Here is a 107,518-nt window from a genome sequence, read left to right as displayed (position 1 = left end):
TGTGTGCAAACCTGGTAAAGACCTATAGTAAACGTTTGACCTCTGTTATTGCCAACAAAGGTTATGTTACAAAGTATTGAGTTGTATTTTTGTTATTGACCAAATACTTATTTTCCACCCTGATTTACGAATAAATTCTTTACAAATCCTACCATGTGGATTCATGGATTTTTTTTTTCACATTCTGTCTCTCACAGTTGAAGTGTACCTCTGGTGCAAATTACTGACCTCTGTCATCATTTTAAGTGGGGGAACTTGCACAATCGGTGGCTGACTAAATACTTTTTTGCCCCACTGTATATATATATATATATATATAATATTCTGTAACTCTGAAACTTCTGTCGGTGCTGTGCTTTTTGGAAATCGAATTTCCCAGAGGAACCCACCCGAGGGATTAATAAAGTTCTATCTAATCTAATCTAATCTAATCTAATCTAATCTAATCTAATCTAATCTAATCTAAAAAAAACTAATTGCTTATCAGTTTGATTGAAAAGAATGTAAAAGAAGGACAACTATGATGCCTTGTTTAGTTTGAGTTTTCTATCTTCACTGCTAAAGTGTTTAAACCAGTAATGTGCGATGAGGCTGGAAAAAGGCAGGTCTTGTTAGGTCAAGTTTCTTTTGCAAGAGATCAGTGAAAAACATAAATTTACATATTAAATCTCAAGTCCAGTGGGGGCATATTTAAGAAATTACTGGTGACAATATTATAGGATATAATATTATAGGAATCACTGCTGTAAAAAAAAACAGTCCAAGTAGAAGAAGATTAATCTCAATATACTGAGACTGAGAGGCTTCTCCTCACCGGAGCAATTGCCAGTCAAAGTCAGTACCTTGGTCTTGCCTGAAGGGGGCACTGTAGTTGCTGACACAGGTGCCATCCGTGGCAGTCACAACAATTTCATATGCTTGGCCACAGAGCAGGTTACTCAGTGCGCAGTTGGGGCTGGAGCTGTTGCAGGTGAGGGTCTGCCCATCACTTATGGCTTCCACTGCATAGCTCAGTGCATTCGGACTGGGGTCCCAGGACACGTGAGCGGCTCTAGCACTACAGATCAGCTGGCTCGACACATTAAAGGGAGCACATGGTCCTGGAGTTGGAATGAAATAAAATATCAGTAACGCTTCCAGATTCCCCAAATAAGACCCACATTACTGACATCGGTGGTTTAGGTCAAGGTCGTGTTACCTGTGTTCACAGAGACAGTGTTGCTCTGTTGAATTTCACACTTGTCATCAACTCCTGAAACACCTATTGTGTAAACCTCCCCACAGTGGAGCCCAGTGAGGCTACAGGAGGTTTTATTGGTTGTGCACGAGGACCTGTGACCTTCACTGCTCAAAGCAACAGCAGTGTAGTATTTGGCACCATCACTGGCGAGCCATGACACAGGAACAGGGTGTGGAGCACATGTGCGTGTCACTGTGACGTTGGTGGGAGGACACGGCACTGAAAGGAAACGAATAAGAAACACAATTTGGAGGATTTATCTAACAAAGTCTTGTGGCTCTATCTACATATATGATCATGAAAAATCTGCAGGTCTCACATGTGTCCACTGTGACCTCTGTGCTCGGCAGGCTCTTGCACGTCCCAGTGATAGAAAAGACCGTCACTGAGTAGGAGCTTCCACACTCCAGCCCTCCTGTACTGCACTGTGTCTCTGTGGAGTTACAGTACAGAGGCTGGCCCGATCCTCTGGATATCACAGTGGTGTAGCTCTCAGCAGTAGTGGAGATGTTCCAGAAGACTGTCAGCTCACCAGTTGTGCAGTTCACATGGGCTCCGACTCCTTCAGGACCACATGGCACTGAAAAAAGACACACAACATCATCTGCCATTTAAAATCAATAGAAATGGTATACCATTTCTATACCAGAAATGGCGCTCCACTCACTTCCTTAGGTTAAAAGTAGATATCAGATATCAGATTTTAGATATTATTTATTATTTTTAAATTAAAGTTTCAACACATTTTATTCAACTCATCTGGTTTATTTAGGATATTTCCATTTTTTTGTAATCATTTCTTCTGCAGGATCAAATATGGTGCTCTGATGAACAGATTTAATTTAAAGCAGTAGTACCTGAGTCCATGCTGACCACACTCGAGGCTGACGGACAGTTTCCATCATTGTAAGTGACCGAGACGTTGTATTTCTTTCCACAAGGCAGAGAAGTTATTGTACAGTTGTTCCCTGTGTTGCTGGTGCAGTTTAGCTGATCAGCACTCTGATCTGCTATAGTGGCGGTGTAGAGGCCTGTGGACTGATGGTTCTGCCAGACTATCACAGCACGATTGGCATCACAGTCTCTAAACGCTTCGATGTTTGTCGGTGGACACGGTGCTGGAGAGGAGAAAGATGATTCAGTTCATAGTAACTTAACAGGTGTTAAGTGTCTTCATCATAAATCTGCACATGAAACTGAACATAACAAATGAGGGTGGATCTCACAGAAACATTGTTGGAGACTAACTATTACATCCTTTTTAAGACTAATTCTGATTTTTGGTGATTTAAATTTTTTTTAAGTAATTGCTGGTTTAATTTTTTTTAGGTATAATATATATAGTGTATAGTCTATACATAGGTGACACAACACAACAGTGTTATCAATCTTCTGACCTACCTGTCATAAAAGAAACCTCCTGACTGGTGGTGCTGTTGCAAATGAAATCCGTGCCAAAAACACTGGCAGTGTAGTTCTGTCCACATCTCAGGCCATCAATCATACGGGTGCTGTCCATTGACATGTACCTGTATGAATTGCCGTGTGCATCTTGGGCGACAATGACGTACAATATAACGCCACTGCTTTCTATCCAATCAAGTGTTGCAGAGTTTTGGCTGCAGTCCACTGATACTGTGACATTGTTTGGGGTGCAGGGAACTGAAAAGAGAGGATGTTAGTGTCTACGAGTCTCTGCCACCTGGTTTAGCAGTATGACATCTCGGGAACTATGAAAATTTCAAACAGTGACTCAATACATACCAGTCTGTGCAACCTCCCCCAAAACTTGGGGAGAGGAGCACTTGCTATTGGAGGCAACAATCCACACGCTGAGGTGTTCACCACATGGCACATTGGTAATTTCACAGCTGCTGGAGGAAGTTGTGCAGTTGTAGCTTTCTTTAGTGTTTCCCTTTGCTTCTACAAAATAGGAAAGAGCTCCAGCAGCAGAGTCCCAGTTTATGACCAGCCTGTTAGGGTCACACTCAGCTTTCCTTCTCAAGTTAGTTGGAAGACAAGGAGCTAAAGAAAGAAAATGGAGAAGAATGTGTATTTTGTTCCTTTCCTTTAATTCAAAGTGTTTAAAAAATAACTAAACTTTACCAGTTGTTAGCGCAACCAACCACAAAAAGCTTCTGTAATCACATTTTAGAAAAGTCACAACAAAGACTGTAAGAAATACTCACAGGTTTGAACAATCACAGGTTCGGTGATGTCGGTGTTACACTGTAAGGTGACAGCATACACACGGTACGTGTAGTTCTGAGCGCACTCCGCATCAGTGAAGTAACACATGATGTCTGTTGTTCGACACTCCGTTGACATGCCATTGCTATCCACAGACGTCGCCACATAATAGAGGGCGTTGTTGGTGGGCTGCCAGCTGAAGACGACTACATTGCTGTTGCAAGTGTATGAAGCCTGAGGATTTGCTGGGGCGCAGGGGACTGGGGGAAAAGAACGAATTAAGGATGGGAGGATAAGATAAGTGCACCTCTCACTTCCATCCTGGCATCAAATTGTAGAAATGACACAATGAGTCATTTTGCACATTTACATAATGCATTTTTTCCCCCTTTCACTGTAATTTCATGACATAAATGACACCCTCATCGTGACCCTAACTCGTCCATATATCGTTTAGTAATCGAAAATGACACAGAAAAAAGCTTAAATTTTGTAGACATGTTAAAAGAAATATGGCTAATGAACAGTTACTTCTATGTATTTGCAAGGGAATGCATACATAGCTGAGGTCACTGATGGCCAAGGGTGTTGGTGGCCAACAAAGCCAGTAGTGACGGCCCTTGAAGAGCTAGGTTCATGCTTGTAGAACCATTAACATTAATTTATTTATTTTCTATGCACCATTCTTTACGCACTAGAGCAACCACTAACAAAAGCGTATTGAATGTAAGTCCACATCGTGCACTTCTTCATAAGCGACCAAAATGTTGCCTACTTTCTCTGATCACCTCAACTCTGGCCACTGTTCGTCTGCAGTGAGTGTACTCAGAGTGGAACATGACTCTTGACTCTGTGAAAACTTTTTTAAAACCAATGCTAGCTATACCGAAGTGAGTTGTCGAGGATATCTTAACGTTTTCTGATGTTGTTGCTGCTGTTAGCCTCTGTTAGCTGCTGTTAGTTGGCATTAGTGATACATTTGTTGAAATGCATGTAACATTGTTGACGTCTTAGTGCATAAACTTTAATACAATGTGAGAATGTAATCAAACTGTTTATCAATGGGGAAAGTGTGATTTTTAGGACACTTCCAGAAACTGGTGCCTGCTCTTATGTATTTTTAATGGATTCATTCAAAGTTTATGAGAATGTATCAGTTTGTCGAGAGATGTAATTACACATTAATTATGCATATATATCCTTTTTTGGTTTAAACAACCTAGAAAAAATTATCGATTTCATCTTTAACATCACGCAGGCTACCAAATTCTGTTTTTCATTTACATTAAATTAATCACATCATCAAAACAGCTTGAAGACTTGGTGTACAGTACACGATTGTGTATCTCCTTCACCTGTTCATGTTTCAGACCCATCCTATATATGACTTTTGATAACTCCCTAACTTCAATAGACTGTAAAGAGCTTTTGAAGGCTTTTTTAGCTGGTGTTAGATGGCAGGTCTTATTAGATAACATGAACTTGTGACTTGCTGCTCAAGGAACAAAGAACAAAGGACACCATGGAAAGAACCTAAAAAGTCTGACCTAAGGGTACAGTTTGTTCTGAATAGATTGCACTGTGCAATGTAAGGAAAAAAGAGGAGGTGGAAGTATGATTGAAAACATGCAGTATAAAGGCGACAGGGGATGAGCCTCAGAGAGGTCATATTTGTTTTCACAGCCGCTGCCCTCACCTGTCTCAAACATTGAAGATTTGTTGGAGGTGCTGCTGCAGTCGCCAAAGAGGGCTGTAACACGGACCTCATACTTCTCACCACATTTTAACATGGAGATCTGGCAGCTAGTCGAAGCTGATGTGCAGTTACTAGAAGCGCCGGTTCCATCTACAGCTGTGGCTCTGTACAAGCTGGCCCCAAAGACCACATCCCAAGTTGCTGTCACACTGCCACTGGAGCAGCTGTAGTCCACTGAGACTGTCGTCACCGAATTAATAGCTGAATAAAGTAAAGAAAAAAATGTACAAATTGTAAACAGATGGCATAATTATGTTTCAGAAGTCAGCAAAAATGGTAAATGTAGGTACATAAACATATTCTCGGTTATCCCTAACAGGTCAAACAAAACACTCTGACGGAGCTCATTCACAAATATCATCACGATGCAGGTAATAGTTGTCCTCATCTATAAAAACAGGGAATCAGGCCTATGCTTCAGTGGTTCTGGTAGTAAATACTTTTCTACGCTTTATCTGATGTTGATTTTATATTTTTAAACAAGAGAAGAGAAGGGAAATAGACAAATAATTGATGTTGCACAGATACTCACTAGAGGTAGTGTGTGTAACATTAGCAGCCTCCCCAGGCACCAAGAAGAAGTTGAATGATGATACTCCCACTGTGTAGGTGGAGCAGGGCTCCAGATTACTTATATCAAAGGTTGTGCTGGTGGTGTTTCTAATGAATAGCATGTTGCTGGGGTTTTTATTGTCACTCACAGCCACTCGGTACAGCAGGACTTTATCCACTGAGTTCCAAGTCACTCGGGCTGTACTTCTTCCTGTTGCTACTACTTTCACATTAGTGGGTGGCTGCACCACTTCCAACAGAAAATACAGGCGTTAATCAGTGATTTAGAAGTAATTATGTATATTTTATGTGTACGTGCATCATCTGAAAAACCATCAAAACCAGCTGTTTGTATGCACTTACACGTTGTTATTATCTTTGTGCTACTTAGGGCACTTCTTCCAGCACTGTTGGAGGCGTAAACTTTGCAGCTGTATGTTGTAAAGTTATTCAAATCATCAATTTGTCCCCTTGAAACTGTGAAGGTCTTAGTGAAGCTCTGTGCTGGAGATTTAATGAACTCTTCCACAATTATAGTATAGTTAACTGCCCCCATCACACTGGTCCATTCAAACCTTATGGAAGTACTTGACACAGCTTCAGAAAGTGTGATCTGAGGTGTAGCCGGCACTGGGGGGATGTAGAAGATGTTCAGCATTACTTTATTTACTTTACTCTTCAAATAAAATTGCTTTGTTTATTCAGATGGTTTAAAACGTGTCCCTACCTGTCATGGCTGTTTTAGTGTCCGTGCACACAAGATCCCAAAACACAAGGACCTTCAGGGTGATGTCATAGACATATCCAGATCTTACCCCCTGTACCACCATCTCTGTGCTGGTTGGTGGTATCATCACCATCAGCGGGGAAATAGTGGTGGAGTTCACAGCTCTCAAGTCCAACACATAAACTGAAGCATTGCTGTAGGTGCTCCATACCACATTAAGGGATGATGCTGAAGGAGATGTAACTGACAGGATATTACATCCTGAGAAAAGTAAGAACATTTATTTATTAAGTTTCTTTGTGGCGCAGAATAAAACAGATGGAAAGTCCTTAAAAGAATACTTAATTAGTTCTTTTTGTTACTCAGTTTGAACACTTCGACAGCTTTCTTCAAGCCTCATGTTTTTCCTATGTCTAAGCACTTTTAATATGACATTCACAAGGTCAAACTCCTAATGGAGGTAACTCAGGGTTCAGCATCTTGCCCAAGGATTCTTTGACATATAGGTATAGTGAATAACCAACCTTCCAAATTGTAGACCATCTCCAGTATCATTTTTGGGGTGACCCCCAATAAAGAAAGTAATAATAGACTATTAACAATCACACTGCCAAATGATGAAAAAAAAAAAACCCCAAACAAAACAAAACAATCCCCCCCCCCCCCCCCCCCCCCCGCCCCCCCCAGGTCATTTTCATTAAGAACCTCTTCTTCAATGTCATTCACAAATCACCAAAACGACAATAAAACATTCCATAAGAAGTCATTCTGTTCCGCTGGCATATTCAGTGTGGTGTTGAAGGGATATTCTCAAGGAAAAATTCCATATATGTTATACGAAAAAAAGAAGTGGGAAAAACAACAAATATAAACATCCATATTAATATCAATATTAACCACTTGACAAAGGAAAAAGGACAGAAGACCTACCTGCAGCCTTAACATGGGGTATCTTAAAAAAAAGAAAAAACTGTTAAGAAGCTAACTCAAAATTCTGTAATTACCTGAAAACCTAATTGACAATAGAAAATTCAAACTGCATAATTACCTGCATGAGGGACAATATGGCAACAGAAAAATAAAGGAGCCTCATCTTATTCATAGTAAAGGTCAGGATCACGGTATGTTACATCTGAGAAGTGCACAAAGATCCTCCAAACATCCTCTGAGATCTTTACAGGCTGCACACTGTAGATTAACCCCATGGGAACCAATCAGGAGATCCTAAACGAGGACAAGTGAAGCCCCTAGGCTACCTGTCATCATGATACAAAGTACAGTAGCCAGTGCTGCTGGTTAAGCAGGGAAACTTCCCTCCGTGTGGCAGAGAAAATCAACCTTTTTTATATGAAAAAGAAACTTTTAAATCAAAATGATCTCAAACTGCTGGTGAGGAAAGTGGTAAACAGATAAGGAGGTCATTATAAAGATAATTGGAAGTACATTCCTGTGTAGCATCATTAAAATGTAAAAAGATTCAAAATGGTGTAAATATACGTCACATGTAAATTGATGATTTAAAGTAATATTTTAGCTCATTTGTAAAATGAAACACTAAATGTTTAGACTGCAAATACTTTTTAAAAAATACAGCAGGTTCTACAGTAGGAACTCCATGTGACCAAAGACAAACAAATAAACAGATTGTATATACATTGTATAACCAGTTCATTTCTTTTTGTTGTTGTTTTAGTGGGTTCAGTCCTCCTCAACAAGGAGGCAAATATTCCACAAAACGTCTGGAGAGACGTTGTATCAATCTTCGGATGCTTTTTGCCAGAGGAGGTTGTGTTTCACCTTCTCTCTTGTAGCAAAGGTGTTCTGTTCCATTCAAGTAATAGTCTCTGTGTCATCTAAAAGTACAAGCCTGCTTTTTCTTTGGAAACCTTTGTGTAAGTTTGGTGGCATGTTTTGGGTTTTCATCATGAGACCTGTGGCCACAGGCATTCATGAATGATGGCACCATGAATGGTACCATCTAAAAATGTCATCTCCTCAACAGCCTGTTGTCACACTTCACTTCCATCTCTGTTCTTCTCTCCACATCCACAACAAACAGTTTCATGCCAAAGAGAAAGAAGGCAGTTGTTTATTGTTGGCCATCCATCAGAAACTCAGATTTCTACTGAAAAAAGGTTGAAAGTTGAAAAAACAAATTGAAAATATGCTGGAATTGCCAACAAGGAAGTGTAAAGGCTGAGTGACAGCAGTTTATAGTAGGCCATAATGAGTTTGAATCAAAAACTGTTTTATATGTCCTGTTAAAAACAAACAATTTCACAGTAGGCGTATCTTTTCTCTTGTCCTTTTTAAAAAAAAATATATATATATATTTTTAATTTGAAATCCTGGTGGCCCTCCACATCCATTCTAATTATTATGCTGTTTTTGGTCTATTTAAAAGCAAAATTCCACATTACAGGAAATATCCAAGTAGTTTTAATGTTCCCACATTAAAACATTAAAACAAAATATTAATGACATTATTACTGTCACAATTATCAGAGGGACCCATAAGATTATATTGTGTAATATCAGCTGTACAGACATTTGAGCATATCCCAACATTTAGAAATTTGTGTGAAAGCCTCACTTTCAAACATGTATCCTACTAGTGATTGCAAACATATGCTTACTGTAATAGAAACAAAGCTAAAGAAATTGAATTGTATCAGCCAATAAAGTTTGAACTTATAAATAAAAATATTTTACAAAGATAACAGTGTAAAGATAACTGCGCCTCATGAGGAAGTCATGACTTGGTTACCATCAGTGCATCCCTACAGGGCTTTTCTGTTCATAATATGGAGGCGTAGTTTAGTCTGTTGTGTTATATAAATGCATGTGATAGCCTGTTGTGCGTTTTAGCGTAGGTTGGCATCTCTGTCTCCTTCCTTAGCGCTTGTGTTTTTTTTGTGTGTAAAATCCCCGGCTGGATGAATCCTAAACCTCATGCTGAAAAGTATCTGATTTAGAGTCGGGTAGCTTTTGTTTGCCACATACTTGAGACATTCTTCAGCACATGTGTCATTTCAGCCAAGTAACTCTTCTTGAAACTCCACCTCTCTACTTTATGGGCACCATTATTCATTTCATGGGTTACGCAGCGTTTAATTGGTCAGGGAACACATCCTCCAAACAAATGATAGTATTAGATATATCTAATACCTGCCGTGGGCTGGTGTGAGCATGGGTACAGCTGCACAAACACATCAAGTGTCATGCTCCTGGGTGAACGACCCAGCATTTTGAGTTTTGGGATGTTTCAAGTTTCAACTCATGAGTTGTTCTTTTGGATTTTGAGATGAGGTTTATGTTCTAGCTCTGTATCCAGTCCTTTCAGTATAATATTGTTTCCTTGTGCTTCTTAGTTTTCCGTTGTTTGCAGTCTGTGTTTGTCATTAGTATATGTAACCTTGAGTTATCCTCTTTTGTGTTCCTTTTCTATCTCCCCAGTCAGTTGTGTTTGTTTATCTCCTGTCCTTGTACAAAATCCCCGTCTTAGTTTGGTCTCAGTGTTTGTTATTTTGATAGTCGTTTGTCCTGTATGTTGTGTTTAGTTTTGCTTCGTTTGTCTGCTCCCTTTCAGCCTGGCGTGTTTATATCGTCTGCGTCTATGTCCTTTGTTGAATTGTCTGTCAGTCTGTGTGCGTTTGTTCTGCATGTTCCTAGTTAGTCCTCACGTTGTCCCCGGTCTTTGTTATATTAACTTCAACAGCAATAAAGCTGTTGTTGAGTTTTAGACCTTGTCTTTCGAGTCCTGCAATTTGGGTCCCATTCTGCCTGAGACACAGCGAGCCTTGACCTCATGTTTCTTCTTTACTGTGCATAGTCTCATTGTCATGGTCCTGGGCCGTGTTGGCCCAGTATTCTTAGTTCTCTTGTATTTTTGTATTCAGTTCCCTGTTTAGGTTCTGTTTCCTGAGTTGCCCTGTTATGTGGTTCCCTGTGTGCTTTCCCTTTGTGACTCTCACCCCCTGTGTGCCCCTCTATGTATTCATGAGCCCTTGTCCCCTTTCGTGTTTTATTCCATGTTTTCCCCAGCCTGTTATGTCTGTGTTCTCCCCGTGCTCTCTCCTCCTGTCTGAACCTCTGTACTTCCTGTTTTACTTTGACAGTCTCTCGTCAGTATGCGTCATGTTGTGTTCACTCCTGCCCTGTCTCGTTATGATTATCTGTGTCAGCTGTGTTCCCCGTGTGCTCCCACTTCCCTCGTTAACCCTCTGTGTATTTATGTCTGCGTCTCCCTCAGTTCTGTGTCGTAGTCTCCCTCATGCTGCGTGGATTTCCCTGTGTCTCTCTCCAAGTATTAGTTTATTGTGCCCAGTTTAAGTTTTGTATTTTCCTGTCATCTTGTCAGCAATAAAGCTGCCTTTTGAGTTCATCCCTTGAGTCCGTGAGTTTTGCGATTGGGTCCTCATCCTGCCTGCCACACAGCCGACCATGACAGAAGACTACGACCACGACATGGACCCAGCAACTCACAACCCCTCCGCTGAGCTCCGGGAGGATTTAATCTACACGGTGGAATATCACTGTCAGGAGTGGGAAGTGCTGCCAGGAGACGAACACCGGGAGGTCGTAGCCGTCCGTCTACAGCGGATGGTGTCCGGACTCCCGTGGCTGTTCGGCGCGCTGCACCCCCACATCCGGGACTTCCTCGTTTCCACCGTAGGCATCCGCCCGAAGCTGCCTCTCCAGTGTGAAGAGTCGGAGGACGTTCAGCCCGGTCCGCTGGAGGATTCGCGGTCCGGCTCGTCTCCTCCCCCTTCCCGGAGAAAACGGCGTTCACGTCGCCGGCGTTCCCGAGCAGCGGAGCAGTTTTCATCCCTGGGTGAGAGTGACTGTGCGTCACACTCTCAGCCCAAGTTTTCTGGACCCGGACTTCATGACTTTTCCACCACTCCCCAGCCGTCGCATCCTAAGCCGGCTGCGTGCCCTGTGCCGCTACAGTCAGCGCCCGCGGTGCCAGAGGACCCCGCACCCGCTGGCTCTGCATCCGTCTCCGCTGGGGGTTCAGGAGGACCCCTCCAGCAGCTCCTCGTCTCCGCTGGCGGCTCTGCCCAGCCCGGCCAGCACCTCCTCGTCTCCGCTGGGGCTTCAAGGGAACCTCTCCAGCCGCTCCTCATCTCCGCTGGGGCTTCAAGGGAACCTCTCCAGCCGCTGCTCGTCTCCGCTGGGGGTTCAGGGGAACCTCTCCAGCCGCTGCTCGTCTCCGCTGGGGGTTCAGGGGAACCTCTCCAGCCGCTGCTCGTCTCCGCTGGGGGTTCAGGGGAACCTCTCCAGCCGCTGCTCGTCTCCGCTGGGGGTTCAGGGGAACCTCTCCAGCCGCTGCTCGTCTCCGCTGGGGGTTCAGGGGAACCTCTCCAGCCTCTCCTCGTCTCCGCTGGAGGGTCCGAGGGGCCCGTTCAGCCTCCTGTCTCCGTTGGAGGGCCCGTCCAGCCGCCATCTGCTTCTGGCCCAGCCTCGTCCGAGACTTCGTCCTCGTCTGGCCCAGCCTCCGCTTCGCCTGCTGCAGCTCCATCTCCGTCTGGTCCGGCCCCCGCATCACCCACACCCGGTCCGGCCTCTGCATCGCTTTCAACGTCGCCCGGTCCAGCTTCGGCCTGTGCTTCGCCCAGTCCGGCCTCAGCCTCAGCTCCTGCTTCGCCGTCGCCTGGTCCAGCCTCAGCCTCTGCAGCGACGCCTGGTCCGGCCCCCGCATCGCCACCGTCTGGTCCTGCCTCGTCTGGTCCTGTGCCCACCAGGCCATGGCCAGCATGCCTAACACTGGAGAGCCGCCGCTGCATTCCATGCAGCCGGCCCCCTGAACGGCTCCGTCTCCTTCGCCGCCGCCGCTGCCTTCCGCGCGGCCGGCCTCCTGAACTGCTCCGTCGTCTCCTTCGCCGCCGCCGCTGCCTTCCGCGCGGCCGGCCTCCTGAACTGCTCCGTCGTCTCCTTCGCCGCCGCCGCTGCCTTCCGCGCGGCCGGCCCCCTGAACTGTTTCCACGTCTCCACCGTTCCCGTCCGCATGGTCGGCCCCCTGAACTGCACTGTGTTTTGGGTTGTTTTTCTTGGGCTCCGGTGTTTGCTGTGCTCCTTTGTTTTCTGTTCCGTGCCCTCCGTCCTGGGCCCCCGCCGCCCGCCCTGGGTCGTTTTCTGTTTGGTTTTTTGTTTTCCTGTTTGGGCTGTCTGGAGCCAGCCCTTAAGGGGGGGGGGGTGATGTCATGGTCCTGGGCCGTGTTGGCCCAGTATTCTTAGTTCTCTTGTATTTTTGTATTCAGTTCCCTGTTTAGGTTCTGTTTCCTGAGTTGCCCTGTTATGTGGTTCCCTGTGTGCTTTCCCTTTGTGACTCTCACCCCCTGTGTGCCCCTCTATGTATTCATGAGCCCTTGTCCCCTTTCGTGTTTTATTCCATGTTTTCCCCAGCCTGTTATGTCTGTGTTCTCCCCGTGCTCTCTCCTCCTGTCTGAACCTCTGTACTTCCTGTTTTACTTTGACAGTCTCTCGTCAGTATGCGTCATGTTGTGTTCACTCCTGCCCTGTCTCGTTATGATTATCTGTGTCAGCTGTGTTCCCCGTGTGCTCCCACTTCCCTCGTTAACCCTCTGTGTATTTATGTCTGCGTCTCCCTCAGTTCTGTGTCGTAGTCTCCCTCATGCTGCGTGGATTTCCCTGTGTCTCTCTCCAAGTATTAGTTTATTGTGCCCAGTTTAAGTTTTGTATTTTCCTGTCATCTTGTCAGCAATAAAGCTGCCTTTTGAGTTCATCCCTTGAGTCCGTGAGTTTTGCGATTGGGTCCTCATCCTGCCTGCCACACAGCCGACCATGACAGAAGACTACGACCACGACATGGACCCAGCAACTCACAACCCCTCCGCTGAGCTCCGGGAGGATTTAATCTACACGGTGGAATATCACTGTCAGGAGTGGGAAGTGCTGCCAGGAGACGAACACCGGGAGGTCGTAGCCGTCCGTCTACAGCGGATGGTGTCCGGACTCCCGTGGCTGTTCGGCGCGCTGCACCCCCACATCCGGGACTTCCTCGTTTCCACCGTAGGCATCCGCCCGAAGCTGCCTCTCCAGTGTGAAGAGTCGGAGGACGTTCAGCCCGGTCCGCTGGAGGATTCGCGGTCCGGCTCGTCTCCTCCCCCTTCCCGGAGAAAACGGCGTTCACGTCGCCGGCGTTCCCGAGCAGCGGAGCAGTTTTCATCCCTGGGTGAGAGTGACTGTGCGTCACACTCTCAGCCCAAGTTTTCTGGACCCGGACTTCATGACTTTTCCACCACTCCCCAGCCGTCGCATCCTAAGCCGGCTGCGTGCCCTGTGCCGCTACAGTCAGCGCCCGCGGTGCCAGAGGACCCCGCACCCGCTGGCTCTGCATCCGTCTCCGCTGGGGGTTCAGGAGGACCCCTCCAGCAGCTCCTCGTCTCCGCTGGCGGCTCTGCCCAGCCCGGCCAGCACCTCCTCGTCTCCGCTGGGGCTTCAAGGGAACCTCTCCAGCCGCTCCTCATCTCCGCTGGGGCTTCAAGGGAACCTCTCCAGCCGCTGCTCGTCTCCGCTGGGGGTTCAGGGGAACCTCTCCAGCCGCTGCTCGTCTCCGCTGGGGGTTCAGGGGAACCTCTCCAGCCGCTGCTCGTCTCCGCTGGGGGTTCAGGGGAACCTCTCCAGCCGCTGCTCGTCTCCGCTGGGGGTTCAGGGGAACCTCTCCAGCCGCTGCTCGTCTCCGCTGGGGGTTCAGGGGAACCTCTCCAGCCGCTGCTCGTCTCCGCTGGGGGTTCAGGGGAACCTCTCCAGCCTCTCCTCGTCTCCGCTGGAGGGTCCGAGGGGCCCGTTCAGCCTCCTGTCTCCGTTGGAGGGCCCGTCCAGCCGCCATCTGCTTCTGGCCCAGCCTCGTCCGAGACTTCGTCCTCGTCTGGCCCAGCCTCCGCTTCGCCTGCTGCAGCTCCATCTCCGTCTGGTCCGGCCCCCGCATCACCCACACCCGGTCCGGCCTCTGCATCGCTTTCAACGTCGCCCGGTCCAGCTTCGGCCTGTGCTTCGCCCAGTCCGGCCTCAGCCTCAGCTCCTGCTTCGCCGTCGCCTGGTCCAGCCTCAGCCTCTGCAGCGACGCCTGGTCCGGCCCCCGCATCGCCACCGTCTGGTCCTGCCTCGTCTGGTCCTGTGCCCACCAGGCCATGGCCAGCATGCCTAACACTGGAGAGCCGCCGCTGCATTCCATGCAGCCGGCCCCCTGAACGGCTCCGTCTCCTTCGCCGCCGCCGCTGCCTTCCGCGCGGCCGGCCTCCTGAACTGCTCCGTCGTCTCCTTCGCCGCCGCCGCTGCCTTCCGCGCGGCCGGCCTCCTGAACTGCTCCGTCGTCTCCTTCGCCGCCGCCGCTGCCTTCCGCGCGGCCGGCCCCCTGAACTGTTTCCACGTCTCCACCGTTCCCGTCCGCATGGTCGGCCCCCTGAACTGCACTGTGTTTTGGGTTGTTTTTCTTGGGCTCCGGTGTTTGCTGTGCTCCTTTGTTTTCTGTTCCGTGCCCTCCGTCCTGGGCCCCCGCCGCCCGCCCTGGGTCGTTTTCTGTTTGGTTTTTTGTTTTCCTGTTTGGGCTGTCTGGAGCCAGCCCTTAAGGGGGGGGGGTGATGTCATGGTCCTGGGCCGTGTTGGCCCAGTATTCTTAGTTCTCTTGTATTTTTGTATTCAGTTCCCTGTTTAGGTTCTGTTTCCTGAGTTGCCCTGTTATGTGGTTCCCTGTGTGCTTTCCCTTTGTGACTCTCACCCCCTGTGTGCCCCTCTATGTATTCATGAGCCCTTGTCCCCTTTCGTGTTTTATTCCATGTTTTCCCCAGCCTGTTATGTCTGTGTTCTCCCCGTGCTCTCTCCTCCTGTCTGAACCTCTGTACTTCCTGTTTTACTTTGACAGTCTCTCGTCAGTATGCGTCATGTTGTGTTCACTCCTGCCCTGTCTCGTTATGATTATCTGTGTCAGCTGTGTTCCCCGTGTGCTCCCACTTCCCTCGTTAACCCTCTGTGTATTTATGTCTGCGTCTCCCTCAGTTCTGTGTCGTAGTCTCCCTCATGCTGCGTGGATTTCCCTGTGTCTCTCTCCAAGTATTAGTTTATTGTGCCCAGTTTAAGTTTTGTATTTTCCTGTCATCTTGTCAGCAATAAAGCTGCCTTTTGAGTTCATCCCTTGAGTCCGTGAGTTTTGCGATTGGGTCCTCATCCTGCCTGCCACACAGCCGACCATGACACTCATATAAATTTGGCGTACATCCATCAAAGTCTTCAAGTTTGACTAAATGACTTATTGATCAAAACCTGAGAAAAAGTCGAAACCATGGCTCTTACAAATGTGTTGTATATTGTCAACATGTAGAAACCACCAGTGTTGGGGAGTAACGGAATACATGTACCGCCGTTACGTATTTAAAATACAAAATATGAGTAACTGTATTCCGTTACAGTTACCGTTTAAAAAGGTGGTATTCAGAATACAGTTACTTTGTTGAAATAAATGGATTACACGGCGGTACTTTCCTGTTTCATTTTGTCGCGGGTCAGGACTGTTTGGGTTTTGTTTGACAGCTACGTTCTGTTGTTCCAGGCGGCAGCGTTACGGTTGCCATGGTTACAGGGCGACGCTCTCTCTCTCTCTCTCTGCGACTGTGTGCTTCCTGGGTGAGAGAGCGCCTTTTCGTTGTTGTTGTTGTGCTAAGCTAACAGGCAGAATGCTACAAGCATAGCTCTAAAGAATGTAGCATCATGCGCAGTGTAGTCCGTGTTGCAGGGAGAATGGACTGCCATACACGTTATGGGTCTGTGAGTATGGAACGCCAGGACTGCCATAATGAATTAATTAAATACACCATTAAATAATTAATTAAATGTGGCAATAATTAATTAAAATTGGAATTAATTAATTAAATAAATAGTTATGATATATGTAATTAATTAATTATTGACACATTTAATTAATTATTTATGTATTTCACGTTTTAATTAATTATTGACACATTTAATTAATTAATTATTGACATATTTAATTAATTATTTATGTATTTCACATTTTAATTAATTATTGACACATTTAATTAATTATTGACACATTTAATTAATTATTTAATGATATATTTATTTATTTCATTTTGGCAGTCTTGGCGCCTGGCTCTCATCATGAAATAATTTTATCTGTCAGCCTCACCCATCAAACTCAGGGGGCGGGGTTAACGCTGATCGAGTCAAAACATTGCTTTGGCCTGGTGGCCATTGTTTCTAGCACACAACAACCGGCATGTGGAAGCTAACAGAACTGAGCTTTGAAAAACCCTGTTTGTGTGTTACCAAATACCGTTTTAATATTTTTTTAGCCGAGAATGTAGTGGTTTAATCTTCATGTGTCTGGTCGGTTTGTCATGATACAGCCTCTTTGCAAAAGTGCTTCGATGATTTCGGAGATGTCGTCCCAGTCTCACGGCAAAGCGTGGGATAGACCCGCTCGCCTCGCAAGCAATCCCACCGACAAAGCGCAGGCCCCGGTACACAGCTGTAGTAACCCCCGCTGACTTCTTTTACTGAGGTTATATTTATCGGTGTTTTATTTCCTGATGTTCTTATGTGTCCTACGTGTTTCAGTCGCCAATTCTGAATTATAACTAACATTAAAAACATGTTTAAGGAGGAGAGAGAGCAAATAAATCTGTTTAACATCTGATCTTTGGGTTTTTGTTCAGTAATCAGCGTGACCTGTGTATAAACACATAAAAGAGATAACGTTGGTGTTTCCGTCATGTAGTAACTGCTGGCTTTAACTGTACAAAGGTTGTTCGACACTATGAAACACATACAGACTTCATGATGTTCGGCTAATATTTTTATTGTGAATATTAATCATGCTGACCTCGCTCTGTACACCACGCAGCGAGGTCAGCATATCCACGATATCCTCAGCTCCATGAGTTAACACAAAGTTTCCCAGCTGACTATCTAACTGCCAACTATTCCAGAGACGTGAAAATATACAGCATAAAGAAAAGTGTAAGAGACTCAGCAGCAGATTAGAATAACAGTTATACATTTAATAAATCACCAAATGAATCCAAGAAACGAGCAAACCTGTTCCGACAATTTGAATTTGTATTCCCTCAGCTGCAGACTCGCTGCTGTTTAAATGTTTGAAAAGGAAGATTAGATATAAACAAACGTCAAACATAGACTCAGTCTGCCTTCACATTTGATATGAGGCCAGCACGTATAGTGGCCTCAGCAGGCTATTACTGAAATACACATGCTATATCATAAACTATGATATAAATAGGGAGGTCCTATTAACATGTTTAGTTTTAAAGGACACCTTCCTGCCTTTAGTCTCATTCATGAGCAGTATTCGTTTTCTTCTAACATCCAGAAGTCTGCACAATGTGTTTCATAGTTTGTAACAAGCCTTTGACAGGTAAACATAACATGACCGAAAAAGCAAAAAAAAAAAAAAAAAAAAAAAAAAAGAGAGAGAGAGAGTGTTGACATAAGAAGAGAAAATGCTCTCAATTATGGAGACAGGCAAATGGTTCATTTATGTTTGATGTGTGTTTATTCCTCCCTAAATATCGTCGGTGAAGTTTGCCATGCACGTCAGATTTTCCTGCGCATTTTTATACCTCTGCCAACAGAGAGAGAAAAAAAATCACATTCTAACAGACAGCTGGTGCTTAGAATACAGTTGAATAACTATTAAAAAACAGATGATATTTAGATGATAGTTCAGTCTAACACATGTGCCAGTGAACCATTAAACGTCTGTGAAACTATGCAGTTATGAAACGTAACTTTAACCTCAGCCAAACCGATTTGCTCAGTTGTAAATAAAACAGCGAAGTAAACGTGACCCGACAGACAGAACCTGAGTGAATGAAGTCCAGCGTTTAACCACTGAGAGCTAAAACTCAGCTGAGGTTTGAAAGCTGTGTGCTGGTGATTGGACATCAGCCGCTGATAAAGCTGGCTCGCCTATAAAGTGCTCTGTAAGGAAACGAGCTCCAGCAGCTCTGCGCTCGGGGAAAACACTATATTTACTTATCTTGTGCAGAAAAATGCGCTGACATTGCGTTATATCGAGCACCGGCTGCCCAGTTAAACTGTGACTATCACCAGGTAACGTAGGCGTGTTTCTTGAATTAGCAGCAGGTGTTAAACAGCTGACAGATGAGGAGGAGAATGCATGCAGGTAAACTGAGGGTCTGCTGAGCTGATCGCTGGTTTCGTGAGAAAAATGTCAGCTCGTTCTTTATGTTACAGAAGCACAGAGACACAAGACCAGGCGGAAAGAGACGATCGTTCGGTGAAAATGAGAATCTGCGAATGCAACATGTGGAACACGGAGAGTGGAATATGTAAACAAACCGGTTAATGTACCCCCTCGGTGCGCTCTGCATGCTAACTGTTAGCAGAGCTAGTGAAATCTCTGAAAACATCTGAGCACTTTTGCAAACATGTTCTATGTTGACAACCTGACCAGACATACGGCGCGACATTCGCGGCTAAAACACTGTTAAAAGTGTAGCTGGTGACAGAAAAACGGGGTATTTTAAAACTACACCACCACCATTGCTGCCTGTGATTTGATCTGCATTCTGGGATAACTGGCTGCCCCAAGTCTACACAAGCAATCGATTATCTAGGATCGACCTGTTTTGACTTACTTTGCACGGCAACCAATCAAATGTTAGAGAAGCTGCATGGGCAGCGTTAACCCCGCCCCCTGAGTTTGATGGGTGAGGCTGACAGATAAAATTATTTCATGACGAGAGCCAGGCGCCAGGACTGCCAAAATGAAATAAATAAATATATCATTAAATAATTAATTAAATGTGTCAATAATTAATTAAATGTGTCAATAATTAATTAAAATGTGAAATACATAAATAATTAATTAAATGTGTCAATAATTAATTAATTACATGTGTCATAACTATTTATTTAATTAATTAATTCCAATTTTAATTAATTATTGCCACATTTAATTAATTATTTATGTATTTCACATTTTAATTAATTATTGACACATTTAATTAATTATTTAATGGTGTATTTAATTAATTCATTATGGCAGTCCTGGCGTTCCATATTATGTGAGCGCGAGGAGGGAGAAAAAGGGAAGTGGAAAGGTACGAGTTGTCATCGAGGAAAAACGGGAGCTGGAAGCATGTAAATATAATAATAACCACTGCAGCCAAGAAGAGTGCCTGACGAGCCCAGTTGTAAGTAAGCTATTAAGACTCGACTGTACACCGTGTTCGTGTTTTCCTCCGAAAACAATAAGTTCCGTTGGAGCAGCCTTTCAACGCCTCTCTCTGTCTCTCGCAAGAAAAGTTGACCCAGACAACAAAGTAAAGCTATTTTTCGGCTACGAGCCGACAGGGACCCCGCCGTATTAGTCAGAGGTCCCTTTACTACAGTTCGGAGTCGCGGACCTTCAGTAATAGTAATAAATCACACAGCAATAGTACATTCACGTTGTTGTAAAAAGCATGATAATATATTAACTAATCCAAAGTATTCAGAATACGTTACTGTCATTGAGTAACGTAACGGAATACGTTACAGAATACATTTTGGGGCATGTATTCTGTATTCTGTAATGGAATACATTTTAAAAGTAACCTTCCCAACACTGGAAACCACCAAATACAGATGTAAAATATCATGTCACATTTAAACTCCAACTCAAGTAACCTATATTCAACAACAGCATAATAAAACAGGAAATTATATTTTCTGTGTGCCACCCCAATATTCAGGGGCCTCCATATGGAGACACCCCTGCTGACTGGTAAAAATAATTATTTAATGTTTTACTACAAATATTAACATCTTTGAGATTAGTTATTTCAGAATGAAATCAGTTTGTAGAACACCAGATGTGCCAGTTGACTACCACTGGACATCTGTTTATATGATTATTGCCAGTTGGTCAGTTCTCCGTTGCTCTAGTTGTGTTTCTCTACTTCTTTTCTTTCCAACACAAAGCTTTAACTGTGTTTTGGCATTCATTGCTTCAATTTAAAAGATGCTGACGTAGAGAAAGGTGGAAAATCAGGAGGATAAGAGGGGATATTAGATGTAACAAAAGATGTTCTAATCCAAATTTGTCAGTGTTTGTGTTACAGTGAAAACTTATATTCTTCCTTTGTGTTATTTCATATCGTCCCAGCAGGATCTTTAGTCAGCTAAAATGCAGTCACAATGAGACCACAGACAGACAGATATACAACTTTTAAGTAATATCTTAGTGGAAGATCAATTTCAGGATCTTACCGTGATCATTTTCAGGAAAATCTTGGGTGTAATTTCAATTTAATTTCAGTTTTATCCGTAACAAATCACAACAGCAGTTGCCTCGAGGTGCCTTATATTGTGAGGTAACTCCAACAATCAGACAAATCAAACAAATAATTTAAATACTGACAGACTGACTTTACACAGCGTTGTGATGCAGAACAATTTGCTTTATTTTTTTTATCATCTGTCATCTGGGAGAAAACAAATCCAATGAAAGCAGGTGTGACATTCAATATTTCTCTGGCAATATGATCAGATGAGTCATCCACAGACTCCATGAGACGGATCCCTGTTGCCCCACGTTCAAGCTTCACAACCGGGAGACATCAAACTGAAGCCATATGGAGGTCCTCTACTTGGAGAAGTCCTAATATACTGTTTTAAAATTTGAATGATTACTGCTATGACACTTTTAAGTCGGGCCTCAGCATAATGTTTCAAGCTTTGTTTCTTTTCCATATTTTATAGTCGTCATTTCTTGTTTTTTTTCACAGTGTAACTTCTAACTGAAACAGGACGCGTGAAACATGAGGAGTCGAGGAGCCAATAGTAAAACACTTATTCTTTTTTTTTTTAAATGCAGCAAAATTTTAAAATAATATATCTTAATAGCGCTCAGTAAATGCTCACATAATTTTTTTTCCCTGTTTTTCAAGTTCGTTTATCTTTGGATTTAATATTTATTTTTAAGCTTATTAGTTAACAGATATTCATTTTATTGGATATTAATTATTATCAGACTCAGTGTCATCGTGGTATACAGAGTCTTCACAGTTATCACTGGTGTAAACATCGGCCTCTGTCCTTGTTGCTGTGTTGGTGGTCGGGGTGTTCACACTGGGAGAAAAAGGCAGGAGAAGTTCATCTTAGTAAAAACAAGAATCCTTTGTGGAACATTATACTCTAGAAATCACACTACAGCGATAGCGTACAGAGTCTGAGGCTATTTTACAGCCACTTGTAACAGACACAATAACATGGGCGTGTCATCATCTCCAGGTTTCCAAGATGTGATGTGAACAACGTTGAATGAGAAACAACAAACTCACCACAGTTAATTCACACTTCGTCTCACACGAGAAATTACTGAGGAAAGAAAGAGACGGCATTTTAACAATAGCTCAAAGCTTAAGAGGAAACAGCTAGCAAAATGTAAATAGTTTTTTATGGTTGTGTTTTTAAACAATGATATTCAGAAGTAACACCTCATGAACAAAATATATTAATATAGAAACAAACTTTTAAATGACATAGTTGGATTCTACCTAAGGATGGAGTCAGTAGATGTTTCTCTCTTTTTTCTGTCTTTATGCTAAACTACGAGACTTCCGGCTTTAGCCAATGAAATTCTTTTTGAGTGGTAGAAACAAACTAAAAGATATAATCAGTGTGTAACTATCATTGTTTTAGGTATAAGATGATACGTACCCATGCCAGTGTTACTTCCAGGGCAGGGAACTAAGGATAAATGAAAAGTGTAAAAGCAGCTGTTAGAATCGACTCGTTATACAAATTTAAAAATCAGAGTAAATGCGCTCCTTGAATTTTGTTCCCACCTGAGTACGTCCTGGGCTGGCAGAAGGTGACTTTGCTCCCGTACTTTTCCACAGGTGCCGCCACCACTGTGTAGACATCCCCACATGTTTCTTCCTGGATGTCACAGTACATGCTGCCTGCAGCTGCCATACAGGTGTAGTTTGCTCCGGTGCCATACAGCTCCACTGTGTGATTATAGATCTGAGGGCCGAGCGAACGCCAGTATACCCTCAGGGTGTTGTTGGTCCTGCGATAGAGCTTGACCCCCGTTGGACAGCAGGCACCTGTAAAAGAGTGAGTGTAGAGTTGTGCTTTTGTAAAAAAAATCTTTTTTGACAGTGTGAAGATTTCTACTTTTCCCTCCATTAGATGTAAAAATATTACAAATGTGTTTGTATTTATCGATCCTCACTGGAAGAGAATCCACGATATTTGCACTCTGACTTCTGTCCTGTGCTGCTGATTGCTTCCAGGTTGACGCTGTAGTTGGTTCCACAGGTGATGCACCCCATCAGGCAGTGGGTGTCTAGAGTGTGGCATTTGGCATACCCTCGTGGTGATGTCAGGGAGGTAATGAATGAGCGAGCTCCAGTGCTAGGTGACCAGGTCACATTGGTCATAGCCTGGGTGACCTGGGTCACGTTCACAGACATGGGGCAGCAAGGGCCTTAAGGGAAGAATACAGAACAGACTTAAGTATGGGAGGATTTTTAGATTCCTAGATTCAGTACATGTCATGCTTCCTCATGAGAAGCATCCACATTGGTGTTTTGCGTATAAACTTGAGAACTAATTCATTTCATTTAATGAATGACAAAAGCTTTTGGCAGATGTCTAACTGTTGATAACCTTAAAAGCAGAGATCAGCTTTAGCTCGATGCAACTTTAGCATATGGCTCAAATTAAAGTTGCTGTTTGGTGGACCAATTGTACATTTTGTTGTGGGGTTTAACAGCGTAACCAATCAGACTGTCATACCTGTTTCCAAAGTTTTACTGAATCCTGGTAGACTTTTCCCCACAGCTGTTGTGGCCACTGCTGTAACCTCGTAGACAGAGCCGCAGGGCAGTTGCGTGAGCACACAGGAGCTGTTCGTCGACTGGCAGCTTTGTCTGTCATAGCGTCCAGTGGCAGTGATGGTATAATTCGTGTTGGGGGTGTTGGGTGTGGTGAAGAGGATTCTGTATGTGGAACTGTTGGTCTGAGTCATATTCAGGATCTCTGGAGTGCAGGGAGCTGCAGCAAGACACACATAAAAGAGTTGGTCACTTCAAAATTACAGAGATACAAATACAGAGTGAAACATTACTGCAAAAGAAGAAATAGAAAGTTTGGAAAATGTACTGATTCATACTTGTAATTCTGTTCACATTTGTAGACAAAATGTGAAGCAACTGGTATTTTCTAGTAGCTTAGCTAAATAAAAACCAGAAGCATAGGAAGAAAACTTGCCCCATATCAAGAGAAGAGAAGAGAAGAGAAGAGAAGAGAAGAGAAGAGAAGAGAAGAGAAGAGAAGAGAAGAGAAGAGAAGAGAAGAGAAGAGAAGAGAAGAGAAGAGAAGAGAAGAGAAGAGAAGAGAAGAGAAGAGAGAGGCTTTCTCCTGGTGACCCTTCTACACAAACCATACTTGTTCAGTCTTTTTCAAATTGTGCTGTGATAACGTGTAACTTTTAACATGCTTTGGATTTTTTTAGCTTCACTGAGCGATGCACAGTCTGAGCTTCAGATGAATTTGCACACAATTTGTGTGTGTTTCATAAAAACAGTCACTCTTCAGTGTTTAAATTACCTGTCTCATGCGTTTGCGGCTTGCAGGTGCGGTTGCATCCTCGTAAATCGCTGCAAGGTGTCACAGTCACAGAATAAGCTGTGTTGCAACTCAAATCTGAGAGCGCACACACCGGTGCTGTGTCGTTGCAGTGGATGACGTCTTTAGTCTGTGCTGCTGTCGTCTCATACAGTTCAGCTCCTTTGACTGGTGTCCACATGACTTCCAGGGTCTCCGTAGAAACCAGCTTTATCATAACATCCAGTGGGCAACAAGGGACTGAGGAGGAGGCGGAGAGAAGAAACTAATTAAAAATAATTAAAAAAAACAGGCAAATAACCACACACAGCCAACTGTGAGTTTCTCTTAGTTTGGTCATAAAACTGCTGTAGCTTTAAAGTTGGGTTATACATTTTGTCTGTCTAAAAGTGGGCTTTTCCTGTCATGACAACTCAGGCTTAATCATGAAAATGACTTTTTTCTTAAACAATAGCAGCATAGTAGTTACTTCAGAGATGTTTACCTTTAGTTCCGACAAAGGACTTTTGAAATGAGGAAAAAATCCCATAAGAAACAAGCATAAACAAAAGCACTGGCCTGATCCTATAGGATGTGATTGGATGGATAGTGCTGGGTTGGAGTAGACTGTGTTAATAGTGGTGCTGCTGTATATGTGGGTGCTTTTGTGTGAAAGTCATACTGGTAGTGTAGTTGCGGACATGTCCATAAGGGCTGGAGCCGGCCTGGTTGTAAGGGAATACGGTAGTGAGGTAGGTGTAGCCACACATGCAGGAAAATGGGCAGGTGGTTAAACTGGTGTTACAGAACGTCTCCATTCCATCATCCCGCTTTATGAACGCCATGTAGTACTCCACCAGTGGCACTCCGTCCCACATCACGGAGCAGTTACCTGCTCTGGGCTCCTCCACCCAGATGTTCTCTGGCGGACATGGGTCTGTCAGAGAGAGACAATGGTCCTCAATGGTCCTTGAGTAATAACAGTAATGGACTTCACATGTCAAAGACTCCATGTGATAATTTGTCAAATATGCTTATTGGTTTTCATTAGGAGAGCTTGATGATCTGGTCACATCTGTAAAAGGCTTGTGGCTAACAGCTAAATGAATTCAAGATTATTCTTTTTTTCACTAAATTCACAAAGATTTAGCACAGGTCAGCTGATCACAGCCTGAACACTAAATCTGGAGCAACAGAAATGATTGTGTTTTCCTTTGTCACAAAAAAGTTCCAGTTGCAATTCCTTTTAGTCAGCTTGAAGCTGGTTCAAAAACTGAGCCAATCCCCATGGACTCCCATGATAAAATGTTTAGTTTTACAGCAGAGCACAGGGTGCTTAAAAGAAGAACAACAACAACAAATCTAAAAAAACAGCTAATTTAGTTCTTCGTGACATTAATAGATCTTCTTTTAAGGTATAAATTTGCATTCACAGATAGTGTAGTTCATTTGAGAACAATGGGCTTCACTTGAGCTAATTACAACCAAGAGCAGGATTTCTCAATATTGAAATTCTAGTATTTTACTTCAATGCTACTGAGAGCTAATTTCAAAAGTTTTGAGAGTGCTTTAAATGAATAATAGTATAAGACAAACAACCATACATTACGAATGATATACCCACATGTTATGTAGTTAGCCGGTTCAGAGGGGCTGCTGGGTCCAGCATCGTTATAGGCTATGACATAGACTGAGTGGTTTTGTCCACAATCTGCAGGATTAATGTAACAGTAACTGTTTTCTGTGGAACAGTTTTGGCCATTAGAGGTCCAGACTAAGTAGAGATTAGCACCCCTCACTTGTGACCAGAATACAGCAATCCCAAGAGCCCGTCCTGGAGTCACCTGAACGTGAGTCACATCTGGGCTCTGAGGACCTGGAAATGAAACCACAATGAAATCAATAACAGCAGTCATGACTGGTCCTCTGGTACGGGTTCAAATGTTTATCAGCCTAATTTTTGAGAAGGTTTCTTACGTGTAATTTGACAGACAGTGACATCATCACCAGTGCGACCCTCAGAGTCCCATGCCGTGCCCTTAATACAGTATGTAGTTCCTGGTTCAAGGTTATCAAACTTCACCGTGGTGTCAGTGGTGTTGAGTTTGAGGCGGGTGTTGGATCCCTCTCTGATGATGACCAGTGTGTAGAGGACGGCGTCCTTCACTGGGTCCCAGTTCACAAGGATGGTGCCATTGGTAGGAGAGGATGTGTTCAAGTTGGGAGCCATTACAACTGCAGATGTGATCAGGGGGAGAATGAAGAGTTAATGGGATTAATGGGGCATAAAAACAAACAAACCAACAAAGAGACCTTACTTCTCCTCTCCTTGTTCCCATTTCTTTATAAGATATGAAATAGAAACTACTTTCCTGTGATCCTGTTACATTCAGTTACCCTTCAGGATGCGAGACAACCTAGTTCTCATGGTTTCTCTTTTCACTTATGAAACCACCATGGAGCAGTGAGTGGATACAGTTTCCACCCTCGTGCTAGTTGCAACGACTTGGGCACCCATGACAATGGGCGGTGAAATGGTAAGCCACTATTGCCAGTGGAGTGAGATAACAAGTTATTGTTCTAAGGAGGAACAGAAACCTGTGTTTCACTCTTTATAGGCTGATTACCATCTTTACGGTAAAGTGGAACTAGAAGATAGTTATAAGTGCACTGTCAGTCACACCCGACTTGGCCCTCTCAGAATCAGCTGATGCTTTTGTACAGACGGCATCCAAATTTTTACTTTCATATTATTAAAATTTCTGAGTTACATGACCTCAAGGTACAACATTTCACTGCTGAAAATTATATTTAACTTATGCTTTTATTTTACATGGAATGGCCCGATTATTTCTTCTAATTTAGCTCGTTTCAGATATTGACGTACCTGTCCTGGCCTCTGTGGGGTAGGATGGCTGGCTTCTCCCGCCTAAGTTGACGGACATGACGCTGAGGACGTAGTCTGTGTATGGCTGGAGCTCCACCATGGTACCTGGAGAGCTGCTCACAGTGCTCTCCTTGAAGAAATCACCTGTCTTTGACTCTGCCCTCAGGATGTAGCTGGTCGCCCCAGATACCTCTGTGAACTCAACAGTGATGCTGTCGCTGTTTTTGGAGTAGGCTTGCCCAATGCTGGGTACATCAGGGGCTAAGGAGCAGATGGTAGATGTCAGTCAGATAGATTCCAAAATAAAAGCTTTTCTATTTATAAGAGAAGTACAATGTATCACTAAAATACAAAACAAACAAACAAACAAACAAACAAAAAACATCTTTTGGGTTATTATCTCAGAATTTCTACCTACTAACATATATTTCTTAAAAAATAACTCAAATTTGAGAAACTAACTTCAAATTTCAAGTTCCAAATAAGAATTTTGAGACAATAATCCAAACTATAGATTTATTGATGACGACATGTTTTTCTTTTTCAGAAGCAAAAACAATTTTCCATAACAACTCCTGTAAGAATGCCATCTACAATGTTATAGATGCAGCAGTTGACCACCACTACCAAATTTAAGTGCAGTTCTCAATAAAGTCTCCTTTTTACATTATAGTTTACTACATGTAAAACAAATAAACATTTACATTCTTACATTTATACATATTTATTCACATGTTACTGACAATTTGCACACTAAGATTTTATTTGAAAATTCTGAAATGACTGCATAGGCCTACAGTTTATTATTTCCTCACATTTTCAGAAAAGCCTCTTGAGGCCTGAGCGCTTGGTTGGAGTGGGTTTCAAATATCTCTTTGATATTCAAGGTTAGTTGAGTCCAATAAATATAAAACTTGTTTCTATACTAAAAGCCAAAATGTAATGTCTTCAAATGAGAACACGGCGTCTCAGGAGGATAACAAAAACGATTGTGTTGTCTATGGAAATATTGGAAAATGTGCAGCATAATTTGAAACGGCTGAAAGAGTTGTCTGAAATGTTTTTCTGGCTGTTCGATGTAACAAAGAGTGATGATATAAAAAAAGAGAAAAACAGCAGAAAAAATGTAACAAGAACATTTTCACTTTTAATTAAACCATGTTTGACAAAGTATTTTGGGTATTTCATAACTATTAAATAGAGCTATTTAACAACAACACAGTACAAGTAAAATGTTTGCCCAAACTATCTCATTAATATATGCACTAAAATAAATAGATACTTTTGTTAATTCATAATGCAAAAAAAATTAAAATTACATTTAAATTTTCCATGTATTTTCTTTTACACAGATACACTGTAAAATGTTACATTGACTGATACATTTCATTGTAGTCAAATGAAATGTACTTTATTGTTGGTGTGTAATCAGTTGATGACAAGAACATTTTTCTTAATTTCTCACTATATGAATAAATAAACCTTTGATTTTCTATATTTTAAGTTTTACGTTACTCAAAATTATTGCTTCGTGTTTATTTATCAATAAAGGTTTGCCCCTTTCTGTTTTTTCTGATGTTACCAACCTGTCGTCTCCTCAGTCTTTGCACTGCTGAGCACCCTGAGATTATTGTCCATAGCTTCTAACTGCATGGTGTACACCGTGTTTGGTGACAGGGAGTTAACTGAGCCCATGACTGTGTTGCCACCGAACTGAGCAAAGACGGGTCTTTCCGGGGAGTTCTTGGGGGTTGCTGTGATCTTGTAGGAGCTGGCACCAGTGTGGCCGCTCCACTGCACTGTCATGCTCTTGGATGTCACTGTAAACACTGACAACCTGATGTCTGAAGAAGATAAAGCAGAAAGTGTGATTAAAGGGGAATGTGATTAATTTACATCTTAAAGTATCTTAACCAATAAGTATCTCAAATATGAAAGAAGCTCTGTTACCATTTTGAGCCATGCATATCTGAAAGTGAGAAAAAAAGTCAGTTTAATGAATGAAACAATGAATGATCTTGTTAATGAAAGTCAGGAAATACAGTCAATTAAAGACAAGGGTATCCTTCCAAAGATAGTAAGCTTCTGCTATTCCACATTATATCCTGAGGCAAATTATGCCCTGTATCACATTCTCAGAGCATGAGAGGCAGCAGGCTGCACATTACCTTCACTCAACACAGATTTCAGGACTGGTCAGTGCAGGTATTTCTTTCAGGTCGGAATGAATTTGTCTATTGAGGTACGGCTGGGCATGCCGCTCGCACTTGTTGAAAGCCGTGATACTCAAAAGGGCCTGTGTTCATATGTCTCAAACGTCCTCTACTCCCTGCTCTCTATCTGGATTTATGCAGCATGCACAATATCAAAACATTTTACCTTTGATGTGGAAAACACTGTAAATTACTTTGGTTTAAATTAACGCTGAATGAGAAAATAAGAACATCTTACCCCACTGAAGGTCAATAAAAACAAAAGCTTCAGCATCTTTAACTGCAACGTCCCCATGCCCTCAGTTTTTTTCTGCTATCCACTGCCTCGAGGTGAGATGCTGTTTCTCAAACTGATTTTAGGGAAGCAACTTGGTCTTAAATTTTTTACTTTCTTCTCTTTCTTCTACCTTCCTCTCTCTCCAACATGAAATGACAGGTGTGTTATTGTTTCAGCAAATACCAAAGAGCCCACAGGCTTTAACTCCTCCCCTCAGGGGTGTCTGTCTGTCTCTTACCTATCAGACCTAGACAAGGAAGCTCACCTTTGTTAGATGACAATGTTGATGATAACACTTGTATAACAAATGAATGTTCATCTTTTCTAGTCTTTATGACGTGAATTAAAAAAATAAGCACAATACTTTCCTGTATTACTGAAGATCTTACTTTTCCCTGTGAGGACAAAAGAAGGTTACACTATATCATATTCCACTGAGGCGTGGCGTGCTCTTTTGTGGGAACTGACCTCAAACTTTTAATTTAGGACAACATGTCTTATCATTGATTCCGAGTACAATTGAATGCATAATCTGATATGATTTGCATCCACATTTTTCTTTTCTTATTTAGTAACATTTTTGGTCAACTTATTTGTTAAGGTAAAAAAAAATTGATATACAGTCCACCCAATATAAAAGTGCTCGCAACAAAACTCCACTTTCTCTACCTCAACCCGTCAATTTAAAAGACCATTTCTGACCTGAATAAAAAGCACATAAAAACTCTACTCCAAATGTGATCAGCATATCTGCTGAGAGACATGTCTGGGGCTAGGGAGAACATACGTGAATGCATATGACAGACGGGGAAACACAAGGACGGAACTGCATGATTGGGATCCGGGGAACAAGGAAGATGGGGAGAGGGGAAGATGTAAACACAGATGACACAACAGATACATACTGGCGAGACATAAGAGGAACATAATAGACAAGAAACTAATCTGGGGATAAAAGGGAACTGCAGAGTATGGAAAGAATAAACTCATGACTACTTAATGGAACCTAAATCATCATTATGATACAAAAAACACTCCCTTGGACTTGAATTTCTTTGAACTGTTCATTTTGCCAGCTGGAATGATTGTAAAGCATACATACTTGATTTGAATTTCTCTGATTCCCGCAGGGTCAAAAGTGCAAATTTAGGCTTAAATACATACATCCACCCCCACTGATATTTTGTTAAACGTCCCTTGCAAGTTGCACTTCGACCCGATGATTTTGGTTGCCATAAAAAAACTTCTGGCATAATTCTGGCCAGATATTCAACCACTCTTTTTGGCAGAGTGGAGTTGAGTTTTAAAAGCAGTTCACAATTTTTCCGCCCGTTCCAGATCAGGGCTTTGGTGGTTCCTGAGTTGTTCCATCTGAACCAAATACGTCTCGTCTGAGGGTGGCAGTTTGGGTCATTGCAGGCCTTAGCAAAGTGGTGACACATCTGATTAACTTATGCTTAAGAAAAATTATTTGAGGTAATGAGCCTGGAATCTGCAGTTGTTTAAAAATGGCTCCAAGAGAGATCTTCCAAACTCAATCTTCAATTCTCCTTAAATCGACACTTAATTCATTTGGGTTTTCCCATTGTTCAGAGCAACTGGTCAATTCACTAAGTACCGTCAAACAAATAATTTTATGCTGGCAAAAAGAAACTAACAGTCCTAGTAAACCATGATTACTTATAAAAAACTTAACAGGCCTAGGCCTTGTCAAGTTAAAAGACACCATTTAACCTTCAGAGCCACTATTAACATCGAGTGTATGTATTTCAACCTGTAAGGATACTTTTGACCTTGTGCAGTTTAGAGAAAATCCAAAATATATTCAAATGTACAACAAATTCTTGTTAAAGTCAATAAAGATGGGTTCAATAAAATCATTAAAAGCCTAAGATTGCCATGAAATTCATGCCCATGATAAGTATTTGCAAACTTGTCTATGGAGCATGGAAAGAAAAGCGTCTGGACTTCTTTAAGTTTCCTTGAAGATGTTTCAACTCTCATCTGAAAAGCTTCTTCAGTTCTAAGAGTAATTGGTGGAGAGTCCCAAATTTTAAGTCTTATGGAGTGTTGCAAACTTCTGATTATAAACATTCAACTTAGTTTCTCTCCTTATATTCAATTTGAACACTTATGCCCCACCTCTGCAGCCCACCAGGAAAGCTTGCCCCATAGTTTGGTAACCAGTGGTCTGTCTACACCACAGCCAACTTCACCTACTTTGGGAACAACAGTTCAGGAATGTTGCTTGGACACTTCTTTTTCTATAATTACGTCCAGAACAACAACGAAATTCAATATCTCAAAACAACAAAAACTGAGCACAGTCTGGCACCAGCGGGCTGTAGCAGTGACAGGAAAAGAAGCACAAAGCTGTCTAATAGAAACTACAAGTAACAAGAGACAGTTTCTGTAGCACCTACAAGCCAGCAGCAATGGGCAGTAACACTGTCAGATGAGCACAATAAGGAAAAGGACAAAAGTTGATTTGAACTAAAGACAGGTTTTGTCCTGAAAAACAATATGACCTGACACAGATTAGATGTGCCTCCTTTTCCATGTTGGTGTGCATCCTTCTTGGGAAGAAAGTGAAATAATAGAAGCAATACCAGGGTGTTCAGTAACACATAGCATTGTGAAAAGATCAAGTTTACATTTATTGCTCCATCTCATAAGAGAGACATTGTACTGTATCATTAATGATGGCTTCACTATGGGATCACACGGTGTCTTACAGTCATATTTGAACACATTTTGGGAACTAGTGAGAATATAAACGTTATTCATCCACATAAATTTTTGCTGATGTTTTAGTTTTTTCTTTTATTTATTCAGTTTTATTTAACTCACAGGTAAGATTTGAAGGTTTTACTCTGAGACTGAAGTGATCTCTCTTTTTTCTGTTTAAAACAACACAAAAAATAAACTCATCGGGTATCCTATGAACTGGCAAATGGATGAAGGATGAACTCCTGGTGTTTCCTTCCACCTAGTGGTTGCATGTGGTGCAGTTTCCTTTGTAGTTGAGCCATAGCCAGATCTGTAGATAGCCTCCTGGCCATGCAGTCAGTGGTTGACTTTATGTTGTGAACTAGGTATTCCACTATTTCACTAGAGAAATACGTGTTTTATTTTACAAGTGAGGCTGCTTTTTTTTTTTATGTGGTAGAAGTCTGCTGCGAGGACCAAGCGGTGCCATCTAAGGACTGAATGCCACTGGACGTGCCTAGAAAGGACACTCTCAATCTGAAGGCCACCTGTTTCCTTGGAGGATGGTAGAATACAACGATTTGCAATTTTTTTTAAGGATTAACGTTTTTACTGAGATCTCAGGACACTTTATGTTGCTACTTTTTTTTCCTTTTTGGGTCAGATCTGATTCCACTTAACACAAAAACTGATGCATCTAAAAGCAAAACTGTGACTAAAGACAATTCAGATAACTTGAACACTTACCAAATACTGAATGCGAAGTGCACTGAACTGAAATGGACAGCCTACCTAATATATTTATGGACACTTGAAGTGATATATTGGACATCGTTGAAGATTACATGTTGAAATGATTTAAATGTTGTTCATGTCTATGTTTTTGGACCATTTAAATGTTGAATACACTCAAATCACTTTTTTCCTTTAAGTTGTTGTCAGTGTCTCATTCTGAGTGGAGGGTTTTTCCTTCTTTAAATTGAGTTACCACTGCCAGTCTCCCTACGATCCTAACTGAACCCAACAAGAGGAGATTCTCATATATTTTATTTTACTTGACTTTGGATGACAGATTACTGTGGATTTGACTGATTTTGACTACTCAGTTAAAACGGGTGACAGAAACATGACATCTAGGCTGCGCCTAGAAATTCTGTCCATAAAAATTACGAGCAGAATTGGTGACAAAGGGCAGCCCTGGTGGAGCCCATCACCCATCGGGAATGACTCAGACTTATTCCTCGCTATGTGGACCAAGTTCTTGCTGTATAAGGATTGAATGGCCTGTAGCTATGGTCCAGATACCCCATACTCCTAATGCACGTCCCACAGGACACTCTGAGGGACATGGTTGAATGCCTTCGCCAAGTCCACAAAACACATGAAGACTGGTTGGGCAAACTCCCATGCACCCTCAGGTATCCTTGAGAGGATAATGAGCTGCTCCACAACCAGGACGAAAACCACATTGTTCCTCCTGTATCTGAGGTTCGACTAACGGACTAACGGATATATATATATATATATATATGTATATATATATATATATATATATATATATATATATATATATATATATATATATATATATATATATATATATATATATATATATGTATATACACACACGTATATATAAATATGTGTATATACACACACGTATATATATATATATATATATATATATATATATATGTATATACACACATACACACATGTATATATAAATATGTGTATATACACACACGTATATATATATATATATATATATATGTATATACACACATACACACATGTATATACATATATATATATATGTATATACATATATATATATGTATATATATATATATATACATAGTTCTTGCATGGCCAGCATACTCACCGGACATGTCACCCATTGAGCATGTTCGGGATGTGCTTGACCGGCGTATACGACAGCGTGTACCAGTTCCCACGAATATCCAACAACCTCGCACAGCCATTGAAGTGGAGTGGACCAACATTCCACAGGCCACAATTGACAATCTGATAGACTCCATGCGACGATGTGTTGCACTGCATGAGGCAAATGGTGGTCACACCAGATACTGACCGGTTCTGGGTCCCCAGACCCCCAATAGCGCAAAAAACTGCACATTCCAGGGTGGCCTTTTGTTGTGGGCAGTCTGAGGTACACCTGTGCACTACTCATGATGTCAGATCAGCATCCTGATGTGGCACACCTGTGAGGTGGGATGGATTATCTCAATATAGCAGATGTACCCACTACCACACATTTGGACTGATTTGTGACCACTGTTTGGGAGGGATGGTTATATTGTGTTATATTGTGTATCTGGAATGAATTTTAGGTCTCTACGTTCATCCCATGGGGAATGGGAGCAGTAACAAAGGTGTTGCGTTTATATTTTTGTTGAGTGTATATATATATATATGTATATACATATATATATATGTGTGTATATACATATATATATATACGTGTGTGTATATACATATATTTATATATATGTGTGTGTATATACATATATATATATATATATATATATATATATATAACACATACGCCCTGCCCGTGATCAGGTACCCTGCTGGGGTAATAAGCTGGCCAAAGGAGGAGATAGAAGCCACTGACATAAAGACAAGAAAGCTCCTGACCATGCATGGAGGGTTTCACCCCAAGTCCAGCACCCTGAGGCTGTACGCTAAGCGGAAGGAAGGGGGCCGGGGACTGGTGAGTGTCAGCACCACAGTCCAGGATGAGACAAGGAACATCCAAGAATACATTGGGAAGATGGCCCCAACTGACCGAGTGCTCAGTGAATACCTCAGGCAGCAGAAACCCAAGAAAGAGGAGGGAGACGAGGAACCATCATGGAAGGACAGGCCCCTGCACGGTATGTACCACCGGCAGATAGAGGAGGTGGCTGATATCCAGAAATCCTACCAGTGGCTGGACAAAGCTGGACTGAAAGACAGCACAGAGGCACTAATCATGGCAGCACAAGAACAAGCTCTGAGTACAAGATCCATAGAGGCTGGGGTCTATCACACCAGGCAAGACCCCAGGTGCAGGCTGTGTAAAGATGCCCCAGAGACAATCCAGCACATAACAGCAGGGTGCAAGATGCTAGCAGGCAAGGCATACATGGAACGCCATAACCAAGTGGCCGGCATAGTGTACAGGAACATCTGTGCCGAGTATAACCTAGAAGTCCCGAGGTCAAAATGGGAGATGCCCCCAAGGGTGGTGGAGAATGACTGAGCTAAGATCCTGTGGGACTTCCAGATACAGACGGACAAAATGGTGGTGGCTAACCAACCGGACATAGTGGTGGTAGACAAACAGAAGAAGACGGCCGTAGTGATCGATGTAGCGGTTCCGAATGACAGCAATATCAGGAAGAAGGAACACGAGAAGCTGGAGAAATACCAAGGGCGAAGGTAACGGTGGTCCCCGTGGTAATCGGAGCACTAGGTGCGGTGACTCCCAAGCTAGGCGAGTGGCTCCAGCAGATCCCGGGAACAACATCGGAAATCTCTGTCCAGAAGAGCGCAGTCCTGGGAACAGCTAAGATACTGCGCAGGACCCTCAAGCTCCCAGGCCTCTGGTAGAGGACCCGAGCTTGAAGGATAAACCGCCCGCAGGGGCGTGCTGGGTGTTTTTATATATATATATATATATATATATATATATAAAAAAACACCCAGCCTTCATCTTTCTTGGGTTTCTGCTGCCTGAGGTATTCACTGAGCACTCGGTCAGTTGGGGCCATCTTCCCAATGTATTCTTGGATGTTCGTTGTCTCATCCTGGACTGTGGTGCTGACACTCACCAGTGCTGGACTTGGGGTGAAACCCTCCATGCATGGTAAGGAGCTTTCTTGTCTTTATGTCAGTGGCTTCTATCTCCTCCTTTGGCCAGCCTATTACCCCAGCATATATATATATATATATATATATATATATATATATATATATATATATATATATATATATATATATATATATATACACATATATGCGCATTAGTAGGGTTGCAACATTTGAGTAGATATTTGATAAGACTGGTTTCAGACACTTATTTTTAAGCTGTCACAAACAAGTATTACGGAGAGTGGAACAAACTCTGAGTGGTTAAAACCTCAGTTTTTACATATTCATACCACTGGTATGAAATGTGTACTTTCCCTTCATGTGCTTTACCCTCATAGTCTCTCATCTCTTTATTTCTGTTGATACAGATTTTGCTGAGTTTTGGATTTCTTCTCACCAGTCTTGAAAAACAAAGTAAAAAATATAGTATTTTTACATGTCAATATTAATATTGTCACTGTTTTAAGAATATTCTGCAGCTGAATGCGGATCACAGTAAAATATACTGGGATATGGTCATAAGTTGAGGTTGTTGTTAGTTGTTAATGCATTCATTATTTTTAATACAATGAAACACTGAGCTGTCCTCACCACTGACACTTTGGAAAGTTTACAAGGACTTGACTCATAGAAATCAAACCATACCTGATTTAAAGTGGGCTGATCTCCCTTCTGCTAATCTCTGGTAGATTTCGCAAAGATTAATATCCAATATTGATTGAGGATGATAGGCACGAGCCCCTGGATAGTACTGAGACACTGACTGATACACTGAGGAGGAATGGCATCAACATGAACTTTAAATCACTGAGATAACTAAGAGACTGAGTGTCACTAACACATAAGCAGACAGAACAATCGGAGGCAGAGATTATAAACAGGAGGTAAGTGGAGTTTGATTGCAGGTGTTTCAGAAAGCAGAGTGCAGGAAACATGTGAAGGCCACAGCTTGAGCGCGAGACAAACAGCGTTGTTAAACATTTTTTTAACATGTTTTTAACATGTTCAACATCTGTGCATGCTTCGCAATGATCGAAACAGACTTTTCTTTGTAGGTTACATTCAAATGTTTTATTTGTGAATATATTGTTGGGGAAAACTAGTTTCCTGTTTGGCACTGGGAGAGAAGAAAGAGAAACAGATGCTCCCGAAGGACTTGGTTTAGAAAGAAGCTTTAGGTAAGCTGCACATTTGCATGGTTCAAATTAAAGTGTTTTTAGTGTGGGAAAATGGTTGATGTACTGAGCTACATCACACACTGAGGTTTCTGTGGTTATTTTACAGCAGAGTGCCAAAAATATCAATCGGATGATCTAATGTAACTGTGGTTTAACAGCAACATCACAGCAGTTTGAGACTGCAGGTGGAACAAATACCTGCAGCCTTCAGACGACTGCAGAGAACTGCAACTATCAAGGCTTCACTTTAGCTTTCTAACTGTTGTGGATTACAGAACTGGTAAGAATAACTAATTAATTTTATTCCATCTGCCTCACAGTTAAATAAATCTTCAAATATTGGCTTCATTTGTCATGGTCATGCATATTACAAAACTCTACAGATAATTTGTCCATGTATACGTTTAGGAAAAATATGAAACACACGCTGTGTAAAAAAAACAATTAAAAAATTTCTGAATTCTAGATATATGAGAACAGTTTATGAATACATATCAGTATTTTGTGTTCAGCAGTTCCTGCAGGTCGTAGCTGCAGGTGTTTTCATAAATTTTTGCAGTAATGAAATAAACTGTCTGTCCGTAACTTTCAGAGATGAACACAGTTTGAAACATAATCCTTTATTTCATCTAGATTTAGGTGTTCAACTCACTCTAATGCTGCACATACATATTTCTCATTTAATTTAGGTGCCAAAGTAAACTTTATTTTTGAATTGCTTTGTGTCTGTTTAGACACTGCTGCTGTTCTACATACACAAATCCAAAATTATTATATTTTACTCCTAAATAAAATGATCCACAAAGTATTTACAATGTCTTTACTTTAAAATACTATGGAGGAGGAGGCATTTCAAGGGGAATAAACAGTGTGAAGTGTTTGGGTAGATTTAACTTTTTTGTCACTGATGATTCATTTTACACAGAACACATTTTGAGTCTCAGCCATGTGGACACAACAGAGAAACTTCTTCTATTTGGCCATCGGTGAGATGAACTTTATATCACTTAATTATTTTCTTTCTTTGCTATACTAACGATGGGCGTAACTTTGTGCTGAACATTGGGGGGGTCAAGATCTCTGTCCAAATAAATAACTAAATCTGTGTAAATTCCCAGATGATTAAACATGCAACTATGTTGTGGGTATTAACTGAAATGAGTAAAGAAAATCAACAGCCTATTTAGGCAAGATAATTCATAATTTTATTAGGGTGGTTATATTGGCTGGGTCTGATTTCGGGGGGATCATAACCCCCCAAGCCCCCTGGAAATTACACCCCTAATACTAACAGAGTTTGTCAGAGGACTCCGGCAATCAGTGTTCAGTTCCTTAAAGGTTTTCTGTTCTGTCATTTAATTCTTTTCTTAATTTGGTATGCTGTGTTCAGTTCAAGTTTTTATTGTATCCAGACAGGAAGAGCTTATCATTTCAGAATAATGAATTCTAATTTCTTTTCTACAGTCACTTCTTTGTCTGCATCTTCAGCTGTCGAAGGTCAGTCATGTTTGTTAAACTGAGTTTCACATGCAAAAGTTTTCTTTAAATAGTCTCATATATTGAAATTAAACTGTGCGTGGATGAGGGTGTTCCCCAAAACACCAGACTGATAAATGAAATTACATTATATGATTTTTCCCCCTCTTCTATTTGGCTTTATGTTTATCTATTATTTTGATTAATTCTCAGTTTTTATTTATCCGTCTTTTATTATTTTTCTTTAATAATTAAATAAATTGTTTTAAACATGGAGCAGCTCTTGTGACTGTCTAGAGCTGGGAACAAGAAGCAGAGTAGCACAATTACATACCTCTCTGCAGCTTCTGTCCTCCGGTTATCTCCCAAATCCTCCCAAAACCTTGGAGACTGTCTGCTTGCAAAAGAGTCTTTAATGCACCTTGAAGGTGTTTATATGTAAATAGTGTTTATATATAAATATATATAAACACATACATTGAATATTTTACAAACAAACAAAATTTGTTTTGATAGGTACAATATTTTATAACTTATTGAAAGCATAGGACAGCACTGACTTAATTAGATGCAGAATTAAATTAAAAAGGATAAAGCAAAAAAGAAAAAAAAAGAAATACATAAATGAAATTAAAAAAAAGCACATTTCAAATTAATTATTAAATTCATTAATTTATTGGATGTAATTGACTTTGAAAATGAAAAATCACATTATTATAAAAAAGTAATTAGAATTCAGTAAAAGGACTAGATGTTAAAGTCCCTGATAATGCATTGCTTTGGTTGGAGAGACTCTTGAGGGATGGCTGTTATGAAGAAAGGCAGCCCAGAAACTTTACCAGCAGCACACATCGTTGTGTGCCTGAACTTTCAGTCTTTTACCCAGGCTAATCTGCCATTTTCCTTCCTTGGTTAGGTTTAGGGATTAGAGGTCTAGCTTATCATATTAAAATTTGGGACACATCGTCAGTAGTGGACCTTGGATTCATCGGGTGTTTCGACCATTATCACTAGACACCCTCATCCAAGGAGGCCCTGCCAGGTTTGATCAGGCCCGTGAGTGTGTCAATGGTTTATGTTAAAATTGTTATTTCTCTTCTTCTTTCTTCTGTTTAGTTTCCTTCTATCCATTCACTGCAACTGAGAAATATTTATGGAGCCTAACTTCGTCAAAGGGATAGAAAAGGTGATAGAGAGAAGTAAGACAAAAGGGACAAGATAGGAGAGAGAGCAGAGAGGAGAGCCGGAAGTGGGCGCCCGATCTGGCTTCCCATACCTCCCCGCCGGATCGGGCTGTACGCTCTACCTCCCCACTGCATCCCACAAAAGGGGAGAAGAGCAGAATATTTTCTTTTCTCTCGCGGTTAGCTGACTGCTTTAGCTGCCCAAGTGATGTCAGCCCTTTTTAACCAGAGTAGCTTAAATAAAATAAAATAAGAAACAGAGTGTAATCTGCTCTTTCTTTTGTCAGATGCTCAGATAAGATTAGTTAATCCTGGGTCAGCTCGTTGCTTCGGAAGAGTTGAAATCTCCTACAACAACAGATGGGGAACAGTCTGTGATGATGGCTGGGACATCAATGATGCTGAGGTGGTCTGCAGTCAGTTAGGCTGTGGACCGGCACTGGAGGCCCCCCGATCAGCTCAGTTTGGTGAAGGAACAGGACAAATCTGGCTGGATGATGTGTCCTGTTCAGGAAGTGAAAGTTCTCTAACTGAGTGTCAGCACAGAGGATTTGGTTCACACGACTGTGGACATCATCAGGATGCTGGTGTCATCTGTGAGATAGGTGAGATGCTTTTTGTCTCATACACAGTATTCAGTAACAAAATGGTCCATGCAGCTGTAATCAGGACAGAAATCTGTATGTTAACTATTATAATGTATACAGTGTCACTGTTTAGCTTCACTTCCTGTTCTTTTCCCTCCTTTGTGTTCATCTTTGTTCATTTTCGTCTATAGAAGCATGCATCTCATTCCCAATCACTGTCTGTGTGTTTATACTTTATTCTCCCCAAAGGGAAGGAGTTTGTAATTGTTTCTCTGTCTGTTTGTTAGCAGTCAGCATCCACAGTTTACAAGACTTTTTTTTTTTTTTTTTTAAATTTTGTATGATGGTTGATACCAATGACAGCTGATTTCATTTTTGTAAAAATCAGGTCGAGGTCACACCCAATGTGAAAATCAGTAAAAACTTTATATTACCTACATTTTTCGTTATGTCTTCAAACTTCACACCAATACACTGGGCCTTTGGGATCATGAGTATCTAGGTTAGCTAAGCACTTGATCTTGACCTTCACTGTTCAAGTCCAAGGTCAAAGTTGACCTAGAAAAAAAAATGTCCAACAACCACATCAAGTAATATATCATATGAAAAGACCTGAATAGAGCTGTTACAGCATCTTTGAGATGCCATAACTGGCTGACATCATCATAAAGGCAGGCTGATATCAACAAGGTGTGATAAAAATGTTTCGGTACAGCACTTGTCCATCAGGGGAGATATGCTCAGATTTTTGCAACAGCCAATGAAGACTCACTTTTGGGGTTTGTTCTGTCTCAGTGTCTTACATTTGGATGCTCAGTTGACGTAGTTGACAGCGTTTGGATGTTGTCATTTGTTTACCTTCAAATTACTGAGTCAAGGTCATGTGGAAACTATCATTGTTTATCATCATTATTTCATCATCCTCTTGATTTATTAAAAGCATGCTTTTTACTTATTCTACTATTAGATAAGTTGAAGAAGGTAAAAATAGATTTAATAACTGCAGACTCCATTGCTTGAAAGGTTCACCAGAAAAAAAAATCTCAGAAATGTAGAACAAAAAAGAAAAAGAAAAAAAGATGTATTCTCACCACTATTAAAGTATGATTCCTGATAAAAGCTCATAATAAAAGAAAAAAAAAAAAAAAGAAAAAAAGAAAAAAAAAGTGTAGTGTAGACCTTACTCTGCAATGTAATGGTGCCAAAATATGAGCTAAATGACTTGCAAACAGACTTAGATATGGCCAAATAAATATGCTATTCTGTCTAAACATTTTAAGCAATTAAAATATGAAAATTAAAATTTAGTTTTTGTAGCTTTACATTTTTCTCATCTAGAAAACTCTGCTCTGCTCCAGAGTCAATGAGAGCTTGCTGGCAGCAAGGGAAGAGAGAAGATAGCAACGTAACTTGTAATTCAGTCACTACCTGCAACAGGGTGCTCTGCTCCTTGGTTATATGCTGAAGCATCTCCTCGTGCCGCTCCAGCAGGTCCGCCTGCAGTGATAATTCCCGCAGCACTGGGGTCGAGTCTGCTGGGTCCATTATGTAGCTGGATTGTTCTGTCACAGTGGGTGGTTAGTAATCGAACCCAAGCAAAGGACTCTTTGCGAAAGAAAACACAGAGTTTATTTACAGTGAAAGGTAAAGGTAAATATACACAGCTCTCCGACACTTTGGCTTCACGATAAGACTTTCACAGGTCCTCCTCACAGTGTGATAGTCCGTAGCAATGCAAAAACACACCGATGACCCGTGCTCAATTCTGTGAACCCTATTTATACTCCGTACTCGTGCTCCAATTTGTGACTCCACTCTTGTTCTCCGATATGTGATCCGCTCCAGTGACTCGACACTCTCCGCTCCCAACTCCTGACAACACACAAGCACACAGACATGTTAGCAAGAATATCCACAATTAGTGAGGTTTCTAACACTACGAATCACGGCTGTACTGATGAAGATTAACTCAACAATCCAGCGTTGACTGGAGCTCGGTCGCACTGCCAAATAGGTGGCTCAGAAGACTGTAATCAGAGCGGCTGATGAGCAGCAGGTGTGGCTACCTCCAGCGCCGGAACACTTCTGGCCCTCTGACCACCTGGTGGTGGTCAGAGGGCCTGGTGGCGCCAGTATCCGGCAGCCTCGCCTCTGTCAGTGCGCCCCAGGGTGGCTGTGGCTACAATGTAGCTTGCCATCACCAGTGTGTGAATGTGTGTGTGAATGGGTGGATGACTGGATATGTAAAGCGCTTTGGGGTCCTTAGGGACTAGTAAAGCGCTATATAAATACAGGCCATTTACCATTTACCATTTCTGGGTTGAGAGGTTGCAGGACAAAACATCCGGGAGCGAGAGTGTAACCAAAATCACAGAGACAAGGAAAAGAGGGAGACACAAACAAAACGCACATGGAAACAATGGGCAGGTCAGCTGGAGGACTGCCGGACCTTGACAATTAGGTATACCATCTGATAGTATTAAGATTTAACAATTTAGCTTTCATAAGAGATTGATTCGCAGCTCAATATGTAGAGTGAGCAAATGAATGATTATAATGATGAATTTATTACACACTAAATAACACTCACAAACCAAAATCAAAACACAAACTAAGTGAAAAAACACATTTTATTTATATTAACTGGTAGTCACAACAATGCCCACCTATACAGGAGTTTTCCTTTTGTGTCTGACTGGAGTCTGACCTGAGTGAGCTTTATTAGATAATTTTTAAGGAGAATTTAGTTCCAAACAAAGGTGGGATTAAGTGTAAATAAAAACAGAATGCAATGATTTGCAAATCTCATAAACATAGAAACACATCACGTGTTTACACTGAGACCATTTTAATAAAAAAATATTCACTCAATTTGAATTTGATGATAACAACAGATCTCAAAAACATGGACAGAGTCATGTTTACTACTGTGTAGCAGCCACATTTATTTTAACTACAGTCCATAAAAATCGAGTAGACCAGCTGCTGGACTTATGGGAAACGGAGGATTTAAGCTACTAAACAGTCCCGAAATTCCCAACAACAGTCCTGTTTATCATGCTTTATTACTTGATGTGTCAAAAAGGTCCGGACTGACAGGCCAATTCATCACCAGAAATCTTCTGCTACGAAGCCATGTTGTTCTAATACAGGGAGTGCAGAATTATTAGGCAAATGAGTATTTTGTCCACATCATCCTCTTCATGCATGTTGTCTTACTCCAAGCTGTATAGGCTCGAAAGCCTACTACCAATTAAGCATATTAGGTGATGTGCATCTCTGTAATGAGAAGGGGTGTGGTCTAATGACATCAACACCCTATATCAGGTGTGCATAATTATTAGGCAACGTCCTTTCCTTTGGCAAAATGGGTCAAAAGAAGGACTTGACAGGCTCAGAAAAGTCAAAAATAGTGAGATATCTTGCAGAGGGATGCAGCAGTCTCAAAATTGCAATGCTTCTGAAGCGTGATCATCGAACAATCAAGCGTTTCATTCAAAATAGTCAACAGGGTCGCAAGAAGTGTGTGGAAAAACCAAGGCGCAAAATAACTGCCCATGAACTGAGAAAAGTCAAGCGTGCAGCTGCCAAGATGCCACTTGCCACCAGTTTGGCCATATTTCAGAGCTGCAACATCACTGGAGTGCCCAAAAGCACAAGGTGTGCAATACTCAGAGACATGGCCAAGGTAAGAAAGGCTGAAAGACGACCACCACTGAACAAGACACACAAGCTGAAACGTCAAGACTGGGCCAAGAAATATCTCAAGACTGGTTTTTCTAAGGTTTTATGGACTGGCGAAATGAGAGTGAGTCTTGATGGGCCAGATGGATGGGCCCGTGGCTGGATTGGTAAAGGGCAGAGAGCTCCAGTCCGACTCAGACGCCAGCAAGGTGGAGGTGGAGTACTGGTTTGGGCTGGTATCATCAAAGATGAGCTTGTGGAGCCTTTTCGGGTTGAGGATGGAGTCAAGCTCAACTCCCAGTCCTACTGCCAGTTTCTGGAAGACACCTTCTTCAAGCAGTGGTACAGGAAGAAGTCTGCATCCTTCAAGAAAAACATGATTTTCATGCAGGACAATGCTCCATCACACGCGTCCAAGTACTCCACAGCGTGGCTGGCAAGAAAGGGTATAAAAGAAGAAAAACTAATGACATGGCCACCTTGTTCACCTGATCTGAACCCCATTGAGAACCTGTGGTCCATCATCAAATGTGAGATTTACAAGGAGGGAAAACAGTACACCTCTCTGAACAGTGTCTGGGAGGCTGTGGTTGCTGCTGCACGCAATGTTGATGGTGAACAGATCAAAACACTGACAGAATCCATGGATGGCAGGCTTTTGAGTGTCCTTGCAAAGACAGGTGGCTATATTGGTCGCTGATTTGTTTTTGTTTTGTTTTTGAATGTCAGAAATGTATATTTGTGAATGTGGAGATGTTATATTGGTTTCACTAGTAAAAATAAATAATTGAAATGGGTATATATGTCCAAAGACATGCAGCTTGTGGGGATAGGTTAATTGGATAATACAAATTGCCACTAGGTGTGAATGTGCGAGTGAATCTGAGTGTGAATGGTTGTCTGTCCCTATGTGTTGGCCCTGCGACAGACTGGCGACCTGTCCAGGGTGTACCCCGCCTCTCGCCTAGACAACAGAACTCAACATTTGTACGTCATATAACTGTGACTACACAACTGTTTGACTATCCAAAGATTTACCAATCTAAATGTAGGTAATTCATTAGTGACTGCTGTTCAGTCTGATGATGATGATGCAACGTGGCCACCATATTGGTCAGATGGAGCCACGCCTCCTAAACCATGTGTGTCTGGAGTGTGTGATGTAGTAAGGTTGTGGCTGGGTGGGGTGACTTTTACATGCCATTCAGTGGAAGCCCATTGTTTCATAATCTGTTCATGTTAACATGGATGGTTTATGAGAAGGTTTTTCCATGTAATCTTTTTTCAGACATTTAAAGCAGTTGAAACAATTGATATTCTGATGATGCCTGATCGCTTTCCACAGATTCAAGAACTCCAATCCTGAGATATGTTTTCCTGCCACTGATTCTGCTTTTGGAGAACATTGCCCTTCATTTCTACTATAAGGTACATCAGAGTAAATAAAAGCATGTATGAAACTGAGTAGTAGCTGAGAAATGTAGGAACAGTAACATGCATTGTGTATCGTCTCTCCAGGTCATCAAAAAGCAGAAATCAGACAAAAAGGAGAACGATGAGACGGATGTTTCCAGAGCTGAAGAAGTGGAGGCCGAGGAGGAAGCAGTCCAAGAGATAGAATAGAATCATAGAAACAAACACACAAGTCTAAACTTTTGTTGGAATTTAGATTAAAGTTGTTTAAATACTGTTTAATTATATTTATGTTTTAAATGTCTGACACATTACTGCAGCGGCTCTATTTAACCTGCCTTTCCTCTCCAGTATAAACTCTTAATAGCGTGACTGTGACTTAAGTTTGAAAATAATCCTTCCTCCTCATCATCCAATAAACCTGACACAGGACCTGAGAGACGCAATTGACTCTGCAGTTGATCCATCTACTGTTTGATCAGATGAAGTGGTCCCAGTGGAAGAGTGTCATGGTCTTGGGTCATGGACTCAGAGGTTTGAGTTTTAGGACTTAGAATTCTTGTTTATGTTTACTTTTATTTTTCTTTGTTTCTCCTCCAGTATTTTAAAAAGTACAGATTACCTCTTCTTCTCGGAATTTTTGGTATTTTCCTTTTGAATTTATGGACTTTGATTTGTAGACCTTCAGCCACTTGGAATAAAGCTAGTTTTCAGTTTAATCTGTTGCCTGTTTCTGCTCATGTATTTGGGTTATTTTCCATGCAAAGTATGAGAGTGGGAAGCTGTCAAGAAGCACTTCTTAAGGAAGGGAAACAGGGAGGAAATGCTGCCAAATTACACAAGAACTGGACTGAGAATCAGAGACAACTGATGTTGGGGTTAGGGTATATTGCAACAATATATTGGAAGAGAACAGTGTGGTGGCCCACCAGAGGGCTCCACTCACACCCAGGTCGGGAGGAGGGGTTCTGCTGGTTTTTGGCGCAATGTGTCCAGTTGTAGTTTGGAGATGAATAAAGTCAGAATGGAGAGTTACAGCTCCTGTGTTGCCTGTACCATATCTCCACAACAGAACAAAAGGAAGTAAAAAAAAGTGGTTTGTGCTTTGAATCATTCATCAAGAAGCCTGACGAAGTAAGTTGAAGAAAATTGCCTAAGAGAATTCAGTTTCACATGGAAACATTTCTCCCACTAAAAATGTTACGTCCGGATGAACAGAATCAAACTTCGGAGATTTACTTACCTTGATGACTGAGCATGCATCAAGACATCTTTTGTCGTACTTCCTGTGTTTTCCTGCTGCACTCTGAGCTCTCACTGCTACTGCTGTAAAATGGCAAAGCTGCGACCCCTGCTGTTCATGATCAGCACTGACAACAAGACTGTAGAGAATTTTCATTAGCAGTTTTATTTCCTATTAGTACATTAAATACTTTTTCTTTTATTACCTTGTTAAATAAAGTTTATTAATTTTATGACTGCTCATCACTGCTTTTCCTACCTCACAAAGTTCAGGGTTCACCTGCTGGGCTGGGGTCGTTATTCACTCAGATTTAACTCTGGGTTATTGGCTAGCTTAGCGTTAGCATGCTGTCTGTGCTGAATCTTCCAAAGAGTCAAAGTTGTGTTAGCAGCACAGTGCAGTTGTTTCTGTCCTGGGTCCAGTTTCCACTTTAACATCACGCCCTTGGCCTTTTGTGTAATAAAATATAAATAAAATATAAATGTCCATGTCCACGCTGTAGACTGTGCCATTATTATTCCAAGGAACTGAATTACTGCAAACCAGTTCTCTACGAGAACCATTTCTCTTCAGAAAAGAAGAAAGTAAACATGAGAAGACTGTCAACAGCTGTCTGAGCTGTTTAAGAGTTATACATAGGACCACCAGTGACTTCATGCGAAATCCACACTGACTGCTTCATCAGCCCAGGACTTTTACATTTTTACATGATGTTATGTATAATTTATACCCATTATGCCAAGATTTGGGCAGTGTTGTTGACAAAAGGTGAATTGTATGATTGTTAATTACATAGCTTTTGGACCTTGGGTCAAATATAACTTCAGCAGGTGGAAGAGCATCTGCTACGAAATATTCACATTATCACCAAAGTGTGAACTGTGACAGAAAAATTCAATCATTGCTGTAAAAGAGACACAGGAACAGGGAGAAGATACACACACCTCAGAGAAATCCATCAGTTAATAAATAGTTTGAAACAGGAACCATCTATGAGGAAACACCACTAACCACTGAACCACCGTACCGTCCAGAACAATATTTTGTTGATAGCCAGTTTATTTAAACCAAAATAGAAAAGATGTGTTGGTGCTTTTTAACCATTTGCAATCATGAAAGGAGGGACCTGGACAAATATACAGGGAGTTGGAGTTCTTTCAGCCGTAAGCTTCAGGTCAAAGTGTTGAACCAGCACAGGTTTTATTCCTGTGACGTCTGCGATGTCAGACAGCATGGCTTCAGGAGATTGGGGACTCAAATGCAGACAATGGAGTCAGAGTGAGGTGAACAAAAAAAAAAAACACTATAAAAAAAGCAAAGGAAAACTGAGAGAAACTAACAAAAACCTAGACTGGGGTAACTAAACATAACATACCACCTGAAAAACAGAGACCTTTAACAATAAACTTGTAAACACGGTGGAAGACAGAGTAAATGCAGAGGATGACAAGCAAACGAAGAGGAACAGAGGAACAACACACACTATATAAACAGGGAATGGCACACAGGCAGGGAACACAGCTGAGGGTAATCTGACATAACAAGACAAGGGGAAGCAAAACGCAATACACTGAACACAGGACAAGGGACTATCAAAATAAAACAGGAAGCATGAGACATTCATAATAACTGAGACACTTGTGGGACTCATTTAATGGGTGGACACAGATGGATGTATTGTAATAGATACTGTCCCCCCTCCATAATGTTACCTGTTGGGGTGCTTGTTGTTGTTACTGGGTGCATTCAGTTCTTTATTACTGTATTTTGACATATACTGTGCTCATTGGCAATCCAGCTAGAATATTTTGGTTAATGATGATTCCCATGGGTGATGCTCACGCAGGCACTGGATGGGACAGCTTTGGGGTCCTGTGTGTTTTAGTGCACGGACAGCCTGCAGAGTGCAGCTACGCTAAACCAAAGTGCTTGTGTTTTCGTATTTGCAGAGCAAATGAACAAGTAAAGAGAAATGATTCTAAACTCATGCACACCTGAAAGTGTAGTTTGTCCAAGTGTGCAACACACTGACACATGGAAACATGACTGACTCGGGAACAGAGGGAAACAAAGAGACAAGGGTGTCCAGACATGAGATGTGGGACACAGGACACTCACAGAGAAGACATGGGAACAGAGACTAAACACAGGCTATGATAAATACTACGGGAGGGAGAACTACGATCTCCAGAGACATAACAACCAACGATAATTAAACCCAGGAATAACAATAATCAAAGAATATTAGGTCAGAATCAATAACACACAAATACTGGATCACAGACCCAGTACTGTGACATTTCCACCCATGGTGACCCTTACATTTTATGATTCAAACACTGGTTAAAATGTAACAGATAAAATGCTTACATACATTTGATGATTCAATGGAATTTTGTTTTAATAAGTAGGTCAGCATAAGTGAGTTTTGGTTTGTCAATGAATGCTGAACATTGTCATTAAATATGAACATTTGAAGAGACTTTCAGAATTTTGATCATTATTTCAACAAACATCATGTATTCAACTATGTTATTTTGTATTAATTTCTGGATCACGTCATTCATTGTATGTTCACAAAGCACATATGCACTCTTCCTCCACCAGATGTCAATGTTATACATAACAAGTTCATTACAATTTTTCATGGTTGCAGAAATAAACCTCCATTCTTCTGCAAACTGTGTGGCAGGGTGAGCTTGGTGGGGTGACTGCAGGGGAGGAGTGGAGCAGTGGAGCTGGTGAACATCTTCTAGTCATGCCTTCCCTATTTCGGCTGGAAGCACTACAAAGTACCAAACAATAGAGTATCAATGACAGAGACAGTGTGACCAAAATAAAAAGGCTGAAAGTGAGATTCCCGAGTTGTGTTGGATTCTTCAGTATTCTTCAATATGAAAATAACCTTTCATGAAATATAGATAGTGAAGTTGTCACTGGTACATTTTACACTGAACTAATGAAAGTACAGGCTGATCTTTGTCTAACAATTACCCAAAAAATATTTATGAAAATGTCAGAACTCAAATTGAAGTATGGTATGTTTTTAATATCACATGTCATCAGAAAGACATGGACGTGCTTCAGCCTGTGGCTTTTTGCTTGTCATACACATTTGAGTGTGACCCTCATTCAAACACTCCTTGGTTCTAATCTATGGTGGATACAGTAAAATAAATATATGAAATTAAATAGTAAATAGAAATATTCACAGCACGAGTTCCTTATTAAGTTGGTTAAGTAAAGAAAATAAGATATGTGTCTGTAAAACAGCTAGCAGTGGTTGTCCCAGCAGACCTGTACTTGCATAAATATGTACCTAAGTAGGATTGCAACATCTGATGAGACATTTGATAAGAATGGTTTCAGAGAATTTTTTTTAGCTGTCACCAACAAGTATCACTGAGGCTGAAACAAATTGTCAGCGGTTATGAAATGTTTATTTCCTCTTCATGTGCTTTCCTGTCATAGTATATCTCTTTATCTCTGTTGATGCAAATTCTTCTGTGAGCCTTTGGATTTCTTTTCACAAGTGCTGACAAAAAAATAAGAAAGCTATATGCATATGTGCAAATGCATTCATTATTTTTAATACTGAGCTGTCCTCACCACTGACACTATGGAGAGTTTACAAGGACTTGACTCATAGAAATCAAACCATACCTGATTTAAAGTGGGCTGATCTCCCTTCTGAGTGTTTCAATTATGTCTAAAGCAATGGTGTCAAATGCAGGATGTGGCCACGGGTAAAAGATTGATTAAATGAAGTAAAATCATGTGAACAGGGTGAATCTAGGTAGATTTTGTATCCAATAGTGATTGGTAATGATAGGCAGGCAATGAGCCCCTGGATAGTACTGAGACACTGGCTGATTCACTGAGGACGAACAACATCAACATGAACTTTAAATCATTGAGGTAACCAAGAGCCTGAGTGTCACTAACACATGAGCAGACAGAACAATCTGAGGCAGCGATTCTAAACAGGAGGTAAGTGGAGTTTGATTGCAGGTGTTTCTGAAAGCAGAGTGCAGGAAACGTGAAGGCCACAGCTTGAGCACGAGACAAACAACATAGAAAGAAACAGAGGGAAATATAGAAAAGACGAGTCAGTGGTGGAGGACAGGAGGGAGGGACCATGACATTAATGTTGCAGAGTTTCTAGTGCTGCTATTTTAAAATCACTCAAGACTCAGAGACTTCAGTTTGTTTCACAGTTTAAATTTGGTGCATCAGGTGAGATGTGTGACTAGGAGATTGTTTTAATTATTGTTTATTTGTTGGACATTTGCATCATATATATGATTTTGCAATGTGGATTTGACTCGCAAAAAAGTACCAACACAGTTTTTCTGTTGTAACGTCTTGAGGCAAACTCAGTTTTGTTTACACAAAACTGAGTTTGTGCCAGCATGTCAGTATGAGTTTTTGATCAAATGTACACAGTTCGATACAATTTTTGAGTCAGTTCACATATTTAATGATTTCATCTCATAGTGTTGTTGAACATGTTAAACATCCTGTGGTCATCATGATTTCTGTGCATGCTTCACAATGATCCAAACAGATTTTTTTTGTAGGTTACATTCAAATGTTTTATTTCTGAATATATTGTTGGGGAAAACTAGTTTCCTGTTTGGGATTGGGAGAGAAAAAAGAGAAACAGATGCTCCTGAGGGACTTGGTTCAGAAAAAAGCTTTAAGTAAGCTGCACATTTGCATGGTTCAGATTAAAGTGTTTTCAGCATGGGGAAATGCTTGATGTACTGAGCTACATCACACACTGAGGTTTCTGTGGTTATTTTAGAGCTGAGTGCCAAAAATATCAATCAGAGGATCTAATGTCTTCTAATCTGTGTAACTGTGGCTTAACAGCAACATCACATCCGTTTGAGACTGCAGGTGGAACAAATACCTGCAGCCTTCAGACGTCTACAGAGACCTGCAACTATCAAGAAGTAATCTTCAATTTAGCTGTCTAACTGTTGTGGATTACAGAACTGATAAGAATAACTAATTCATTTCATTCCATCTGCCTCACAGTAAAATATTAGCTTTGTTTGTTTAAGTCGTCCATGTACAAGTTTAGGAAACAAATGAAACACTTGCTGTGTGAAAAAAAACTCAGCTTATTTGAACAGTTTCTGAATTCCAGATGTGTAAGAACAGTTTATGAACACATCAGTATTTTGGGGTCCGCAGTTCCTGCAGGTTGTAGCTGCAGCTGTTTTCATGGATTTTTGTACTAACAAAACAAACTCTCTGTCAGTAACTTTCAGAGATGAACACAGTTTGAAACACAATCCTTCATTTCATCTAGATTCAGGTGTTCAACTCACTCTAATGCTGCACATACATATTTCTCTCCTTTCATTTAGGTGCCAAATGAAATTTCTGTTTTGATTCGCTTTTTGTTTGTTTAGATAAAGGTTTACATGACACTGCACAGGGCTGCTGTTCTACTTATACAAATCTAAAATGATTATATTTTACTTTGAAATAAACCAATCCACAAAGTTTGTACAGAGTCTTAAAGGCACTAGGAAGGAGGAGGAGGTGTTTCAAGGGGAAGAACACAGTGTGGAGTGTTTGGGTAGACCCCAGACTGAACTTTTCTGTCACATATGACTCATTTTACAGAGAACACATTTTGAGTCTCAGCCATGTGGGCACAACAGAGAAACTTCTTCTATTTGGGCATCGGTGAGATGAACTTTATATCACTTAATTATTTTCTTTCTTTGCTATACTTTTTTTTTTTTTTTTTTTTTTGCCTGTCCCGTTTGGTTCTTTTGCCATCAGAATTGTTGTCTAAAGGCAAAGAAAGATGCCCAACCGATTTACTTTACCAAATTGACCATCCCAGCCTTGCCGTAATGGTCCATTTGATTCACCTTTTATTGTTTATTTTATCTTCACTTACTGAATACGGGACAGACTTGACTGGGGGAAAGAAGGGGAGAAAGAAAGAGGGAAAGAGAAACAGCTGAGAAGAGGGACGGGGGAGAAGGGCAAAAAACTAAAACCAACAGAACGGGCAGAAAAAAAGAAAAGAAAAAGAAAATGCATATATCAGTCACCTGGATCACCTGTTGAGAAAGAAAAAAGAAAGCAAGCAGAAGAGAACAAGAGTAATAGAATAAACAACATCACAATGATATATGGGAATATGACAGTAAATACTAAATATTAAACATTATTGTGCAGCACATAAGATCAACAGAACACAGTGTGCTTTGAGGTAGCAGCCAAAAAGGGTGTAGTTTGTGGGTGTGATCACCCATGTGTACACCTGTGAGCATGGACGCGCTTGTTTTTTTTTTTTTGTTTTTTTTTAAAAGGTTCCTTCATGTAATGATCTGCTAGAGGGTGTGGGGGGGGGGGGGGGGGGTCACAGCCCCCTCCAGGGCATGAAGCAGGTATGGAGGAGATCAAAACTCCAGACATCCAGAGGCCCCCAGAACACAAGAGACCAAGGAAGACCAACAGAGGGGCAGCCGCGCCACTGTCCCGGAAAGAACTGAGGAGAGTCCCAGATGAGGGCTCACTCAGCAGCCGCGGAGCAGAAGCCAGGGGGAGTTGCAGTGACGCGCCCGTGAGCTCCGCCGGCAGCCAGCCGTGCCTGAGTGACCGAGCCCCAGGCCGAGAGGCCGCAGGCACCCCACCTCCGAAGTGGCCCGAGCGAGCCCCAGGCTCCAGGCCCCGATAAGCGGCCGCCAAGGAGTGAGCTGGTGTGTACCCTTTCTTTGCTATACTAACAGAGTTTGTCAGAGGACTCCGGCAATCAGTTTTCAGTTTCTAAAAAGTTTTCTGGTATTTATTGAAACGAGAACAGTTCATTATTTCAGCATAATAAGTTATATTTTCTTTTCTACAGTCTCGTATCTGTTTGCATCTTCAACATTTGCAGGTCAGTCAATTTTTCTGTGAATAATGTCATATATTAAAGATAAACTGTGCATGAGTGAAAGCACCAGAGTGACAGCTGTTCTACCTTCCAACACATAAAACAGTTTTGGCATATTAAATCATTTTTTCTCCTCTGTTTTCTTCTTTTGATACATGTGATGCCATGTTCATATATTTCTTAGTAGATTAATTAAATTTTTATTTATCTTTTTATTTATCTTTTTTTTAATAATTAAATGAATTTTTAAAAATATGAAACCCACAGATCTCGTGAATATTTTAAAATTTGTTTTGAAAGCTACATAACCTAATTCTAGTGCAATAATATTTTACAACTTGACTTTGTTGAACGCATAGCACAGTACTTGATGCATAACTAAGCTAGAAAAAGGACAACAAAACAAAAGAAACATAATAAATAATTATTAAATAATTACTAAAAGAAATTGAAATTATTATTAAATGAATTTATTGTTTGTAAAATCTCATAAAACTCAGAACTCATAGAAACTATCATCTTATAGGGATTCAAGTTGCTGGAGGTTAAAACATAATGTATTTTTTAAATTGAACACATATGGCAGAAAATGCAAATTCAACTAGAAGAAGAAACAAACAAAGAAGACCATAAAAAACAGAAATAGAAAAAATAATAATAAAAGAATAGAAAACAGCAGCAGTCTGAGGCATTCATATGTCACGAAGAAAAATGTCTTTGAGCTTTTAAAAGAAAACAAAATTACTGGCAACATAATCTAAATGTTACAGAAACAACTGTAAAAATTTATTATTCCAAAATCCTTCACTTGATTTATGAAAAATTTAACTTAACGTAACGTAAAAATAGATTGAATAACTGGAGACTGCATTCCCTGAAACGTTCAAAATAAAAAAATCTCCCAGAAATGTAGCAATAAGTTTAATTTCACCACTATTTAAATATGACTCATAAAAAGAACAGGATAGGCATTACTCTGCAATGTAGCAGTGCTAAAATATGAGCTAAATGACCTGCAAACAAATTTTATTCAGTAATATCTATGAAAAATGTTACCTTATGATATCTTTGTTTTTAGTTTTTGTTTTTTTGCCTGTCCCGTTTGGTTCTTTTGCCATCACAATTGTTGTCTAAAGGCAAAGAAAGATGCCCAACCGATTTACTTTACCAAATGGACCGTCCCAGCCTTGCCATATTGGTCTATTTGATAACACCTTTGCTTTTATTGTTTATTTTATTTTCATTTGCTGAACACAGGACAGACTTGACTGGGGAAAAGAAAAGGGAGAAAGAAAGAGGGAAAGAAAAAGAGCGGGGAAGAGGGACGGTGATAAAGGGCAAAAACCAACAAACCAAACAGACAAAAAATGCATATATCAATCACCTGGATCACCTGTTGAGAAAGAAAAAAGAGAAAACAAGCAAAGAAAAAGAGAGCAATATAATAAAGAGAGCAATATAATAAACAACATCATCGCGATGATCTATGTGAATATAACAGTAAATACTAAATATTAAATATTATTGTGCAGCACGTAAGATCGACAGCGCACAGTGTGCTTTCAGATAGCAGCCAAAAAGGGTGTAGTTTGTGTGTGTGAGTACCCGTGTGTACACCTGTGAGCATGAGCGCGCTTGCATTTAAAAGGTTCCTTCGTGTAATGATCTGCTAGAGCAGACCTTCCCAAAGTGTGGGGCCCGCCCCCAAGGAGGGCGCAGAGCCATTGCAGGGGGGGCGCAGCATGAAAAGGGGAAAAAAAACAAAAACAACGCTTGGACATTGCTGGCACGGGGCGCCTACACAAACGCAAAGCAGGAGATGAAGCATCGCTGAATATGTTTCCAAACCAACTTCATTCTAAGCCAAAGACTAGAAAATATGGTGAAGCATATCTTCCCTTTGGTTTCACCTGCACAAGTGCCGAGGTAGGTCTCCCCTGCAGAATTGGTTTTCCCTTTGTTGGGAGCAGCGCCGGGCTGTTTAAATCAGGGACAAACAGTATCCCACATTCTTGATTTTTAGTTCACAAACACTTGTTGTAATGACTAACTACTGTTTATGTTTTTAAACCCATTTTGCACAGAGGCATTTTTTTTTGAGAAATTTATTGATAGCAATGTTGAATATTATTACACAGGGAAAAAACAACTACATGTATAATAATTACACCGTGACGCCTCTGCCTTTCTAAATAGAGGGACAGTAACTGCGTGTGTATATGTAAGCGTGTAAAACCTGCAGATAGTCAGATTAACAGTATTTTGTCTCTATCAGTCATTCTGCAATTCCTCTCATGTAAACAATAACGTGGCGCACAGCGTGACGTGAAAAAAGGCACATACCTTTGACGTTGCGTGACGAACTCTGTATTCCTCATCCACACATAAACGCAAAAAATGAGTTTTAAAAAATCTCAGTTTTCTGTGATTCGAAACGCCGTTTACATGTGGACGAAACTGCTGCGTTTTCAAAAATACCCGTGTACGTGCGGATGCAGCGTAAAAGAGTTAGTACTTTATTTTCTTACTACCTGCAGATTACTTGTATTTGCTTAATTGTTTACTAAATGTTTGAGGTGTGAAATAAACCGCAATTGAGCAAAATATAGGTGTGTGTGGTTGGAGGATGCGTTAGTGCGTGCGCGCGCACGCGCGCGAGGGGGGGGGGTGTCGCGAACATTTTTATGTAAAACAAAGGGGTGCCCAGGGAAAAAAAAATTTGGGAACCACTGTGCTAGAGGGTGAGGGGAGCCATAGCCCCGTCCCCCAGGGCATGAAGCAGGCATGAAGGAGATCCAGGCTCCAGACATCCAGAGGCCCCAGAGTGCGAGAGCCCAAGGAGGACCACTGGAGGGGCATCCGTGCCACCCTCCTGGGAAGAGCTGAGGAGAGCCCCAGATGAGGGGTCACCCAATAGCCACGGAGCAGATGCCAGAGGGGGCTGCAGTGGCGTGCCCACCGGCTCTGCCGGCAGCCAGCTGTGCCAGAGTGAACCGAGCCGCAGGCCCAGAGGCTGGAGGCCCGAGGGCCCCCTTTTCCCCCCGAAGAGGCCTGACCGGGCAACAGGCACCAGGCCCCGCCAAGTAGTCACCAGCAGTGAGCTGGTACATACCTGAGCGCCCAGCCCCGGACACCAAGAACCACCAACGCACTGACCCCTGAGCCATCAGTTACCGACAGGGAGTGTGGTGAGGGGAGATAGGCCTTTGGAGGGCCTGGGAGTTCCCAGAGAGGTGGCGTGCAAGATGCCCCTCCCTGGTGCCAGCTCCCCCGCTGACCCCAGTAGACACCCCCGTCCTTCGGCACCCACCAAGGTAAGGGAGCCCAGGCCCATCCAGGTCGGGGCCTACGGCAGCAGGACTGCCCAATCCCACAGGACCCGGGGCAGCCCACCCGACCCCACTGCAGAGGAAACTGTACCCACCCTAACATTCAATCATCTCCCAAACTGCACAAGACAGTAGACACCCAGGTTAAGTTTATTCTCCACCTCTCCTATGACTCTCCCCCACCTGCAGAGTGGACTCCTGCAAGGATGGAACAAACTCCCTGTCAGTTGAAGAGCCCCCTAGTTAGGCCGATGCGCCAGAGGCCCCCTGCGCCAGGGCTGAGCCCCCGTGCACCCACCCGCCCACAACCTCGGCCACACCAACAAGGACCTAAGCCCCCAAGGCCCAGCCAGAACCCCAAGCCCCCATATGTCTTCCCCGGATCCACTCAGGGGCAGCCAGGCTACCAGGCCAGTAACCTATGTCTGCCAGCACAGACCCTCCCCCAGCACTGCTGCACGCAGCCATAAGGAGAACACCCTCTAAGAGCAACCAGAGCCACTAACCAGGTTATGACCACAACCCCTGGGTTTAACATATTTTCAGGCGAGAATGTAGGTGTGTAAAGTTCAAATATCTGAGCCGACGAGAACAGCAAACTCCGGGCACATCGTTTTCAAACCCCCGCGGTCTTTCGCTACTCAGGATAAACATGATATGCCATTTAAATAACTTAAACATGTTATTGCTTGGCCTTTTTCAGTGTTTTATTTGTTCGTGAGTAAATTAGTTTGGCTGAGATTAAAGTTATTAGATTAGATTAAATAAAACTTTATTAATCCCTTGGGAGGGTTCCTCGAGGTTTTCACACAGCTGAATAAACGTCAAACAGAAAACTGATTAAACAGAAGTGTGAGATGGTCAAGAATTTACGCCAGTGTCCGGTTATACTTAGATAGCAAGGAGCAGACGGCAGAGTTTAACTCCACCGAGAGAGCTCGTGACGTAATTCTGAAGGCTATACTGCCCAATTTCACAGTCGCTCATTTCCAGTCTACTTGGCTTTCGGAGGACCCGGCCCACTTAGATCGTGAATGCAAGGTCCTCAGGTGGATTCTGAATTTGGACACACCCGGCCTGTTTCCGCCCGAACAATAATAACGGTGACATTTAACTTATTTTATCCGATAAATAAACACTGTAAAATTCAAGTTTTTTTGTATATATATGTTTATGTATACCACTCCTCCCCCCCAACAGCCCTTTTGAATGTCTCCCTAATTCTGTGGTCTCAAGGTTGGCAAGTATGGTGGTTGTGTTGGGTAACATGTTGGCGATTTGTCACCTAGCATAAAATATTACGCTTTGGGAGTGAGAACGTGTTGACTGATCACAAACTAGTGATGTGTCGGTTTCGAACGAAACGGCTCTTAGAGCGGGATCGTTGAAGTGAACGACGGGAGCCGACTCCTTATTGAGAGCCGTGGGGTTTTTTTCTTTCTCTCACTCTCTTTCTCGCACTTTTTTCCGCTTCGCTCCGCATGCGAGTCTTGTGCTTTGCGCTGGGAAAAGGGGGGAGGGGCAGTAGTTACACTCTCAGTAGCACAGGAACAGAGCAGGAGGGAGAGACAGAGAAAGAGCCAGGGACAACAACATCACATTAGAAAGGTATAGTAATCACTATTGAACACTCAATAAAAACAAATTTCAAAAGTCTAATTTCAGAATTTCAAAAAATGATTGTTTTAAAAAATATATAATTTTTTTTTTCATTTCCTCATTGGATTTCCTTTCTCAATTATTTATTAGATTTGCTTTGTCATCCTGATACTCACATATGTTTTAGCTCATTTAGTGACACATTTACACCATTATTGCTTCTTTGACTTAAAATAAAATAAAATAAATAAATAAGATAATTAAAAAATATAAAAAAACACTGTTTAATCTGTTCTCTCTTTTGTTAGATGCTCAGATAAGATTAGTTAATCCTGAGAAGTCTGGGTCAGCTCGTTGCTCCGGAAGAGTTGAAATCTATCACAACAACAGCTGGGGAACAGTCTGTGATGATGTCTGGGACATAAATGATGCTGAGGTGGTCTGCAGACAGACTGTGGACCGGCACTGGAGGCCCCCCGATCAGCTCACTTTAGTGAAGGAAAAGGACAAATCTGGCTTGATGATGTGTCCTGTTCAGGGATTGAAAGATCTCTAACTGAATGTCAGCACAGAGGATTTGGTTTACACGACTGTGGACATCGTGAGGATGCTGGTGTCGTCTGTTCAGGTGAGATGTTTTTTCTGTCTCATACACAGTATTTAGAAACAAAATGGTCCATGCAGCTGTAATCAGGACAGAAATATGTATATGAATTACATAGTGTTGCTTTTTAGCTTCACTTCCTGTTCTTTTACCTCCTTTGGGTTTGTTTTCCTCTATAGAAGCCTACATCTCATTCCCAATCACTGTGTGTGGTTATACTTTATTCTCCCCCAAAGGGAAGGAGTTTGTAATTGTTTCTCTGTCTGTTTGTTAGCAGTCAGCGTCCACAGTTTACAAGATATATTTTTCAAATTTTGTGTGATGTTAAATACCAATATCTGGTCAAGCTGATTACATTTTTATAAAGGTATCAAGGTCACACCCAAGGTGAAAATTTCTTTACAATTTTTTACAGTTTTTGTATGTCTTCAAACTTCACACCAATACACTAGGCCTTTGGGATCATGAGTATCTAGGTTAGCTAAGCACGTGATCTTGACCTTCACTGTTCGAGTCCAAAGTTAAAGTTGACCTTGAAAAAAATGTCCAGCAACCACATTAAGTAATATATCATATGAAAAGGCCTGAATAGAGCTGTTACAGCATCTTTGAGATGCCATAACTTGTTGAAATCATCATATTGTAATAAAGGCAGGCTGACATCAGCGTGCTGTGATAAAAACAATGTTTTAGTACAACACTTGTCCATCAGGGGAGTTGTGCTCAGATTTTTGCAACAGCCAGTGAAGGCTCATTTTTTGAAGGTTTGTTCTGTCTTAGTGTCTTACATTTGGATGCTCAGTTGACTTTGTTGACAGTGTTTAGTTATTGTCATTTGTCAAAGACTTATTAGCTCCAGGTTTCTGCCAAACCCAGAACTAATAGCTCATTTTGTTCCCTTACGTTCAGAATAAAGTTGCCTTTAGTTTTACACTCCTGCTTTCGCAGTTCTGGATTTGAGTCATAACCTGCACAGCAAAGCGTGAAAGATGCTTTTTTTGGGTCATACACAGTAGGCAGTAACAAAATGGTCCATGCAGCTGTCATCCGGAGAGAAATATATCTGTTACATATTATGCTGTAAAACTGAGGATAACCTTTTTTAAAAAGCTGGCATGTGATTATATGTGGCTATTATTAGTTATATTGTATATTTGAGTCGAGCATCAAAGGGTTTAAACTTGAAACCTCTCATTCACTGTAAAAATACCAACAGCTTTGTGAAAAAATGCTGCTGTGGTACATTTTGTTGCATATCCACTGGTTCCACTGGCTTCTAGTTACTTCTTCTTTTATTTCCTTACTGTGCCTCTATGTTCTCCTGTCTGTGTCATCATGTTCAGTGTCAGTTATTTCTCTTTGTTTATTTTTTATTTTTTTGGGTTCCTTTTTTAACCTCAAATTACTGAATTTTTTCAGACAAAAGTATTTGACACGGATGATGGAGTACATGCCTTCATGAAATGGCACTAAGCATTACAATCATACTTAAGTATTTCCTTTATACTTTTTGAGCTTTGAAATCAGATTAGCTAGTTCTGGGTGTTATATATGTCATTATTGAGTACATACTTTGTTTCTTGTACTTAACAAATATGTCTTCCATCAACCTTTCACACTGCTAATACTTAAAAAACAAAAAGTGTCAGTGTGTGTAGCTAATGCTATTTATTTCTCCACTGTGAATTTGAGTGAACTTGAAATGATGAAAACTTGCACAGAAATAAGACTCACAAAGATCTTCAATTAGGTGCTGTTCTGAACTATTAATAACCATGAAAAACTTGGTATTTAAAATGCATGTACTGTGTATTCAGGTGGACCCATCAGATTAGCTGGGTCCATTCCTTGCTCTGGAAGAGTTGAAATCTTTTACAACAACACTTGGGGAACAGTCTGTGATGATAACTGGGACATAAATGATGCTGAGGTGGTTTGTAGAGAGCTCGGCTGTGGAACGGCACAGAGTGCTGCTGTATCAGCCCGCTTTGGTGAGGGAAGTGGATCCATCTGGCTTGATGATGTGTCCTGTTCAGGAAGTGAGAGATCTCTGACTGAGTGTCAGCACAGAGGATTTGGGACACATGACTGTACACACAGTCAGGATGCTGGTGTTGTCTGCTCAGGTGAAAAATTAAATTGTTTCTTATTATATTATTAATATAATAAGGTAAATGTTTTACCATTTTAATTGGATCCTCTCTCTGTGACTGCTATTTCCTCAGTGATCCTCCCAAAGCCCAGAATCTCCATGAATCCTGCTAATAAAGTTAAGTGGAGAAGTGATCTCAGCATCACTTGTTCAATATCACCTCAAAGCCAACAGCTCCTACAAGGAGAATTTACTCTGAAGCAGATTTCAGGCTCATTCAGTCAGACAAAACCATCAACTACCAACTCTGCTACATTCAAGATCCTCAAAGTAGATTTTGACAAGGATGGATTATACCAGTGTGAATATTCACATGACTCCAGCTTCTCCACAAGTGACTCTGTCACCGTCTCTGTTACTGGTAATAAAATGTACTATTGTTTATATTACAGTGATTTCTTTGACAGGACCAATACTGTGTACTTGTTACACCCACTACAGGTTATTAGTATGACATCACATCCATTAAGATAAGAAATACCAGCAACACTCACTCCCCAATCATCTCTTTGAGGGCATGAACTAAATTCCATTGCATGCCAATATATACTGCGACCAATAAATAAAAATTGACATGATCTTAATCATATTCATGTGACTATATTATCTGCAAACCATGAAAATATTCATCTACGCAGGAGTTTGCCTGAGTGAGCTGTAATAGACAATAGCTATGGAGAAACAAGTACAACACATTTCCAAAAATGTTGGGCTGCTGTGTAAAATCAAAGTAAAAACAGGAAGCAATGATTAGCAAATTTCATAAACCAATATTATATTTACAATTGAACACTGAAAGAGTGTTTGACCTGAGAAAATATACGATTGTAAGAAAAATACGAAAATAGGAAAAATAGTTTTCATTTTTACTTCCTAAAATCTGGGTCATGTTTACCACTGTGTAGCATCCCCTCACCTTTCAACAGTCTTACGTCCCCAAGATGGAAGTCTGGGGGAGTGTATGGGGAGCAACAATGAATAAAGCCTGGACAGAAAGAAAGAAATGAAAAAATGCAGAAATGGTAAAATCATAGACTTTATTCTTAACACAAAGAGACCCCAATGCCGTTATATCAATATCAAAACAAGAAAGGAAAACCACAACACAAATTTGTCTATCCAAAGGGAGGGAAAAGACAACGACACCTGGGTCCTGGAGAGAGCAAAGGTCACACAACACAGGTGTGTTAGAGCTGTAACAGACAGCCTGTAAGTATCTGTGAACTGAGGAGATTAGCTGCTTGACTTTTGGAAAAGGACTGTACTGCAGGGAGTCAGCTCCCGGACTCCTCTAACATGAATAGTATTGTCTTGCGGAAATATGCAAGTCCTTCCCCAACCTCACTCCCTCTTTTTCCTTCAGTGCCACCCTCACAGGCTGAAAGCTATGACATTAAATCAGTGGTATAGAGATTTTCTGCCATTAGTTGGTACCTCTTTTTCACTATAGTTTCTTGTTCTCTTGTATTTGTTGTTTCTTTTGTTCTCAGTGTCACTGGAGCAGCCCAGTATCTCTGTGACGTCTCCAAATGGAGGACTGGTCAAGGTTCCTGAAGGTGTAGAAATCATCAAGGGTTACAGCTTCATCTTCACCTGCACAACTAGTGAACACTATACAGGAGCTGTTTTCTTTCTCATCTTCACTCGCTCTAATATGAAATACAACATGACATCTGTCAACAACTCAGCCTCCTTGAGTTTTCCTGTAGCTGACCTTGAACATGATGCCGACTACAGCTGTGTGTATGAGATAACAGTGTCATCAAGGAAAATCACTGCTCAAGAGGCTCAGTGGATTCATGCCTTTGTGATATGTAAGTAGACAGATGAACTCAACATTTCTATTTGCTGTTGAATGGCAGTAAATGAATGACATAGATCACTAGATTCACTGCAACATATTTACATGGTTTTTTTAAACATCACTCCAATAATGCAGTAAAGAATAAAGAAAGTATCTGGAATACAAATAAAACTTATTCCTTTTCTATTTTTTAATTGTATTTTTTGTGAGTACATGATTGTACTCAAACATAACCATGCCAATTGTTATGAGCGGCTGATGAACAAAGAAATAACCCCTGCTGAGAACCTGAGAAATTGTGGGTATACACTGGAAAATACATCTAATAAATGTTTTTTTTTTCCAGTCCTTTAAAAGAGTCTCACTTTAAGACCCTCATATCATAAAACTGAAGCTAAACACCTAAAATAACAATCTAAAGGCTGTCTAAAGATTTGCAAGCCTATCTGTAAGTAGTTCATTAGTAGCTACTGTTCAGTCAGTGATGCAATGTGGCCACCACATTGTGTCTGGGACATTTAAGTGTGATGGGGGTATGGGTGGGTAGAATTTTATATGCCACTTACTGGTAGCCCATCATTTAATATTTCTTTTATGTTAAATAGCACGATTTACAGGGAGTGTTTTTAATATATATATATATATATATAAATTTTGTTTTCTAAATTTTGTTTTGTTTATATTTATATATATATATATAAACAAAACAAAATTTAGAAAACAAAATTTATATATATACATATATATATATATATATATATATATATATAAATTTTGTTTTCTAAGGCTTTTAAAACCTCACTCTCACTGATGATATACTGATGATACAGATCTCTGTCTACAGATTCAAGAACTTCAGTCCTGAGATATGTTTTCCTACCACTGATTCTGCTTTTGGAGAACATTGCCCTTCATTTCTACTATAAGGTACATCAGAGAAAATAAAAGCATGTATTAAACCAAGTAGCAGCTGTGTAGGAACAATAACGTGGATTGTGTCCCGTCTCTCCAGGTCTCCAAAAAGCAGAAACCGGCCAAAAAAGAGAACGCTGAGACGGATGTTTCCAGAGCTGAAGAAGTTCACGCTGAGGAGGAAACAGCAGAAGAGATAGAATAGTCTTACGCGCACACGTGCACACACGTGCACACACACACACACACACACACACACACAGGTGGAGAGGCTTTCACCCAAATATCATTTCTCACAGGTTGATAAATAAATACAATAAGAAAAGAATTTGCTCTTTAGTGACAAGGTTCAACTATAGAGCACACAACAAGGTGAAGAATAGAGTGAAAACAATGTAAAAAACAGGATGAAAATGTGTGTTTCTTATATAAATTTGTGGAATCTTGAGGCATGTTAAGATTCGTGTATATACTGTATGATTTCCTTTTACATATATACCCTAAAAACCCCTAAAACTAGAAGACAGAACTTGCTCTGTAAGCACTGATGTTACTACGTGTCAAATCTCTATTTTGAGAACTGCTTAAGATAAAATGGAAGCAGAGACATATATTTTTTATGTTCTTTGAAGTTTGATTGCAAAATTGACATTATTGACAAAGACATTATAGATAGTAAACAGTTGAGATGAGTACATAGAAAAAGCACATCAAAACAATGCCTACAAAGAAAATGATGGTCTTGTATGAAGATCTACTGGAAACAAATTCTTCATTCTGTAACTTGGAACTGAATAAAAATTTGTCTCACAACATTTAATGTTTAAAGTGTGAGCACAGAGCTGCCAGCAGAGACACAGGAAGTCAGTGTGATCGAGATAAGGGTATCTTATAACTGCTACTGCTTTACAAAAATAAAATTCAGAACAACAAAATAACTGTGGTAAATTTATTAGTAAATACGAATTAGTTTTTAGCTGATATTTTCTGTATTCAGAAATCTTTGCACCTGCTCTAAAGCTATATCTCTCTGTATTAACATTCACCTGATAAGTCTGTCATCGAGGACTCTGTTCTTCATGTCATGTTTGTGAGTTATATTTTTGACACTTTGTTTTCATTAAAAGATTATTTTTAATGAAAATAATCTTTTATTATTTTATTATTACAACTAAGATTATTTTTGCGTTCAAAAATCATTCATTATTTACTGTTCTCAAAAACTCATTTCAACTACACTAGTGTGACTGGGGACCTTATGCCCTGGTAAACATGTGATCCCCTAACTCTTCACTCCACATATTAATATAGAATAGAGGAGGGAAGATGGAGTGATGGTCAGAGTGGTTTTAACACCTTTTTTGTAAGGCATAAACAGCATGAGGTACAAAGACTCAAACTGTGAGTGATAAAAGCCTCAAGGTTGAAGTGTGAAATGTCAGCAAGTTTCACTGTAATTGCAGACTCCATGCCCCCACCCCGACTGAACCACTCTTGCTCTCAGTTATCTGCTGTAAATTAGGTGATCTCACACAGATTATCAGATGTATATGTTCTTTCTTCAGATAGATGTTAGTGTTGCACAAAAAGCAGTTTAGCCTCCAAAAACCAACATGAATAAAGAAAAATATGAGAAAAGAGATTATGTCATTTTATGACTTGAATGAATGAATATTTACTGAAAAGAAAACATGCTGTTAAATATACCTGAATATAAAGCTGTCTCATATTCATGCTGCTTAGAACTTAAAATATATCGAGTGTGAGAACAGACAGAGAAGAGCAAGTGTACATATTAATATAGTCACAATGACCTTAACATTTTTACCTGCATAAATTGCGAAATACATTTTAAAGCAATAAACTGCACAAGATCAGGCCAGAAGTGTTACTGGGAGATTTGTTAATTATTACTTTTTGTTTTACATATGCAAAGAGTTTGAAACCCCAAAGCTGCCAACCTGAGTATTCTGTTGGAGCGTCCTTTCAGGAAAAACTGTTACACAAACTTTGCTCTGGTGTACGAAGCCCCGCAAGGGACGTGGGAGAAAAAAAAAATAAGACAGACTTTTGCGAGATCACGCAAAACAAACTCGGGATCTCGCAAAAGTTTTAGCCGCATTCTTCGGAGGCCGCCAGCTCGAAGCCGACCAGGAGGTCGAGGCACGATGTGCCGGCTGTAGTAGGTCTGACCTCCCATTAGCTTCGAGATGGTGGGTGTCAGATCTCCGAAAACGTCGGAGCACTTTTGCAAATATGTGGTGTCTTGTAAACCGAGCAGATATCTGACGTTTACACAACTACATTCATGCCTCAAAATATCTTAAAAGTGTATTTTGTGACCCAGAAAGAGTAATATTACAACTAAGTAGCTGCCGCCATTGTTGGAATTCAACTTTTGCGAGATCCCGAGTTTGTTTTGCGAGATCAGATTAGCCACAGACATGTGGCTGTAAAAAAAAAAGCTAAAACTGAAAGATAGCAGTCACTCTGTAAGCACTGATGTTACCGTCACATGTCAAATGTCTATTTTGAGAACTACTGCCAGTAGAGACACAGGAAGTCAGTGTGATCAAGATAAGGGTATCTTATAACTGCTACTGCTTTACAAAGATAAAATTCAGGAAAACGAAATAAATTGTACAACATTTATTAGTAACAATGAATTCGTTTTTAGCTGATATTTTCTGTATTCAGAAATCTTTGCACCTGCTCTAAAGCTATATCTCTCTCTATTAACATTCTTCTGATAAGTCTGTCATCGAGGACTCTGTTCTTCATGTCCTGTTTTTGAGGTTTTGGTACTTTGTTTTCATTAAAAGATTATTTTTGCGTTCAAAAATCATTCATTATTTACTGTTCTCAAAAACCCATTTCAACTACATTAGTGTGACTGGGGACCTTATGTCCTGGTTCAACCTTCACCCCACATATTAATACATTTCCCCATATTTTGATTGGCTACAAAGAAACTGTAGCTCAAAAAGAAGATTTGATTTATAAATGCATCCCATCTGAAACCCAAAGATTACCAGGCAGAACAGGAGCTAAAATAGCTGTTAATAATTTTAACATTTATTTAAACAGAAAAGTGGAATCCATACATGTACAAAGACAAACCATACCTTTCACATTCGTTTAAGCTCATAAGATAATTGAAAAATTTTACTGGATTTCAGTAAAATATTTTATATTTGTCTTTCACATGATTGACAAACTTGTAAAGTATATATAGTTATATATAGTCTGAGTGAGTTTATTTTCTATCTTTCCATCTGCAAAGGAAAGAAATCAAGGTCAACCGCTGATCCAACATGTGGCTGTATTGTGCTGAATAATTCTGACATCGTTTCGGATCAGTGAAATTTCTCACATCATGTTCCCATATGACAACATATTATTTTGTACTTCCTGTATTTCCCTGTTGCACTCTCTCACTGCCACTGCTATAAAATGTTTTTATTTGTATTTTACACTTTGAACTAATTGGTGTCATAAAGAAATTGCCCGATTAAATCAGTTGGGCGACTGATTTTTCAAATCAATTTAAATATATTTATATTGCACAAACTTACAACAACAGTTGCTTCAAGGTGTTATATTGTAAATTAAAGACCCTAAGATAATACAGACAAAACCCCAACATTTAGACGGCCACCTATGAGGAAGCGCTTGGCAACAGTGAGAAGGAAAAACTCCCTTTTAACAGGAAGGAATCAAGGCTCAAGGACGCGCAGTAGAAGATTTCCAACATCTCGCTGCACACATTAAATGATCTGAGCGTCCTTGGAAAATAGAGTCTGCCCTTTTTGTACACAGCATCACTGTTGGTCCTCCAGTTGAGTCTGTCAAGCAGGTGAATGCCCAAGTACATGTAGCTATTATTTGTTTCAACCTCCTCACCCGTGATGCTCATGGGCCCAGTTGCTGTTTTTGTCCTCCAGAAGACCACACCCATCTCTTTTGTCTTGCCGATATTCAGGAGGTAACTTCTTACAGACCATCCAGGCAACAGTAGAAGTGGTGACACCCATCCCGTGCAGCTTCTCACTCTGCAGAAGTGGATGATATTGTGGACAGTGGACAAATACCTTACAATACCACTGTTACCATTCAGGTGAAAGTGAGTATGCTGCAACAGGTAGATAACAGCATCAACCACCCCCATAACAGGCCGGTAAGCAAACCGAAGCGTGTTGGGAGAAGGTTTCACCCGCAAGCGAAGCCAACCAAGTCTCTCTAGCATGTTCATTACATGTAACATCAAGGAAACAGGTCTGAAGCTTTCTTTGGTACTGGCACTACACATGCTGTACCTTTTCCTGTATCAAACTCAGATTGAGGAGATGTTGCAGAATGCCAGATATCTGAGCAGCACAGGACTTCAGGCTCCTGGAACTGATGCAATCAGAGTCTGCAGCTTTGCCTTGGTGTAATCACTCCAGCTGTCTCCCCACCTGGTTAGCCATCACAGTCATGTGTCTATGAGGGTGTATATGAGAAGAGGGTGGGGGGTGGTGCACACCCAAGCCCGGATGGAGGAGGGAAGATGGAGTGATGGTCAGAGTGGTTTTAACACCTGTTTTTGTAAGGCATAAGCACCATGTGGTCCGAAGGCTCAAACTGTGAGTGATAAAAGCCTCAAGGTTGGAGTGTGAAATGTCAGCAAGTTTCACTGTCATTGCAGCAGAGCCCCCCACACAAAGAGCGTTTTAGTCTTCATAAACCAACGTGAAAAAAGAAAAATATAAGAAAAGAGATTATGCCATTTTATGACTTTTTATGTCTTTGTACTCCATAAAATGACCTGAAATGCACTATCACATAATTACTAGTATTGGTAATTATGTGACAGTGTTAGCCCTGTGACAGAATGGCGACCTGTCCAGGGTGTACGATGCCTCTCGCCCTAAGACACCTGGGATAGGGTTCAGTCCCCCTGCAACCCTGAAAAAGATATACGGAAGAGAATGGATTGATGGATGTGCTATGTGTGGGAAGGGACATTTATTATGTTTTCTAACTTTGTTTTTAACCTTGCTTTTAACTTTATGAGTGAACGGCTTGCTTCCCTGATTTGTTTCTCATGAGGTTTTTGCCGAGATGGAGATTTTTTAACCTTTATTTTTATTGCTGGTTGCGAGGTTTACCTGGAGTTATTCATACTCACAAACAATTACTTACAAACGCGAGGCACCCCACAGGGTTGCTGTCTCTCACCTCTTCTCTTCATTCTGTATACGAATGAGTGTCACAGTAACTTCACTAACAAATACATCCTGAAGTTTGCTGATTACACCCAGATTGTTAGTCTTTGTAGAAGATTTTGTAGCTGGGTGTGATGAGTCCTTCCTTTCATTAAATGTGTAAAAATCAAAAGACATGATTATTGATTTCAGGAAGTCTTTGTATAGTTATTCACCTACTATCATTAAAGCTGCTGATATTGAGATTGAGGAGAGTATTAAGGGGTTGTTTTGGACCACAAACTGTGTTTTGACGGCCGTAGTGATAGACGTAGTGACATGACAGCAACATCAGGAAGAAGGAATATGAGAAGCTGCAGAAGTACCAAGGGCTCAGAGAAGAGCTCGAGACGATGTGGAGGGTGATGGTAACTCTGGTCCCAGTGTAATAGGAGCACTCGTTGCAGTGACTCCCAAGCTAGGCGAGTGGCTCCAGCAAATCACAAGATCTCTGTCCAGAAGAGCGCAGTCCTGGGAACAGCTAAGATACTGTGCAGGACCCTCAAGCTCCCAGGCTTCTGGTAGAGGACCCAAGCTTGAAGGATAGACACCCGCAGGGGCGAGTGGGGAATTCATATTATTTTATTATTATTTGGTACACTTGGCATTACTAGTTAAAAAAATGGCACTGATTTGCCTTTTCCTGTTTCCTCATGCTGATGTAACTTTCCTGCCTAATATTTAACTAGTATCTCTTCTTTTTCCTCCTCCGTGTGTCAGCCAGCATTAACGGTGCTATCTGTGTTTGTTGCCCCCCCATCCTCCCCAATTACAATTGGATACCGACCTCTGAAAATTTTACTTCGTTTACTGGTTGCACAATTGTTTAACTTCCCTCAAAAAATCCTTAAACTTCTACCAGTTGTCACATCCTGCATTTGGAACCCTTGATTTAGAGAAACTTTACAGGTGACAGGAATCTGGGTGAACTTTAAATCAGGTTTGGTCTGATTTTTATAAGTCAAATACTTTTAAACTCTCCATAGTGTCAGTGTTGAGGATAGCTCAGTGTTTTAAGGTCTTAAAATGATTGCATTTGCCATGATTGCAAATGATTGTGTCAAATGTCATAACCATATCCCAGTATGCTTTACTGTGATTCTGCAATCTGCTGCAGAATATTTGAAAGACAATTTTGAGGACAAGGACAACGTTAATATGTCCAGCTCAAACTCAAAGTTGCTCTCTGTTTGCAAAGATTAGTGCAATGAAATAAAAAGATTCACAGCAGAAGTCACATCAGCAGAGATAAAGAGACATATTATGTGGGTACTGCACATGAAGAGAAACTAAACACTTCACACGCCAACCTGAGAGTTTTTAACCACTCACAGTTTGTTCCAGCCTCAGTGGTACTTTTTGATGACAACTTTTAAAAAAAGAAAAAGAAAAAAAACAGTGTCTAAAACCACTGACCAAATGTTGCAACACTGCTGATGTGTTTCATGCATGCATGAAAACTATTTTTTTGTAAACTTAAACTTGGAAAGCTGTGCATATTTCTGCTTATTATTTTATGTGTATATCTGGACTCATCCACCATGTTTGCTGTGCAAGTTTCACAGTGATCCAAGCAACTTTTTTTGTAGCTTGTATTCAGATGTCTTCTATGCAGTGTTGGTCAAGTTACTTGAAAAAAGTAATCAGTAACTAATTACTGATTACTTCCCCAAAAAAGTAATCCCGTTACTTTACTGATTACTTGTTTTCAAAAGTAATTAATTACTTAGTTACTTAGTTACTAAGTTACTTTTTAAAAACACGATTTACAACCTGAATAGGTGATAAAGCGATAGATCTTTCAGCCCAATTCTACTTTTTCTACATAATCCATCATACAAAATGTAATCAAATGGAAAAGTCTCTTTTTAAAACTTGTTTTATTAGTTTTAATCTTTTAACTTTATGCATCAAGCAAAAATTTAATTATATGCAACATTCTCTGACTGGAAGAAATTTGTTTAATATTTAAACCTATTTTCTGCACATTCCAGCACATAATTTTTTTGTGTGTGTGTTTACACTCAGTCTTTCAAATAGATGCAAGTAAAACACAGCAGAAAATAAATAAAATCAAAGACTAGCGGTTCTGTTGCTCTATTTTCACCTGTAAAGCAGGAGTTGGGTAGACGGAGGTGTGCTCTGGTGCAGGTGTGCCGAAGAATCCGCGAGTTTTTCTGTGAATTTCCGTGGTACGGAAATACGTGGTAGCGCACTCGGTGCTTGCTTGGAAGTTTAGGGGGTTTTTTCGCTGTAAAAAGAAGTTTTATTCCCACGCACAACGGACACAAATGTTTTTGTCACTTTTTATGGAATCAAACTCTAAGTAAGGTCAGTACTTCCACGCTTTAAACGCTGCACGCTCATACTCTCTCCAGCACTCAATATATGATCCACTGTTGATCTGCACACAGCTGTTGTCACCAACATTGCACTTGCGTACATCACTGTCATGAGACATTCTCGCAAAAAAATCACGGTTTTAGTAACGCAGTAACACAGCGTTCCTATGGGAAAGTAACGGTAATCTAATTACCGTTTTTGCAATAGTAATCCCTTACTTTACTCGTTACTTGAAAAAAGTAATCGGATTATTGCCCATCTCTGCTTATATGTGAAAATGTTGTTGGGGAAAATATATTTCCCTGTTTCATTGAAAGGACAGTATAGTAACAGTATAGTTCTGAGGGACTTGGAGATTGAGAGTTTCATGGTGCAATTTGAAGTGTTTTCAGTGTGAGAAAATGTCAGAAAACACTGAGGTTCCTGTGGTTATTTTGTAGCATTAGAGCACAAATATCAGGCCAGTGTCTTAATTTACATAACTGTGGTTTCTCAGCATACGACATCACATCTGCTTGAGACTGCATGTGGAAAATATACCTGCAGCCTTCAGACGTCTCCAGAGAACTGCAACTAGCAAGCAATACTCTTCACTTTCTAACTGCTGTGGATTACAGAACTGGTAAGAGTAGCAATTTATTTTTATTCCATCTGGATGACCATAAAATTAAACATCAGCTGTTAACTGCTTGTGTCATGTTCATGCAAATTAAAAGCCTTTAAAAACAACATACCATAGAGACAAGTTGTATGTGTACAAGTTTAGGAACCGTAAAATACCTGCTGTGTAAAAAAATTGTTTATTTGAAAAATTTTAGACATAAAAGAACAGTTTATGAACATAACATCATTTCATGCAGACACCAAATGATACTTTTTTCTTTGATTTGCTTTGTGCTTGTTTAAATAAAAGGTCATATGACACAGGTCAGAGTGGCTGTTAATTACAGAAATGATTATATTCACTGTTAAATAAAATAATCTACACCAAAAGCGACATTACAGATGCATTTTTTTTAAATCTAAAAATGAAGTTTAATGTGAAGCTTTTGCATGGACCAAATATATTAACTTAAGTTTCTGTCACTGATGGCTCATTTTACACAGCTTCTGTGTCTCAGCCATGTGGAGACAATGGAGAAACTTCTTCTACTTGGCCATCAGTGAGATGCATTTCATATTTTTCAGATATTCTTAAACTGGTATACAAATAGAGACTCTAATCAGTGCTCACTTTTTTCCCACATAATGAGTTATTTTTTGTTCTACAGTCTTTCATCTGTCTGGATCTTCAGCTGCTGCAGGTCAGTCATGCATGTACCTTTTTCATAATAAAACACAGGTTCATGCCTTTACACCCATTTTGTAAAATGTTATATCCATGATCTGATTGGTCAGTTCAACATATATAATTCTGCGATTATGATAAATGTAGTGCTTTTTGTAGGTATAATTATTTTGATTAGATTTATTCTGTTCTATTCTATTTCTCTAATTTTCAGCATTTCTGTGCCTGAAATGAGCATCTGGTTGTTGTTCACCTATTTTTTTCCTTTACTGTAACAGTTAAAGGAAGGTTGAGAATATAAACCCACATAAACCTGCCCAGTGAATATTCTAAAATTACTTTTGATAATAACATATGAACCTTTTTCTGATACAAATAAAATATTTTTGCTTACAAGCAGAGAAAGCAAACGCATAACTTATTTAAGGAATAGATATAATTGCAGTCTGCAGAATTCATATTCTACAAAGAAAGATGTCTTTAAACTTGTAAAATAAAACTAGATTGCTGGCCCCCAAAGTAAATCTTGCAGGAACGATATATACAGACTTCTAAAAGAATAAATTGTCGTTTCAGAATCTATCAGCTGATTTTCCACATAATTTTTAACGTTAATATAATGCAAAACTAAAAACTAAAAGTGTAAAAGAAATAATTATCTCAAGGGCACCAGATTACTTACATCAGAACATCAGATATTCTGAAGAAGGTAAAAACTGAGGTTAAGATTAAACACCTCCATCGCCTGAAGCCTTTAACTGATCTTATAATGAAAGATAAGTTCACAGAAATGTAGGCAAGAGGTTTAATCTCACCACTGTTAAAATGTGACTCAGGATTGAAACTTGTGATTTCATTAAAGAACTTAAAGAGCAAACATACGCAGATCAATCCAATGTCTGATGATGGTACATTTGCATAAATGAACTGCAATATTCTTACAGCTGTCCCATGAACAGTATTGTAAAATAACTGAAATTTATTTTGTCTTTTTACAAAATAATCAATATTGTACCTTTATATACCTTCATATTTAATTTAATAAAATAATATTTTGTAAAACTAGTAACTCGGTCATTTTTGTGTGGCCCGGAAAGTTTCAAAAGGTTTTTATGGGTTTCGTAGAAAAACCAAGGCTTTGACAAATCTAATGTTTGAAAATCTTTGACATTCTTAACTCTCTGTTTCAAAACACCCCTTGACACCAGCAGGTCATAATTGAATATGCTGATAGAAAGAGAAACAGGTCTATATGGGTTCAGGGAATCCAAAGAAGCTTGTGTACTAAACACTAACTATTGTGCAGGTAGCTTAAAAATGAAAAAGGTAGAAATATCACCTCAGTCATTCATTTTGTTAAGAAGCCTACTCTCCTTTCAACATCACATAGCAAAGAGCTGGTTTAATGTCCTAATAGTTGACAGTTTTTGTGCTAGCGTGGTGTAGTAATAAGCTAATAAACGTGAGTTTTAGAAAATTGATCTGCAGATGTCATGTGTGTACTGTTGTCCCCGCTGCTCTGATTGTGAATGGTGTTTTTTCCCTCACTGGAAATTAAATATTGTTTTTTTTTTTTGTTCAATTTGGATTTTTTGTTTTGTTTTGTTTTGGGTTTTTTGGGTTTTTTTGCAACACCAGTTTTTTCTAAATACTGTCGTCACGCTTTTGTGTGTGTGTGTGTGTGTGTGTGTTTTAAGTGTTTTCTAAGGACAGCACAAAAACAGTAAAGAAAGGGAAAAAAGCCACCTCTTTCCTATTGGTGGAAAAATGTACCATGTCGACCAATTAAAAAAAAAAAAGTCAACATGTGGGTTTTGGTTGTTTAGGAAGAGGGGGAAGTTTTTGGGAGTGAGGGCAGCGAGACAGAGCGAGTGAGGGAGAGAGGGAGAGAGAGAGAGAGAGCTTAGATGTGGGAGATTTGTGACGTTTAGTGTGGAGTGTATACTTAGTGTGTTGTGTTGTCTTGAGTAGCTGTTCTGTTGTGTTATCGTTTTGTTTTGTGTGTCAGTGAGGGCACTAATGAATGTCACAAAGGCACATTTGCAATGTAAACACTGTCACTAAGTAGAAAACCAGCGGAGTGATATACCTCCTGTTGTCAGGCCTGCAGGTTTATCCCTGTGCTCTTCTCCTGTCTTTTGGTGGACAAACTTATTTTTTACTGGCACACATCACTTGTGGGGCATCTTATTGCAACACCTGATTGTTCTCTCATTTTAGTTTTAGCAATATTTTTAAATGGTTGTAGAAAATGAAAAAAAAAAACGGCAGGTGTATTGGCTGCATTTTTAGATAAATAGCTGTATATGTTTACAAAACGTACAATTGTATTATATTTGCATTTCAAGTTGTAAAAATTTACTCAACATGTCTGTGGTTTTTTTACAGTAAAAATACTACTAGGATTTTAAGTTCTTTGTGTGATTTCAGATCAGTAAAGTACTATTAATAGTAGTACTAATGCAGTATGTCAGTGAAAAAAACAACTAAATTCAGATGAGCTGAAAAAGAATGACACCAAACAAGGCAAGGGGAAAAAAATAAAATGAAACAATTTGAGGGTGAAATACAAACGTAAACTCAAAAGGAGTCACAAATGGCCGGTTGTATTTCAGACCTCAGTGGGTTAATCCAACAAATCATGAAAAATTAGGTTTAAATTTTTGTTCATGACAGTGCAGATTTCTGACATTTTGTGTAATTTAAGCGTGTAACAATGTGATTGTTTTCTAACAAAAAACAGTGTGAAACTTAAGTTAGACTTGTGTTTGTAAATGAACCGCCCAGTTTTCTAGAGTTTATACTTATTGGGCTACATATTTATTTATTATACAGGCTATACAGTACATAAGATCAAAACTCACATGTTTTATGTAACTAAAGTGTGTAATTATGTGGGCTACAGACAATAATTAAGTTATAGACTATATTTATATGAAAACGTGTATACTTACTGCATTTGAATCATTTTAACCATATGTAACCACCTACATATGTGTTTGAAAAAAAAAGGCTTTGATTTTCCCACCCCATTTGATTTCTTTGCCACCCTAAGAAAATTTCTCTAGATCCGCCCCTGCGGCTCAGGGAGGAGAGGGCAGGGCGGCGGGGATTCTCTGGCTGGCTGGAGCGGCATCTAATAACCAACCCGCAAAATAAAACAAAATAAAAATAAACCAACAAACACGAAAGTAAAACTTTATTGTCATCTCCGCTACATACAGTCCAGTCTATAGAGAGACCAGACGACGAGGCTCCAGTTACAGCAGTGCAATAAATATAAGAAGAGTAAGAAAATAAATATACACTTTAGGACCAGGGGTAAAGGGATCAATAAAAATTTAAAATTTATAATTTACAGTTTGATGATTTAAAGTCTCACACACAACCCGTCGAAAGGGGAGGAGGGCCCTGCTTCCAAATAGAGCACATTTCATTCATAATGTTGTAAATCCAAGCCCATTATATATTCAAATTCAAAATTCAAATTCAAATTTTATTTGTTACATACATAGTCATACACAGTATGATATGCAGTGAAATGCTTACACAACTGCTCATGACCTAAAGAAAAAAAAGGCTATGAAAAAGATAGGAAATAAATATGAAAATTAAAAAGGGTCAATTTAACTAGGAAGGAATAAAATAAAATATAAAAATTAAAGTTAAAAATGAAATAAATGTACAACAAAATACACAATATACAAATACACAGTATAGAAATATATAAGAATGTATGAAGAAATATAAATATGTATAGACAATAACAGCAGCTGTACAGTATTAAGTAGAAATGAAGAAATATAATGTCCAGTGTTGTAATAAATAAATAAATAATTTTTTATTTATATAGCACCTTTCAAGACAGAATCATAAAGTGCTGCACATAAGATTACAAGTCATAAAAAGATTTAAAAAGAGAAAATAAAACAGGCAAAAAATTAACCAAAAGCAGTTTTAAAAATGTAAGTTTTGAGTTGTTTTTTAAAAACAGCTACTGAGTCCACAGTTCTTAATGCTTGGGGGAGAGAGTTCCACAGTGTAGGGGCCACAGTGGAAAAAGCTCTGTCACCCTTAGTCGTCCTCTTAGTATTTTTTATAGCAAGTAAGCCCTGATCAGATGACCTCAAAGACCTGCTAGAGACATAGGGCTGTAGCAGATCAAAGATGTAGGCAGGTGCCAGTCCGTGCACAGCTCTGTAGGTCAAGACCAGGATCTTAAAATCGACTCTAAATTTAACAGGAAGCCAGTGTAACTGAGATAATAACGGTGTCACATGTGAGTACATGGAGGATTTTGTCAAAAGTCTAGTTGCAGCATTTTGCACAACCTGCAGACGATCCAGAGAACCTTTGCTTAGACACATAAACAGCGAATTACAATAATCCAAGCGTGACGAAATAAATGCATGTATAGCAATCTCCAGTTCAGAGCGAGATAAAACCGGGCTTAGCCTAGCCACATTTCTTAAATGATAAAAACAAGAGCGAACCAGACATTTCACATGCCCATCCAACGTGAGACTTTTTTTTTTTTTTTTTTTTTTTTTGCCTGTCCCGTTTGGCTCTTTTGCCCTCAGAATTGTTGTCTAAAGGCGAAGAAAGATGCCCAACGGATTTACTTTACCAAACTGACCATCCCAGCCTTGCCGTAATGGTCCATTTGATTCACCTTTTATTGTTTATTTTATTTTCACTTACTGAATACGGGACAGACTTGACTGGGGGAAAGAAGGGGAGAAAGAAAGAGGGAAAGAGAAACAGCTGAGAAGAGGGATGGGGGAGAAGGGCAAAAGACAAAAACCAACAGAGAAAAAAAATGCATATATCAATCACCTGTATCACCTGCTGAGAAAGAAAAAAGAAAGCAAGCAGAATAGAATACAAGAGTAATAGAATAAACAACATCACAATGATATATGGGAATATGACAGTAAATACTAAATATTAAACATTATTGTGCAGCACATAAGATCAACAGAACACAGTGTGCTTTGAGGTAGGAGCCAAAAAGGGTGTAGTTTGTGGGTGTGATCACCCGTGTGTACACCTGTGAGCATGGACGCGCTTGTTTTTTGTTTTTTTAAAAGGTTCCTTCATGTAATAATCTGCTAGAGGGTGTGGGGGGGCCACAGCCCCGTCCTCCAGGGCGTGAAGCAGGTGTGGAGGAGATCAAAACTCCAGACATCCAGAGGCCCCCAGAACACAAGAGACCAAGGAAGACCAACAGAGGGGCAGCTGCGCCACTGTCCCAGAAAGAGCTGAGGAGAGTCCCAGATGAGGGCTCACTCAGCAGCTGCGGAGCAGAAGCCAGGGGGAGTTGCAGTGACGCGCCCGTGAGCTCCGCCGGCAGCCAGCTGCGCCTGAGTGACCGAGCCCCAGGCCGAGAGGCCGGGGGCACCCCACCTCCGAAGTGGCCCGAGCGAGCCCCAGGCTCCAGGCCCCGATAAGCGGCCGCCAAGGAGTGAGCCGGTGTGTACCTGGACGCCCATCCCCGGACACAAAGAACCACCAACGCACCGATGTCTGAGGGGGTCCGCCACTGGCAGGGGAAGTGGTGGTAGGGGGAGATAGGCCTCCAAACCTTGGAGGGCCTGAGATGTCCCCAGAGAGGTGGCGCCTGACACCCAACCTGACATATAGACACAGACATACAGGCACACACAGATACAAACATCCATTCCCACCCTCATGCTCTCATATGCACTTACTCCACACTCAACCAACGTGGAGACAGACATAAAGAGACGTTGTACACACGATCACACTCCCCAAGCGTACTCTACAAACCGGGTCTAGGTGCCCTCGCCCCTGGAGGGGGGAACTGCACCCAGACCCAGGTGGTGTTTCCCTTTTCCCTGCGGTGGGGGGAGGCAGACCGCCCCGACTCCGCAGCAGCAGGAAGGCTCCACACTCCAGACCGCAGTCGGACGGCCAACTCCTCCTCCTAGCCCCCCTGCTCCAGCAGGTCGCAGAGAACGGGGGTGAGAGAAGACTCCAAACCTCCCTCCACCCGCTCATTGTAATGTTGATGCATGTGTGTTCTAAGGTGCATTTAAAACCCAGGAGGGCATGGATCTACCTGCCAGAGAGCAGCAGGTAAGCGCATGGTCCCTCCTGCTAGCCCTCAATGTCTACGTGTATTTAAAATTGAGAGGTGGGCAACGATGCCAGGGGTGGGGTGTACACCCTGATGGTACTTTGGACTCCGTGTATCGTGCCCACCCCCAAGATCCTATATGTATGTGTAATGAGAGTGTGAGTAATGTGAATGTCTAAGTTGTGGGATAAAATTGAGGCAGAGGCAGCCAGAAGGGGACAGAGGGGGGGGTAGCCTCCTCTGCACCCTGGTGACATACCCCTACTCCAAGGCCCTGCATGTGTGGGTGGTTGTGGTGGAGCGGGAAGAGGGAGGCAGCTGGAGATGGGGAGGGAAGGAAGGGAGGGGCAAGTGACCCCTCCCTGGGGCCAGCTCCCCCGCTGACCCCAGTAGGCACCCCCATACTCCGCGACCCGCCAGGGAAAGGGGGCCCAGGCCCATCCAGACCGGGCCCAGTGCAGCAGTGCCGCCCGGCCCCACAGAGCCCGGGACAGTCCACCCAACCCCACCACAGAGAAAACTGCACCCACCCCACCATCCACTCATCTTCCAGACTACATAAGACAATAAACACCCAGGCTGAGATCTTCCTCCACCTCTCCTGTATCTCCCCCTCCTGCAGAGGGAGCTCCTGAGGAGAGGAAAGCTCCTGCAAGATGTGACAATCTCCCCCACCAGTTGAAGAGCCCCCCAGGTGGCTCGACGCACCGGCGGCACCCTGCTCCAGGGCTGGGCCCCCATGCACCCACCCGCCCACAACCCCGGCAACACACCAACCAGGACCCAAGCCCCCGAGGCCCAGTCCGGGTCCCAGCCCAGAGACGGAGCGCCCCCAGAACCTCACGCCCATCCCGGACCCACCCAGGGGCAGCCAGGCTACCAGGTCAGTAACCCACGTCCGTCAGCACAGACCCTCCCCTAGCCCCGCTGCACGCAGCCGCGAGGAAACAGTCACCGGAGAGCCAACAGAGCCCCTAACCGGACATGACCGCTACCCCGGGTTGAGCCCCCCAAGGAAGATGCCTCCGGGGAACCCCCCGACGCCCTAAGCCTGTCCCTACCCCCACACCAATCACAACAGTGAAGGCGGGACCAAACTATGACCCCCCACCCCCACTAGGTGATGGAGCTGATCAAAGGAGCCCAGAGCAATTGATCTGATGTGGTGGCAGAGGCTGTATCAAGACTAATGTAATCTAATAGATAATTTCTATATTGGTTAGAATTAAGATTATTTTTATTTTTCCAGTTCATGAGGACTGTTTTCTTGGCTATGCATAGGGCAGTGAAAACCATATGGGCTATATTCTTTTCTGAAGTGACATTATCTAAGCTGCCCAACAAACACACTAAGGGGGAAGTTGGAATGTTACATTTCAGACACTTTGATAAGTCTTCACATATCTCGCGCCAAAACTTCTGAACTGGTGGACAGAACCAAAGAGCGTGGATATAATTGTCGGGTGAATTGGTTTGGCAGTGAGAGCAGTTGTTGGTAGACGTAAAGCCCATCTTGAACATCCGATGACCTGTATAGTGCACTCTATGTAATATTTTGTATTGAATTAATTGAAGACTGGGATTTCTAATTAGATGAAAGGTTTTTAAGCAAATCTGAGACCAGAAGTTTAGGTCTAAGTTAACTGATAAATCCGCTTCCCATTTTGCAATAGGAAGTGATATTGATTCATCTGTTTTAGAAAGCATTCTGTATATTTTGGATAGTAATTTGGGGGGTTTAAGAGTAAGAAATTGAACCACACTTGGTGGTGTTTGTAGTTCAACTTGACCCGGTTTAAATTTCTTTTTTACTATGGATTTAATTTGTTGATATTCTAAAAATCTTTTCTTGTTGATCCCATATTGTGTAACTAGTCCGTCAAATGAAATAAATTCTGTTCCTTCTAGTATATGTTCTAAATATTTGATTCCTTTATCACTCCAATCTGAAAAGTTTATCATATTATTGTTTTGTAATATGTCAGGGTTGTTCCAGATAGGTGTACGTTTGCATGGGATTAATGAAGACGCCGTCAATTTGAGAAACTCCCACCATGCTGTCAGAGAAGAGCTGATGTTGATGCTTTTAAAGCATTCATGTCGTTGGATGTTTGAGCTGATAAATGGTAGGTCTGAGATCTCTAGATTATTGCAGAGTGCTTGTTCTACATCTAGCCAAGGTTCATCTAAGAGGGTGTGTTTTAGCCATCCTGAGATAAACTGAAGCCTGTTGGCTAAGAAGTAGTGCTGAAAGTTAGGCAGTTCTAGTCCTCCTTTATCCTTGGTCTTTTGTAGTGTTTTTAAGCTTATACGTGGGGGTTTATTTTTCCAAAGGAATTTGGACATACATGAATCTAGAGATCTGAACCAATCTTGTGGCGGTTTAGTTGGGATCATTGAGAATAAATAATTTATTTTTGGTAAGACCATCATTTTTATAGCGGCAACCCTTCCCATGAGTGATATGGGTAGACATTTCCATCTAGCCAGATCATCTTCTCTTTAAAAGTGGGATATGGTTTAATTTAGTTAGATCTGCAAGCTTGGGAGAAACATTAATACCTAAATATTTTATATTTCCCGATTGCAGTGGTGTAGAAGAGGAATTATGGAAGGAGCAATTAATCGGTAGGACTGTAGATTTTGACCAGTTAATTGAGTAATCTGATATTCTTGCAAAAGAGTTTATCAATTCAATCACCCCAGAGATATTGGTTTGTGAATTTTGGAGAAAGAGTAACACATCATCCGCATAAAGGCTGATTTTATGTTCCACGTTCTTGCATTTTATGCCCTTAATTACTGAATTCTGTCTAATTGCTGCTGCTAGTGGTTCAATAAAAATTGCAAATAGTGAAGGGGAGAGTGGGCATCCCTGCCTGGTGCCCCTCAAGAGACAGAAGCTGGAGGATGTCTGGTCATTTGTTCTAACACAAGCTGTTGGGGAATTATATAATATTTTTAACCAGTTTATGAAAGAGGATCCAAAACCAAATTTGTGTAAAGTTGCAAATAGAAATTTCCAGTTAACTCTGTCAAATGCTTTTTCTGCGTCTAAAGAGAATATTGTAGTTTCTAGGTTTTTACTGTATGAGTAGTCTATCAAATTAAGTAATCTACGTGTATTTGTTGATGAGTGCCTACCTTTTATGAAACCAGTTTGGTCAGGATGAATTAAGAGGGGGGTTATTTTCTCCAGTCTCTTTGAGAGAGCTTTGCAGATTATTTTAAGGTCTACATTTATAAGGGATATTGGACGATAGCTTGAGGGATATACAGGGTCTTTGCCTGGTTTTAGCAGGAGATTAATGTTTGCAGAATTCATATTTGATGGAAGTCTGCCCTTTTCTTTAATTTCCAACAACGTTCTGTAGAAAACTGGTGCTAGAATCGACCAGAATTCTTTGTAGAATTCTGCAGGAAAGCCATCTGGACCTGGAGCCTTATTATTGTGCATACTTATCAGGGCTTCCTGGAGTTCACCTGGTGTCAGTGGTGAATCCAGTGCCATTGCTTGAGTGTCCAATAATTTTGGAAGAGTTATGTTGTCCAAAAACTGATCAATTTCTTTTTTAGATGGGTTTATTTGTGGTGAATACAACGTTTTATAGAAATCCCTGAAAATGTTGTTTATTTGTATCGGATCATATATTGTGTTCCCAGATGAATCTTGAACAGCACATATAGTTGTTTTTTCTTTATTTATTTTTAGCTGGTTTGCTAGAAATTGACCGGATTTATTACCATGTTCATAATTTTGTAGGCGTAGTCTTTGTACTAAGAATTTTGTTTTTTTATCAATTATCTCATTTAATTCTAGTTTTGTTTTGCGTATTTTGTTCAATGTTTCCTGATCTTGGTGGGATCCTGATCTTGGTGGGATCCAACGTGAGACTTGAGTCAAAGGTGACACCTAAATTCCTGATAGAGGATTTAACATAAAGTGAGAGAGGACCAAGGGCTTTCACTATCTGCGATAGAAACCTATCAGGGGCGCATACGAGGACTTCGGTTTTCCCCTCGTTGAGTTGGAGGAAATTTGCAGCCATCCAACGTTTGATCAAATCTAAGCAATCATTCAGACGCTGAAGCTTAGATAAATCCTCGGGCATAAAAGAAACGTACAACTGAATATCATCAGCATAACAGTGATAAGAAATGTCCTCAAAATAGCCCATTATATGCAGGAGGGGGAGAAGATAAATTAAAAACAATAAAGGCCCCAAAACTGACCCTTGAGGGACACCATAGGTAAGGGAGGTAGAGGATGACCTAAAATCGGAGACTGCCACAGAAAAGGATGAGATAAGAGGAGAACCACTCTAAAGCAGTTCCAGATACACCAACCCATTTTTTCAGCCTTTCAATGAGGATGTGATGGTCAACTGTGTCGAAAGCTGATGTGAGGTCCAACATGAGTAGAACAGAGCATTTTCCTGCATCATTATTCATCAAGATATCACTTGAGACCCTAGGAAGAGCTGTCTCCGTGGAGTGAAATTGACGAAAACCGGACTGAAACTTATCGTAAATGCCATGTTTGTCCAGAGCTGCCATAAGCTGCTTAGCCATAACCTTTTCTAGAAGCTTAGCGATTAACGGTAACTTAGAGATAGGTCTGTAGCTGCTCCAAAGAGAGGAGTCAAGCTGAGATTTTTTTAAAAGTGGGAGAATAGCAGCGTTTTTAAAATAAACCGGAACTATACCAGATGCCAGTGAAGAGTTGATTAAAGTGAGCACACATGGGCCAATAGACTGGAAGACATTTTTGAATAATGATGCAGGTATAATGTCAAGTGAACAGGAGGATGCTTTCACTGAATTCACTAATTTCACTAGCTCAGGTAGTGAAACCAGAGAGAAAGTATCCAAGATAATGGGCCGGGATGGGGTAGAGATTGAGATAACAGGTGCTAACCATCCGTCTGACGGGGGACAAAGGCTCATTAAAAGACAAGTTAAAAACAATAACATACAGGGAGTGCAGAATTATTAGGCAAGTTGTATTTTTGAGGAATAATTTTATTATTGAACAACAACCATGTTCTCAATGAACCCAAAAAACTCATTAATATCAAAGCTGAATGCTTTTGGAAGTAGTTTTTAGTTTGTTTTTAGTTTTAGCTATTTTAGGGGGATATCTGTGTGTGCAGGTGACTATTACTGTGCATAATTATTAGGCAACTTAACAAAAAACAAATACATACCCATTTCAATTATTTATTTTTACCAGTGAAACCAATATAACATCTCCACGTTCACAAATATACATTTCTGACATTCAAAAACAAAACAAAAACAAATCAGCGACCAATATAGCCACCTTTCTTTGCAAGGACACTCAAAAGCCTGCCATCCATGGATTCTGTCAGTGTTTTGATCTGTTCCATCAACATTGCGTGCAGCAGCAACCACAGCCTCCCAGACACTGTTCAGAGAGGTGTACTGTTTTCCCTCCTTGTAAATCTCACATTTGATGATGGACCACAGGTTCTCAATGGTGTTCAGATCATGTGAACAAGGAGGCCATGTCATTAGTTTTTCTTCTTTTATACCCTTTCTTGCCAGCCACGCTGTGGAGTACTTGGACGCGTGTGATGGAGCATTGTCCTGCATGAAAATCATGTTTTTCTTGAAGGATGCAGACTTCTTCCTGTACCACTGCTTGAAGAAGGTGTCTTCCAGAAACTGGCAGTAGGACTGGGAGTTGAGCTTGACTCCATCCTCAACCCGAAAAGGCCCCACAAGCTCATCTTTGATGATACCAGCCCAAACCAGTACTCCACCTCCATCTTGCTGGGGTCTGAGTCGGACTGGAGCTCTCTGCCCTTTACCAATCCAGCCACGGGCCCATCCATCTGGCCCATCAAGACTCACTCTCATTTCATCAGTCCATAAAACCTTAGAAAATCAGTCTTGAGATATTTCTTGGCCCAGTCTTGACGTTTCAGCTTGTGTGTCTTGTTCAGTGGTGGTCGTCTTTCAGCCTTTCTTACCTTGGCCATGTCTCTGAGTATTGCACACCTTGTGCTTTTGGGCACTCCAGTGATGTTGCAGCTCTGAAATATGGCCAAACTGGTGGCAAGTGGCATCTTGGCAGCTGCACGCTTGACTTTTCTCAGTTCATGGGCAGTTATTTTGCGCCTTGGTTTTTCCACACGCTTCTTGCGACCCAGTTGACTATTTTGAATGAAACGCTTGATTGTTCGATGATCACGCTTCAGAAGCTTTGCAATTTTGAGACTGCTGCATCCCTCTGCAAGATATCTCACTATTTTTGACTTTTCTGAGCCTGTCAAGTCCTTCTTTTGACCCATTTTGCCAAAGGAAAGGACGTTGCCTAATAATTATGCACACCTGATATAGGGTGTTGATGTCATTAGACCACACCCCTTCTCATTACAGAGATGCACATCACCTAATATGCTTAATTGGTAGTAGGCTTTCGAGCCTATACAGCTTGGAGTAAGACAACATGCATGAAGAGGATGATGTGGACAAAATACTCATTTGCCTAATAATTCTGCACTCCCTGTAGTGATCAGAAATAAAAATGTCCTCAGAGCAAATAAAATCAATATTTAAACCCAAAGTAAAAACAAGGTCCAGTGTGTGACCTTTACTGTGTGTAGGACCGGACACATGCTGAGTCAAATGAAAAGAATCCATAATGTTCATAAAGTCTCTGGCGAATAGGTCGGAGTCATCATCAACGTGAATGTTAAAGTCCCCAACTATAAGCACTCTAGACAGCCTCATAGTAGCGGATAAGAAGTCACTGAGCTCCGATAAAAATAACCTGTTATATCCAGGTGGACGATACACCACAGCACAGTAGGAAGGATCCTTGTTACCAATTTTAAGCAGTTGCAGCTCAAACGAGCAATCTACATTTGTAAGTGTATTCATTATTTGAATCCTGGGTTGTGTGAAATCCCAGAAATAAACCCTAAACAAAGTGAATCTGCAAACTAAGGTGTAGGTCTGTTAGGTTATGTTGTGGTGATCCTCGAGTTGGGGGATGGGTGTTCATACTGGAGTTCAAAATTAAAACCAGAGGGAGTGTTCGCCCAGGGCACCAAACAGGCTAGTACCGCCACTGTTTGAAATAAAACATCTCCGTGTGCAACTGCAACTTCTGCATGAGTGTCCCTTTCATGCTTTGGTGAAGCAAAGCGTGAAACGGACCAGCGTTTTACACATTTTGCCATAATATCATGTTGATGATTTTTTTTAAACTCTAATTTAAGAGGACAAGTAAATAATAAAAAATCTAATTATGAATTCAGTTTTTTTTCTGTTGCCTCACTGCATTTCCTTATTTGAATTGTTAATGGATTTACTCAGAAATGTATGTTTGGAGGATCAGAATAACTAAGTTTTAGCTCGTTTACCTTTTGCTTCTTGATTTTAAGTATTTAAAAACTAAAACACATCTGTTCTCATAATCTGTTCTTTCTTTTTTTAGATGCTCAGATAAGATTAATTGATCCTGATAATTCTGGGGCAACTCTTTGCTCTGGAAGAGTGGAAATCTATCACAACAACAGATGGGGAACAGTCTGTGATCATGGCTGGGACCTAAATGATGCTGAGGTGGTCTGCAGACAGTTAGACTGTGGACCAGCACTGAATGCCACTCGATCAGCTCACTTTGGTGAAGGAACAGGACAAATCTGGCTGGCTGGTGTGTCCTGCTCAGGAAGTGAAAGTTCCCTAACTGATTGTCAGCACAGAGGATTTGGGATACCCTACTGTGGACATTATGAGGATGCTGGTGTCATCTGTTCAGGTGAGACACTTTTTGGATCATGAACAGTATTCAGTAACAATTTGTTCATGCAGCTGTAATCTAGAGAGAAATATGTCTGTTAGTTATTTTTTTGTAAACCTTTTTTAAAATATATTTTTTAGAAAAGCTGTTGTGTGACTGGATCTGGTTAACTCTCGCACACGTGTGTCATGGTGCTGGGTCTGTGACCCAGCATGCTGAGTTATTTTGTATTTTGATTGTTAAGGTTCTACTAGTATTATTAGTTTGTCCTAGCTGAGTTTAGTCTAGTTTATATTATCATCCGTCTCTGTGGTGGCGAACATCAACAGACAGGGTGGGTTAGGGTCCTGTCCTTTGCACATATAGGCTCGCAAACTGATAATTTGGAGCAGCATCAGTCTGTTGTGACTGAGGGCTACTAATATTCTAGGGGCTCTGAACTTGGGAATAGCAGTCTGTCTTTTAATGAAAGGGGCATGATGGCACAATGGATGTCTAAACCTCATTCCATCCATCCATCTTCTGCTGAGTCAAACTTAACTGGCTCCTTTCAATGTGGAGGACCAGCGGCTCTACTCTGAGCCCCTCCTGGATGGCTTAACTTCTTACTCTGTCAGAGCACAGACACCCTTCCTAGGAAGCTCATTTCTGCCACTTGTATACTCAATCTTGTTCTTTCGGTCGCTTTTACACTCAGCTCTCTCTTCACCATGGCGGACTGGTACAGTGTCTGCAGCACCAATCCATCTGTCAATCTCCCGCTCCCTTCTCCAGTCACTCGTGAACGAGACCCCGGCATACTTAAACTTCTCCACTTGGGGCAGGAACTCCAATGGGTACTTCACCCCTTTGGTCCTCACCCTTTTCCAGCCGAGGACCATGGTGTCACAGTACTGGGTCTGCGACCCAGAGTTTTGTGTTTTTGGTTTAAGTAAAAGGATAAAGAGCTGCTCCAGTGTTCCATGAACAGGACGAAAACCGCATTGTTCCTCCTATATCCAAGGTTTGACTAATGGACGGGCTCTCCTTTCCACCACCCTGGCATTGACCTTCCCAGGGAGGCTGAGAGGTGTGATCCCCCTATAGTTGGAATACCCTCTGGTCCCCCTTCTTAAAGATGGGAAGCACCGCCTCGGTCTGCCAATCCAAAGGTACCACCCCTGATCTCCATGTAACATTGCAGAGACGTGTCAGCCAAGACAGCCCTACAATATCCAGAGCCTTCAGGAACTCAAGGTGAACCTTATCCACCTCAGGGGCTCTGCCACCAACTATTTGTTTAAATGCCTCAGTGACCTCGCCCCTGAGATAGACGAGTCATTCCCCTCGTCCCCAGACACTGCTTCCTCCACGGAAGATGTGCCAGTGGGATTAAAGAGGGACTCGAAGCATTCCTACCACCGCCTGACAATGTTCTCAGTCGAAGTCGGCAGCACTCCACCCACACTATACACAGTGCAGGTAGAGCACCACTTTCTCCTCCTGAGTTGCCTGATAGTTTGCCAGAATCTCTACAAGGCAGTCCGCTAAACCTCTTGTTCCCAGTGGGATTCATCCCTAGTGCTGTGGGCAGTTTCACAGCCACCATCTGAGCTACTAAGTCAAGTGGAGAAACAAATTTTGTCTTGAAGAAGAAATTTTGTCTTGAAGCTGCTGGCATCAGCAATATTCATACACTGCCAATGCAGAAACAGTGCATCCAATTCACGCTGGATAATTAATGGGTCACATTCAGGCTAAATCCAGCCTTTGTCCTCAAATACCTTTCTCTCCAATGCATGCCATTGGAGTTAGTGGTGTTTGGCCCCCACTGCTTTCTCCTCCCATGAACAGGAGTGCTTACACGTTCACTGTCCGGTTATGGAGAGAACTGGGGCTTTCAGGAGGTCTGACCAGCTGTTTGTTTCCTGGGCTAAGCCACATTTTGGCAAGCCTATTAGTAAAGAACACATTCCCACTGGACTGCAGCAGTAATTAAGTTGGAGTATTCCAGCACTAGTCTGTACCCCAATGAAGCGCCGTGCTCATTCTACAAGAGGAATGGCAACCTTATGGGCCCTCTTTCGTGGTGTCGCTATAGAGGAAATATGTGCAGCACCAAGCTGGATTTCTCCTTTGACCTTTGCAACAGGCTGATTTCATTACACGATCTCTATTCCACACTGTCTTAAGTGTGAGTCCTAAGATGACAGTCAGTCGTTCAGATGAGCTTATCTGTCAATACAGGGGTCTGCACGTCCCCATAGTAAGACAAATGTTTGAAAAAGAACAGTGTCTCTCCTTTCTCTTAGTGTGAGAAGTTAAGCCGTCCTGGAGGGGCTCATAGTAGAGCCACTGCTCCTCCACATCGAAAGGAGCCAGTTGAGGTGGTTTGGGCATCTGACAAGGATGCTTCCTGGGTGAGTGGTTCCAGGCATGTCCCACTAGGTGAGGAGATCCTGGGGCTAACCCACGACATGCTGGAGAGATTATATCTCTTGACTGGCCTGGGAACGCCTTGATGTTCTCTGCTTAGGCTGCTGCCCCCTGACCTGGCCCTGGATAAGCGGAAGCTGGATCTCTGGATGAGTAAAATTTGAATTACAAGTTTGCAGCTCAAAGTATATTTATATAAATATCATTCTGCAGGTTTGTGAATATTTTTCTGTAAGTGTGAATTGAAAACACTAGTGTATAAATTTTTTTTACAATTTACAAAATTTTAAAATACAAGTTTTTCTACATATTCTCACTTTTTGATTCTACGGGCTCTCAAATTTTAAAACATATTTACCTTCATATGTCTTCCCCTTGATTTGATTTTGTCTCTGAGCTCCAATGTTCTCCCAGTGTAACGTGTTCTCGTGTTCTTCATTTAGATACTCACTGGACTGTGTGTAGTTATTGTCATTTTTTAAACTTCAAATTAGTGGACATTGGTGGATGTATCTGCCACAGATGTTGAAATAGCTGCCTTTATTAAATAGAATAAAACTTTTCATTTATAATTAGTTATTTGTTTTGTGTTTAGAAATCAGATTAACTGGGCCTCAGTCAACTCGCTGCTCTGGAAGAGGTGGTCTGCAGACAGTTAGGCTGTGGATCAGCATTGGAGGCCACTCAATCAGCTCATTTTGGTGAAGGAACAGGACAAATCTGGCTGGATGATGTGACCTGTTCAGGAAGTGAAAGTTCTCTAACTCAGTGTCAGCACTCGTTGCTCTGGAAGAGTTGAAATCTTTTACAACAACACTTGGGGAACAGTCTGTGATGATGGCTGGGACATAAATGATGCTGAGGTGGTCTGCAGAGAGTTAAACTGTGGAACAGCACTGAAAGCCACTAAGTCCGCTCACTTTGGTGAAGGAAGAGGATCGATCTGGCTTGATGATGTGTCCTGTTCAGGAAGTGAGAGATCTCTGACTGAGTGTCAGCACAGAGGATTTGGGAAACATGACTGTACACACAGCAAGGATGCTGGTGTTGTCTGTTCAGGTAAGAAACTTTACTAATCAAAGTTAAATTAATAATAAAGGTCAATACAATTTTTTACTATTTATTTCATTACTTCTTGGTTTTGTCTTTAATATTATGTCATTAATATTATTTACGACTCCAGCATTTATGAAAAATTATTAGCTTGACTTGTTTGTTATCATTCAATATTAATTATTCACAGCCTGACAAATAAAGTGATGAGTGAGAACTGTCAAAAGAAACCGATTTAATATGATTGAAGCGTCCTATAACACTGAAATGTGAACTTAACATAAAGTATATAAATAGGACTGTAGGACTGTTCTTTTGTTTGATTTTTATGATCATTGAGCAGCTCAGTGATGTAAAGTTTGCAAATGATTGCACTCATGAACCAATTACACACTGAATAACATTCAGTCCATCAAAATGTTTTGTCTTATTGTTTATTATGCTCACTGTGCCCAGGTGTGCCAGTCAGATTATCTGGAAGCACTTTGTGCTCTGGAAGAGTTGAAATCTTTTACAACAACACTTGGGGAACAGTCTGTGATGATAACTGGGACATAAATGATGCTGAGGTGGTTTGTAGAGAGCTCGGCTGTGGAACGGCACAGAGTGCTGCTGTATCAGCCCGCTTTGGTGAGGGAAGTGGATCCATCTGGCTTGATGATGTGGACTGTTCAGGAAGTGAGAGATCTCTGACTGAGTGTCAGCACAGAGGATTTGGGACACATGACTGTACTCACCAAAAGGATGCTGGTGTTGTCTGCTCAGGTGAGAAATTATTTTTTTAAATATTTATCATTAAATATCAATAATATTTAAATACTGTTATGTGGTGGGAGATTTCTTTCTTTTTGTATTGATCACATAGTTTGACCATATCACTTTAGTAATGTAGAAGCACATTTTCACCAGTTGTATGCATGTGCACCGTAAATGGGCCTTATGCTCTAACACACATGTGTAACATGTAAGAGTTACATAGAGTCTTTGTCAGTGTGGGTATATAAGATGTGAGGATGGCAGCCATTGTCAGAGACCGCTTAGGTGTTTGACCAGAGTCTCTTCATATTGCAATATGTTATTAAGCTCACTTGAAATCATGCTCACCGAGATGTTTGCGGGTTTATTTGAAATTTCCATGACAATTATTAATATATAAAGTAAATTTTTGCCATTTTTAATTGAATCGTCTCTCCATGACTGCTGTTTTCCTCAGTGATCCTTCCAAAGCCCAGAATCTTCATGATTCCTGCTGGTAAAGTTGAGTGGAGAAGCGATGTCAGCATCACTTGTTCAATATCACCTCAAAGCCAGCAGCTTCTACAAGGAGAATTTACTCTGAAGCAGATTTCAGGCTCATTCAGTCAGAAAAAACCATCAACCACCAACTCTGCTACATTCAAGATCCTCAAAGTAGATTTTGACAAGGATGGATTATACCAGTGTGAATATTCACACGACTCCAGCATCTCCACAAGTGACTCTGTCACCGTCTCTGTTACTGGTAATAAAATGTAATATTGCTTATATTACAGTGACAGGAAAATACTGTGTTTACTTGTTACGCCCACTACAGGTTATTAGCATGAAAATATAACATCCATTAAGATAAGAAGTCTTAATTTCAGCAGTTCATCGATCAACGACAACACTTAATAGTCACTTCCCAATTATGTCTAAGATTGCAGAAACCCAACTTAATTTCATGCCAGTGTTCACTGCAATCAATAAATTAAAATACATGCCATGTGAATAAAGATTTTCATATTCATCCTGCCCTAAAAACTCCCAGAAAAGCCTTCAGTTAATCCAAAATACAGCTGCGAGAGACTGAGAGAAAGAGAACGCATATTTCTCCCATGTTGGCATTTCTTCATTGACTCCCTGTTAAATCTAAAATCTAAATCCTTGGTTTGGCCAAAGGTTTCTTCCTGTTAAAAGGGAGCCTTTCTTTCCCAATGTTGCCAAGTGCTAATTCATAGGGTGCAGTTTCTCTTTAATGCTGTACAGTCTTTATCTTATAATATAAAGCGCCTTGAGGTGTTTTGAATTCTCAATATCTATAAAAACTGAATTAATCTGAATTGTCTGGGCACCAAAGAATTGCTGGACTTTTGGGAGAGAAATGTTGTCCTATTCTTGAGGGATAAACGATTCTAGCACCTCAACAATCCTGAGCTGTCTTGTTTGTTTAATGATGGATTAAATGTTTTCAGTCAGTTAAAAAGATCTGGATCATATTCACACATGACACACGCATTAAAAGAGTGACAGAGTTTTTTCCGCCACCAGGTGGTGCCTCTTTTTCAATAGAGCTTCTTTATTTGTTGTTTATTTTGTTTTCAGTGTTGCTGCAGCAGCCCAGGATCTCTGTGACATCTCCAGATGGAAGACTTGCTATGGTTATAGAAATCATGAAGGGCTACAGCTTCATCTTCACCTGCTCAAACAATGATCGCTATTCAGGAGGAGTTTTCAATCTCATCTACTCTGGCTCCAACATGAAACACAATAAGACATCTGTCAACAGCTCAGCCTCCTTTAGTTTCCCTGTAGCTGACTTTGGACACGAGGGCCGCTACAGCTGTGTGTATGAGATAACTCTGACAGAAGGAACATTCACTTCTCCTGAGGCGGAGTGGATTTATGTCTCCGTTATATGTAAGTTAAGCAAACACCAGAACTCAATATTTCTGTTTGCTGTGAGTGTCATGGGTCAGTTTACGTAATGTTTTGAGTTTTTTAAACTTTCAAGTCTTGTTTAGCATTTGCACTTGTTCTTAGTCTATTTAGTCTTGTTTTCAGTTCCTCGTTGCTTTAATTCCTCGCTCAGTGTTCTCTGCTCATTCATTCATGTGTCTGTTTTCCACATTTAATTATCGAGATTTCGAGAGCGAGTGTTCCTTGTGCTTTGCTTTTAGTTTTGCTTCCATTGTTTAGTTTTCTGTGATTTAATTCAGCTGTGTCTTGTTCTCCCCGGCTGTCTCTGCTTCCCTGATTGCCCGTGTGTGTCTGTACTGTATAAAGTCGTAGTCTTCTTTTTCCATAGGACAGAGCAGGTCTTTATCTTGCCCTAGTGTGTTTTCCATGTTAAGGGTTTCAGTTTCTCTTTTTGGCCTTTGTTTTGCTAATGCTTGTTATTAGCCAAAAGAAATGGCACACTTTAGTTCAGTCTTCTCAGTCTTTATGCATCTGCTAATGGTTCTTCCATCTACACACAGTCAGTAGCATCTACTGATCATGGCAGTGATAGTTTGACTGCATCATGTTGGAAGGTTTTCGATGACACAGAAAAAGGATTTAAAAAATACTTGGAATATTTAAACATTTTTTGTAAGTATGTGGTTTTAATCAAGTTTAATGATGCCATATGTTATGAAAAAAGTTGAACAAAGAAATAACCCACACCTGTTAAGTGCCTGAAAATTGTGGCTATAAAATGTTAATTTCTTCACAGCACACTAAATACTTTTGTTGAATCCTTCAAAATCACTTTGAGTCTCACATTTACATCATGTAAGTGTGGCTACACACTTAAAATAACACAAATCTAAAGCTTTCTAAACCTAACTGTAGGTAGTTCATTAGTGGCTGTTGTACAGTCTGCAATGTTGTATTGTGGTCACCATATTTGTCAGATCGAGCCACGCCTCCTAAACCATAACTGGGTAATATTGTGTTGAGGACACACCTCCATCTCGTGGAGAGGGTTTTTTCATTCACTGGGAGCCCATTGTTTTATAATCTATTGATGTTAACATGATTTATGAGGAGATTTTTCACAAGATTTGTTTCAATGTCTTTAAAACAAAATAAATTATATGACAGTTTGTTCTGTGGTAAGTGATGATGACTGATCTCTTTCCACAGATTCAAGAACTCCAATCCTGAGATATGTTCTCCTGCCTCTGGTTCTGCTTTTGGAGAACATTGCCCTTCATTTCTACTATAAGGTACATCAGAGTAAATAAAAGCATGTATGAAACTGAGTAGTAGCTGAGAAGTGTAGGAACAGTAACATGGATTGTGTATCGTCTCTCCAGGTCATCAAAAAGCAGAAATCAGACAAAAAGGAGAACAATGAGACGGATGTTTCCAGAGCTGAAGAAGTGGAGGCTGAGGAGGAAGCGGTCCAAGAAATAGAATAGAATTGAAACACATAGAAACACACACAAGTTTAAAATCCACTATCTGATTTTATCTATATCTATCTCTTTCTATATATGTATATAGATATATATTAGTCCATATATACTCCAGTCCTCTCTCTTTTTTTCATCTTTCTCTGATTCTAAAAGTGAAGTTTTTACAGATTAAGTATTTTTTTCCCTCAATAACCTCTATCTTTAGCTAGACAGAATATGTGTCAGTTTGTGATGTCTTTGTACTCTCGAGTGTTTGAAATTATTTGCCATTAAAAAAAAACAAGTTCCCTTATTTATAGCCTCCTATCCTGTGGCACTCACAGCAGGAATGTATGACAGTGATGAGAAGGAGAAGTATGCAGCCGGGACCAGAGGGGGTTAAATGAATGACATCATCCAACAGCTTTTTAGCTTGTACATCTCAGTGTGGTTTGCAATTTGCAGTGAAGACATGACAGGAGTCAGAAAGATGAGCAGATCAACAGTGTCTGAAAGTCATGTCATTAAGAAATAGCGAATATAAGGAAAACAGGGGTGACTCAAGACTCACATCCATGCCGCTTATAACTTAAAATATGACGTTTATGACGTTTGACTTTGATTTGATGATTTCTTGAACTAAGCTAAACTGTCAGCCTTTTATTGCAACAGAAAAGTGGAGTCCACAAGTTTACAAAGACCAAAAATATCTCTAACATTAATGTCAGTTCCTTCACATGCTTGATGTCTAAATGTATGAAAATTTCAAACCACCTCTCACCATCAGTAACATGTCCCAAACAAAAACACTCACTGACCCGCATTTACTTTGTTGGGATCTGGTCACATTAGGCTGGTTTGTGTCAGTAGGACCGACTAGACCCCCGCAGATTTAATCAGGCCTGCATTTGACTCCGTCCTTGTGGCTAACAAGTTTTTGTGGGACATATGTAGTGTTTTCATTCACCCATCTGTGAAGATACGAAGTCAAGGAAAATATACTGATTTCTGAGAGCATGTCAGACACCACTGATCCAACATGTGGCTGTAATGTGCTGAGTAATTCTGACACAGCATAGGATCAGTGAAATTTTTCACATCATGTTACCACCCAACAACATCTTTTGTTGAACTTGCTGTACTCTACTGACCACTATAAGTCTGTGAAGGTTCTTTAAGTTGCTTGAAGACGTTTCACCTCTCATCCGAGAAGCTTCTTCTGTTCTAGGGTCAAATGGTGGAGAGTCCCAGATTTATATAGTTGGTAAAGCTACGCCCCCTGCTGTCCAAGATCAACACAGCTAGTAGGACTGCTGTCACAGGAAATCTTAATTAGTGACTTTATTTCCTGTTAGTACATTAAATATTTCTGCTTTTATTTCTGTGTTAAATAAAGTTTGTTCAGCTGCAGTAATGCTCATGATCAGAAAGTTGCAGTATTTTTAAAAAGTAAAAGGCTAGAGCTTTGCTTCGACTTCACTTTATACTACTGTCAAGTTTTTTGCATCACTGTTTTTCTGTCACATTTTATAATTTGTTGAAATAAATATGTGATTGTATTAAATGTGATGTCTTTTTTTCCTGCTAGTTATCAGCCTTTTGTCATCTTGCTAACCACCTGCCCCTGTCTTTCATTCATCTTTTTTATAGTTTTATTATTTATTTTGATTTAAAAAAGGATTATCTCTGCATCTTCTGCTTAGATGTGCAGAGGAGATCAGCTGGTTTAGTCAGTTTGCTGGAAGAGAGCTAAAAACGAACTTTCTTTAAGAGATGCCAGAATATTTTTTGTTTTAAAATATGAATGGTAAATGGCCTGTATTTGTATAGCGCTTTTCTAGTCCCTAAGGACCCCAAAGCGCTTTACACAACCAGTCATCCACCCATTCACACACTGGTTAAACCAATTAAACTAGTGGGTTTTAAATAACCTTTACTACCGCACTGTTCACTGCACAGCACAACAAGAAGTTTTAGAATCCAGTGCATGACTGAGAAAGGCCATCACATCAAAGCGTGTTTGAATTTCGGCGGACAATAACCTCCTGCAATCCTGTAATAACATCAGCTTTAATCCCGAGGACAGGTGTGTGCCCGTATCTTTGTGTGGGGACCTTAAGGTGCATTTCAGTGTCGACAACATGTATGAATCTTTGCACTGTGCTGCTGTTTCTTATCATTTACTGAGAGTCGTAAGAAAGAGGTATTGTCTCCAAATCTGTGCACTGACATCACAGTTAAAAGAAAAAAAACAAAGTAGGTACAAACAGGAAAAAACTACAAATGCCAAACGCATGAAACTCACTGCATGATTCTGCAGGAAAATGATCACAAACACACAACTGAAGCAGGCAAAGTAAAGAGGTGAAATATCAGAGAGAGTCACCTGATGTCTAAGGATGGTTAAGGATGTATTTTCACTTGCGGCACCCAATTAAAAAGGATCAAGCTGAATTTTATGTCACTTTATATTTTTTATGTGTTTACTTCCTATATTTTCCATCTGTAAATCATACATTCACTGTAGCTTCACTTCTTATATTTCACCTGACATTAAAAAAAGATTACCAGGGTGTTCAGTGACATGGAGCATTGTGAAAATAAGTTTACATTTATTGCTTCAACTTGTCGCAATGTACTCTATGTCTACTGTTGTCGTCACTATGAGATCACATTGTGCCTCACAGCATTTCTTTTGAATACATTTTGGTAAGAATACAGTTAAGATGGATGGATAAAAATGTTCTTCAGAGGCCTTGAGATCAAATCAAAACATGAAGACATTTCAAAAAATGTTGCCCATTCATAAAAATATCAGTAACTTTATAAACGTACTATACATGTTACTACTATAGACGATACTGTTTAAACCAAAAGAAAACAAAAACAAACGTATCACAGATCACATCTGTGAATCAGATATACTTTATTTAAAATATATTTCATAAAGGTATCAGGCAAAGAGATGAGAGTATAAACTCATCCATAGCCAGGTTCCAGATGTTTCCTTCCACCTTGTGACTGCATGTGGTGCAGTTTCCTGTGTAGCTGAGCCTTAGCCAGATCTACAGACAGCCTCCTGGCCATGCGGTCAGTGGTCCTCTTCATGCTGCGAGCCATCTCAATCGCCTGGTCCAGAGTCCTGTTCACGTCTTCTTCCTAGAAAACCAAAGAAACTTGTCCCTTAAGCCAAGTAAGACTTGTGTATGTCACAGTAAAGACCTGATCTTTATTATGATATACAGCAGATGTTCCTGTATATAAAGAGAACTGGTTTATCTGATTTGCGTTAAAGTTTGAGACATTTGACCTTGCTCCTGCTACGTCTGCTTGTCCTGCTGCCAGTCTTGAAGGGCACGGATGATGGAGACGGTGTCCGCTGAAAGTACACATTGCTGGGCAGGAGTGCTGTGTCTGACTGAGTGGAAGGTTTTCTGTGATGGGACATGGACTGCAGCGGTGGCTCCCTGAATTTATAGCTGGATTTGACAACACGTAGCAAAAAAGAATGATTTATCCCAAGAAAAAACTATGAAGCGTACAGCTGATAAATATCTCTATCAATGCAGTTAATGCTTGTATTTTACCTGGCCGGCAGACTGCAGGAGGAGCCGTAGCTGACCTGCAACAGCGGCTTCTGGAGAAACGAGCTGGAGAGAAGAGACCATCTGTCCTTGGAGTGTAAACTATTTGTGACAACTGTAGATCACAGAAACATGACCAACAGTGTGCTCAGTAAGAATTAGTACGTATTGACAGCAGTGATTTTCCTTTTCACCTTACAGTATTACAGCCCTTACACTATTCATCCAGATAACACTAATACATTTACTGAGGTCAGTTTCATAACTCATTAAATCAAAACCTTGATGGACAAAACCTGACATGAAACAGTTTCTCACTCTGTGGTCTGAAGTCAGACATCATGTCGTTCTTTCCTTTTAAACTGCAGCTTCTCAACCCAGAAGTTTCCAGTGAGCGGCCTCCCTCTGTCCACGCAGCAGGAGAAACTGAATGTTCAGTTCAAAGACAATCAGACAGAAAATCATCCAAATAAAGTGAAACAAAATTCTGCTGTGACTCTGGCTCTGACCTCCTTTGGGCTGGACCGCCTGGTGTTTAAACTGAAACTCAGGTCCCGAGGATACGCCTCTGCCACCTTTTCTGCTCCCTGCTGGTGAACTGTGTAACTGCAACATTATCTCAGAGCTTGTTTCACTGCTGTCTGTGCCTGAAGAGCAAACGAACAAATTACATTAAAAGGATGAAGTAACATCTGCATGCACTCATATCAAAGCAGGGAAGGGAACTTAGAGCCAGACAATTGGAGTTTACACAGTTTTATGGCTGGTGGGGGTCTACCTTTGCTCTGGCTGGGGTCCATGTCTGATGAGATCCAGTCCTCCAGCCTTGCCTGACTGAAACTGAAGTTACTCACATCTCTGCTGCTGATATTCCCCACTCTACATGTTATGATACAAATAATCAATATGAGAAGACATTTGGACTCTAAATGGTTATTTCTGTTTAAATGTTTATCATGAAACTGAAATTCTTACTTGTTAGTTTACTAGATATAATACATGTCACTATCAACATGATAACACCTTACAAAATGTCCATCTTTCATTCATTGACCATGATGATCAGAGTCCCACCTGTTACAGGCTGGACTTTGGTAAGTCCTGGTTCTGGACCGGCGCTCCTGGCGCTCTTGTCTGTATTTTGAGGTGAGATAGTCCATCTTCTGAGCTAAGTGAGGTAATTGCACTAAGCCCACCTCCAGGTCCTTCTTTAGCCTAGACACCTCCGATTGCAAGGCCAGGATAGCCTCACTGGTCACACACGAGCGACACAGAAATGTAAATGTTCATAAAATGGGAAAAAAGGTCATGATAAAGTTCCAGTAGATACGGGCAAATATTTAGCTTAAATGCTGACTGCTAGAACAAAGCCACATACTTGTGAAACCCCTTCAAAACAAAACAAAAAAAGAACAGTTGTTGATCGAGGTAATGAAGGCAACAACACAGAGAGATTGAAACCAAAAGGGTGAATCTCAGATGAGCTGTTTTTCAAGGGAGAGCTCTAAGAATTCAAAGGTTTCAAGAGTGGCCTCAACAGTAATTATTTGCATTAGATTTATTCCTATAAGCCTTATAACCAGTTGTCTGCTGCCACTTTAAAAGTGCAAGACCAAATTTGCGTCCTACACTGCCCTCTGGCTTTAACTTTTATTTCTTCTTAAAGAGGTTGAGCACCAACACTTTCAAAGGGTGAAAGTCCCACTCCCATAAAGTGCCACTTTATTTTGCTGCTGTTTTCATGTTAATTATACACACTCTTCATAATTTTACCCACAGTGGTTTAACATTTGAATTCACAGCAGTGCAGTGATTATTCACTAACACTGGTGTTTGTTTTCGGCATACTGACCTATTACAAGAGCAGGAGCGCAGAGGGCTGCCTCTGCCATCAGTATCCATGGAGGTGCCAAGTAGAGGTTGAGATACGAGCTGATGGTGCTGAGCAGACAGGCTTTGGTCAGATCCTGTTTGGTCAGTGGTGGACACGAGGAACTTTAGCACTGACCAGAAAACATGACATAAAAAGTGAACATGCAGTGATGGAGATTACTCACCTTGCAGCATTGCTGAAGGTTTCTTAGTGGTACTGTCCACCCACAGATCCACTCCAGCTGTTGCTCCACAGTGTTGTGTTAGGACAGATGGGTGGGGGCTGGCCCACTGGTAGCCAGTGATGGCAGGGTGGATGGCTGTTTGCAGGTGGGAGCACGAGTCTTCACTGTCTGAGCTACTTAAACCTTCTTTCTGGGACAACACACTGCAGAAGCAAAAGCTCAGCTTAAGGTATTCTCATGTTAGGCTCATGTGATATGTTTATGATGGTGAACCAGTCATTAAAATACTCTCACTCACACCTTTCTGGAAGCAGATTTGATTGAAATGATCCCGAGCCCGAATGATTCAAGTAAGAGCTCCCAAATCCGCTGTCTGTCTCTGAACTCACCATCTTCTGTGCATCAATAACAAGGTTTTAACCAAAAGATATGCATGAACATTTGCATTGCATTTTAATTGTGTGGAAGAGACAGCAGCGGTCAAACAGGCTAGCTTGTATCTGCAACTGACCTGCGAGGCACATGAGGTGTTGAGATCCGGCTCTGAGAAGCTGTGGCTCTCTGAGCCTCTTGGTGCATCAGAGGAACAGGAGACCTCCACTGCCAGACTAACACAGTCACCCAGATCACATTCATCCTTTTGTCTGGAGACTCTATCCTTGATGCTGTGGCTGCAGAAAGAGCAAGTGTTTACTGTATAAAGTCTAAGTGTAATAAACAGCAGTGGTTTTGTTTCAAAACTTTTTTTAACAGTAGGATATGAAAAGCATTATGAGAAGAAGACAATGCCTATGTTTTCTGTATTGAGCATGATAATATATTATGCAAAAACAGATCTCTTGCATTATGAAGACTTAAATATAAAACTAAAAAACAGCAATAAGAAGCCATAACAGAGAGTCAGTCACCTCACAGTCACAACACTGACCTGCTGACTGTCCACTGCTCGTGTGAGGTGGTCTTGTTTCCACACAGGTAAGCTAAGATGTCACTGTGATCTGCCACCTCTGACAAACCAGAGCTCCTCTCCTCATCCTCATCTTTACAGACATCAAGTCCAACCAAGGAGCCCGTTGAGTCCCTAAAACAGGCCAGAGAAGAATACCTGCACACAGATCCAAGCACTCCCTTCCCTCCGTACTGTGCAACCCAACACCAGCTGTGTACACGAAACACTACCTGCCCACAGGAAGGCTGAGAACGTGCACAAACACACACGTATGCACCGCTCACAGCATAAACAGCTAGCCAGGACAAGGGGGTTTATTACAGTATACTTATATCCATCCAAGTCATCTTTAATTTTTCAGCACATTTGCCACCGAGCTGTATATTAGCTGCATATCAGAAACTATAAAAATGTTATATTTACAAAAGAAAGATTTAAAATTTAAGTTTTAAGTTTAAAACCTAAACATTAGACTGCAAAGAAGAAATTTATTGGTACCGTGACTGGCAGCTGCCATGTCCAGAGTTTTTCACTAGAGGGTCAGCAGTTACGAGCTCACTACTTTGGTCTGATCCACCATTTATCTGAAGGTCACTGCCCTCCTCTGCTTCTTCTTCCTCTTCTTCTTCCTCTGTGTCCATCTTATAACTTTGCCCCTGAAACATAAAAGTTAATGCAAACATATGCACATACTTAGCATCTGTACCAGGAAAGGATTTGTCACAAATGAAGATGCAGGGCATGGATGCAAATAAGGATCCCTATCATACCAACAGGGCTGAGCAGATATATTTCAGCCTTAAAGGCAGCATGAGCACAGGAGATTATTATAATTTCTTCTCAATCTATATTTCTGACTCTAAAAGACAGAAAGCAGCCACCATGAAAAAGCAGATATAAAACTGCACTCCAAGAAAAAAAATGTAGATAAGGTGACCAGTGTGAAGGCAACTGTTCAAAACATGAAAACCAAACATTTAGCTACTTATAAGAGGCTTTTAGCTGAGCTTAATTTGGAGAAGAAGAGGAAGAGAGGAAAAACCCTCTTAAAAAATCATGGAGTTTAACCACCAGCTCCGGAGGCCAAAGCAGATGAGGCTGGTTTTTTTTGTAGATGAATGTATACACAAACTAGCAGTCAGCAGTCATCTGCAAAGGTGGACGGTCTCATCCAAGAAACCCTGCAGCTGAAACAAATGCTCTGAAAAGAAAATGAATTGTAGGCCCAAGAAGAGCCTGAGAAACTTGAGGCAATCACGGTGACAGAGGCTTTCTGTGAAGAAGCCTCAAATGATGCTTCACAGAAGCTCAATCCTGTGGAGAAATTCAATAAGGAAACGGCCAACAGCAATTTTCAGCTGAAGAGTGCAGTTTACAAGCTTTAATGTGGAGCCTCAGGTAATGAGCACAAAGAAAACACTGGAGCTCCTCCAGCATCCAACAGAGTGCATAACAGAAGTTCCGCTGACAGATCTGAAAGTAGCAGCTACGCTGAAAACGATCCAGACTAAATCTAAGTCAGAAAAGGCTTTTCAGAACTTTCTGATCACACCTCATGTTGCAAAGACCTTTTTATTCAAACCAAGCATTTAAAATATTCACAATGTCATTTTTTGCAGATAAATAATTAAACATAACAACACAATTTTTGGAAACCTACAATTGCATTGCTACTAGTATGAATTTGAACTGTTGATATGCAGCATTGCATTTTTACTATTCACAGCGTATTCTGACTATAAAAGGCCCCAAATCAGAGAATATGAATAGTGTGGCAAAAACATTAAACGTGAATTTTCTGTGTGTCTTTTACCTCATGCAGGGAAGGTGGAGGTGAAGGTGTGAACATGCAGACAGGAGTGGGTACAGTCGTGGACGTGGGAGTGGATGTTGAGTGAGGAGGAGAAATCTGATCACACACGTTTTTGTCTATGATCTCCTTAATGTCCTCAAGATGCATGCCTATCCTAAAGATGTCTCCTTCCACTAGTCTGCACGCGCACACACACACACACACACACACACACACACACACATAAATGGGTGCACAAACATGATACTGACACTTACAGCTGCCACCCCGGGGTCTCTCTGACCTGTTAGCATCAAAAGTGCCAGTGTTCCTGGATAAGCCCATGTAGTTTTGCATCTCCAGAGCTCTGTGCTCCTCCTTCTTACTGATGTAGTTTCTTTCCAACTGGTCTTGAGCCTCCATCATGCTCCTCAACATCTGCAAAAGGATCAGTCTATACTAATGCCCATGCAGAAAAAAAGCAGGCCCCAAATTGTGCTTGAAATGTAGTTTACCTTACATGTAGGATGTAAAGGATCCTTACCATTTGCTTTTCTTCTGTGCTTACAGCCATGTTGCTCACAGTAAATCTAAATTCATCCACCTGAAGAGCAGAAGGTTTGTAAACGTTTAAAATATGTGTGCGTTTAATTGTACAATAGCTGTAGTCATTTTCAAACACACCTTCTGCATGAACTGGCTGATGATGTCTCTCAGCTCAGCGGTCATCCTTTCCCCATCACTGGGATTATCCTGAAGCTCGCTGGAGGAAGCTGAGGCCGCCTCCTTAATGGTGCTGACGAGAGCTGACTCAGCTTTTTCATTTAAGCTTTCTGAAAACAAGCCAACATGGGAGTCATACACACTCAACATAATTAAGGTAATAAGTTATGAGTAAAATGTTCCTGACACATCTTCTGGGATTTGTACTGCCAATATATCTTTCTTTGTAGCTTTATTTACTTATTTTTATAAATAATGCTGCCAAGCACAAAATGCATCCAGACCAAATCATTAGCTCAGCCAGAGGCGTGGCAGTGTGAGGGATGCTCTGCTGTGATTAGTTGATAGGGTTAGGGTGGGTTGGGTCAGAGCTGATGTAATGTAGCTCAAACCACTAGGCTGGGAATAACATCACAACAGAGGCCCTCAAGGATCATGGCAACACTAACTTTAGAGTCCCTCACAAAAACTTGTGTGTTACCTCTCCCTTATCTAGTATCACCTATGGAGAAAGGCTTTTCTGCATTACTATAAAGTATTATTTAAATTATTAAACTACAGTTAGTCAGTATAGCCCTCGCTGCTGCTGCATGCTGGGGTTTAAATCTGCACCACTGTGTTTACAAAGGGTGCTAGATTTACTGGTTCTGCAGCTTTATTAGAACCGCCGTAGAGACAGACCGTAGCTGTGATTACTGCAGCAGAATGACATGCCACCTTAACTCTAAATTTAACATGACTGTTTTTATTTGCTGTAACATTATACACCAATTTTTATGTGCACCCAGTGATGGTTTCATTGCCCGAGTCCCCGTCAGCGATGCTCCGCAGGCTCAGATGCTACTGTAGCTGTCCAGAGCAGTGCAGGTTAAACCACACTGGCAGCTGGAGGACAACAGCAGTATCTGTAAACAGCTTCAATCACCACAGCCAGGCTGAGCAGCTGCAGCCCTGCTCACAGCCAGCAGCTGGTTACTCTAACAGAATGGCCTTTTAAAATGAATAATGGCACATTTCATTTCATTTCTGTAGTATTAACTCTTAACTATCTGTGTCTTATAGCTGGACAGGAGCCACACACCGACTGTATGGAGGGATCAGTATGCAAAATATTTAGGGGGCACCACAAAACTAAGGCAAAATACTGGATTCAATAAAATAATCAATCTATTTTCCAGCTAAAATGACAACAAACTGGAGAGCAGCTGCCGGCCTGAGCACAACATGCCTTTAACGTAGTGTTTAACTCGACTTTCTGATCATTCGGTGTTTAAATAAAGATACACAGGCCTGGTTTGTCATAAATATTCAGTTATTCTTTCAATGTCATTAAAAGGTTTCATTAAAAAATGTGTCATCTAAACTGATCACTCTCTGAGGAATCCAGTCAGACTTTATTTTCATGTAGTAGAAGGCAGTTAACCTTTCATGATATCAGATGTCGGACACGGAGCCGTACCTGATGAGGGAAGATGAGGAGCTTTGTATCCAAGATGGCTCAGCTCAGCTAACTGCCCCTGATCTTCATCATCATCCTCTAAATAAAGCATGAGTTCTGAGGAGAGCTGATTCTGTGAAAAGCAATAAATACCTTTGTATCTTACATTTGAAATGTAACTAATTTAACACAGGCCTGTGTGAATTACACCAGGAAGAAACCTTAGAACTCACACTGGTTCCTAGTCTCATCTGATCAATGAGGTTCTCTGCCTCTGCGTATTTGGTGAGTAATTTATCATATTCAGCCTAAAGAAAATAGAGAGGATGGATGTTACAGCTCTATCTAAGAAAACAGTAATGCAATGATGACAGAAAATATCAGCTAAAGAAACTGAAAGTCTAAGGTTCATTTGCAGTGCAAAGATATGATCTGAATGCTTTCTACCTGCAGATGGTGCACCAGTGCAGGAGGAGTGTGCTTTTCTTCATCTTTAAAGACATTAGCTTTCCCAGCTGGCAGGACTGAGTCCTCCAAGACTCTGCTGATCACCTCTAACATGCCTGGGGAAGACTGAGCTCTGTGAATGGTGCTAGGGCACTGAGGAAGTGATCTGGCTGGGGTTTTGGGGATTTTCACTTTAGGGGCAACCTTGGAGAAGTCGGGGAGCGGGTAATGGACTTGGCCTTGGCCATACTTCATCTCACTGAAGGATCTTGTACGCACCAGAGGAACTCTCTGAACCTGCTCTTCCTCCTCATCTGCTTTGTCCTGCTTTACTTCATCTGCACTGAAATCCCCAATGCTCTGCTTAGAATCTGTACTTTCAGAGTTGGACATGCTGTTTGCACAAGCACCAGATGTGAAAGTAGGAGTCTTCTTTTCTATCTGCTCTTCTGAACTTGCTTTTTTTGATGCAGCATTACTCTTTTCATCTGAGCTCTCTGTGTGGTTATTATTCACTGCTTTGCTGTTGTGTGTTGGAGCCTGGCTAAAAACACTGTCGTCTGCACTCTCCAACAGGGACACCTCTGGCAGGGTCTCTGCCTCGATCAGCCTACCCAACCGCAGCAATTCCTCGTGGGAGAAGTGCCGCAGCAATAACTGGTTAATGTCTGCAGCACCAGGATGCGGTCCACCAAGCTCACTTTGCTTGGAAGCATCAAAAACGTTGTCCTGCTTTGTGCTGATATCTTCTTGCACCAATTCAAGCTGACCAGAAAGATCAGGACTTGTATGAACAGTGTGTCCTCCATCAGAGCTAATGTTTCCCTCAGAATAATCTTTCTTGTTGAAGTAAGGGCTTCCAATGTTGCCATCATATGGCAAGTCCTCCTGATCCTCATCACTGGTATTTTGTCCAGTGTCCTCACTTCCCTGCTTATCTTGCATGGTGTTTGATCTTTGGGAAGACACATGTAAGAGATTTCTCTTGGAACTGCTCTCTAGAACCCTCCCGCTCAGACTGCCCACACTGCTCTCTGAGGAGGAGTCATCCAAGCCAGACAGCTCCGCGTCCCCTGCAAATTAAAAACCCAAATACCATGAAAACCTAATTACAGGGTCATGTTGATTCCATTAAGGCTAATGGTGGTGACTGACTGGTGGTGGTCAGAGGGCCCGGTGGCGCCAGTGTCCGGCAGCCTCGCCTCTGTCAGTGCGCCCCAGAGCAGCTGTGGCTACAACATAGCTTACCATTGCCAGTGTGTGAATGTGTGTGTGAATAGGTGAATGACGGAATGTAGTGTAAAGCGCTTTGGGGTCCTTAGAGACTGAGTAAAGCGCTATACAAATGCAGGCCATTTACCATTTGCAGGCCATTTAATGATGAGAGTGAAAACTAGCTCATGACTTTGCAAAAACAATATATGTGTCATTGCATTTGTTTTGTCACACCTGAAGTGAGCAAAAAAACATAGCAGATGTTTAACATTCTGCATGCCAACATATTTATAATGATGTATTATTAAAAAAATTGTTTTATGTAAACTTTTGATTATATACGCACTAATTCACCGTAGTATACAAGAAAACTGACACAATAAACAACAGTGCCTGCATGTCTTACCACTAAGATGGATGCTTGCTTCAGAGGCAGCAGACTCTGCCTGGGACAGATGCAAGGCCAAAGAACTCTCCAGATCACTTAAGTGGAGACTTTCATCCTCACTGAGATCAACAAAGAAGCTCTGCTCGATGCATTTTTCCCACAGCACTACGGGTCTGTCCTCCCCCTGAACATCCTCATCCGACTCTCCCAGGTCTCCCTCCATGGACTCTGCAACAGAAAAATGGATGCACTGTTCAATATCGCCTCACCTCTGTTAAGAAAAAAGCAGGGTGAGAAAACTGAACGAAGCACCATTCATCTCTTAGCAACGCAACCTGCAAAGTGACAACACTGGATCAAAAAGCACTAAGGTGTCAATTATTCAACAATCAATACAATGTGTGCACAGAAGATTGCGTGCTGCAAGGGTGTAAAGTTTTTGAGTTAATTATATGCTT

General features: G+C 41.0%; 4 protein-coding genes, 1 long non-coding RNA gene and 1 pseudogene across 10 annotated transcripts in view; 3 read left to right on the top strand and 3 right to left on the bottom strand.

The window, feature by feature from the left end:
- Positions 1-810: 810 nt before the first annotated feature.
- Positions 811-7,020, bottom strand: LOC143413682 (fibronectin type III domain-containing protein 7-like). Its single transcript, XM_076877019.1, has 8 exons — positions 6,990-7,020; positions 6,466-6,693; positions 5,127-5,387; positions 3,430-3,690; positions 2,098-2,358; positions 1,560-1,820; positions 1,199-1,459; positions 811-1,100 (listed from the first exon to the last, which is right to left on the bottom strand). Exons 1-8 carry the CDS (start codon positions 7,018-7,020, stop codon positions 811-813), a joined length of 1,854 nt encoding a protein of 617 aa, XP_076733134.1.
- Positions 7,021-20,919: 13,899 nt separating this feature from the next.
- fndc7a (fibronectin type III domain containing 7a) lies at positions 20,920-29,531 on the bottom strand. The gene is made up of 14 exons (XM_004542545.3): positions 29,429-29,531; positions 28,928-28,946; positions 28,564-28,821; positions 26,978-27,238; positions 26,068-26,325; positions 25,715-25,966; positions 24,773-25,027; positions 24,094-24,351; positions 23,281-23,538; positions 22,715-22,969; positions 22,323-22,586; positions 22,195-22,224; positions 21,816-21,852; positions 20,920-21,603 (listed from the first exon to the last, which is right to left on the bottom strand). The coding sequence occupies exons 1-13, from the start codon at positions 29,483-29,485 to the stop codon at positions 21,821-21,823; spliced, it is 2,457 nt and encodes an 818-aa protein (XP_004542602.3). The 5' UTR covers positions 29,486-29,531; the 3' UTR covers positions 20,920-21,603; positions 21,816-21,820.
- Positions 29,532-38,179: 8,648 nt separating this feature from the next.
- LOC143413679 (scavenger receptor cysteine-rich domain-containing protein DMBT1-like) lies at positions 38,180-62,393 on the top strand (annotated as a pseudogene). Its single transcript, XR_013094284.1, has 6 exons — positions 38,180-38,219; positions 40,181-40,512; positions 58,996-59,277; positions 61,077-61,385; positions 61,485-61,772; positions 62,338-62,393. The product of XR_013094284.1 is annotated as a scavenger receptor cysteine-rich domain-containing protein DMBT1-like (transcript).
- Positions 62,394-62,911: 518 nt separating this feature from the next.
- On the top strand, positions 62,912-65,510 carry LOC143413602 (uncharacterized). Its single transcript, XR_013094210.1, has 3 exons — positions 62,912-63,225; positions 64,060-64,142; positions 64,228-65,510. It is a non-coding gene; the product is annotated as an uncharacterized LOC143413602 (long non-coding RNA).
- A 24,564-nt stretch (positions 65,511-90,074) lies between these two features.
- LOC106676180 (uncharacterized) lies at positions 90,075-95,964 on the top strand. Its single transcript, XM_024799085.2, has 6 exons — positions 90,075-90,352; positions 90,803-91,111; positions 91,560-91,847; positions 92,690-93,004; positions 94,214-94,296; positions 94,387-95,964. Exons 3-6 carry the CDS (start codon positions 91,586-91,588, stop codon positions 94,489-94,491), a joined length of 765 nt encoding a protein of 254 aa, XP_024654853.2. The 5' UTR covers positions 90,075-90,352; positions 90,803-91,111; positions 91,560-91,585; the 3' UTR covers positions 94,492-95,964.
- Positions 95,965-96,653: 689 nt separating this feature from the next.
- The window catches only part of aknad1 (AKNA domain containing 1), a 12,261-nt gene continuing 1,396 nt past the window's right edge, over positions 96,654-107,518 (bottom strand). The window contains exons 2-22 of one of the 5 annotated variants that reach the window (XM_023154639.3): positions 107,079-107,288; positions 105,458-106,530; positions 105,244-105,318; positions 105,032-105,143; positions 103,534-103,682; positions 103,394-103,453; positions 103,154-103,287; positions 102,871-103,048; positions 101,556-101,713; positions 101,037-101,189; positions 100,620-100,779; positions 100,409-100,503; positions 100,109-100,311; positions 99,904-100,018; positions 99,126-99,302; positions 98,830-98,930; positions 98,561-98,698; positions 98,370-98,456; positions 98,055-98,166; positions 97,778-97,946; positions 96,654-97,626 (exon numbers count right to left, since the gene is read on the bottom strand). In XM_023154639.3, the coding sequence (XP_023010407.3) occupies positions 97,447-97,626; positions 97,778-97,946; positions 98,055-98,166; positions 98,370-98,456; positions 98,561-98,698; positions 98,830-98,930; positions 99,126-99,302; positions 99,904-100,018; positions 100,109-100,311; positions 100,409-100,503; positions 100,620-100,779; positions 101,037-101,189; positions 101,556-101,713; positions 102,871-103,048; positions 103,154-103,287; positions 103,394-103,453; positions 103,534-103,682; positions 105,032-105,143; positions 105,244-105,318; positions 105,458-106,530; positions 107,079-107,283 (3,834 nt within the window). In that variant the 5' untranslated portion in view covers positions 107,284-107,288 and the 3' untranslated portion in view covers positions 96,654-97,446. Of the gene's footprint in view, positions 97,627-97,777; positions 97,947-98,054; positions 98,167-98,369; positions 98,478-98,560; positions 98,699-98,829; positions 98,931-99,125; positions 99,303-99,903; positions 100,019-100,108; positions 100,312-100,408; positions 100,504-100,619; positions 100,780-101,036; positions 101,190-101,555; positions 101,714-102,870; positions 103,049-103,153; positions 103,288-103,393; positions 103,454-103,533; positions 103,683-105,031; positions 105,144-105,243; positions 105,319-105,457; positions 106,531-107,078; positions 107,289-107,518 lie in introns of all 5 variants that reach the window. The other 4 variants (XM_023154638.3, XM_004542546.4, XM_023154640.3 and 1 more) reach the window with 4 other exon arrangements.

This window comes from Maylandia zebra, linkage group LG18, assembly GCF_041146795.1.
Source record: "Maylandia zebra isolate NMK-2024a linkage group LG18, Mzebra_GT3a, whole genome shotgun sequence".
NCBI classification, from domain to species: domain Eukaryota; kingdom Metazoa; phylum Chordata; class Actinopteri; order Cichliformes; family Cichlidae; genus Maylandia; species Maylandia zebra.
Note: the sequence above shows the minus strand (reverse complement) of the source record. Positions and strands in the feature narration are given on the sequence as shown.

What these genes read in the sequence shown, in the direction of transcription:
- LOC143413682 (XM_076877019.1), bottom strand. Translation starts at nt 7,020, where the DNA reads ATGATACTGGAGATGGTCTACAATTTGGAAG. An exon ending in GATGGTCTACAATTTGGAAG is followed by an intron (nt 6,694 to 6,989) that starts GTTGGTTATTCA and finishes CATCTCCTTCAG; the next exon opens with CATCATCCCTTAATGTGGTA. An exon ending in ACCTGTGATTGTTCAAACCT is followed by an intron (nt 2,359 to 3,429) that starts GTGAGTATTTCT and finishes TCTCCTCTCCAG; the next exon opens with CACCGTGTCCACCGACAAAC.
- fndc7a (XM_004542545.3), bottom strand. Translation starts at nt 29,485, where the DNA reads ATGGGGACGTTGCAGTTAAAGATGCTGAAGCTTTTGTTTTTATTGACC. An exon ending in ACCGGCTAACTACATAACAT is followed by an intron (nt 25,028 to 25,714) that starts GTGGGTATATCA and finishes TCTCTCTGACAG; the next exon opens with ACCCATGTCCGCCAGAGAAC. An exon ending in TGTCCGCAACTACACTACCA is followed by an intron (nt 24,352 to 24,772) that starts GTATGACTTTCA and finishes CCTCCTCCTCAG; the next exon opens with TCCCTTGTTGCCCACTGGAT.
- LOC106676180 (XM_024799085.2), top strand. Translation starts at nt 91,586, where the DNA reads ATGATTCCTGCTGGTAAAGTTGAGTGGAGAAGCGATGTCAGCATCACT. An exon ending in TGTCACCGTCTCTGTTACTG is followed by an intron (nt 91,848 to 92,689) that starts GTAATAAAATGT and finishes TTTTGTTTTCAG; the next exon opens with TGTTGCTGCAGCAGCCCAGG. An exon ending in GATTTATGTCTCCGTTATAT is followed by an intron (nt 93,005 to 94,213) that starts GTAAGTTAAGCA and finishes CTCTTTCCACAG; the next exon opens with ATTCAAGAACTCCAATCCTG.